The following is a 123,897-nucleotide window of genomic DNA, read 5'->3' as shown; positions in this document are numbered from 1 at the left end:
TTTTAAGGTAGTGAAGTCCAGAAAATTCAGCCCACCAATCTCGTAAGTGTTCATTACAACAGTTTTCCTAATGTAATGTTTACGGTTTCTCCACAGAAAGTTGAAAAGCATCTGGTCTATCTCCTTGCTTATTTTACTGTCAAGATATAAAGATAGAGCACCACATGTTAGTCTAGAGATACCTTCAGCCTTGGTTATTAGGAATCTTCCTTTTAAAGATAAGTCCCTCTGTAGCCATTGATTTGGCTTCTTCTGGGTTTTTTTAATAAGAGGATTAAAATTTAGTAAGCATCTAGACTTCTGATCCTTTGTAGTGGTTATACCTAAATATGTAAGTTCTTCTTTTACTGGAATACCATAATATGAAGGTGTCACACAATCTTTGACAGCTATGAGTTCACATTTATTAATGTTAAGATATAGACCAGATGCTTTGGAAAAGGATTGTATCACATTGATTGATATGGGAATTTGGTTAGCGTCTTTCAGAAAAAGTGTAGTATCGTCAGCCAGCTGGCTTATAATAATTTCTTTACCAGCTATGGAAATACCTTGTACAGGACTATTATTTAAAGAATTTGTAAGAAGTTGGGTGGTTAATAAAAACAGGTATGGAGAGATAGGACAACCTTGCCTAATTCCTCTCTTTAACTCAAATCTAGGTGAGGTGCCATATTTCAATTTGATAGAGCTGTTGCCATTGTATAGAGCCTTACAGAAAAAATCCCCAAAGCCAAGTCTCTCAAGGGAGTAGAAGAGGAACTGATGCTCTACTGTGTCAAATGCTTTATAAAAATCTAAAAATAATATGAAGCTAGCCTCGGTTATTAGGTCTGAGTAGTCAAGTATGTCTAATACTAGTCTGACATTGTTAGAAATATGTCTGTTCCTCATAAAGCCAGACTGTGTTTCATCAATGATTGCATTCAGGACTTCTTTAATTATTTTTGCAAGTGGTAAGGCTAATATCTTATAGTCATTATTAATTAAGAAGACAAATTGGACGCCAGTTATCAATGAGCAGCACTTCTTTTTTAGGCTTAGGTGTCAGTGTTATTAACCCCTGACTCATTGTGAGGGACAACATTGTTTTTAATACTCTCTAAAAATACTTCAAATAGGGAGCTACTTGTTCTGGAAGTAATTTGTAAAATTCTGATATAATTCTATCAACACCTGGTGATTTTATTGTTCTTTAGATGTTTGATAGACTCTATAATCTCTTCAACTTTGATGGGTTCATCACACTGTTTATATTCTATATCACTGATAGAGTGAACATTATTCAGTGAGTCAAAAAACATATCTGTGGATTCCTGACAGTACATAGAGCTATACAACTTTCTGTAAAAACTGCTACAATATTTAGCAATTCATTTTTGGTCATCTGTAATAACACCATCGATGTTTAACTTATGGATAGTGTTATTTTTAGAAGAACATTTCTGAAGTCTAAAGAAGTAGGATGAATTCTGTTCTCCCTCAATCCATTTTTTTTCTAGATCTAATAAAGGCTCCTTCTGCTTTTAATCAATATATATTATCCAGTTTATTTTGTAACTCAATTAGTTCCATATTCTCCTCCCCGAGAGGCCGACTGGGGACCTCTGAGAAAGGGAAGTTATCCTAATGATCACCTTTTCCTCCTCAGCTCTTCTGGTCTTAGCAAGATTACTACCATATTTTCTAAAGTATTTGGACACCTCAAATTTAAAGGGCTCCCAGTTCTTGCAATAAGATTTTTCTCCACAAGCCCTTTACCAAAAGTGTGAAAGCAGATATTTAACCTCAAACTTAACTGTATCATGTAATAGTAAGGAAACACCTATTTCCGAAGTCTCAGATCTAGTGACGTCACCGATTGAAACGCTATTGGCGCGCACAGCCAAGTACCCCTGACTGCAGTGTGCAATTCACTCTGTGGTCAAGGGCATTTCCGCACCGCTAACTAGCTAGCCATTTCACACCGGTTACACTCACCCCCTTCTTTCCGCATCAACCAGTGATCCGGGTCAACAGCATCAATGGGATCAACTTTTTTTATACGACTACGGGTGAGAACCATTTTTTAAAACTACAAATCGCTTTTGTGAGGATTGAAAATATGCTTGGCCTATCATGAGGGTGTCTGTGTATGTTAAAAGCAACATTTTCCAACATATGATGTGACTAGCGGAAAGGCTGTGGCTGGCCTTGGTATAGGCAACTATCATGAATTGTGGGAGATACGTACAGCACGTAGGCAGTTAAACAGACTGTTTTTTGTTAGAACTCAAACTTAATAACAGAAACTAGATATGTGATAACGGTATCTAGGGAATGAGCGCATAGATACTCTACACAGCAACAGTTACATCTATCAACTGGAGTGCCCGGGGGCTACAACAATAGGCTGGGTGAGTCTAAACCACACCCAGTCTCTACTCTGTGACAGGCCGGCTCAGAAGCAGGAACTACCTCTGTTCAGAGTATATTATAATATCTTTGTCAGGAACGGTTCAGTTCTCTGTTTGCCCTGCGAGGTGGGACAGAGAGCCCGTATATACGAAAATTGCATTTACCACTTATTGCTTAGCTAATAAAAAAATACATTGTATACAATCGGTGACGCAATGTCATATTTATCCTGATACCAGATTCGAATTGACGCAACCCTAACACTTTCTACCGGGATAGAAACAATTGTGTGAGAACTTCGTCTAGGTGTTGTCTTTTTTCTTGTCAAATTCCTGCCAAAAGTTAGGTGACCTAAGCGCTTCCAAATATGGAGTTGCAGGTTTGCCATATGTCATGTTTGCACATATCTCTCCAATGTGCAAATCTTTATGGCATTCATTTTACTTAAGGCCCTCAATTTACAAATCAAAAGGTGTTTGTGGATAGTGAATTGCATGTGGATAGCGATTTACATTTGGCATGATATTGATCCCATATTGGCGCCCCCTGACAACGTAATTTTACACGGCTGACTACGAATCATTAGATTGTAGGTTCGACTCCTGGCTATCTAATACATTTTTCACTTCCCAACTGGTCTTTAGGTAGATAGGAATAATCTAAATGTACTTTTGGACGTGCAACATTTATATAAAAAGCTCCCCACCTAGCACGATTAGTCAAATTAATCAAAACAACTCATAATCAGAATCCTTCTTTCCATCCAGGTGGTCCGAGTTTGTGGTGTGCAACAGGAAGTCCAACAGGATATCTGTCTGTCTAGCTGGGATATCTTCTGTCTGGGACAAGAGCATAAAACCGCTGCAGCTGTATACTAGTCTCTACATATTCATTGTTATTTACACATGTTGAGTTAGTGGGATGTAGGTACTGGGCTTGGTGAAAGATGGGATAAATACATTACAAAACACAGCTGTAAAATGGTTTATAACACTGCATTTCCATAAACATTTCACGTCAGAGCTTTTGTGCAGCCTGAGTCAGAAAGTAAATTAGTTTAGTATTTACACTATTGTTCAGACTAGTTTTCCCTCCAAGTAAAGATGCATTTTAATTACCAATCAGTCGAAGCAAATAATTCAAGGGCAGTAACAAAACATTTTTATTACGAAGAACACAGATGCTATGTCCTAATACACTCTAAAGCACTCTTTCCCCGCCACCCCACCACCATGACAACTGATCTGACAGGAGCTGAACTTTTTCTACCAACCTTCTTTCCCCTAAAAAAAAATACTTCTCAAATCAGTTGTCACTCAGGAGGATTATGACAAAATGAAGCTATTTAATTGAATTGGGACACAGCCTAGGATGGGGTTGAGGAAGGGGAGGGGGTTCCCAAGGCACAAGTGGGCAGCAGTTGGGGATTTACTCAGTAGGGGTCAATGAAGGGGTAGTGTGGATGTCCTGCATCTCTGGGGACGGGCTTCCCATCAACCTGCAACAACAATTGGAAAAATGTCACAAGCTAGCCAGCAGTCGGGCATAGAATCTTCTGATCCGTAGTCAGACGTGTAATCCATTGCCCCACTAGCCCACTGACAACTGCTATGGTAGAATATAAACAGAGACACTACATTTTGGTTGCTTAATTCAACCAACTGATTACATACAGCATATATAGTATTAGCTCTCTATGAAACATTTAGCCATTGTGAGCTGGCTATCACATAACCCATAGAACTTCAATAACATTCTCTGGTCTCACATCCATTGTACACATGTACCAGTAGAGGGAGCTCTAAAGTCACTCACTGTGATGGTTGGTACAATGTAGCGCCAGCCTTTGTTCAATGCTGTTATACACTTCATCTCTTCTGCTGCAAGGGTAAAGTCAAACACCTGAGGATACACACGCATTTTAGATTACGAGTCCACTCAGTAGTCAAACAATTACACGATGGGAATTATGAAAACAGTTTTGATGGGTAGAAATAGTAGTAATAGAGCTGTGGTTTCTTGCAGTAGTAGACTGAATTGTGCAGCAATTTACAATTATAGATCGTCATCAAACAGAATAACCCACCTGGATATTCTCTTTGATCCGAGCCTCGGTCACACTTTTAGGGATCGTCACCACTCCTCGCTGCGTCTGCCATCTAGCAAAGAGACAAGATGTACATGGTTTGGTTTGAGACCAAATAGGTTACATGAAAAGCAAGATCTAATCACTAGACCATATGAGTGTTTTATTAATTTATTTTAGGAATTATTGTGCTAAATTCAGGAGGTCTTGATATATCGTACTGATACATTTATTTTGCCTACCTAAAGAGAAATTGGCATATTGAAAAAAGTTACGATTTAAACAGGAGTCGAATCTAGAATCTTTTGATCCGTAATCAGACACATTGTTATCCATTGTGCCACTAGCCCGCAGATTGGGTCAAGGCAAGGTGTGTGGTTTTGTTTGTTTATTTATTTTACACCTGTTTCACTGTACAGATGCAAGAGGATGGGTTCATCACCTCTGGGGATGCTGGGTTATCATTGAGTAAAGAGTACTAGGCTAGAACATTATATAACATTACTCACCTAATGATAATTTGTGCTGGGGACTTGTTGTACTTCTTGGCCAAGGTGCTGATGGCTGGTTCATCCAGGAGGACGGGCTCGTCAGGATGCTTCCATGCCCGATCCGGTGACCCCAGTGGGCTGTACGCTGTCATCACCAGGCCCCTGTCCCGGCAGTGTTGCAGCAACAACACCTGAGCCAGATACGGATGGCTTTCCACCTGAATAACAGAAACAGAAACCACAACTGTCAGCGGGCTAGCAATGGATGACTATGGATCAGAATATTCTAGGTTTGACTCCTGTCTAGCTCTTAAACTGTTTCAATATTTTACCAACTGATCTTTAGGTAAGGAGGAATAATGTACACACAGCACATACCACATATCAAGACCTCCCTACCTAGAAAAACTCGAACCAAACAAAAACAAACTCGTATGTTCTAATATTTAACTGTCAACAAACAAACACTTGCTGTATTTCTGACAGGGACACGAAGAGACAGTAGGGGGAGGGTTGTATGCAAGGATATTGGAGGAGCGATGGACTGAGAAGACTGGTTGTGGTAGTGACAAACATACAAACGCCACCCCTTTCAGCGGGCTAGTGGCACAATGGATAGTGCGCCTGATTACGGATCAGAAAATTCTAGATTTGACTCCTTGCTCCTGAGTGTCACTACAGACCCTGGTTCGATCCCGGGCTGTATCACAATTGGCTGTGATCGGGAGTCCCATGGCCCAGCGTCGTTAGGGTAGGGGTCTACAATTACAATTATTAGCCAGGTTAGGCCGTCATTGTAAATAAGAATTTGTTCTTAACTGAAATTCTGAACTGACATGCCTAGTTAAATAAACAAAAATAGTTTCTCAACTGATCTTCAGGTAGGTAGCTAGCAGGGTTTCCGTTAGCTGATAACAGCCGGCTTTAAGCCGTTTAATGCTTTTTAGCCTATTCATTGATTGGAACACCAGTTGATGGAAATACATTTGACCAGTCATGCTTATTGGTCTATGGGTTAATTTGCATAATTTTGTGGAATATTTATTCGTTATGCATCTTATGTATCTCATGCACAGCATACAGATACAGAGCCTTCAAGCAGAAAATCTGTCAGACATGGTTAAGTGCAATAATTCTAATTGCAACTGTGTGAAAAATAGCTAATATTTGTATTTCTCAGCCGGTAATTGAGGCATTTTTCCCCATTTGCCACTCAAATGCATAGTCAACGGAAGGCAGGCTTCATCAGCGCATCACACCTCTTTGGATGAGCTGGTGGCAGTATGCATTTTTAAAACATATAGCTACTTAAATTGTTTGAAACTTGAATGTTTTACAAAATATTAGGAGGCATGTTTTACCTTGCTTCAAAGTAGCCTAGGCAAAATCTTAGCATATCCGTGGAGGCAATTATTTTATATAGACTTCCATATGCCATTGAAACCAGTAGCCTATCTCTCTCATGTTCTTTTGTAGTCCTATAGCCCATCTTATTGGCACCAACTGAGAGCATCGGCTATATCCCCGGTGAGTGTGCACTGTGCATACTCACTCGTTATTGTTGAGTCAGTGCCTCTTAAGTTTTTGAACAATAATTTCCTCCTCCAGTTTAGATGGATGGAAAATTGCTTCCCCAAACTTGAAAGTCATGCGCCGCCTAAGCATACAGTAGGCTAATGATTTTTCTGTTTGTTACTCATCTTGTTCGCTGAGGAAAAGTAAATGGACAGTTATACCATTTTCAACATGTGCAGTAAGGACACAACTCATTGCATCCTCGACTTACATGTTCTGTTAAGATGAATTATATCAAATGTGATTTCTATCATTCTGAGCACCGTGGGTGGAAACCCTAATCAGGTTACGCACCCAATGTATATGGGTCTGGTACATTTCTCAACTGTCCGGTAAATTAAAATGCATTTTCATAATCGAAATCCTGGTAGCTAGGTACAATGTACGCACAGTCAACACATCTTCTCCTTACCTGAAGCACAGTGGGTTTGATGTTGGCTACAGACAGCACGTCGTCTATCTGTCTGCTGTTGAAGTTGGACAGGCCGATAGCCCTGATCATGCCCTTTCCCACCAGCTTCTCCATGGCAGCCCAAGTCAGCTTGTAGTCGATGTCGTCATACAGCAGGGTGCCGTCCTCTGACTTAGGGAAAGGAGCGTCACCTTGTCTGTGGGAAAGGTAAGGAGAAGTACGGGCACAATGTTACCACTGAACAGTAGGATGCCCATACAGTTTGTTACACAACCCCTGTAATGTGAATTGATCATTGTTAAAATTATTACAGCAAGTTTAATACCCAGATTGAAATTAATTTAAAAAGGAAATTCTGCTAGTGTCTGGCAATCCTATAAATGTTTTACTGTATCATGTTCAGTGAGGCTAGTGCCTCTCCAGAACCCATGATGGAGGCTACTCACTGGAAAGCGTAGGGCCAGTGAATGAGGTAGAGATCCAGGTACTCCAGCCTCAGCTCCTTCAGTGTCTTAAGCAGAGCAGGCTCAACATCCTCTGGGTGATGCTGTGTGTTCCACAGCTTAGAGGTGATAAACACATCCTCTCGCCTCAGGGCCTGTAAACAGAGACAGGTGTAAACAGAAACACACCCCTTTACTTGACCCCATCATCGGGCTAAAGGTGTAAACAGAAACACACACATCTTTACTTGACCCCATCGTCGGGCTAGTGGCACAATGGATAACTTGTGTGACAAGTCCCAAAAAAGAAATATATAATAAATATACATACATACAGTTGAAGTCAGAAATGTACATAAATTACGTTGGAGTCGTTAAAACATTTTTCAACCACGCCACAAATTTCTTGTTAACAAACTATAGTTTTGGCAAGACGATTTGGACATCTACTGTGAGCATGACACAAGTACTTTTCCAACAATTGTTTACAGACAGATTATTTCACTTATAATGCATTGTATCACAATTCCAGTGGGTCAGAGGTTTGCATACACTAAATTGACTGTGCCTTTAAACAGCTTGGAAAATCCCAGAATATGATGTCATGGCTTTAGAAAATTCTGATATGCTAATTGTAATAATTTGAGTCAATTGGATGTGTGCCTGTGGATGTATTTCAAGGCCTACCTTCCAACTGAGTGCCTCTTTGCTTGACATCATGAGAAAATCAAAAGAAATCAGCCAATACCTCAGAAAAATAATTGTAGACCTCCACAAGTCTGGTTCATCCTTAGAAGCAATTTTCAAATGCCTGAAGGTACCACATTCATCTGTATAAACAATAGTACGCAAGTATAAACACCATAGGACCACGCAGCCGTTATACCACTCAGGAAGGAGACGCGTTATGTCTCCTAGAGATGAACGCACTTTGGTGCGAAAAGTGCAAATCAATCCCAGAACAACAGCAAAGGACCTTGTGAAGATGCTGGAGGAAACAGGTACAAAAGTATCTATATCCACAGTAAAACGAGTCCTATATCAACATAACCTGAAAGGCTGCTCAGCAAGGAAAAAGCCACTGCTATAAAACTGCCTTAAAAAGGCCAGACTACGGTTTGCAACTGCACATGGGGACAAAGATCATACCTTTTTAGTTATGTATGTAACAAGTGTTGGTCCCATTTTTCATGAGCTGAAATAAGAGACATTTTCCATTCGCACAAAAAAAAATCTGGCATATCAAGAAGCTGATAAAACAGCATGATCATTACACAAGAGCACCTTGTGCTGAGGACAATAAAAGGCCACTCTAAAATGTGCCGTTTTGTCACACAACACAGTGCCACAGATGTCTCAAGTTAAGGGAACGTGCAATTGTCATGCTGACGGCAGGAATGTCCACCAGAGCACTTGCCAGAGAATTTAAATGTTAATTTCTTTACCATAAGCCGCCTTCAATGCCATTTTAGAGAATTTGGCAGTATGTCCAACCGGCCTCAACTGCAGACCACGCATCAGCACGCCAGCCCAAGACCTCCACATCTGGCTTCTTCACCTGCGGGATCGTCTAAGATCAGCCACCTGGACAACTGATGAAACTGTGGGTTTGCACAAATGAAGAATTTCTGCACAAACTGTCAGAAACCATTTCAGGGAAGCTCATCTGCGTGCTCATCGTCCTCCCCAGGGTCTTAAACTGATTGCAGTTTGGTGTCGTAATCAACTTCCGTGGGAAAATGCTCACCTTTGATGGCCACTGGCACGCATCTTCACGGATGAATCCCAGTTTCAACTTAACCGGGCAGACGGCGTGTAGGGAGTCTTGTGGGTGAGGGGTTTGCTGATGTCAACGATTTTTACACGCTATGCGCTTCAGAACTCGGCGATCCCGTTCTGTGAGCTTGTGTGGCCTACCACTTTGTGGCTAAGCCGTTGTTGCTCCTAGATGTTTCCACTTCACAATAACAGCACTTACAGTTGCCCAGGGCAGCTCTAGCAGGGCACTACTTTGATGAAATGACTTGCTGGAAAGGTGGCATCCTATGACAGTGCCACGTTAAAAGTCACTGAACTCAATTTTATACACCTGTCAGCAAATGCAATAACGAATCAACCCATTTTGAAGGGGTGTTCACATACTTCGGTACACACGTGTGTGTGTGTGTTTGGAAGCAGCAGCGCGCTGATATATATATATATGACTACAGCTCAGCGTTCAACACCATAGTGCCCTCAAAGCTCATCAATGGTAAGGTTAGGTAACAACACATCCACCATGCTGATCCTCAACACAGGGGTTCCTCAGAGGTACGTGCTCAGTCCCCTCCTGTAGTCCCTGTTCATGCATGACTGCACGGCCAGGCACGACTCCAACACATTAAATTTGCCGATGACACAACAGTGGTAGGCCTGATCACCGACAACGACAAGACAGCCTATAAGGAGGAGGTCAGAGACCTGGCTGTGTGGTGCCAGGACAACAACCTCTCCCTCAACATGATCAAGACAAAGGAGATGGTTGTGGACGACAGGGAAAAGAGGACCGAGCACACCCCCATTCTCATCAACAGGGCTGCAGTGGAGCAGGTTGAGAGCTTCAAGTTCTTTGGTGTCCAGATTACCAACAAACTAACATGGGCCAAGCATTCCAAGACAGCCGTGAAGAGGGCACGACAAAACCTATTCCCCCTCAGGAGACTGAAAAGATTTGGCATGGGTGCACAGATCCTCAAAAAGGTCCTACAGCTGCACCATTGGGTGCCTTGCGGTCGGACTACAGAGGGTAGTGTGAACGACCCAGTACATCACTGGGGCCAAGCTTTCTGCCATCCAGGACCTCTATACCAGGCGATGTCAGAGGAAGGCCCTAAAAATTGACTCCAGCCACCCTAGTCATAGACTGTTCTCTCTGCTACCACACAGCAAGCGGTACCAGAGTGCCAAGTCTAGGTCCAAGAGGCTTCTAAACAGCTTCTACCCCCAAGCCATAGGACTCCTGAACATCTAGTCAAATGGCTACCCAGACTATTTGCAGTGCCCCCCCTCACACCACTGCTACTCTCTGTTGTCATCTATGCAGTCACTTTAACAACTCTACCTACTAACTCATAACCAGTGCCCCTGCACATTGACTCTGTATCGGTACCCCCCCTGTATATAGTCTCGCTATTGTTATTTCACTGCTGCTCTTTAATTACTTGTAACTATTATCTCTTATTCTTATCTGTACTTTTTGAAACTGCATTGTTGGTTTGGGGCTCGTAAGTAAGCATTTCACTTTAAGGTCTACTACACTTGTTGTATTCGGCACATGTGACTAATACAATTTGATATGTACAGTGCCTTCAGAAAGTATTCAGACCCCTTGACATTTCCACATTTTGTTACATTACAGGCTTATTCTAAAACGGATTAAATAAATACATCTCAGCAATATACACACAATACCCCATAATGACAAAGCAAAAACAGTTTATAAATTTGTGCAAATGTATAAAAAATAATTATATACTTTATTTACATAAGTATTTAGACCCTTTGCTTATGAGACTCATTTGAGCTCAGGTGCATCCTGGGAGAAAAAACAAATCCATTTTAGAATAAGACTAACTTTAAAAAATGTGGAAAAATTCAAGGGATCTGAATACTGTTCATTCTAAATAGTATAATCTAATCTGTTCAAAACAGTGGCAGCAAATGCTGCAGTTGTCATTCAGTTTGACATTCAAAGTGAAATGTGTATTTATGCTGTTGTTCAAATGCACAGATCGATTTATATATCGTCTGAAACTACCAGTAGTTTGAAAACTTGGCACCATTATTCTGTCATACTGCTTTGTTGACAACTCCAACCACCTCACACCCCGGGTATTCAGCCAATCAGCAGCTACCACTGGACTAGCACATCTCTGTCCTTCTCAGTATCTCCCGATGATGCCACATTGATAAGCCTTAGATACCATACTCGTAGCTCTGGGCCAGGGTGTTAAGTGTTTGCTTGAGCCTTCTTCAACAACCATTAAATAAGACGACGACTCAAGCCGCATGTAACGCCCTGGACCAGAGCTACCATGTTCCTTGCTGTTGGCTTACTTTGTCAGGGCCAAGTGTCTCCTGCAGAGCCTCACCAATCTCCACCTCATTGCCATAGATGGCAGCACAGTCGATGTGACGGTAGCCAGCCTGCAAAGCCCACACCACTGCCTGTTTTACCTGGAATACAGCACAACCCAAGACGACAGCCATTGTTACAAAGACCCCAACAGCAAGCCCATATTGATAGTACACTCCATTTTGATAAAAACCTGAAATTAGTAGGGATAAATATTTGATCCAAAAGATTAATGGTTAATCAATCACGTGTGAGGCACCTACCTTGCCAGGTTCGCTCTTCCATGTTCCTAGACCGAGGAGAGGCATTTTCCGCCCGGTGTTGAGAACTGCAAAGTCATTTTTACCTGCCACTGCCATGTGTACCTGAAAGACAGGGCAGATGCCACAGCCGTTGGGATATTCACATTGAGAATCTCAATAGTGTTAAGTAACTATTATTGTGTCCTCTCCATGATCATGTTGAAAACCTAACCAGTACGTACCTTCACCTGCGGGTGGTAAAGAAAGGGAGACAATGAAAGGAACCAAATATCCTGCCCAGCACTCCTCCTGGCCTGATCCTCCTGCCTCTGGTTCATAGAACTTCTGACTGTCAGCTAATTTCGATTAACCAGAACTAAAGGCTTGCGTAATTGGCCAGCTGCTTAATTACAGTTCTATGGTACCAGTTAGGTTTACATAGATCTGTCCACAAGAGAGTAACTGTCAGCGAGCTGCTGTTTCCACAGACGCACGAGATTTGAGTCCACACCTGGACCGTCTCAGTCACTGGTCTAGAACTACTTCCTTCGCCATGCAGTTGAGTTTAGTCATCTAGAATCACTAGCTACAATAGGCTAGCCTATTGCACCTTTTCTTAGCTAATACTCCATACTCGAAATAAGACCCGCTTCTTATTTCTCGTATGACTCTTAAAAATCAAGGTGTGCAATCGGAAGCCGGCTGCAGTTAAACAAAGCCTGTCTGCAATCAACTTGCAATAAACGAGGTAGGGTGGACAACTATAACTGTTGCGGTCTGTCAGATTTACAATGCCAGTTATTAGGCAATCCTCCAACAAACGGTCACGCAATGGCACTGCATCGTGCAATAACCATGAATACTGGAATAAGCAACCCAAATGTCAGTACATGATGATGTTTTCGGTGTCATTTAATTTCACTGACATTCCCTTCGCCTACATTACGTTTAACGTAATGTATCTCTTTAATCATCTCACCTGTTTTACGTTACATTTGACACGATTGAGAACAGAATCTATTCCAATGATATTTTATTTGCAGATTTTCTACCCACTTCCACCTACGGTCATTTATATCAAAACAATACACTGCCATAACAAAACGACAAGCAGCTGTATTCAAACAGTTCCCACTTACTGTTATAGGTATCAATCTGTAAAACAACCTATATAATCTTCAACGGCCCGGTCACAAATATAAAATAATTAGCTGTTTAAAAAATCTGAATTCATTTTGCTAAGATTTCCGTTTCCGGGGTTTGATCGCATTTTTCTCCTGATGCAGTCGAGTTATAATGCCGCGTTCAAAAAAACTGGGAATTCACAAAAAGCAAGATCCGAATGGGAAAACTGATTTGAACTGTCATCCAACTCGAGCCTCTTTCTAGAGCTCCGATTTTCCAACCTGAAGATCACTGATTTGAACTCGGAAAAACGAGGTCAAATCTTGACGTCAGTGACCCCCAGGCCGGAAAGTTGGAGCTCTCGAAAGAGGCCAGAGTTCCCGACTTGGATTTCCGAGTTGTATGAGCATTAAAACGATTTTACCAGCTGGAGTTATTTTCCACCCGTTTTTTCGAGTTCCCAGTTGATTTGAATGCGGCATAAAGAACGATCGTAGACTGTCCACAGATAGGGCTCATTTGTCTCCGCTGTGCAAGGAACAGGAAGTGGTCATGGGTAGACGGGATCCAACTTTTGTCTTTGCTAGAAGGGTCCAATATTTGTCAAATTAACTTCAAATTTGACTTTTCGTTTTACGCTTCGAACACACCGACTGTGTTTTGCGTTTTGATTCATCAGAAGTACATTCATTTCCAATGGAACCTTGCGTTTGCCTTGCAGCATGGATTTATCGAACGTATGCATCAAATTGTATGCGTGGACTTACTTGACCGAAAGCAGCAAAATGTGAATGTTGAATTTTTGATGCACACATATCCAGTAAACAAATGTGGGATAACATAATAAAGACAGTTTGACTAGAATTTCTTTAAATGTTTTATTCATTTATTTGCCAAGTATATAATTTTTTCGATGACATCCACAAATTAATTATGAGAGCCTATAATATAATTTCCCGAAATTATTGCGAAATGCAATAATAAATAGTCAACAATGAGACCAACGTTGAGGAAGTTGGTCTTGATCGCGCCTGTTGGGTCGGGACCAGCCCCGCCGAAAGCAGAGGTCTAGAGATGGTTAAAGTCCCGAAAGCAGGCAGGGGAGTTCCACGGTCTCATTCAAGAGCTTCGACTGTTTGGAGAGGAATTTCGTCAGGACCGAAGCCAGGTCGATCACCTGCTCCAGATGGTTGGAGCCAGGATCGCCCGGGAGTCCATCAGCCCAGTTGAACGCCTGACGATTTGTCTCCGGTAAGTTCAATTCAAGTACATTTTTAAAGCATTTGATACCATAATTGATTGATATTTGATACATTGTTTTTATGTGCAACCTAGCTAGCTAAAGGGCTCTCCAGTTAAGAGTCCCTATTTGACATCAGATATCCTTTTACAGAATGTTCATTAGGACTATAACTTTTCCCAAAGTTGGTTTATAATCCTTTTTAATTATGCAATGTTACCAAATGAAAATAAAGTTGAGGTGCCTCAGCGAGCTGAGATAAGGGGGGACTTTACCTAGCAGGGTCTTGTAGATGACATGGAGCCAGTGGGTGGATATAATACAGTGGGGCAAAAAAGTATTTAGTCAGCCACCAATTGTGCAAGTTCTCCCACTTAAAAAGATGAGAGGCCTGTAATTTTCATCATAGGTACACTTCAACTATGACAGACAAAATGAGAAAAAATTATCCAGATAATCACATTGTACGATTTTTAATGAATTTATTTGCAAATTATGGTGGAAAATAAGTATTTGGTCAATAACAAAAGTTTATCTCAATACTTTGTTATATACCCTTTGTTGGCAATGACAGAGGTCAAACGTTTTCTTTAAGTCTTCACAAGGTTTTCACACACTGTTGCTGGAATTTTGGCCCATTCCTCCATGCAGATCTCCTCTAGAGCAGTGATGTTTTGGGGCTGTTGCTGGGCAACACGGACTTTCAACTCCCTCCAAAGATTTTCTATGGGGTTGAGATCTGGAGACTGGCTAGGCCACTCCAGGACCTTGAAATGCTTCTTACGAAGCCACTCCCTCGTTGCCTGGGTGGTGTGTTTGGGATCATTGTCATGCTGAAAGACCCAGCCACGTTTCATCTTCAATGCCCTTGCTGATGGAAGGAGGTTTTCACTCAAAATCTCACGATTTATGGCCCCATTCATTCTTTCCTTTACACTGATCAGTCATCCTGGTCTCTTTGCAGGAAAACAGCCCCGAAGCATGATGTTTCCACCCCCATGCTTCACAGTTGGTATGGTGTTCTTTGGATGCAACTCAGCATTCTTTGTCCTCCAAACACGACGAGTTGAGTTTTTACCAAAAGGTTCTATTTTGGTTTCATCTGACCATATGACATTCTCCCAATCTTCTTCTGGATCATCCAAATGCTCTCTAGCAAACTTCAGACGGGCCTGGACATGTACTGGCTTAAGCAGGGGGACACGTCTGGCACTGCAGGATTTGAGTCCCTGGCGGCGTAGTGTGTTACTGATGGTAGGCTTTGTTACTCTGGTCCCAGCTCTCTGCAGGTCATTTACTAGGTCCCCGCGTGTGGTTCTGGGATTTTTGCTCACTGTTCTTGGGATCATTTTGACCCCACGGGGTGAGATCTTGCGTGGAGCCCCAGATCGAGGGAGATTATCAGTGGTCTTGTATGTCTTCCATTTCCTACTAATTGCTCCCATAGTTGATTTCTTCAAACCAAGCTGCTTACCTATTGCAGATTCAGTCTTCCCAGCCTGGTGCAGGTCTACAATTTTGTGTCTGGTGTCCTTTTACAGCTCTTTGGTCTTGGCCATAGTGGAGTTTGGAGTGTGACTGTTTGAGGTTGTGGACAGGTGTCTTTTATACTGATAACAAGTTCAAACAGGTGCCATTAATACAGGTAACGAGTTGAGGACAGAGGAGACTCTTAAAGAAGAAGTTACAGGTCTGTGAGAGCCAGAAATCTTGCTTGTTTGTAGGTGACCAAATACTTCTTTTCCACCATAATTTGCAAATAGATTCATTAAAAATCCTACAATGTGATTTTCTGGATTTTTTTTCCCTCAGTTTGTCTGTCATAGTTGAAGTGTACCTATGATGAAAATTACAGGCCTCTCATCTTTTTAAGTGGGAGAACTTGCACAATTGGTGGCTGACTAAATACTTTTTTGTTCCACTGTATGTGGGTGGAATTCAAGTTACACACAATATTGATAATTATTTGGAATTATATTTTAGATTCTTGTCGACAGGGGACTCCTACAGTACCAGTGGATTCAGCTTCCGAGTTGGACGGTCCCCGGTGGCAGGCATTGTCCCCTCTGTAGCACAAGCCATTTGGGACTGTCTGGTTGGTGAATACATGCCTGTCCCCAAGGAGGAAGACTGGAGGGCCATCGCTGCTGAGTTCCTGGAGAGGTGGAATTTCCCCAACTGTCTTGGCTCCATTGACGGGAAACATGTAGTAATCCAGGCTCCACCGTGCTCGGGTTCGCAATTCTACAACTACAAGGGTACATATTCAGTTGTACTCTTGGCTGTAGTAGATGCAATCTACTATTTCTGTGTTGTCGATGTTGGTGCTTACGGCAAGGGAAGGGATGGCGGGACCCTCCGGGACTCTGCCTTCGGCCAGGCACTTCAGGATGGCACCCTGGAGATTCCACCATCACTCACTGGGGCTGAAGACCTGGGACCTGTTCCCCACGTCTTCGTCGATGACAAGGCCTTCCCTTTGAGACCCAACCTCATGAGGCCCTACACTGGACGCCAGCTGCCATTGCCAAAGCCTGTAAGGATCTTTAACAAACGACTGTCCGGGGCAAGGTTAGTTGTTGAATGCACCTTTGGGATTCTGGCAGCCCGGTGGAGAATGTATTGGAGAGTGCTTGGTCTCATCCTCTCAAATGTCAATGCCTGCGTGAAGGCCACATGTGTTGTCTACAACTACCTGCGGAGGTCATTTCAGGAGCCGTTTGGGATGGAGATGGGAACGCCAAATGGTCACCTACCTGATGTCTAACAACGCCCCTAGACAGGAACTCCAGGTGAGGGAGAAGCTGACCACCTACTTCTCATCGCCAGAAGGTGAAGTCCATTGGCAGTATGCCGTGGAGTGAAACTGCTCTTCTAAGAGCCCCCTAACACAAAGATTATTTTAAGAACCATCCACCATTGTCCATAAAATTGCATTTTACATTGGGGTCGGAATGCAATCATGGTTACATTGTGACACCGTGGAGCCGGTGCGAGATATTGGTTGGAAAACATACCTCAATGCAGGGATGGGATATGCCACTATACTCCAAATTTGATGGTGTCTTAATGTAACCATGATTGCATTCCGACCCCAGTGCAGCCCAGTGTAAACAAGCGTAACGGTAGAGTTGGTAACTTCTGGCAAGGCCAGTGGTTTCCATCTGTGGTGAAGTTTTCCCTAAACCAATGCTTATGACAAATCCAGCTCCAGAGCCAGCCATAGATCAAGCTGGTTAATCTTTGGAATATGGTGTAGTAAAAAACAAACAAGCAACAACAGATGACTAGCTAGATAAGGTTAGCCAGATAACTAGCTAGATAAGGTTAATGCTAGCTCGCTACAGTGATAGCTGTCAGTGCCCTACTTGATGTTTATCAACTCCATGTGGAGATTCCCACACTCAATTTGTGAATATGTATAATTAGCAGTGGAGGCTGCTGAGGGGAGGATGGCTCATAATAAAGGCTGGAACCGAGCAAGTAGAATGGTATCAAATACCGGAAATGGAATGGCATCAAACCATGTGCTTGATGTATTTGATAGCATTCCACTAATTCCGCACCAGTCAATAACACGAGCCCGCCTATACCAATTAAGATCCACAAACCTCCTGTGAAGTAACCTTCATCATTCTTCCGAAGTCATAAAAAGTCCATCATAAACCATAACCATAAATTTTTGTTTGCACACATTTTGACGATATAGCAAATTTTTTACTTTATGCATGTGTTAACCTCATTCTTCGGAGGTGGAACCTAAACGTGCATTTCCTCTCTTGTACGGGAAACTACATTGAAATAGTGGTGGCAACTTACTCTGGTCATGGTTAGAAGGGATCCCGATTTTGCCTAATTAAAGATGCACTATGCAGAAATCGCTAATTTCCTGGTTGCTAAAATTCGAATAGTTCGCTTAATTTCAATTTATGTGACATAACAAGCATTGAGACTAGAGAATCATTGTACCATCTAAACCGCTGTGAAATATACTGTAGCGACCCGCACAGTGTTGTGTTAGGCTCGTAGGTGGTTGTGTTGTACTTACCAGTACCCAGTGTTCGCGGGGTCCGACATGCCAATCAACCTGCTATCTGCCAATCACGGGAATGCCTGGAATGTTCTGATGCCGGGCATCCTGGTGGTTGGCGGAGTGGCGTGGAGGGGGGTTGGGCAGGGGGACGGAGGATTGAAAGTTAAGACCAGGTTTAGCCTTTGTTCTCTCTCTTACGTCTGGCCTTTACAAGAGAAGGTCACGGTTGGCTTGTGGGGTATCTTTCGTTTATTTGGCGTGGGCTACGGCCAAACAGTAGCCTGTGTAAAGTTGGGTTAAGAAACCGTCAATTCGTAAACTCAACCCTCTGTCTGGAAAATTGTTCCTTTGTGATCTAGTCAGGTCATTAAACCCCAAATATTGTATTTTCAGCTGTTTGAAGCTGGTGTCCAAAAGTAAAAGATGCAAAAACTAAACGTAAGACTGGGAAGCAAAGAAATAGTCCACATAGAACCTATCTATTGCTTCTTAGACTTGCTTTCAACGAGAATTACAGATGTATAACTCGCATGTCTATGTGAATTTACTCGGGTTGCTCAAAAAGTTACATATTGCAGATTTGAAGTCAAAAGTTGAAATGTTTTTGCATTTTAGCAAACCCAACCATTTTCTCAAGACTAATAATTCTAACCTGCTCCGTAAATTCTCCTAACGCTTCGAACACACCTACTGCGTCGAACACACCTACTGCGTCATGCATCACTGCTGCATAACATTTTGCGCAGCTAGGCAACTATACTGATGCAGGTATCTTTTGCAGATGGTCAAATGCGGTTGGACACATGGAGGAGATAATCATTTTCTCAGTATCCTCAAAACCGTGTCTTTTTGACACAACTGCTGAGCGCTACGGGGACATAAACACAACAAAATGCTGCTTGGAGACAAGTGTCCATGATAGTAGGATTGCCAGGTCAGTTGAGTAGTGAGCTTGTGCTAGATGTGGCTAGTTAGCTAGCTAGCTAACCTAGCCAATTTTCTTTTGTGTGTGTGTGTGTGTGTAAGAAATAGTCAAATCCATTATGCTAGTTACTACCCCTGATAACATTACCAAATAATCATGTTTGAAAGAGTGTGAGTGTGTATGTCAGATAAATAGTAATAGAGATGGTAGATACAACCACCGCTGATAATTTGGTCAGATAACCGTGTGTCTATGTGTACAGTAGGTGACATGTCCATGATAGCTATCTAATAACTATAGTTATGCTAGATAATGGTTTGGCTTATCATGTTCATGTCTATGTAGAAGAAGACTGTAGGAGTAAGTGGAGAGGACTCCGGGACAGGTATCAGAGAGAGAGAAGGGCAGAGAAAGAGAAGAAGAGGTCTGTGTCAGCAGCTTCAGGCCAGCAGCCTTGGCACTTCTGCCACATTCTTTCTTTTCTGGATCCATTTATTGTGCCTCGGGCAACGAGTGGCAATTTTACAGCCAGACCCTCTACTACATCATCCACAAGTGTTGTCGCCACCGGTGCATCAAGACCCTCAACGTCACCTACAAGTGTGACCACCGCCTCCACCGGTGCAGCGAGACCCTCTACAACGTCTACATCATCCACAAGTATGACCACCACCGGTGCAGCCATGGAAGATGATGAAATGGAGGAAGCACCTCTGGATCTACGACCACCTGAGATTATTATGAACCTCACGGAGGTGACCACTGAGGACCTTGTTGAACAGGATGTGGCCATGGAGAGAAACAGAGAGAGAAACGAAGAGGAACAACGTCGCCCTACCAGGCGTCATCGGCGGTACTAGCCCCCCAGATCCACTCAACTCATTTCAGCAGAGGCTCCTCCAAGCCGTCGAGAGGGATGCTGCCCAACCTGATGCTCACAGGTAGGAGGATGAAGAGACCCTCTTTGCCATGAGCCTGGTGCCAACACAGAAGAGGCTGCCTCAGCAAAGAAAAGCAACAGTCAAGGATAAAATGTATCAGCTGCTTTTCGAAGCCGAGTTCAATGGTACGTTTTTTTCTCCCCACATCACAGGTAGTGTCATAAGTGTTGCGACAGTGAAGTAAAGTAGGTCATTTTTACAGTATAGTCATGTAGGCTAATTGGTATTTCAGATCAAAGTATTAATGAGGCAAATGTATAGCTGTTGTTTCAGGGTTAGAAAATATCCTAAAACAACAGTTTGCTGTCTAAATATTTGCATGTCATATCTTTTTGATCTGAAATACAAATTCCATGAGTAAACAGCAAGTATTACGAACTTTACCACACTGTTCCAATATTTATGCCACTAACTACACAATCAGTATTTAGTTAACATAAATCTCACCTTTTTTGGTGTTATATTATGTTAAGCTTGAATGTGTTGTTTTTCTCTTCCCTATAAGAAATGGAGTCAATTTAGCTGACCAGCTCACAGGAAGGACAGGAGAGAAGAGATGTCTGGTTGTTGTTTTGACCTCCCTCATTGTACCTTTCTTTTCACACACGTCAGTTCCGTTTAAATTCAGTCAATTCATAAAGTAATTTGTTTATAAAGTCTTAGGATAGCATCCATTATTAGTGTTACATAGATTTCTGAATTGACAGATTTGAAACTCATACACCGGAGAATTCACAGATGCTCTTGTTGGTCTCTTACAAGACTAATGGTGAATATATTTCTTTAATTTAAAACCACTTGAAAACCAGGATGTTGAACCTGTTTGTGAAGTTATGTTCCATCGACTGGGGCCATTTGTTTGTTTAGCTATGTTATGGTTACACATTATTTTAATTTTTTTCAGAGACGGAGACACACACACGCCTCTCCTCCACTCCTCTCTGTACCTCACATCTCCAGTGCCCTGCCCCCTCTCTCTTTATGGCCATGTCTGAAGTTCCCCTACTATGTCTAGGCTTAATGAGTAGTCCCTGTATCGGTCTGCAGTTGTACTCTTGTTGTTCTCTTACAGATTACAGGCTTCACATTAATTTTTTAAATTGTTTTAAACATACACCTCTTTCAATAGTTACATTTAAAAATAAAAATAAACATTTTTACAACACACATACCTGTCATGTTCTTTCCTGTACTTGAATACTTATTAAATTATGTTTCCAAAGTCAGTTGTTGTTTATTAATATCTCATTTAGACTTAATCTGCTTATTTCTTCCCTACACCTTTGCAGATCTAAGACAAAATGAAAGTATAAAACACATTCTCTTCATATTTCTTTATTTTTTTTCACCTGTATTTTGTCAGGCCAGTGAACATGGTGGTAAACTGTACTATTTGTATGGACCCTAGGTTACCTAGGTTACACTTTCCCTTTGTTATCATACTAACTGTATGTCGTATAACCTTAATTAGTGCTTCCGCTCACCTGATGTACCATGCCAGGTGTGTAAATACTGACGTTAATGAGAGAGGGAAAGGGTTAAGGTGTGGTCTTTACTCCCAAATTTCACTTAAATATAACTTCCAAAGATTTTGACTTTGCTACCTAGTGTTATCTCAAGTTTTGTCATCTTCCATAAATTCCGTCCACGAATCCATAGAAATAGTTAAGAAGAATAAGATGAAGCTACGGAAAAATTGATAACTATTGAAAGATAGCTGATATGCATTTTTCTACATTGTAATGGACACGGTGCAACCTTTGGTAGGTATGCTGCTGGCAGGCTTTGGCTGCACTACAGCAAAGCCAAGTTAGCCTGTCTTTCTATTCCTGCTACGTTAGGTTAGCCCTAGCCTCTGCCGAGTCTTAATATAGCTCAGTGTGCTGAGTCCCTAACAACAGGATGATCTGATTTTCAGGGGAAATGGAAAGAGCCTGTGACATGACTTCCACTTTTGGGAGTTAACAAGGCGACACCAAAGAGTATTTGCATATTTTCGTTCTGTGAAGTGCGCATGTGCAAAAATTGATTTGCCCGTGCACTCCTTTTAAAGAATGCAATTTTTGAGACTTTGGCAAAGGGTAAAGTCTACAAAACCTGGTCCACTATGTTCGTAACAGATTCTAGTTTTGGAAACAGAAAACTGTACTGAGATCAAATGTCGCTCCATCTGCTCCCACTACCGGCCACTGGTCTTCCTCTCACCACCATAGGTAGTGAATGGGAAAGCCAACCGGATGCTTCACATTTATACATGTGGTGAAATATTTGTCTCAATCACATTTTATTGGTCACATACACATGGTTAGCAGATATTATTGCAAGTGTAGCAAAATGCTTGTGCTTCTAGTTCTAACAGTGCAGTAATATCTAACAAGTAATCTAACAATTCCACAACAACTACCTAATACACAGAAATCTAAGTAAAGGGATGGAATTAGAATATATACATATAAATATATGGATGAGCGATGACCGAGCGGCATAGGCAAGATGCAGCAGATGGTATAAAAATACAGTATATACATATGAGATGTGTAATGCAAGATATGTAAACATTATTAAAGTGGCATTATTTAAGTGACTAGTGATCTATTTATTAAAGTGGCCAATGATTTCAAGTCTGTATGTAGGCAGTAGCCTCTCTGTGTTAGTGACGGCTGTTTAACAGTCTGATGGTCTTGAGAGAGAAGCTGTTTTTCAGTCTCTCGGTCCCAGCTTTGACGCACCTGTACTGACCTCGCCTTCTGGATGGTAGTGGGGTGAACAGGCAATGGCTCGGGTGGTTGTTGTCCTTGATGATCTTTTTGGCCTTCCTGTGACAACGGGTGCTGTAGGAGTCCTGGAGGGCAGGTAGTTTGCCTCCGGTGATGCGTTGTGCAGACCATACCGACCTCTGGAGAGCCCTGCGGTTGTGGGTGGTGTAGTTGCTGTACCAGGTGGTGATACAGCCCGACAGGATGCTCTCAATTGTGCATCTGTAAACCCTTTGTGAGGGTTTTAGGTGACAAGACTCATTTCTTCAGCCTCCTGAGGTTGAAGAGGCGCTGTTGCACCTTCTTCACCACACTGTCTGTGTGGGTGGACCATTTCAGTTTGTCCGTGATGTGTACGCCAAGGAACTTAAATGTGGATGGTGAGGGTGCTCCCTCTGCTGTTTTCTGAAGTCCACGATCATCTCCTTTGTTTTGTTGACGTTGAGTGAGAGGTTGTTTTCCTGACATCATAAACTCTGAATGAAGGAAAGGAGATATGACTGGCAGTAGCTTTTTCTTGTGGAAAAAATTATTACGCCAACCGTGTAAACTGCCTGGCTGTTAAAGGCAGGGCATTCTAGCTCATTTCTTGCTTTATACATGTGGGTTGACTAACTCACACCACATGTATAGCCCATCTCTTGCTATATCCACGGGGGTTCAGGTTGGCAGGACTTGGGGAAGGCGTGTTAACAACCATGCTTAGTCCTGCAATGGTCACCTCTCGTTAAACTAGCTACTTTGCATAGCTCATTCACCGTGGAACACACTAGAGTCTAGGCAAGATGGCTGTGGCCTGTGCAAGATTTAAAGTGGTGCGACACGTAACTTACTCTCAGGGCAGAACTGCAAACCCGCTGGAGCGAAACATAATCTTACAATAGTGCATGGTAGGCGCAGTCCCCCTACGGCTAAAAACTCGAGGGTTCCGGTGGACAGACAAGTCACAAACAATTAAGACAAACCCTCAGCGCCCCAATACTGGTAGACCAAACCGAGTGTCGCCCAGATTGGTTCACTGTCACCAGTAATACAAACTAAGACAAAACCCAAATGAGATGGCACAAGCCAAACCGAGTTGAGGGACAGCAGAACACCCAGACGGAGAGGCTGGTGGGGCTAGCTAGCTATCTGCACCAAGCTACTGAATAGCTGCGGGTTTATGTCCGCGCTTATACACTAACATAGACCTCTTATCAAGCGAATCCACTCTGGAACGATCATAGAAAAGGAATAGGTCGAAGTAGTGCGATGGCAGCTATTTAAGGGGGTCCGCCGCAGCACTACCCAGTGTACGGGACTAACCGGAAATTCTTACTCAGAATGTATCCTGGCGCGGACGGATACCATATTGGAGTGATCCAATATTGTGCTACATAACAAAGTGAATTCTGCCATATTTATGCATTTTCGCCATTAAGACAGGTTTTGGATTTCTCCTTGACCAAGATGGCTACCATTTTCGCCCCAGTATGGAGCTTTTTGGGTTCATGACATAGCCCCTTTAGTAATTTAATAAGATCTCTATTCTGTGCAAGGCTAGCTAGCCTGTCATCTCAGATGTTTTGTGGGGGGTGTTTTGGGAAAATGGCGGAAGCGGATGTTCTGTTTCAGATGGCGTGTCAAGCGTAGATGAGAGGGAGAAGAATTGGATTACAGTGGCGAATGAAAAAAGTAAAAAGAGAAGTAAGGTGGTAGTGGAAACTAGTAAATCTTTGGATCGATCTTGTTAGCTGGGAGATCCGTTTGAAGTCTCTATTAAAATTGTGGATGTGTTGAATGAGGTGGCGTTGATGACAATAACGAGAAGTGGGCTTATTTTGTTTCTTTGTATTTCTATGGAACTGAAGGAGCATTCTTTGTGCCTCAAGAAGATGTCAGATTGCAATGTGTCGTGTGTGTATCTTCGAAGCAGGGCACCTGTCAAGGGTGTTATATCTTGGGTGGCGCTAGAAGTAAATGCAAAGGATATATGTGAAGAATTGGATCAAGTGGTTGGTGAACAATGACTGACCCGCATGGTAGATGGAGTGTAGAAGACCACTCCAACCATTCTATTATTTTTTTAGATGAAGGGTCTCCCTTCTCACGTGTATTTGGGTTATATGAGATTACCTGTGAGAGCCTTTGTGCCCAAACCCATGCAGTGTGATGAATGTAAATGATTTGGGCATGTGTCAAGTGTATGCAGGAGTATTCTATGCCAGCTGAGCCTAAATGCTGCAATTGTGGTGGTGAACATGGACCCGCATTCCTTTCTTTATTTTTATTTGAGTTTTTACCCCTTTTTCTTCTCAATTTTGTGATATCCAATTGGTAGTTAGAGTCTTGTCTGATCGCTGCAACTCCCCTACGGACTCGGGAGAGGCGAAGGTCGAAAGCCATGCATCCTCCAAAACACGACCCTGCCAAGCTGCACTACTTCTTGACACACTGCTCGCTTAACCCGGAAGCCAGCTGCACCAATGTGTCGGAGGAAACACCGTCCAGCTGGCGACCAGTGTCAGCTTGCAGGCGGCAGGCCCAGCCCGCCACAAGGAGTTGCTAGAGCCCCATGGCACAAGGAAACCCCGGCAGACCAAACCCTTCCAGCCTGGGATCGAACACTGCAATGCAGTGCCTTAGAACGCTGCGCTACTCGGGAAACACACCCACATTTCTGAAGTGTCCTGTTAGGGTGAAGGAGACTGAGGTGGCAAGAATAAGGGCTGTATAGAATTCCTCCTGTCCGGAGGAATTGAGAAGAGTGGAAGAAAGGTGTTGAAGAAGTAGTAGGAGTAGCGATACAAGATGATGTTTCATGTCAACAGGGATCCTGACATTTTGCATGTTAAGAAGGTGGACTTTGTAGCGTTTATTACTTTGGTTATCAACTGCACAGTGCAAACAGAGAGGAAATCTGAGAAAATAGGTTTCATTGTGAGTGTGGATCACTTGTCCAGTTATTGACCAACATTGGTCACCGTTTCAAAGTGTGTTGTCTGTCTTTCGTTACATGGTCATGGCTGTAATGCAGTGTGCCCCAACTGGCGGTTTTATTTGGCCCCCTAACTTTTCTGAGCAAAAATACAAAATGTGTATTTTTTATTGTTGGACATAATAGACTAAAAACACCAGGAAATCAGCTCCAAGTGATTTTAATATAAGACATTTGTTCCAACGTATTCCCACAGATAATAGAGAGAGCTATGTGATCGTATACAAATGTAAGCAAGGTTTGAAATGATTATGTTTTAGTCAAACATTATTGTGAGGACAGATGAGAAGCAAGTACAGGGAGTGAACATTTAATGAATTACGGACATGAAATGAAACAAGGACAGCATCTGGACAGGGTGAACAAATCAACATTAACACTTACATGGGGATCAAACTGAGGAATAGACAGATATAGAGGAGGCAATCAACAAAGTGAAGGAGTCCAGGTGAGTGCAATGAAGCTCTTATGCGCGTAATGATGGTGACAGGTGTGCGTAATCATGGGTCGTCTGGGACAGTACCCCCCCCCTCTAGGGGCACCACTCGGCGTTCCACTTGGGCGAGCCTGATGGGCCGGCTGAGGTGTGGGAGCTCGACGAGCCGGCTGAGTCATGGGATGGGAGCATGATGAGCCAACCGAGGCAAAAAAAACTCTTGAGCCAGCTAAGGCTTGGAAGCCTGACGAGCCAGCTGAGGTACCCCCGGTTCCTTCAGCAGCGGCACCTGGACCCGACGTCACCAACCCCCCCCCCAAAAAAAATCCCTGATGCTTCCAATATTGGTGTCTGCATTCTGTGAGGACAGACGCTGGCATACAAGAAGCAAGTACAGGGAGTGAACATTTTAATGAATAACGGACATGAAACGAAACACGGACTGCGTCCCGACAGGGGGAACAAAACAATATTAATGCTGACACAAGGATCAAACTGAGGATAAGACAGATTTAGAGTAGGCAATCAACAAAGTGAAGGAGTCCAGGTGAGTCCAATGGAGAGCTAATGCGCGTAACGATGGTAACAGGTGTGTGTAATGATGGCCCACCTGGTGCCCTCGAGCACCAGAGAGGGGGAGCGGGAGTAGGCGTGACAATTATATCTGTTTGAGCTTCTTGTAGTCAAATTGTCGTCTACAATTATTTGTAATTGTGTCTTGGCCCCCCAACCATCCGCTCAAGAAGAAATTGTCCTGCGGCTGAGTCTATATAGAACAAAAATATAAACTCAACATGCAACAATTTCAACGATTTTACTGAGTTACAGTTCATATAAGGAAATCAGTCAATTGAAATGAATGAATTTGGCCCAAATCTATGGATTTCACATGACTGTGCAGGGGCGCAGCCATGGGTGGTTTAAGTGTCAAGTTTATGGACATGTTGCAGCAGTGTGTATGAGGCAGATGCCTAGATATGAGAAGTGTGCAGGAGGGCATGAAACGAAGGAATGTGTTATATTGGTGGCGAAAGTTATGTGTGCTAGCTGTGGAGGTGCCCATGGGGCTGCAGATTGAAGGTGTCAGGTGAGAGAAAGGCAGACCGAGGTTGCCGGATTAGAGTAGTATAGAAAGTGTTGTATGCTGAAGCAGTGAAGAGAGTGGCAGAGGAAGGTGGGTACAGGGTGAGGGATCCTGAGAGGATTCCTGTGAGTAGGCAGAGACCAAGAGAGTGATGGGATGAATATGTGCTTCTGTAAGGTGGGCATTGTAGCATTTATAGCCATGGTTGTCATTTGATCTGCAGAAATGGATCGAAAGTAACAGAAAATAGAGGTTGTAGTGCCAGAGAAGTACTTGGGATTGCAAGGATTTACAGCAGAACAGCTGCAGGGGGTGTTGAATTACAGTGTTATGTCCTCTCAGACCGTTGGTTAAATGGCGAAATGTGCTGTTAGTTTTTTTAGAGAGTGCTAATAGTTGTTAGTTTTGAATTATTGTTTCAAATAATTTAATGTAGGTAGGCTGTGAATGGCCTCACACACCAGTATAGTAGGTGGCGATGTATGCACCTAATCTTGATCTCAATAGACTTTTATGTTCACAAAACTAGAATCTATTACAAAGACAGTGCACTACGTTTTATAGACTTGATGCTTTGCCAAAGTTTCCTTGGAGTGCAAGGTCGAATTGAATTTCTGCACACCCACACTTCACAGATGAGGCGGTCCCTAATGGAAATATGCAAATAAAACATATGCACAAGACATACATTTCATTATTCAAATAATTGTAGCTGAGGCTGATTTGTTTTCCATCACTCACAGCTGATGATATTAACATTTTATATGTGTTGATATGTGTTGATGTCGCCGCTGCTCCCTGTGTGCTTGTGCGCATGTGATGTTGGTCCATATAAACCAGATGTAACCCGGATATAGACGGTCCATGAATCGGCATATGTGAATGTTAGTAGATTACCTTGAAAACAATGGTCAGACATCTTGGACGCAGTCTCCAGTTTTTATTATACCTCAGTGATGTCGACTGCATATTTCTTTACTTACCTATTGTTCACCTAATACCTTTTTTGCACTATTGGTTAGAGCCTGTAAGTAAGAATTACACTGTAAGGTCTACTACACCTGTTGTATTCGGTGCACGTGACAAATAAACTTTTATTTGATTTGTATGACCAATGACACAGGTTTCCGGACTAGAAGCATGGTTTCGACTGCTCCTACAGTTTTGCTTCGGTACTCCAGTTTAACTGACACCTGGCCCAGAAAGACAATTTCAATACATGGCCACATAGAGAAGACAGATTTGAAACTTCATAATAAGACACTTTAGTCATTACCTTTGTGCACAAAACATCCATTGAATTAAGGCCAATTTGTTTTTCATCACTGACAGCTGAAGATATTAACATTTTAAATTCATCCGCCATGTTTTTTGGATGACGTGATGAAGTCCTTAATGATTTTCTTAAATTGTATGTGGAGGCGTCACCAGCTGGAGCGCCCTTATGTATTATACTTTTTAAAATTGTCTAATCAATTCAATCAATACATTTTTATTTTAAAAAACACCACCAATTTCCAAAAAAAGGTAGATTTGTTCCGTATTTCATTCAGGCTCATGTCTGTTTTGCAGAGAGGATGAGGTGAAGCGAGAGGTTTCACTCACCAAAATTTGTTCAAAATAAGCCCAACGCGTTTCTTTTAGCTAATTTTGGACCTAAAGTTTTCGCCTGCCTTCCCGCCTGTGGGATAACGACTCCCATTGTTAGGACGGAGAAAATAGCATTTCGTCATTTGATACAGATCTCTGTTTACAGTCACGTTGCTTTTTTGAAAATATATATATCATAAGGATGTGGTACTGGTGATGTTAAACACTTCCCCAATCATTGAGATCTGATATTCTGCCAAGCAATACATAGGCCAATGTCATATCATCAACCAATCACATTTGTAAAATCCTTTCGGTCTAAATTCCAGCTAAACTTGGAGAAGACAGTTAAAAAAGCATGCTTCTATGGAAGATTTACAAAAGTAAATAAATAGCTGTATTAGACTGAAAAAATATTTAATGTGATTAAACTGAAAAGATATGGTGGATTTTGTCAAACTTGTGAGGCTCTCCATGCTCATTCTTTGCTAATTTAACATGTTTGCTGCTACTTCACTCAAACTGGTTTTCAAAGACTGCCTTCCTAACGGTTTTACATTCCCTGAGACCAACCAGAACTGTTTCCTTGGACAAGTATTACTCCCATATTTCCTACATGACCACATTTTTCGCAAGGCAAAGGAGTAGCCTGTAGGCGCGCTTCCATTAGCTTGTTCAGTGCAGTTTTTCTGTCTGGGATGGGGGGTGCTCCCCCCCCCAAAAAAATATGATTGTAGGCTACACTGTCCAGTGAATGTCCCGCAAAATCATCCCGTTGACCTGCATTTGGGTATTTCGACTGCAGTCGACTGGAAATTTCTGCTGTTGCTCCTCACCAACTGCAACTTGAAGTCGGAGCCAAAGCATTGTGGGAGACAACCTTGTTCTGTTTTCTTGGAAGCAAAAGGCACTAACTACATGCTCATAAATAGTTGATGTGGCCACCTATCATTGGTTATTATCAATGCATGTTAACTGTTTTGGGTGGATGACTATTTACAGCTTAAATACATGTTTATCCTTACATCCTTATCTAATTACATAGATAATTACATGTGATCCACATTTCTAACATAAATACATGAAATATCCTACTTTTGACAATATACTGTAATGTATTTATCTAGATGTTACTGTAATGTTGTATCCCATGCTATAGTCTACAATTTGTCGTGTCTGTAATATTGCTGTCGCAAAACAAATTCAAATTTGTTGGTTGTCTATTAAGTGTGAATTAAACTGAGTATTTATTGTAGGCACATGGATTATTGTTGGGGATTTCTATGCTAGCTAACTATAATCTATACACATTTGGGCTAGCTAACATTTGCTAGCAAGCTAACCAGTACATTTAACAGAAAGGGTCTAGCTATATGGTAACATTTAGCTAACCAGAATTACCATAGCTGTATTATTTTCATGTGGTAGTTAGCCACGTTTTGGTTAGTTAGTTAGCTAGCTGCCACAGCATCAATGACTGTAGCTAGCTAGCTATAGCCTATAGTTATATTCTAGGGAAGCAATAGCTATTCCTGCTAAATTTATTTCCTAGCCAATTTATACATGTGTTGTGTCATCCAATAATTTATTATCAACTCAAAACTTTAGCAGCCACAACATCAGATTGATTGGGAATTCACTGACTGGCTATAGCTAGCTAACTAGCCAGATCTCATTATCTGCATATGAGTGATCGTTGTTGACATACATGTATTTTCCCCATATGTACAAGTGTCTTCTCACATCGTGTCAGTATAATTTGTTTAATTTCTGATCTAGAAAAGGGCTCACAAAAGCCATGTCTGTAGCTTGTGTTGCTTGCAGTAAGGGCATTGTTCTTTCTTTTTGCCTGATAATGATGTCTTCATTGCAATTTATGCCCAGAAAATGACATCTTCACCAAAAACAAGAAATGAAAAGTTTTGTGATACACAAAAATGCTGTTGAGGACTTTTTAATGAAGCCTGCATGAGCATTGTTATTAAGTGTTAAGGTATTTATGGAGCCCTTTGCCTGTCACCTTTAAGATCCCGGAGTGCATCTAACTGAGCTGATATAAATGTAGGCCACAAAATTTCCAGAAATCTGATATATGGGCCTAGAGTCAGATAACTGAATTGCAATAACACATAACCTGATGTGAAGGTTCTGCATTTCAAGTAGTTTACAAAAGAACGGATTGATATCCAGGCTTACTCATAGCGTCAAAGCAAACGCACAACTGAAAAGAGGGGAGGAGCGCAATTGGAGCAAAACCACCTCCGTGCTTGTGTATGCGTTTATAGCAAGCATGGCAGGCGACAGCGAGACAAGGGTGGACAGTCAAGCCGAAAACGAGAATGCTATTCGGCAACCTTTCCTCATCGGGGTAGCCGGAGGGACTGCCAGCGGCAAGGTTGGCATTGTGATTTTTAATTAATTAGAAATGTCATGTTTTTATTTGAAACACTGAATTGTCAACGTGGTTGAAAGATGAGAACTCATTGACCGCGTGGCTCCTGTCATGACAGACCAATGAATTAATTTGTTCCATTAAAGCTAGTTTGTTTTTTTAATCATTTCTGGAAAAACATTGACATTTTTAAAGTGTGTATAGGAATAGGCCCTGTTTGGCAATCATTTATCCCACTTATGTGGCTGTAGAGAACTGACCTTAATCCAACTTGCATTCATGTCTTTGTCTATAACATCTATAGCCCTATCAATTCGTGTACAAATAATTAAATATTAATACAAACCTATATGAAAAAAGGATTTTGAGAGGAATCTACTCCTGTGGTTTATTCAAATCAGAAAGGGCATTTATGACAACCGACAGAACCGAAAAGCAATCCTTTGCTTAGCCAACTAAACTCAACGATTTACGATGGAGTTGAGCGGCGACTAGTGTGTGCGGACTGGAGCTAAAACAGCATATACCATTTTAGTTTATCACAAAACTACTGATTTCAGAACGGGTGCTGAAATCAGTACTTTTCTTATTCATAAAAAAAAGTGACGGCGAGCTCCAGTCCGCCCACTGTTAATATTCACTTTCTAATGCGTCGACAGGACCAGCTGATTACACTTGACAAGCAGTGAAAACTGCCTATGCGCATAATTCGCGGCACAGTAAAATAAATACAATTTCTAAACCCAGAGGCGCAACATCGCGAGACTTCCGGGTACGCTTGCCAAACAGACTTGGTTTGGGTTTGAAAAGTCAATGAGAAGTAAAAAAAGAAAATCTTAGTAGTTAGTTTTCTAGAAATCAAAAGGCACGAAGTAGATTCGAGGTAATGTCTTTATTTGAACATGTTATTACTCCAAAGGGACAAACTGACAAAAATGAAAATTTTCAAACAGCTTCGGTACGGAGTGTCTGAGTTGACGGCTTGCACATGCGCGATACGACCGTTAGACCAGGTGACGTGTTACTACGCATGCGTTTAGCCATCCAGCGTCGCCATGACATCACCTTCAGTGTAAACTGGAGTTTCGATTGGAAAAGCAGTTTTAGCCCATCTTCATACGGTAGCCTACTGTCTTACGTAATATGTGTCACATCTGACCTCATAACGTGTAAGGAGGTGAGCCTCAGTCTACGTCAATGTGTTGCCGCTTTTTCCATGGTACAGTAAATAATAAGTGTTCTTCTCTCCAGAATCAAGAATTCAACCATGCCAAAGTCATATTGTGAATAATACAGACATCACTTTATAATCTAGCACACTTCTATTCACAATTGTCTGTCTGGTTAGGTAAACAGGTAGTCTAAACATATGGCCTTTCAAATGCACCTCCCCCACCCCTCTGAAGAAAGTGACTGTTATCGCTTGTTTTTGTTTTTCACTGTCTACCTGAGATAGTCCTAAACAGTCCCCTGAAATGGCTGATGGCCTTGCAGCTATGTCCTCTGCTGTATTGTGTAGTCTGCTGTCTCAAAGTTTTGAATGAGTAGCCCTCTATCTTTTTCGAAGGTTGCATACGTTATTTTTTAAATAATGTTTTGAATAGTATTTAATAAGAAAAGGGAGGATTTATTATGGTCAAACCCATTTCTTGTCACGAGTCATATTGTGGAACTGTATACACTATAGGCCTACTGAGCTGGGGAGAGCTTCACTCTGCTGGCCTGGTTATGCATCCACCATATTTCCTGAAATTTCCAAGCCAGCACAATAGCCTACAGTTCGGGTTAGCACAGTAGGCCTTAGGGCTGAGAATTGCCTGGGACCTCATCATGATACTTAGGTGCCAATACATTATGTATTGCAATACCATATATAGCAATTCGATTCTGTAATTGTATTGCGATTCAATGTTCCGAACATATTGCTCACCATATGTCTACTGCAGAGTGACGCGAGAAATAAAAGTTCTGAAAACAAATGGGCTCCCTATTTAAAAAAAAAAAAAATAAGATGGAGTACAAGCTATGAAGGAAAAATACTGGAGTACAGTAAACCAGTGCAAAAATAATATTGCAATATGGTCAAAATGATACTTTTTGTCATCAGAAATAATAATCCCCCATCACTAGTAGGTATACTGTCAGTTAGGCACAATTTTACGGTTCCTTCCCAGCGATGTTTATTTGACCTTCAGCTGTGTTTTGTCATAACAGCCAATGAGCTAACCATGTAGAAGAAAAAATGTCCTGATTTTTCTCCCCTAAAAACGTTTTTCTATACCCACTGTAACTGATCATGACATAGCTTGTCAATTGTCTTTATGTACCTCTGACGTAGGATTGCTGAGTAAACTGCAGTTTAGCTTTTTTGGACACAATAGAATTTTTAACTGGGGCAGGGGAATGTTTAGTCAGCGTTGGCAATAGAAGAGGCAGACTTTGAATGTATATCTGACTGACCCAAGCTTGGGTAAGAGGCCTGGCCTGGTCTTTTGTAACCAAGAGCAGTTTCGGCAATCACTGTTTTATTAAGGGCTTGGAAGAAATGTGAAACGACAAAGGGGTCTGGTATTGGGAGAGTTAGAGCTCTCAGAAACCTCACAAGCACTAACCTGACAATCATCTCGCTAACATTTGTTTGCTTTGTAATTTTTTGTAGATTAATTTTGTAGAAAGTTTGGGAAGAAATTAAATGCAGATAAGAAATTGAGTAATTCACATCCTCTATGAAAGGCTGTTCTAGAGCATGAATTGTGGTCCACTTGACGTTCCTTTGCGTGTAATATTTCTTGGTATCATACCCCACAACAAACGAAAGTGAGAAACTACCAGTAGAGCCACCTGTTTATCCGACAGTGTTTTTTTCTTCTTCTGACACACTTTTCTGGGAAGTCTGGAGAGACAATGCAGTTTCAGTTTAGGCTGTGTGTATGAAGTCTGTAGGGCCCAGGCCCAACTTGCGGATTATTAGTTAAATGGATTGAGTGTGACCCGGACTGGTGACTAAGTACAGTGAGTCTCATCAAATAACATTGTGGCTACATGAACATCTTGTAATGCCCCTTTGTCATCCTTGAACTATTCCCTCTGACTGTAGACTCATTTATAAACGTGGATTGACTCCAGACAAATGTGTTCTGCTTCATCGTCTTGTATTATCTTTGCCCTGTCTGAGCTCTTTTCAAGGAGACACTAATGCATTTTTCACTGGTTGCTAGCATGCGTTTTCCTCTTCTGCTGCAATACATTTTCCCTTCTCTAACAACAAGTTCAACTTGACCCTAATGTCTGTTGCCAGTCATCTCTTATTCTGTTCTCTATTAGGCCTGGAGCAAGCAGTTAGATTATCATGGCTGGTGACACGTGTAGGTGCAGTGGTCTAAGAATAGCACCTCGATATTGACTGACCGACATCCTGTCTACTGTGGTGTGCCTCAGACTTGGTCAGTAGCAGCCTTACTGTTCTCAATGACACAAGTCTGGTTCGGACTTCATGTGTTAAATAATGTTACAAGACTTCATGTGTTGAACATCCAACAGTGTTGTCATAATGTGAGATCCTTATTACTGATCTTATTATCCTATTTGCTGTAGGCCCACTCTCCTCTTCCTTGAATTGGCTAATGAACCATAGTGACATGTCTTTTGGGCTGTACTGCAAGATCAGTATGGATGGGGTAGTGCCCTTTTGGAGTTATTAATATTAGTTTATTTTCCAATGGAAAAGAACTTTGTCACTTCCTCCTTGTTCGTTTAGGAAGTGCAGAGGTTAGCCACGTGTGACGTAGTCAACTAGAAGCCAGCAAGGTGACCACACCCAGGGGCCCTAAGTCATAGAGGCCCTATGAGTAAGTGAGGATTCTAGTTGTAAAATAGGTCAGAGAGTATTGCAAACATCTAAGAACATTTTTAAATGAGAGCTATTGCAGATTTGGCTTCTTCTGTACTGTCTGTACGTCTATGTAATAGTCTGGTACCAATATATTCAATATCTCCATAGCTCAGTGAACACAACTCCACTCTTACATCTTTATGGATCACAATTTACTTCAGATAGTGTTATCTATATGACAGACTTAACTGTCATTCTCGCTCCTCCCTCTGCCCATGGCCAGTCGTCTGTCTGCGGTAAGATCATGGAGCTGCTTGGCCAGAACAAGATTGACCATCACCAGCGCCAGGTGGCCATTCTCAGCCAAGACAGCTTCTACAGGGTCCTCACACCGGACCAGAAGGCCAAGGCACTGAAGGGACAGTTCAACTTCGACCACCCAGGTATTTATCTAATCTATATATTTATCTGGATACTGTGTCAATCGCTAAATCGTAGTCATATGGTATATGTTAACAACTGGAAAATGTAGCTTTATTCCTTGCTTGCTTTCCAGTGTAAAAAAATGTACGAATAGTTTCTCACATCCCTTTGCTCTCTCATTGAAGATAAATAGTTGCGTTGTTGAGTTTATACTCAAAGGATACTTCTGTTGGGCTTTTCCCCCCCTAGTTCTTAGAAATAGAATTACCATAATGGAGAGAACTGGAGAGAACTAAAGGTTTCTACATGTCCTGCCTTGGGGCCAATGACTGCTGTATTGAAAATCTGTCTCATTCAGAGTACATACTTAGCAGCGGTGCCTCTGGTAGATTGTAGTCTGGTAGCAGAGTAGTCGGTCTCAGACAGTGTGGTAGATAATGTTTGGGCCCAGGTCAAAAGTAGTTCACTAAATAGGTTGCATATCAGCACAGATGCTATCCCCATAACAACTTGCCACCTTGTGGGATTAGATCTAGATCCTATGGCCTGGCACAGTGGCACCAGCAGAAACATAGACATTGTTCTGAGTGCCTTTGCTCTCTCTCTCTTCTCAGATGCATTTGACAATGAGCTCATCGTCAAAACGTTGTGGGACATTTTGGAGGGCCAAACAGTGCAGATCCCAGTGTATGACTTTGTCACCCATTCCAGGTCAGTGGTTAGGACACTCACTCCACTCACTCACTCATTTCATCTCATACACATTGTCCTCTCTCTGGTGTGTGTGTGTGTGTGTCAGGAAGGAAGAGGCGGTGACGGTGTACCCAGCAGATGTGGTGCTGTTCGAGGGCATCCTGATGTTCTACTCCCAGGAGATTAGGGACCTGTTCCAGATGAAGCTGTTTGTGGACACAGACGCAGACACACGGCTCTCACGCAGGGGTGAAACCTTAGACATATATATTCACTATTTCATTGGATGAAATGCATCATACTTGTGAGTTGTACAAAAATACCAGGGGGCTTCCAATACAGGGCCTGGAGGGCATGAATGGGAACCGGATGTAGAAGTCTATTAGTTTTGTAAGAATCTTTTCTGTGAAATCATACTGAAAGCTCCACTCCTGTTCTGTGTTCCCTCCCCAGTGCTCCGAGACATCAGCGAGCGAGGAAGGGACCTGGAGCAGGTGCTAACGCAATACATAACCTTTGTTAAGCCCGCCTTTGAAGAGTTCTGTCTGCCAGTGAGTACCTAGCTATGATACTGCCACAACACGTATTCTAAGAGCCTTGGATAAACCAAATGATATCAATAGCTAGGTTTCCATCCACTTGTCGACAGATTTTCATGCGAATATTCTCAAATCTCATTTTAAAGATAACATTTTCGTTAATCCAGCCAACGTGTCTGATTCCAAAAATACTTTACAACGAAAGCTCCACAAACGATTGTTAGGTCACCACCAAGCCACAGAAAAACCCAGCCATTTTTCCAGCCAAAGAGAAGTCACAAAAAGCACAAATAGAGAAAATTAATCACTAACCTTTGATCTTCATCAGATGACACTCATAGGACTTCATGTTACACAATACATGTATGTTTTGTTCAATAAAGTGTTTTATATAAATATGCAATCTCATTTTACATTGGCACGTTACGTTCAGTAGTTCTAAAACATGCGGTGATTGTGCAGAGCCACATGAATTCACAGAAATACTCATTATAAATGTTGATAAATTCTAGTGTTATGCATGGAACTTTAGTTACTCTTCTCCTTAATGCAACCGCTGTGTCAGATTTCAAAAAACCATAATCTGAGAACGGCGCTCAGAGCCCAAACCAGCCAGAGAAATATCAGCCATGTTGGGTAGTCAACATTATTCATAAATAGCATTATAAATATTCACTTACCTTTGATCTTCATCAGAATGCACTCCCAGGAATCGCAGTTCCACAATAAATGCTTGTTTTGTTCGATAATGTCCATCATTTATGTCCAATAGCTTCTTTTGTTAGGGCGCTTGGTAAACAAATCCAAAAGAGCGATCTGGTCCAGTCGGACGAAACGTTCAAAAAGTTATATTTTTATTTTATTTTACCTTTTTATTTAACCAGGTAGGCAAGTTGAGAACAAGTTCTCATTTACAATTGCGACCTGGCCAAGATAAAGCAAAGCAGTTCGACAGATACAACGACACAGAGTTACACATGGAGTAAAACACACATACAGTCAATAATACAGTATAAACAAGTCTATATACAATGTGAGCAAATGAGGTGAGAAGGGAGGTAAAGGCAAAAAAAAGGCCATGGTGGCAAAGTAAATACAATATAGCAAGTAAAACACTGGAATGGTAGTTTTGCAATGGAAGAATGTGCAAAGTAGAAATAAAAATAATGGGGTGCAAAGGAGCAAAATTAATTAATTAATTAAATACAGTTGGGAAAGAGGTAGTTGTTTGGGCTAAATTATAGGTGGGCTATGTACAGGTGCAGTAATCTGTGAGCTGCTCTGACAGTTGGTGCTTAAAGCTAGTGAGGGAGATAAGTGTTTCCAGTTTCAGAGATTTTTGTAGTTCGTTCCAGTCATTGGCAGCAGAGAACTGGAAGGAGAGGCGGCCAAAGAAAGAATTGGTTTTGGGGGTGACTAGAGAGATATACCTGCTGGAGCGTGTGCTACAGGTGGGAGATGCTATGGTGACCAGCGAGCTGAGATAAGGGGGACTTTACCTAGCAGGGTCTTGTAGATGACATGGAGCCAGTGGGTTTGGCGACGAGTATGAAGCGAGGGCCAGCCAATGAGAGCATACAGGTCGCAATGGTGGGTAGTATATGGGGCTTTGGTGACAAAACGGATTGCACTGTGATAGACTGCATCCAATTTGTTGAGTAGGGTATTGGAGGCTATTTTGTAAATGACATTGCCAAAGTCGAGGATTGGTAGGCTGGTCAGTTTTACAAGGGCATGTTTGGCAGCATGAGTGAAGGATGCTTTGTTGTGAAATAGGAAGCCAATTCTAGATTTAACTTTGGATTGGAGATGTTTGATATGGGTCTGGAAGGAGAGTTTACAGTCTAACCAGACACCTAAGTATTTGTAGTTGTCCACGTATTCTAAGTCAGAGCCGTCCAGAGTAGTGATATTACAGATCGAAGATTCTGTACTTAGTTTGACAAGTCTCTATCTTTAGGATGTTATCATAAAAGTTCAATAATGTTCCAACCGGAGAATTCCACTGCCTGTAGAAAAGCCATGGAACGAGAGCTAACTCTCTCGTGACCGCGCATCATGAGGCTGTGACACTCTGCCAGACCACGGACTCAAAGAGCTCTCATCCGGTCCCACCTCACAGTAGAAGCCTCATTCAAGTTTCTAAAGACAGTTTACATCTAGTAGAAGCCTTAGGAAGTGCATCTTGACCCATATGCCACTGTGTATTCGATAGGGCTGAGTTCAAAAACTACAAACCTCAGATTTCCCACTTCCTGTCTGGATTTTTTTCTCAGGTTTTTGCCTGCCATATGAGTTCTGTTATACTCAGACATCATTCAAATAGTTTTAGAAACTTCAGTGTTTTCTATCCAAATCTACTAATAATATGCATATTTTAGCTTTCTGGGCCTGAGTAGCAGGCAGTTCACTCTGGGCACGCTATTCATCCAAAAGTGAAAATATTGCCCCCCCTATCCCAAAGAAGTTAAATTGACTTGTTGTGGATAAAAGGCTGTGCGTGATGTAGTGCACATAAAAATTACTTTTGCGGTTAAATTCCCATGTACCAAATAAAAAATACAAGTTAAATGGGTTTCCATTGCATTTTCAACTCTACTGATGGGTTTTGTCGCTACAAAAGTTATTTAGCGAATATACCCACTCTGGTCTTAGCACGTGCGCTTTAGCCAACAGCTCTCAGATACAGTGCAGGTATAGCCTACATGATGAGATTATTATGGATTTAAAAAAGTATGATTATTTTTATTTGTCAAACGGCAGCCAAGACTCGATCATGTCAGCAGAATAAGATGCTCGATATTTATTGGAAAGAAGCATCAAGCTGCATTTTCACCACCCTGTGAAGTTCATCGTAGCTTATTTAATTTGTAGCCTAATAAACTGCATGCTTTCTTGAGTCATAGTGGGAGGACCACACAGCATATCATTGCGTGACTCCAAGTTTATCATATAAAATATGATGGTTATTATATCAATGTTTGCCCATAGTTTCCATCACCATTTCTCACAATACATTTTACAGACATGAAAAGATCCCACCTTGTCAAGCGTATTTTATTTTGTTGACAGTTGGAAAGTTTACAGACATTTGTTGTTTCCATCTGGCCTGTAGTGACGATTTTTTTTCTAACATGTACTATACTCGCATAAAAAGGTTGGCAGGGAACCTGGTTATTGTCAGTTGTCTCTGACCTCCTCTTGAATGGTATTGAACACCCTGGCCCTGATTTCTTTAAAAAAATATATATATTTCACCTTTCTTTAACCAGGTAGGCCGGTTGAACAAGTTCTCATTTACAGCTGCGACCTGGCCAAGATGAAGCAAAGCAGTGTGACAAAAACAACAGTTACACATGGGATAACAAACGTACAGTCAACAACACAATAGAAAAATCTGTATAAAGTGTGCGTAAATGAAGTAAGGAGGTAAGGCACTAAATAGGCCATAGTGGCGAAGTAGTTACAATTTAGCAATTAACACTGGAGTGATATGTGCAGATGAGGATGTGCAAGTAGAAATACTGGTGTGCAGAAAAACAAATATGGAGTAGGTAGTTGGTTGGATGGGCTATTTACAGATGGGCTGTGTACAGCTTCAGCGATCGGTAAGCTGCTCTTACAACTGATGCTTAAAGTTAGTGAGGGAGATATGTCTCCAATTTCAGTGATTTAAAAAAAATAAAAAATAAAAAAAGTGCAATTCGTTCCAGGCATTGGCAGCAAAGAACTGGAAGGAAAGGTGGCCAAAGGAGGTGTTGGCTTTGGGGATGACCAGTAAAATATACTTGCTGGAGCGTGTGCTACTGGTGGGTGTTGCTATGGAGACCAGTGAGCTGAGATGTTGAAGCTTTACCTAGCAAAGACTTGTAGATGACCTGGAGCCAGTGGGTTTGGTGACGAATATGTAGCGAGGACCAGCCAACGAGAGCATACAGGTCGCAGTGGTGTGTAGTATGGGGCTTTGGTGATAAAACAAATTGCACTGTGATAGACTGTATCCAATTTGCTGAGTAGAGTGTTGGAGGTTATTTTGTAAATGACATAGCCGAAGTCAAGGATCAGTGGGATAGTCAGTTTTACGAGGGTATGTTTGGCAGCATGAGTGAAGGAGGCTTTGTTGCGATATAGGAAGCCGATTCTAGATTTAATTTTGGATTGGAGATGCCTAATGTGAGTCTGGACGGAGAGTTTACGGTCTAACCAGACACCTAGGTTTTTGTAGTTGTCCACATATTCTAAGTCAGAACCATCCAGAATAGTGATGCTAGTTGTGCGGGCAGCGATCGGTTGAAGAGCATGCATTTAGTTTTACTAGCATTTAAAACAGTTGGAGGCCACGGAAGGAGTGTTGTATGGCATTGAAGCTCGTTTGGAGGTTTGTTAACAGTGTCCAAAGAAGGGCCAGAAGTATATGTAGAGGTGGATCAGAGATTCACACGCAGCAACAGCGACATCACTGATCTATACAGAGAAAAGAGTCGGCCTGAGAATTGAACCCTGTGGCACCCCATAGAGACTGCCAGAGGTCCAGACAATAGGCCTTCCGATTTGACACTGAACTCTATCTGAGAAGTAGTTGGTGAACCAGGCGAGGCAGTCATTAGAAAAACCAAGGCTATTGAGTCTGCCGATAAGAATACGGTGATTGACAGAGTCGAAAGCCTTGGCCAGGTCAACGAATACAGCTGCACAGTACTGTCTTTTATCAATTGCGGTTATGATATCGTTTAGACCTTGAGTGTGGCTGAGGTGCACTCATGACCAGCTTGGAAACTGGATTGCATAGCGGCAATGGTACGGTGGGATTCGAAATGGTCAGTGATCCGTTTATTGACTTGGCTTTCAAAGACTTTAGAAAGGCAGGGCAGGATGGATATAGGTCTAACAGTTTGGGTCTAGAGTGTCTCCCCCTTTGAAGAGGGGGATGACCGCGGCCCCTTTCCAATCTTTAGGCATCTCAGACGATATGAAAGGGGTTGAACAGACTAGTAATAGGGGTTGCAACAATGCCGGCAGATAATTTTAGGAAGAGAGGGCCCAGATTGTCTAGCCCAGCTGATTTGTAGGAATCCAGATTTTGCCGGTCTATCAGAACATCAGCTGTCTGGCTTTGGGTGAAGGTGAAGTGGGGGAGGCTTGGGCCAGTTGCTGTGGGGGGTGCAGAGCTGTTGGCCGGGGTTGGGGTAGCCAGGTGGAAAGCATGGCCAGCCGTAGAGAAATGCATATTGAAATGCTCAATTATCGTGGATTTATCGGTAGTGACAGTGTTTCCTAGCCTCAGTGCAGTGGGCAGCTGGGAGGAGGTGCTCTTATTCTCCGTGGACTTTAGTGTCCCAAAACTTTTTGGAATTAGTACTGCAGGATGCAAAATTATGTTATGAAAGCAAATGCTAGCTTTTTCAAACTGACTGTGTATATTGGTTCCTGACTTCCCTGAAAAGTTGCACATCGCGGGGACCATTCGATGCTAGTGCAGTACGCCACAGGATGGTTTTTGTGCTGGTCAAGGGCAGTCAAGTCTCGAGTGAACCAAGGGCTTTATCTGTTCTTAGTTCTGCATTTTTTTGAAAGGGGCATGTTTATTTAAGATGGTGAGGAAAGCCCTTTTAAAGAAGAACCAGGCATCCTCTATTGACGGGATGAGGTCAATATCCTTCCAGGATACCCGGGCCAGGTCAATTAGAAAGGCCTACTTGCAGAAGTGTTTTGGGGAGCGTTTGACAGTGATGAGGGGTGGTCGTTTGACCACGGACACAGGCAATGAGGCAGTGATCACTGAGATCCTGGTTGAAGACAGCAGAGGTGTTTTTAGAGGGCAGGTTGGTCAGGATGATACCTACGAGGGTGCCCATGTTTACGGATTTGGGGTTGTACCTGGTAGGTTCCTTGATAATTTGTGTGAGATTGAGGGCATCTAGCTTAGATTGTAAGATGGCCGGGGTGTTAAGCATATCCCAGTTCAATTCACTTAGGGTGTCCAGGGCACAGCTGGGGGCTGAGGGGGGTCTATAACAAGCGGCAACAGTGAGGGACTTATTTCTGGAGAGAGATTTTTTTTAAAGTTGAGGCTCTAACTGTTTGGGCATAGACCTGGATAGTATGACAGAACACTGCAGGCTATCTCTGCAGTAGATTGCAACTCTGCCCCCTTTAGCAGTTTTATCGTGACAGAAAATGTTGTAATTGGGGATGAAAATTCCAGACTTTTTGGTGGCCTTCCTAAGCCAGGATTCAGTCACGGCTAGGACATCAGGGTTGGCGGAGTGTGCTAAAGCGGTGAATGGAGCAGGCTTCTGATGTGAACATGCATGAACCCAAGGCTTTTATGGTTACAGAAGTCAACAAATGAGAGTGCCTGGGGACACACAGGGCCTGGGTTAACCTCTACATCAACAGATGAGGAGGATGAGGGTACTGCTAAAGGCTATAAGAACTGGTCGTCTAGTGCATTGGGAACAGCAAAGAAAGGAGCTGATTTCTGGGCGTGGTAGGATAGATTCAGGGCATAACGTACAGACAAGGGTATGGTAGGGTGCGAGTATAGTGGAGGTAAACCCAGGCATTGAGTGATGATGAGAGAGGTTGCATCTCTGGAGGCGCCAGTAGCAAAGGATAGCAAAGGAGCTATCTGAGGCATGTTGAGCGGGACTAGGGGCTCCGCAGTAAAATAAAACAGTGATGGCTACCCTAAACAACAGTATACAAGGCATATTGACATTCGAGAGAGGCATAAATCAATCACAGGTGTTGAGTGGGAGAGCTAGACAACAGGTAAGACAACAACAACTGGTAAATGGCGATGACTGGGCAGAGTCAGTTAGCTACACACAGGGCCTGAGTTCGAGGCTGGGGCCAACAGATAAACAAAATGAAATACTGTGTTAATGAACAGTCCAGCAGGCATCAGCTGTGTAGCCGAGTGATCATAGGGTCCAATGAGCAGCAATAGATGAAACAGGGAGCCGTTCGGTAGTCGTTACTATGCTAGGCGAGCGGGAGACGCGGTGTTCAGGAAGCTAGCGGGCCGGGGCTAGCAGAAGGGTCTTCACCGACATCCACGACGCAGAGGCCGGTTGAGAGCACATCGGCCGAAATACGTCAGCAAACCAGTCGTGATGGATCGGCGGGGCTCCGTGTCGACAAAGGGTTCAGGCCAATTGGCAAGCATTATTTTTAGTTGGTGTACTTTATTTCCTAGCCGGGAGATGGGCCAACTTGAAGCTAACTGGTGCTTGCTTCTGGACAAGGGTGTTAGTCACAATAACCACTCGGTAGCAGATAGCTATCTGCGGTGATCCGGTGTAATGGTCCAGAGCTTGCAGCAAGAATCCGGTGATGTAGTGGAATAAAGCGGTCCGATATTATCAGGGCTGATATCGTGCTGTGCAGACTGGCAGGTGTTGTGGTGTGCAGACTGGCAGGGCTAAAGTGGCTGGTGTCTGCGCTAAAGGTAAAGGCCGCTAGCAATGGCTAACAATGACTAAATAGCTAGTAGCTAATCGGCTGGCTAGCCTCTGATGGAGATCCAGTTATAAGGTCTCAAAAATAGCAGATCCTTACCACGTTGGGTGAGGCGGGTTGCAGGAAGGTATATTTAATTTGAAAATGGAAAAGAGATTGAAATGTATACAAAAAAAAGAATATTTACATGGGACAAAAAACAAACACGTCTTACTGCTACGCCATCTTGGTTAAGATGTGATTCAGATCGTATTGCTAAACATGTTTATTTCTTTACCCTCTGTAGACCAAGAAGTGTGCTGACGTGATCATTCCTAGAGGAGCAGATAATCTTGGTGAGTTTCTGGCTGTTTGTTTCTCAAGATTGCTGCCTTTATGTAAGCAAGCAGGCTGTTATGTGACAAACTTCACTGACTCATTCTTGGACACATCTCCCTATAGAGAGTCTGTCATTGACATTGTTAATCAGTCCAGTCTCTTACCCTGCGATGGTGAACTTACTAAAGGCGGATGTGAATGTGATGGCTGTTTTGTTTATTCTACTGTCTTGAGATAGCTGTTGTGGTCTGTGATTGGTGAGACCTATACATGGGAAGCAGACTAGATTAGTCTGAAACATTCCCAGGACAAAACAGCTATCTCTGTTTTGGAATGGCAAGGTCAATTGTAGATTTTTCAAAACAACATGTATTTGCAAAGAGTGGTGCTTTTAAACTCTGGAACTTGTTCTGCTTAAATTTTATCTGAATAAAAGAGGAATGGAACACCGTTACAGATTATCCTTCAATGTCCTCTGAATGTGCCCCCTCCTCTCTCTCTCCTTAACAGTTGCCATAAACCTTATAGTTCAGCACATCCAGGACATTCTGAACGGTGGTCTGACCAAACGCCTGAACGGCAGCCTTAACGGTTACGGAACTCCCCGGAAACGGCAGGTGTCAGAGTCCAGCAGTCGGCCCCACTAACTGCACCGGCCCTCTCTGAACACCAGGGAGCTAGGGATTGATGGAAGAGGGCTCATCTGTACATACCTACCACCTGTCTGCTACACTGTATTTAAAAATATATATATATAAAAAAACAACTTAAAAAAAAAAACTCTCTAGCAAGAATATGCAAGGCCTTCATTTGATTAGTTTTTTTTGACTGGATGATGAAATGTTTTGTAAGGGAGGAAGGAACTGTTTCAGTTCAGAGGTGAAGCAGTTATTTTATTTATGTATTTTTATTTGATATTCTGGCCCCTTTTTGAGCTTGCAGATGTTAATAAATGAGGAGGAAGTTGGGTTGAGCTTGAGACCTTGCTGTGTGTTCAGTGGTCAGTGCATTTTGATTGGTCATGTTGTCTGTCTTTCTGTACTGTTGGTTTGGAATGGAAGGAAGGACGTGTGACAGATTTGATTTGTTACCGAGGTAGCTCCAAGACACACACTACATGATCTTGGTAACTATCCAAGAACCGAGATGCAAAACTGAATGCAATTCACCTCTGTAGATTCCGATTTAGCAATTATTTGATTAACTGACGTACATGTACCTTAGAGCACTAGTCATGTTTGACATGGTATAGGAGACCACTTCTCACATTCCTTTACTCTGTTATCCCCTTTATCCTTTGCCTCAGTGTTACAAGCCTACTCTTGAGTGAGTGAAAGGGAAAATGTTCAGGCCCTTACACAGATTATCTGCCTTTGCTCACCAATTCAATGGGGCAAAGCAACTTAATGTTTTCTCCATCTGAAAAAAAAAAGAACGGAACTACTTGACTTCACAAATCAAAGCAGTGTTCTTAGTTTGTACATAGTGTAGTATTATTTACCCTCCTGATGTTGTACTTTTTCAATCATTTTTCAGTGTTTTCACAGTATTTGCTTGTTACCATGCATCTTGGAACAAACAACCTACATTTCAGAATGTAACTGAGATTGAAAACGACAAATCAATCTTTACCTCGACCGGTTTTGTGTATGGTGGCTGACAACCCCACCAAATAAATAAACCGCGTTCTGTACTTGGCCACATGGCCCCTCTGAAACCGTTACGCTGTAGTTTGCAATGCCCCCATGACAACATAATTCTTTCAGGGTTCCTACTTCTAACATTTTTTATTTTAAAGCTCTTGAATGATGAGATCACTAGAATGCCTCTGTCTAAACATCAGTGAAGTACATAATGTTCTATCATTGAAAGGGTTAATTTGATAGTGGTGTTTTAAGCCTACAAATATTGTAGGCTGTCTTGAACTGCAGGATTTGAGGTAAATTTGCACTTTAAAAAAGATGGTGATTGTCCACATTAGTAACAATTGACTCAACAAACAATATATATAATTGCTCTTTTAGAACTAATTAACAGTGTATTTCATCAATGTACAACTGTGCTTTGTTTTTTTTCTACTATTTTGCACCACCAAAACATTTTCCTTTAGGAGTAGGCTCTCGGGTCATTCATATACTTTAATTCCACGTCAAATTGCCCACCATATATTGTTTCATTTATCAGTGATGTATTCAAGTCAATCAAAATATACTGTAATATTCCCAGACTGATATAAAAAGTGAGGTTATGGTCTTGTTAACATTCACTCACTGAATTGTGCTAGTAGTGTTATACTAAAGGTTGTACTGTATTGCAATGGGTAGTCTATGGTTACAATAGATTGTTTTGCTTTCAGAAATATAGATTTTTTAAAGTCCTGACTGCTGTGATGTTTCCTACCTCAACATATTTGATCCCTGTATGCAAAGTGTATACTGTAGTTTTTTTTCTTCTAATTTCCAGGGCCAATGATGGGCATGTCACAATGTTGTTGTCCATCAGTGCATCAATACTTTTATTATTAGCTTCAAATTGATTGATCATTGAAATGAGAAATGGTTTCTAAAGTACTGTGTTCACTCCATGATTTAACTATCTAATTTGTGAGATGTAGAACTAGAGAAAGTGAACTTATTGATTCACACAGCACAGGAACTTGAGATTTTGCCTTTGAAGAGAAAGAGAAGACTATGAATATAACCCTAAACACTAGTAATACGATGCCTCACTTAAGTGTGGAGGAAATGGCCTAATTTTAATTTCAAAGGCCTTCAAAAAGTCAGTCAAGTAGTATCTATCATAGGCAGCCATCTTGCAGACGTTCAGTAACAAATTAATTCCCTTGCTCAAATATATTATAGTCCGAAAGGCTGTGGATTGTCTGTATTTATGTCAATCAAATGTTGCTTTGTGTATTATTGCATACATTTAGCTTCAATGTTGGTGATGAAATCTGCTGTAAATGTCTGCTCATTTAACTCAATGACATGATACCATATGTGCTACTTGCTTGCAAGAGCTAGCTAGCTATTGTACTGTATTTGTTCCATGATCAGGGTGTAACAGTGAATCAATGAGACAGTAATGTCAACTGCCTCAGTGTGAACACTAACTGTATGTATTTTAGAATCAAACACATTGAAAATAGTAATGTGCTATACAGCAGTGGTGGAAAAAGTACCCCATCCCTTCTGCCTCTGATCTGGTGCACACTCCTGACACTCAGACATAATTTACAAAAGATGCATTTGTGTTTAGTGAGTCCCCCAGATCAGAGGCAGATCTTGATAACTGTGTGAATTGGACCATTTTTCTGTCCTGCTAAGCATTTAAAATGTAATGAGTACTTCTGGGTGTCAGGTATGGTATGGAGTAAAAAGTACATTATTTTCTTTAGGAATGTAGTGAAGTAAAAGTTGTCAAAAATATAAATAGTAAAGTACAGATACCTCAAAAACCGACTTAAGTAGTACTTTGAAGTATTTTTAGTTAAGTACTTTACACCACTGCTATACAGTATGTGAAGAATGAGGCCTTTGACACATAGCTCAGGCATTGTTGTACATGGCTCTAGCATGGAAGAGACCTGTGATGAGAGAGGAATCAATAGTATGACTATAACCAAAACTGTTACCAGACCAACAAGTAAATCAGAAAACCAGGTTACCTATCAAGTTGTGATGACCATGACTTTACTGGTTTACCTGAAAGTTGAAATTATTAAACAGTAAAAAGTAGGGATAGATTTTCTGGTTGACACCTGGATATGACTACATGAATACAAGAGCATTCATAACTGTATTATAATGTACATGTATTATCAAACAGGTTGTGTATCAAGAAACTGCAATCAAATAATGAAATAAAGTTTTTGTACTATGTATGCTATGTGTATGTGCTTTCTTTACGAGATTCAGAGATGGAGAAAACAATAGAATTTGATTGCCAGTCATTTGGAATATGCAGAATAGAATAATATAAAAGATCAGTGAAACCCAATCATGAAATAACATGATGTTTTAGTCATGGAAAGATCGATCTATTACTTTGGTTTAAGTGACATCGCTGGTTAAAATCAGAGATCGTTTTGAGGAGATGGAGAAACTCAATTAGAAATCATATTAACGTTGCCCACGCGTCGTCAATGGGCTGCGCGCTGCATTCTGGGAGATTACGGGACAAGGAGCGCACTCCTTCAAGCAGTAAATGGGAGTCAATTGGGCGCTTGCGCAAAAACACAACATCAGCATGAATTACGTCAACAATAACTACAATATTTCGAATATTTTCCGAGATGTGAGATAATAAACTTGTTTTCTGTAAAATAATATAGCTTTAAAATCGTGACATTGCGTACTTTCGAGGAAAATAGGCAGGTTTTCGACTACCGTGACGATACCCTGACTTTCAGAAGGAATTGCGTGACGATTCTCTTAGCAACCGCCTGACACAGCATAACCACGGGAACGCGATTGGTTAACAGTCGGCTGGGTGGGGCGTAATTACGTCTCTATTCTCGGCTGGTGGGATTCATATTTCCTCCATTCTAAGTATCTGTTCAAATCCACATGCTGCGTTCAAAACAACTGGGAACATGGAAATCTCTGACTTCCGACCTCAGTTCGTTCAAACAACTGGGAACTTGGAATAAAACTAGCTCCGACTCTGAAAAATCTTTTTTAACTCGGAATTCCAACTCGGGCCTCTTTCTAGAGCTCGGACTTTACGACCAGAAGATCACTGACGTCATGAGTTGACCTCATATTGTTCCAAGTAACCAGTTGTTTTGAACGCAGCAACACACGGCTGATCCTGACATCATTGCAGAAATATTGTAGGTGGTAGGTGTGGTGAAGTTCTCAGAGCTGGAGGCTTGCACCGAGGGTCAGGATAAAGATGAGTCTGTGGCAGTCGGATTGAAGTTTTTGGAAAAAGTGGACCCTTGCCTTTTGAATTATACGTTTTTTTCTACCAGGTAAGTTGACTGAGAACATGTTCTCATTTACAGCAGTTGGCATGTGCTGACCAACTGGCAGGTGTCTTTGAAAGCCTGGTAATGGCTCACATCAACACCATTATCCCAGAAACCATTATCCTATAGAAACCCTAGACCCACTCTAATTTGCATACCGCCCAAACAGATCCACAGATGATGCAATCTCTATTGCACTCCACACTGACCTCTCCCACCTGGACAAAAGTCATAATGTGAGAATGCTATTAATTGACTACAGCTTAGCGTTCAACTCCATAGTACCCTCAAAGCTCATCACTAAGCTAAGGAACCTGGGACTAAGCACCTCCCTCTGCAACTGGATCCTGGACTTCCTGACGGGTCGCCCCCAGGTGGTGAGGGTAGGTAACAACACATCTGCAACGCTGATCCTCAACACTGGAGCTCCCCAGGGGTGTGTGCTCAGTCCCCTCCTGTACTCTCTGTTCACCCATGACTGCATGGCCAGGCACGACTCCAACACCATCATTAAGTTTGCAGACGACACAACAGTGGTAGGCCTGATCACCGACAACAACGAGACAGCCTATAGGGAGGAGGTCAGAGACCTGGCCAGGTAGTGCCAGAATATCAACCTACCCCTCAACGTAACCAAGACTAAGAAGATGATTGTGGACTACAGAAATAAGAGGACCGAGCACGCCCCATCCTCATCAACGGGGCTGTAGTGGAGCAGGTTGAGAGCTTCAAGTTCCTTGGTGTCCACATCAACAACAAACTAGAATGGTCCAAACACAACAAGACAGTCGTGAAGAGGGCACGACAAAGACTATTCCCCCTCAGGAAAATAAAAAGATTTGGCATGGGTCCAGAGATCCTCAAAAGGTTCTACAGCTGCAACATCGAGAGCATCAGTTGCATCACTGCCTGATACGGCAATTGCTCGGCCTCCAACTGCAAGGCACTTCAGATGGTAGTGCGTACGGCACAGTACATCACTGGGGCAAAGCTGACTGCCATCCAGGACGTCTACACCCGGCGGTGTCAGAGGAAGGCCCTAAAAATTGTCAAAGACCCCAGCCACCCCAGTCATAGACTGTTGTCTCTACTATCGCATGGAAAGCGGTACCGGAGTTCCAAGTCTAGGACAAAAAGGCTTCTCAATAGTTTTTACCCCCAAGCCATAAGACTCCTGAACAGGTAACCAAATGGTTACCCGGACACACACACACCTCTCTTTTTACGCTGCTGCTACTCTCTTTTGATCGAATATGCATAGTCACTTTTTGATTTGATTTATCAACTGTACTGCAGGGTTGGAATGTAAGTCACAGACAATAGAGGTTGTGGTGGCAGCTACAGAGAGGTATTTGGGTGTGCGAGACTTGAAATCAGAAGACTTACAGGGTGTGTTAAGTGGTGGTGTCCCATCCTTTCAGGCTGTAGGCCTTGGATGGTAGGGTATTTGTTGTATTCATTCGTTTTTTTTGTTGTTCATTTTTTCAAGCAAAGTATAAGGGAGTTCTACTCCAGTCGAGTAGGTGGCGGTAATGCAACATTTATTGGATGCCAACCTCTGTTAAACCTCATCGAAGAAGATGACATCACTGCAATGCGACAACTCGTATGAGATCACAGAGAAGCGCCCCCTCACGCATGCGTGTTCAGATTTTCTAAAATACCGTCAAGGAAGCAGTGTGCTTTCGTTGATTCTCAAGGACCGCGCAAACACTGAATTTGCAGTTTATAATGTCAACGAGTGACTTTTATTTGAGATATTATGTCGGGCACAAGGGAAAGTTTGGACACGAGTTCTTGGAATTTGAGTTTAGACCAGACGGTAAGTTAGGCGGCAATTTGACTAATTAGCAACATTAGCCAGCTAGCTAAGCATGCAAACGACTGCTTGCTAGCGGCATTTCCAAATGTATTTTATCGCAATTAGCTAGTTTTTGTATTCGTGTGTTCAGTTATAACATGATCTCAGAAATACTTCAATTGCATAGTTAACCATAACCTCACTCATTTATTGTATCCAGCTCGCTATGTAGCTGGTTAGCAAACTAATGTATCCAAAATGCTTGATTAGTTTACAGTAGATTTAAAAACTTCTGTGAACTAACTAGTTATAAACAAATAACTACTATTCAACAATAACAGTGTATCAGCATTCACAACAAACGTGACGATAACGCAATAAATGTAACTATCTTTTCAGGTAAGCTGAGATACGCGAACAACAGCAACTACAAGAATGATGTCATGATCAGGAAAGAGGTAATTTATCAAACTTACACTGAACAAAGATATAAACGCAACATGAAACAATTTAAAAGATTTTACGGAGTTAGAGTTCATATAAGGAAATCAGTAAATTCCTTAGGCCCTAATCTATGGATTTCACATGGCTGCGAATACAGATTTGTATCATCACAGAAACCTTTAAAAAAGGTAGAGGCATGGCTCAGAACTAGTCAGTAGCTGATGTGACTGCCATTTGCAGCGCGATACATCTCCTTTGCATAGAGTTGATTAGGCTGTTGATTGTGGCATGTTGTCCCACTCTTTCATCTCTGTTGCGAAGTTGTTAGATATTGGTGGGGACTGGAACATGCTGTCGTACATGTTGACCCAGAGCATCCCAAAAATACTCAATAGGTGACATGTCTGCCGAGTATGCAGGCCATGGAAGAGCTGGGACATGTTAAGCTTCCAGGAATTGTGTACAGATCCTTGCTACATGGGGCCATTCGTTATCATGGAGAAACATGAGGTGATTGTGTCGGATGAATGGCACGACAATGGGCCTCAACATCTCATCACGGTATCTCTGTGCATTCAAATTGCCATTGATAAAGTGTAATTGTGTTCATTGTCTGTAGTTTATTCCCGCCCATACCATAACCCCACCGCCACCATAGGGCAATCTGTTCATAAAGTTGACATCAGCAAAACGCTTGCCCACACAACGCCATATATGCTGTCTGCCATCTGCCCGGTACAGTTGAAACCAGGATTCATCTGAAGTGCAACACTTCTCCAGTTGCCAACTGAAGTTGGTTATGACACCGAACTGCAGTCAGCTCAAGGCCCTGGTGAAGACAACTAGTACGCACTTCTTCTCTGAGATGGTTTCAGACTGTTTGTGCAGAAATTCTTTGGTTGTGCAAACCCAGTTTCATCAGCTGTCAATGGCTGGTCTCAGACAATCCTGCAGGTGTAGAAGTTGGATTTCGAGGTCCTGGGCTGGTGTGGTTACACGTGGTCTGCGGTTGTTAGGCTGGTTGGACCTACAAACATTTTTCTAAAATGACAAAGGAGGTGGTTTATGGTTGAGAAATGCACATTAAATTCTCTGCAACAGTTCTGGTGGACATTCTTGCCGTCAGCATGCCATTTGCATGCTCCCTCAACTTGAGACATCTGTGGCATTGTGTTGTGATAACTGCACATTTTAGTGGTATTTTATTGTTACCAGCACAAGGTGCATCTGTGTAATGGCCATGCTGTTTAATCAGCTTTTTGATATGCCACACCTGTCACGTGGATGGATTATCTTGGCAAATGAGAAATGCTCACTAAGAGATGCAAACACATTTGAGAAATAAGCTTTTTTGTGCCTATGGAACAATTCTTGAATATTTTATTTTAACTAATGAAACATGGGACCAACACTATACATGTAGCTTTTTTTCTTTCGTGTTTAAAGGATTTCTTGGTTACATTGATCAGTGTATGGCCCATCAATCCAATTTCTATGTGGGATGCTGCTTAAAACTATTGAAAATGCCATCAAAACCTTATTGGGATTGTTCTCCACTACAGGCGTACGTACACAAAAGTGTGATGGAGGAACTGAAGAGGATCATAGATGACAGTGAGATCACCAAAGAAGATGATGCACTGTGGCCACCCCCAGACAGAGTGGGCAGACAGGTCTGTCCATTCCCTCACACATACCTAAATAAATACTGATACTTGTAAAAGCATGGTGTATGTTGAGGAAAGCAGAGCATCTCCTACTTATTGTGCTCTTGGTAATGTCTAGCCACGCCTGTTTACTTAGTGATTTTAGCCCTCATTGGGTTGTGACCTCGGTCCTCATCAGACTTAAACAAATCTCTCCAACAAAATAAATGTAACCGGTGTTCAATTCTGACCCTTTCAGCACAAGATGGGACCTGGGCATAACCCCAGAAAGTTACAATGATTTAGTAAAAGTTATTTTATTCGTTGCTTGAATTACTAATCGTGTCTGGGGAGAGTTAACTTTTCTGAACTCTTAGGAGCTGGAGATCGTCATTGGGGATGAGCACATTTCCTTCACAACTTCCAAGATTGGTTCCTTGATTGATGTCAACCAGTCGAAGTAAGTAATAATACTACCTCAAATGATCTGGGAACTCTTGGAAGGATATATTCCTTCAATTTCCAAATTGACCCCTAGCCTCTATTTAGTAGACACTGGTTGAGGACTGAAGATTTCATAGGTGTAAGCAGAATAGTGTAAATTATACCTAGCTTACACCTATGTAATGCTCTCAGTTCTGCATAGTGGGGTTGATGTGGAATTGGGGGCCAGCTTCCTAAAAACAAGTTGTGTTTTCCAGGGACCCAGAAGGCCTCCGTGTGTTCTACTACCTGGTCCAGGATCTGAAATGTCTTGTCTTCAGTCTCATCGGGCTACACTTCAAGATCAAGCCCATCTAAGAGGAGTGGATGGTTTTTTTCTCTGTTGGAAAATGTTTTATGTTTGCGCCGATTACAACATTTGTACATTTGCTTTTGGTCGATCTGTTCTTTTTTAAATTTTAAATAAATCATTGGAAAAATGCCATGTTTTAATAGCCTTGGTTATCTATACATTTATAAAGTTACTTACTGGAAGCCATAGCTGTGGTTTGGTCGATCTTGGTAGTATGAAAAACAGGTTGGAGAATTGCACACTACGCTCTGTTGCTCTTGCCATACAGAGGTCCGTTTATTTCAGCATTTAGCTGAGCACACATGAACAGGAAGTTGTTAAAGGTGGGCTGAACTTCCTGATTTAGCCTCTGTTTCAATTCTCATTAGGAAATGTGACTGAGAATGAGATTTTGTGTCCTTTGGTCTGGGTGTCACTTGAATGTGTGTGTGTGTTCAAATATGGGAAGCGTTTGTATTGTCACTGCGAAAACAGTACATTCAGTCACCCTTCTAGATAACTTAACTGTCTAACCAGGTCTTGTCTGGTAGTAGCCTAGACCAGGGTTTCCCAAACTCGGGCCTGGGTGTACGTTCTGGTTTTTGTCCTAGCACTACACAGCTGGGGGGGGGGGTGTCAGTTAAGGACCGTCAATAAATAATGCCATGTAAATGAGACTTAATGTTGTACACCTTTCTCTCAAATGCTTTTAATATTTGTATATGACTTTCTACCATTTATAGTTGGTTTGAGGTTAAGTCATTGACATTTGGAGCTATTGACATTTTTAAAAGTATAATTTACTGATCTCTATTTAGCTCCATAGGGATATCGAATGTCAAATCTAATTGACCATGGGTATTACGATCGGGTCACGTGCAGCTGCGCACTGAATTAATAATTACTTGGGTGTTGCCAGCTGTGGGCAGGGTTGAAATAAACCCAACCAAAGGAAAACTTACGGTACCCTTCATTCCATGACGAACCATATTTTCCTAATTGTCTTGCAAATTTCCGTTTTGGACGAGACTGATTTTCTGACATTCTATTTACACTTTGTTGTACATTTTGACACTAGAATAAATGTTTGACTCATTGATGCCACAGGCCGTTTTAAACATGAGAAGTTGCTTATTACGTAGAAAACAATGCGGTCACCCCGCTTATGTTTTGGTACAAAGCTGAGAGATGAGCCTGGAGAAATTAATAGACAGAGCTATTGATGCAAGGATGACCACCCATGGTATCAAAATGACCATGTTTTTAGGCTATACGGTATGTTTCAATTTACATGTTTAACAAACATTGCTGTAAAACAAGCTTGTATTTTTGATTATGGTGCAGTACGTATGACAGTTGAACTAAGCTCATGAGGCATTTATAAGTTAAATTCAAGAATCAATGGGTATATTAATTCACAAGTCCAAAAATCTATGTAGAAATGAATTCCAGCTTTAATTAGTCTAGCCAAAATGTACAATGAGAAAATATGCATATACATTTGTCATTTTGTAAACATTCTCTTTTACACTACCCCAGTAAAGTTGTATGTAATACATTACCAGTGAACATTCCATAAGGCATAGAAGGAAATACATTGCAAGGTCTGAGGTATTGCTTTAAAATGTTTTTCACATCACAAATCAAAGTGGAGATTATAAATTGTCATACAAACATGTGACAAAGCTTGCTACACAGCAAAAAAGTTTTCAAGAGCAAGGTGCTACTCTGAACATCATACACTATCGATATATTACTAATCCCGTCTGCCAGCTGCTCTCCAGAGCACATTTACCACTCACCCCATCACCCCAGGGCTGGCGTTTGGCCCAGGGGTTGATGACATTCTAGAGCAGACCGATAAGGTTCATAGGGACCGAGAGACCCTGAGACGGTCCATGGCGCCTCCTCGGGCCCTGGGTCCAAGGCAGACGGACCGTCGCCACCCACCTGCATCCGAACGACGTTGGGGTCCCTCTCCTGCCCCATCGCCTCGTGCTAAGGGACGACAGCGGGGAGGGGCACAGCGTGAGGTGAAGTAGCCTGTTTTTGCCCACACGGGTCTTCCCCGGTTTTTGCAGAGGTACTGGGTAATTTATCCCTCACCGGGTTCCTATACCTCCAAGCAGGTCACAACATAAGCTCTCCCAGGGCGTCAGAACGGCTAGATGGAACGGCTAATTGGGTTCTACTCCACTTATTTTGTGGTCCTAAAAAGAGACGGAAGGTTCTAACCGATTCTGGACCTCCGCAAACTCAATGGGTACTTGAAGGTACTGAGGTTCCACATACTATCCTCAGCCACGTGTTGCAGGTTGTGTCCAGGGACCAGGGGTTTGTGATGCTGGACCTGAGGGATGCGTCCTTCCATGTTCCTGTTCACCCAGCTCATTGTCAGTACCTCCGATTCACATTCGAAGGGACAGCTTACGAATTCATGGTTCTTCCCCTCGGCCTCTCCTTGGCACCCTGCAATTTCACAAAGTACATGGATGCTGTCCTGGCACCGCTCACATCCCGAGGATTGTTGATCATCAATTATTTGGACGATTGTCTGATTTGTGCCCCGACCAGGACCCATGTCCTGTCAAACAGAGACATGCTCCTGACCCACATCGGCGGGCTGGGCATTACTATAAATGACAAGAAGAGTCATCTGACGCCCACCCAGAGGGTGACCTTCATTGGCATGGAACTGGACTCAGTCCTCATGAGAGCACGCCTGCCCACCAGAAGGGGTCAGGCTATCTTATCTTGCCTGTAGGGCTTACTGACGGCGGCCTCATTGCTGATTCCCCTAGGCCTGCTCCATCTCCGGCCTCGTCAATGGTGGTTCAACTCCCACCGGCTATACCTGAAGCACCACCGTCACCGCCAGCTGTGGGTGACGGCATAGGGCCTCAGGGCATTGTTGAGGTGGTGCTGTCGCTTCTTTTTCTCAGGTGGGGTGGAGATGCTGAGCATGTTCCGCCGGGAGCTGGTCAGCACAGACACCTCCCAGATCGGCTGAGGGGATGTGACCAAGGGCAGGTTGGCTGTTGGCTACCCCCTTGGAGTGGCAGGTACATCAATACACTAGAGCTGTACTGCTGGCCCTGCAACCTTTCCTTCCACATCTGAAAGGAAGACATGTCCTGGTGAGAACAGACAACACCACAGTGGTGGCTTACATCAACCATCAGGGTGGACTGAGATCCCACCACCTCAATCTTATAGCATGGGAGCTCCTTCTCTGGGCTCAGGGATGTCTAGCGTCTATACGTGTAACGTATGTACCTGACATTCTGAATCTGGCGGTGGATATGCTCTCGAGGCATGGCCCGCCACCTTGGGATTGGAGCCTCCATCCCCAGGTGGTGTAGCACCTGTGGGACAAGTTTGGGAGGGTGCAGATGGACCTGTTTGACTCCCTGGGCAATGCACACTGCCCCCTGTGGTACTCCATGTCAGAGCCACCAGGGCCTCTAGGCTTGGATGCTCTGGCTCATCATTGGCCAGGGCTGGAGCTTACGCCCCCCCCAGATGACCCTGGTTCAGCCTTCTCCTGTCCCTGTTGTCTGGGTCACCTTGGCAACTGCCCCTGAGACCCGGCCTGAGGGAACATTGTGGCATCCGAGACCGCACCGCCTCAGTCTGTGGGCTTGGCCGCTGAACGGCACCAATGGTCCATGTTAGGACTACAGGAGGGCGTAAGGAACACCATGCAGAGTACAAGGTGACCGGCTACAAACGCAGCATATCAGTTGCGCTGGTGGTTGTTCTGCTCTTGGTGCACTGGTATTGAGGTTGTGCCCGAGTCATGCAGGGTGCAGTATGTCCTCCAATACCTGCAGTCTTGCTTGGATGAGGGCTTGGCAGCCTCTAGTACACTGAGGGGGTATTTGGCCATTATATCTGCCTGCCATGTGGGTGGATGGACAGGCCAGTGGGGCGCCATCCCTTGGTCTCCAGGTTTATGAAGGGAGTTTGGGTCTAGCTAGGACCCACTCAATGGCGAGCTGGGATCTGGATGTGGTTTGGCAGCTTTGGCAAAGCCGCCTTTAGAAACGTTGGAGTCTGCCTCCCCGAAACACCTCTCTATGAAGGTGGATTTCTTGGTAGCGATTACATCCATGAAGAGGGTGGGTGAGCTCCATGCATTTTCTGTAAGTTCTGAGTGCTACCGGATGGACCCAGTGGGAGGAGTATATCTGTCCGCCCCAACCCTTCATTCCTCCCGAAGGTTCAGTCAGACAGGCATGTGAACATCCCTTTAATCCTGTCTGCTTACGACCCCCCAGCAGTGGCGGGGGAGCCTGGGCCTCCATCCGGCATGCTGTGCCGTGTGGCCACTGGCTGCCTATGTGGAGCGAATACAGTCAGTGCGAACAGACCAGCTTTTTGTCTGCTATGGTGAGAGAGTCCTGGGGGCTGGGCTATCAAGCAGAGGCTCTCTCACTGGATTGTGGACACGATTACGACAGCATACCACCTGGCTGGCAGGCTAGTGCTGGGATCTGTGGTGGCACACTCAACACAAGGTGTGGCTGCGTCCTGGGCTCTACTGAGAAGAGTGCCCCCCTGATATTGTGCTACGGCCAGCTGGACTTCCTCTTGCACCTTTTGCTAGGTACTATATGCTTCTCAGAGGCTTCAGATTCCCAGATTTTTTGAGTGTAGCACAAAACTGCAGGTAGAGCAAATTAGCCATAATGTGTCATTTAAATTGTTGCCAATAGTAATCTTATTTGCTATTCTTACAAAAACGAAAGGGTCATATTTGGAGAACTGGCAATGACCGACCTGCTTGCTTGCTAGCTAAGTTAGCTAGTGTGTGGCACTTTTAATTGGTCGCAAGCTATTTACTCAATGAATGAGTTAACTCCCATGACTGCCCAGTGGCTAGATAAGTCCTCCTTCCATACCTTCCCCTACTATGACAACAGAGCCAGACAGACAGAAATAAATCATTTGTGACAGCGGAAGCAGGAAGTGTTTTACCGGAAATTGACACTGTGTGGTACATCAGCATTTAGGAACAGGGGAACAATTACCCAACATGGATCAGGTTCCTGATAGTCACAGCTAGTGACCTCTCAGTTTGCATTACTGTACTTTGACAAAGTAAGCTTTTTATACACACACACACAGAACACAAGATATTGCTACGCAGCTTGACAGGTTTCCTCATTAAGAAGAACACATTTTCTCTTTAAAATTTGAGGATATTTTCCCTGCCTGACCACGTGACATAATAGCTACAATTGGTTCAGACAAATGTTTTTGCTTAGTATATTGAAATTTAAAGAGACACACCATTCCTAATTTATTAGCGCAATACTTTTCCAGGATAGGGCAGCATCTACTTCATCAGTGAAAGGTTTGGTTTGGCCCATATAGATGTATACAGCAGTGAAGGCTGTTGAGGTGAGGACAGCTCATAATAATGGCTGAAACAACGGAGCAAATGGAATGTCATCAAACATATGGAAACTATATGTTTGATGTATTTGATACCATTCCACTAATTCCACTCCAGCCATTACTACGAGCCCGTCCTCCCCCTTTTTGCATGGACACTACCATTGAAGGCTTCCACCATTTTAAAGTAGTCAACTGATGAGTCCTATGAGTTGGCAGCAATCAGCCAAAGATCAGAGCATTGTCTTGTTCTTCAAATTGTTTTGCCTAGTTTCTAAATGGATTTAAGCTATATCACCACCATCTAGTGGCCACAATTAATGAATGACACAAGATTTTGTTTAAGACTCCAGCACTGCAGATGGCAGTAAATCACCAATATAAGCTTTACACTTCTTTCAAACCTCAAAAGACTAAGATAACTGAAAACTTTAAAAAGGAGATAGCATGGGCAGCACCATTGAGGCTGTCACAGACACAAAGTTAAGACCTCTTTCCATCTCTATGGGTTTGGCTACAGCAAGGTTCTTCTGCTGCTCTCAGAGCCGTCCCAAGCCAATAAGCGACCATGGCTGCTAGGGGACACTCGACCAACAACATTTTGCTTATGGCCCCAAAAAGCCATAACGGGGGCCTGCTCCCCCCCACTGTCTGGCAGCAGTCAGCAGCAGCAGCACAACATTGGCTGGCTTCCCTCAATTTGGAAAATTGTCAGACTGTTGGGTGAGAGAGTAATCAAGCTAGCTTGAATTTGACTCTTGGCCTTAAATCCTCCCACAACTACTAAACCCTGCCCCCAACAACAGCATGCTAGCTCCATCCAAAATCCATGCTTTTGTTACTTCTAGGTTAGACTACTGCAATGCTCTACTTTCTGGCCTACCCGGATAAAGCACTAAATAAACTTAAATTAGTGCTAAAGACAGCTGCTAGAATCTTGACTAGAACCATTTTTTAAAATCATATTACTCCAGTGCTTGCCTCTATACACTGGCTTCCTGTTAAAGCTAGGGCTGATTTCAAGGTTTTACTGCTAACCTACAAAGCATTACATGGGGTTGCTCTTACCGATCTTTCCGATTTGGTCCTGCTGTACATACCTACACGTATGCTATGGTCACAAGACGCAGGCCTTCTTACTGTCCCTAGAATTTCTAAGTAAACTGGAACATGCTTAACACCCCGGCCATCCTACAATCTAAGCTTGATGCCCTCAATCTTACACAAATTATCAATGAACCTACCAGGTATAACCCCAAATCAGTAAACACAGGGACCCTCATAGATGTCATCCTAACTAACTCGCCCTCCAAATACACCTCTGCTGTTTTCAATCAAGATCTCAGCGATCACTGCCTCATTGCCTGCATCCGTAATGGGTCTGCGACCAAACGACCACCCCTCATCACTGTCAAATGCTCCCTGAAACAATTCTGCGAGCAGGCCTTTCTAATCGACCTGGCCGGGGTATCCTGGAATGACATTGACCTCATCCCGTCAGTAGATGATGCCTGGCTATTCTTTAAAAGTGCCTTCCTCACCATCTTAAATAAGCATGCCCCTCTCAAAAAATGTAGAACTAGGAATAGATATAGTCCTTGGTTCACTCCAGACCTGTCTGCCCTTGATATGTGGCGTTCTGCATTAGCATCGAATAGCCCCCGTGATATGCAACTTTTCAGCGAAGTTAGGAACAAATATACACAGGCAGTTAGAAAAGCTAAGGCAAGCTTTTTCAAACAGAAATTTGCATTCTGTAGTACTAACTCAAAAAAGTTCTGGGACACTGTAAAGTCCATGGAGAATAAGAGCACCTCCTCCCAGCTGCCCACTGCTTTGAGGCTAGGAAACACTGTCACCACCGATAAATCCACTATAATTGAGTATTTCAATAAGCATTTCTCTACGGCTGGCCATGCTTTCCTCATGGCTACTCCTACCCCGGTCAACTGCACGGCACCCTCCACAGCAACCCGCCAAAGCCCCCACAATTTCTCCTTTACTCAAATCCAGATAGCTGATTTCTGAAAGAGCTGTAAAATCTGGACCCCTACAAATCAGCCGGGCTAGACAATCTGGACCCTCTCTTTCTAAAATGATCTGCCGAAATTGTTGCAACCCCTATTACTAGCCTGTTCAACCTCTCTTTGGTATCGTCTGAGATTCCCATAGATTGGAAAGCTTCCACGGTCATCCCCCTCTTCAAAGGGGGTGACACTCTAGACCCAAACTGCTATAGACCTATATCTATCCTACCCTGTCTTTCTAAGGTCTTCGAAAGCCAAGTTAACAAACGGGTTACTGACCATTTCGAATCCCACCATACTTTCTCCGCTATGCAATCTGGTTTCAGTGCTGGTCATGGGTGCACCTCAGCCACGTTCAAGGTTCTAAACAACATCATAACCGCCATCGATAAGAGACATTACTGTGCAGCCGTATTCATCAACCTGGCCAAGGCTTTCGACTCTGTCAATCACAACATTCTTATTGGCAGACTCAACAGCCTTGGTTTCTCAAATGATTGCCTCACGTGGCTTACCAACTACTTCTCTGATAGAGTTCAGTGTGTCAAAACGGAGGGCCTGTTGTCCGGACCTCTGACAATCTCTATGGGTGTGCCACAGGGTTCAATTCTCGGGCCGACTCTCTTTTCTGTATACATCAATGATGTTGCACTTGCTGCTGGTGATTCCCTGATCCACCTTTACGCAGATGACAGCATTCTGTACACGTCTGGCCCCTCTTTGGACACTGTGTTAACAAACCTCCAGACGAGCTTCAATGCCATACAACACTCCTTTCGTGGCCTCCAACTGCTCTTAAATGCTAGTAAAACTAAATGCATGCTTTTCAACCGTTCGCACCTGCTCGCCCGACTAGCATCACTACTCTGGACGGTTCCGACTTAGAATATGTGGACAACTACAAATACCTTGATGTTCTGGCTAGACTGTAAACTCTCCTTCCAGACTCATATTAAACATCTCCAATCCAAAATTACATCTAGAATCGCAACATTTCGCAGCAAAGCCTCCTTCACTCACGCCACCAAACATACCCCCGTAAAACTGACTATCCTACCGATCCTCGACTTCGGCGATGTCATCTACAAAATAGCCTCCAACACTCTACTCTGCAAACTGGATGCAGTCTATCACAGTGCCATCTGTTTTGTCACAAAAGCCCCATACACCACCCACCACTGCGACCTGTATGCTCTCGTCAGCTGGCCCTTGCTACATATTCGTCGCCAGACCCTCTGGCTCCAGGTCATCTATAAGTCTTTGCTAGGTAAGGCTCTGCCTTATCTCAGCTCACTGGTCACGATAACAACACCCACCCGTGTGCTCCAGCAGGTATATCTCACTGGTCATCCCCAAAGCCAACACCCCATTTGGCCGCCTTTCCTTCCAGTTCTCTGCTGCCAATGACTGGAACGAATTGCAATAATAGCTGAAGCTGGAGACTTATATTTCCCTCACTAACTTTAAACATCAGCTATCTGAGCAGCTAACCGAACACTGCAGCTGTACATAGCCCATCTGTAAATAGCCCATCCAATCTACCTACCTCACCCCCACATTGTTTTAATTTACTTTTCTGCTCTTTGCACACCAGTATTTCTACTTGCACATCATCATCTGCATATCTATCACTCCAGTGTTAATTTGCTAAATTGTAATTACTTCGCTACTATGGCCTATTTATTATTGCCTTTCCTCGTCATGCCAATTGCACACACTGTATATAGACTTTCTTTTTTCTATTGTGTTATTGACTGTACACTTGTTTATTCCATGTGTAACTTTGTGTTGTTGTTTGTGTCGCACTGCTTTGCTTTATCTTGGCCAGGTCGCAGTTGTAAATGAGAACTTGTTCTCAACTAGCCTACCTGGTTAAATAAAGGTGAAATAAAAATAAAATATCCGACCACATTTCGGATCAAGCATAAATTGGCTTTTAGCCTCACCACTGAGTGCCACATCACTGTCTATCTCAGTAGCTTACTCTGTAAAGCAAAGTTTGACTTGGTATAGCTCCGCATTGACATGATTGGTTGATGGTAGGTGGGGTCGGGAGGACCTGTATAAACACAAACACACTTCCTTGACAACTTCCTTCACAACAGCTCTGCACTGCTCCACAAAACGCATGAAGTAAGAATGTTTCATGTGGCCCTTGACCTGTGCCGCAAGAGGGCAGAGGTAGCAGTTTGAGAGAGTGGTAAATGTGCTGCTAAAAAGGCAAATCTGGGGGATGCAGGTGAACAAACCACTGTTCATGATTCCACGTTCGCAAAGAGGCTGCACGATTAGAATTATAAAAAACATTTTGTGGCCTGGACATCAGTGTCCTCATAATGTAGTTAAGCCATGACTGGTTCTGTGACAACCAACTAAACTTCCATTAGACATTTGTCCACTATACCAACACATTCCATGCAGGTTGAATAGAGCAGGATTTTTCTGACTTTTCTTGCCCAGGGACCCCTGCCCAGGCAAACCGGTGACAAAAATAAAATAAAAAATCTTGTATTTTTCACAAGGAAGTGGAAACACTAACATAGTCTATTAGCTAGGTATCTTGGCAGCGTAGAGAAAATGTTGCTGTTAAGCACATTTTCTGCAATTTACACATTGTTCCATTGAGGTGAGATAAAATGTTGCAGTTTTAAAGCTAATTTCCAGCAATTCTACACAGTTCCTGTAGACATCATTGCTCTAACGCTAGCTAGCATTGGCATATGAAACTACCTCTAACTTCCTTCATACTAGACGCAGATAAATAAAAATGGTGTCCACAATGCGGCTAGTGATATTCAGAAAAATATAATTTTTCACATATAAAAATCCCAAATATATTCTTACTAAGATACAAATTGTAATTTTAGGACCCCTTTATAGGTATAAAAAAAAGATGTAAATATGATTTGATAAAATATAGAAATTGGCCTTTACCACTGTAGCCCATAAAAACATATTGAATAACACATTCATAAATGATGAAAAAGACAGTCAAAAAAGTGTATCATAAGGAATAAGGTTTTGAAGTGTCTGTCCTATATCCAGGAAATATTTTTGTTTTTTTTTACACATATTTAACCCCTTATTTTTGTTGAAACAAAACTACCTCCATATTTCCATTGGTTTGTATGGGTTAAGTTCAGACGAGTTCCTTGACACTTGTGGGCGTTGTAGAGCAAAACAGAGAACACAATTGTGTTTGTGAGAGTCTCCCCTTTCCATAATAGTTTGTAGGCCAAACCGTTTGGACCCTACAGACCGTTTTTGCGAGAAGACCGATTTTCGGGATGTCTCATAGTCTGACAAACACTGCTGTAGCTCGGTCACCTTCCACCGCAGCGCAGATGTGGAAGGCCGACATAGGCTGATGCGGTGTGTTGAGCTGTTGAGATGCTCATGCTTTGCTTACACTGACGGATTTTGAAGGGGATTGTTTTGTTATGTTACTTAGATTGACGCATGGGTGCGTCAATAAACTTAAGGATGAATGTATTTTGATATTTTTAGTACATTATATTGAAAGAAATTGCTTGTGCTGCCTTTTTGTCACTCGTGTTACCTATATTTTAGATGGCAATTCAGGCTTTCCGGTAGGTCATTTTACTATTTCATATATAATCAAAGACGAAAAAGGTTCATGAAAATATTAAGAAAATGTTTTGATTTCCTTTAAACAAGTATGTGTAAAGATCGTTTATGTAACATTTTTCTATAATAACACCAGTGACCAGTAACACCAGTGACAAATCTGCAGATATTCTAATAACACCAGCCTGAACAGTAACACCAGTGATGGTAACACCAGTGACAAATCTGCAGATAAGATCGCATAGCTAATATGGCAGCCACAGTAGCTCAAACCATACTTAAATAAATCACTTAATCATGTGATTTGATCAATAAATTAAAAAAAGTCCTTTCCTCTTACTATAAACTGCGTAACACCAGTGACAGATGTTTCAGGCCTCGCATGGAATTACCAAATTGCTAACATATGAAGAGAGAGTGCAGGCCCACCATACGCTTTTCAAAACAGCCCTGCCTCCAATGAACCTTCTTCTTCGTGGGGTTTTAGGGTGGACTACATGCTGAAAAGTTGTATTGCCTTCAAGAGAGGAAGAGGTGAAGCGAAAGGGTTTACTCCACCCAAAATCTGTCCATGTTAAGCTGATCATGATTTTTTAAATAAATCCCCCTAGAGTCGATTGACACACCAGCACATCACACAGTGAATTGTGAATAATTCCCCTAGTGTTTATGCTAGACACTTACTGTTTCTTGTAGTGGCTGCAACTCAATTTTCTTTTCCTGCCGATATAACATTTGTGCCTATTCCATAACATGGGGCTTGTGAAAGCCCTATTTTTCTAAACGAGAGGATCCGGACAAGAATCGTCATGAAATCATCTGTATAACACCAATATCGAAAGGGGAGATTCTTATGAACACAAAGGTTTCGGTTGTTCTACTCTATGATGCACACAAGCTTCGGGGCAGTTGTCTGGAGGTAACCCATTACAGGGCTGTAAAAATTGCAAAAAGTGCATAGCGGGTAAAATGTACCATGGAAAACGTGACCAAACATGGGTGTAAAACAAACATTTATTCTGAGTTTTCTTATGTTCTCAGATATCAGACAGACACTTCAAAACCTTGTATCAAGGCACAAGGTCGAGACCCAAATGCAGACACAGGAGGCAGATGGTTGGAGTCTTACAATGTTTAAAAATCCAAAACCAGATCACAGTCTAGGAGGTACAGAGTGGCAGACAGGCTCGTGATCAAGGCAGGCAGAATGGTCAGGCAGGCGGGTACAAAGTCCAGAAACAGACAAGGGTCAAAACCGGGAGGACAAAAAAAAAGAGAATGCAAAAAGCAGGAGAATGGGAAAACCGGTGGTTGACTTGGAAACATACAAGACGAACTGGCACATAGAAACAGGAAACACAGGGGAACATAAGTGACACCTGGAGGGGGTGGAGACAATTACAGGAACAGGTGAAACAGATCAGGGCGTGACACCTTGTTCCTTATGATTTATGTTTTAACTGTTTGTTTTGCCATGTACAAATGTGTTATTCAATGCGTTTCTCTGGGCTATAGAAGCAAGGGCCAAATTCAATGTTTCATCAAATAATAATAGTAAAGACTATGAAATAACACATATGGAATCACGTAGTAATCAAAAAAGTGTTAAACAAATCAATATATATTTTATATTTGAGATTCTTCAAAGTAGTCGCCCTTTGCCTTGATGACATCTTTGTACACTCTTGGCATTCTCTCAACCAGCTTCATGAGGTTGTCACCAGGAATGCATTTCAATTAAAAGGTGTGTCTAGTTAAAAGTTAATTTGTGGAATTTCTTTCCTTCCCAGGGAGGGATCAGCCAGCGGCGGCTTCTGGACGCGGAGGGGTGAACATCTCCTGCTCTGACTGCAGCTGGGAAGGACTGCTGCGCGAGGACTGGGCCACCTATGAGTGCTTTGGAATGGGGGTGGGGCCCACGGCAGCACCCGCTGCTCGTTGAGAAGAGTAAGAACGATATGTGCTTTCACGTCAGAGTCTCCAAAAGACTCCAATATCACCAGAAAAAGTAGCTAGATTTGTCGTTAGTCAATTTTTAAAAAATGTGTGTCTAGAGGGGTCTGAATACTCGCTAAATATAGCAACAAAGTCGCAAAGTTCGCAACACTGAACCTGCATGTTAAATTTAGCTAGCTAGTTACTTGTGTCAACACAAGCACTAACTATTATTGCTAGCTGGATGACACAACTAGCTTGGCCTGGATAGCTATGTGCCTAAACTATAGAAATCATGATGATGATAACTACTACAGATTCCCACAAGGTCTCAGACTCTAGGATGGTAAAATTCTTGCAAAAAATAAACGGATAAAGACAGAGCCAGAGACAGAGTTTTCGATTTCCATTATTGGTGTTAAAAATGGATGAAAAAGACAATCCCATTTGTTCTGAATTAGCTAGCGGTCTAGGCTACACAGCATACTATAGGCTACATTTTTGAGTCACCACTAGAATAGTTATTTGTATGTTATTGAGTAGGTCTATATATCTTAGATTAATAATTTGATTAATGAGATTAAACAAACAAAAATCCATATTGTAGTTATTTCCACTTGGTAATGAGTAAAGTCATTATAAAGCAATTGCTCATAGGTAACTATAAAGTTACACTTCACTTTAAATAGCTAAATCCTGTGTAATAACTAGAGACAAACTTGTACTTACGCAGATATCACAAATGAAATAAAACGTTATTTGTCACATACAACAGGTGTGACGTTACCGTTAAATTATTACTTACAAACCCTTAACCAACAGTGAAGTTCAAGAAATAGAGTTAAGAAAATATTTACTAAATAAACTAAAGTAAAATATTAAATAAACAGTAACACGATAAAATAACAATGACGAGGCTATACACAGGAGGTACCAGTACTGAGTCAATGTGTGGGGGTACAGGTTAATCGAGGTAATTTGTGCATGTAGGTAGTGACTATGCGTAGATAATAGATAGCGAGTAGCAGCAGTGTGAAAACCAAAGGGGGTGGGGGAAGTGTCAATGTAAATAGTCCGGGTGGCCATTTGATTAATTGTTCAGCAGTCTTATGGCTTGGCAGTAGACGCTGTTAAAGGAAGGAGCCTTTTGGACCTAGACTTAGCGCTCCGGTACCACTTGCCGTGCGGTAGCAGAGAGAATAGTCTATGACTTGGGTGACTGGAGTCTTTGACAATTTTTTAGGCCTTCCGCTGACACTGCCTAGTATATACAGTGCCTTGCGAAAGTATTCGGCCCCCTTGAACTTTGCGACCTTTTGCCACATTTCAGGCTTCAAACATAAAGATATAAAACTGTATTTTTTTGTGAAGAATCAACAACAAGTGGGACACAATCATGAAGTGGAACGACATTTATTGGATATTTCAAACTTTTTTAACAAATCAAAAACTGAAAAATTGGGCGTGCAAAATTATCAGCCCCTTTACTTTCAGTGCAGCAAACTCTCTCCAGAAGTTCAGTGAGGATCTCTGAATGATCCAATGTTGACCTAAATGACTAATAATGATAAATACAATCCACCTGTGTGTAATCAAGTCTCCGTATAAATGCACCTGCACTGTAATAGTCTCAGAGGTCCGTTAAAAGCGCAGAGAGCATCATGAAGAACAAGGAACACACCAGGCAGGTCCGAGATACTGTTGTGAAGAAGTTTAAAGCCGGATTTGGATACAAAAAGATTTCCCAAGCTTTAAACATCCCAAGGAGCACTGTGCAAGCGATAATATTGAAATGGAAGGAGTATCAGACCACTGCAAATCTACCAAGACCTGGCCGTCCCTCTAAACTTTCAGCTCATACAAGGAGAAGACTGATCAGAGATGCAGCCAAGAGGCCCATGATCACTCTGGATGAACTGCAGAGATCTACAGCTGAGGTGGGAGACTCTGTCCATAGGACAACAATCAGTCGTATATTGCACAAATCTGGCCTTTATGGAAGAGTGGCAAGAAGAAAGCCATTTCTTAAAGATATCCATAAAAAGTGTTGTTTAAAGTTTGCCACAAGCCATCTGGGAGACACACCAAACATGTGGAAGAAGGTGCTCTGGTCAGATGAAACCAAAATTGAACTTTTTGGCAACAATGCAAAACGTTATGTTTGGCGTAAAAGCAACACAGCTCATCACCCTGAACACACCATCCCCACTGTCAAACATGGTGGTGGCAGCATCATGGTTTGGGCCTGCTTTTCTTCAGCAGGGACAGGGAAGATGGTTAAAATTGATGGGAAGATGGATGGAGCCAAATACAGGACCATTCTGGAAGAAAACCTGATGGAGTCTGCAAAAGACCTGAGACTGGGACGGAGATTTGTCTTCCAACAAGACAATGATCCAAAACATAAAGCAAAATCTACAATGGAATGGTTCAAAAATAAACATATCCAGGTGTTAGAATGGCCAAGTCAAAGTCCAGACCTGAATCCAATCGAGAATCTGTGGAAAGAACTGAAAACTGCTGTTCACAAATGCTCTCCATCCAACCTCACTGAGCTCGAGCTGTTTTGCAAGGAGGAATGGGAAAAAATGTCAGTCTCTCGATGTGCAAAACTGATAGAGACATACCCCAAGCGACTTACAGCTGTAATCGCAGCAAAAGGTGGCGCTACAAAGTATTAACTTAAGGGGGCTGAATAATTTTGCACGCCCAATTTTTCAGTTTTTTATTTGTTAAAAAAGTTTGAAATATCCAATAAATGTCGTTCCACTTCATGATTGTGTCCCACTTGTTGTTGATTCTTCACAAAAAAATACAGTTTTATGTCTTTATGTTTGAAGCCTGAAATGTGGCAAAAGGTCGCAAAGTTCAAGGGGGCCGAATACTTTCGCAAGGCATTGTATGTCCTGGATGGCAGGAAGCTTGGCCACAGTGATGTACAGGTCCGTACGCACTACCCTCTGTATTGCCTTACGGTTGGATACCGAGCAGTTGCCATACCAGGCGGTTATTCAACTTGTTAGGATGCTCGATGGTGCAGCTGTAGAACTTTTTGAGGATCTGGGGACCCATGACAAATCTTTTCAGTCTCCTGAGGGGGAACAGGTGTTGTCGTGCCCTCATCATGAGTGTCTTGATGTGTTTGGACCATGATAGTTTGTTGGTGATGTGAACACCAAGGAGCTTGAAACTCAACCCGCTCCACTATATGTAGTCTGTGGTGTAATAGTGGGTTTATTTTCTCACTTGAATGGCGCTTTCAAAAGCTGACGATTAAATTGTAAGAATGGATTGTCAGAATTGTCATACTTTGTAGGTACACAATAATTACAATTAAGTACACTTCAAGATACACAGGACTTAGCTAATTACAATTAAGTGTAACACCTAGTAATTACATTGTACTTATGCAAATATTACATGGTGCTTACAGATGTTTTAAAATGAGGGTCAGGATGAGTAATGTACTATATAAGTACACATTCATTACAAGTAAGTACCCCCGGAGATATACTTAATTTTAACTAGCTAAATCCTGCATAACACCTAGTAATTGCATTGTACTTATACAGATATTACATGTATTCTGTGGTGTTCTAGTGTGTTTATCCTCCCACTTGAAGGGAGCTTCCGGAAGCCTTAAAGTAAGGGCCAGATTGTCAGGATTCGGTAATGTGCTATATAAGTACACATTAATTACAAGTATAAGTACCCCTCAAGTTACACTTCATTTTAAGTAGCTAACTCCTGTGTAACACCTAGTAATTACATTGTACTTATGCAGATATTACTCTGTGGTGTACTTGTGGGTTTATCCTCGCACTTGGATGGCAAGGAGGTTCAGGTTGTCATAATGGGTAAAGTACATATAAGTAATTTTTTTATTATTATAATCTGGGATGACACCCATATGGTAGACCCCAGTCAGTGAGGTCGACCTACATCTGATCTGTTATTGTAAACTCAACCAAGTTAACTCAGATTATACACTTTTTGGGGGCAAGTTTTAGCAAAAACATTGAGTGGTGATTTTGAAGAGTGCACATTCACAGGTAGGTAATTAGAGCCTTTTGAGCCTCCAACTTTGTAATCTCGGACACCTGGCACATCTTGTCCAGAAGAGATCGCAACCTTGTAACAGTTATTACTGAATCAGATGCAGCTGAGAATAAACTAAACACTAAATTGTAACAAGCATGGTAATAAGCATTTGTTGTTACACCTCTGTAATTACAAACCGCAATAACCACTAGTGAGTTACATGTTGTTATTACATTGTAACTAGGAGTTATTACAATTAACTACAATGCTTGTTAGTGTAATTAAACATGTAATTACACTGTAATAAGGACCCCTTAAAGTGAAGCGCTACCAAAAACACTTAATATCTGAGTTGTCCCTGTTTAAATTCGTGATGGTCTATGCATATTCATGAGGCTAGCATAGCATATCACTCTTAACTGAATACAGGTGGTTGACGTCAACACCCCTCATCAAATATTCATCCACACTGCGGCCCCGTCATCCACATTGACGGGGTCGCAGTGGAAAGGGCCAAGAGCTTCAAGTTCCTCTGTGTCCACATCACTGAGGACTTAACAGGGTCCTCTCAAACAAGCACAGTCGTGAAGAAGGCACGACAGTGCTTCTTCTCCCTGAGGAGGCTGAAACGATTTGGCTTGGCCCCTCAGATCCCTAGGGACTTTACAGTTGCACCATCGAGAGGATCCTTACTGGTTGTGTCACCTTTTGGTATGGCAACTGCACCGCTCTCGGAAGGCCCTACAGAGGGTGGTGCGGACGGTCCAGCGCATCACTGGGGGTGAGCGCCCAGGCATCCAGGACGTACATGCCAAGCCGTGTCTGAGATGGGCCCGAAAAATTGACAAAGACTTCAGCCACCCGAGACGTGGACTGCTCTCCATGCTCCCGTCCGGCAGGTGTTACAGGTTTTATCCCCAGGGATGTTATCTATCTGGATTTCGCCTATTGGATAGGATTAAATGCATAGAAATATAATGAATAGAACGGGAGTCCACATTCAAGTCAACAATTCGTTCATTCTATTCCTATGCATTTAATCCTATCCGACAGGCGAAAATCCAGATAAGTTTTGATGGCTAACAACTACTGCTCCCCCTCACACCTGCCGCTAAAATTATTATTGATTCGATTTTTTACTACCACTACGCTGCAATTCATTGCTTATTGATTTCCATTACCATTAGTATCTATTTATCCAGATACTGGTTACTATTACTCCTGTTTACAGTAACCTTCAGAAAGTATTCATACCCCATGACTTATTCCACATTTTGTTGTGTTACAGCCTGAATCCCATAATGGAAAAGTTAAAATGTTTTTTGATTTTTTTTTTGCAAATGTATTAAAAATTAAATACAGAAATATCTAATTTACATAAGTATTCACACCCATGATTCAATTTTTTGAAGAAGCGCCTTTGGTAGCGATGACAGCTGTGAGTCTTCAGGTCTTGCCATACATTTTCATGTGGATTAAAGTCGAAACTAACTCGGCCACTCAGGAACATTCACCATCTTAGTAAGCAACTCCAGTGTAGGTTTGGCTTTGTGTTTTAGGTTATTGTCCTGCTGAAAGGTGAACTAATCTCCCAGTATCTGGTGGAAAGCAGAATGAACCAGGCTTTTCTCTAGGATTTTGCCTGTGCTTAGTTCCATTCTGTTTCTTTTTTATCCAGAAATCTTTTGCAGTATTACTTTAGCGCCTTGTTGCAAACAGGATGAATATTTGTATTCTGTACAGGCTTCCTTATTTTCCCCCCGTCAATTAGGTTAGTATTGTGTAGTAACTACAATGTCGTTGATCCATTCTCAGTTTCCTCCTATCACAGCCATTCAACTTTATGACATTTACATTTTAGTAATTTAGCACACACTTTTATCCAGAGCGACTTACAATAGCAATTAGGGTTAAGTGGCTCACTCAAGGGCACAGACAGATTTTTCACCTAGTTGGCTTGAGGATTCGATCCAGCGACCTTTCGGGTACTGGCCCAACACTCTTAACCGCTAGGCTACCTGCCACCCTTTATGGGGGAGGGAGGAGATTCTTATGACTTGCCAGTAGTAAGATTTGAGTTCAATATCCAAGAAGACAAGGCTGTAGCTTTCAAATGATTTGTCACTTTCTATTTTATGATGAACATTTTACTTTATTTTTTAATTTGGGGGGTGTACCCCCATACTCACCAGGCCTTGTACATTACCCAAAACAACCGCTCAGAGTTTAACAGGTTTTAAAGTGGTAGAAAAATGTATTTTCTAACTCAAAAAATGTCACTAAACCACAACTTATGACGCGAGGGACAAGACAATTTCATGGTACCGACCGTGTTCGACAATCTATTTAAAAAATGGTTTGCAATATAAATGTCTTACATATGTTTTATTAAAAATAAAACCATAAAATAAATACAATTTAAAAAATAATTTTGCATAAAAAGAGCAAGGCTTATAAGTGAAATTAGTTGTTTAAGGCAGAATAAGATCGTGTGATTGGAATAGTGGCCAATAATACTCATCAACACACGAACAAAGATGTTAGTTATTTGGTCAGATAGGCTGTGAGAGCAAATGCGGCTGTTTTTTTTAGAGAAAAAAAAAACAATCAAAATCTTTGGCTCCAAGGAACAGTGTAGTAGAACTCTGCATTGAAGATCAAATCATCGCCTTCTCGGCTATTGACATGTAGGGTCTTGCAGAGAAACATAATAAGGAATTCCGGTTACAACGTTTATTCACAACACAGCAAGCATAAGAGCTGCATCGGCCTGTTTGAAAATGGTTGTTTCAAATTTCAAAATGCGTGAATCACAGGTCGTAAGGTGAGAAATACTTCAAATGAGTAACATTATCACAGCCATTTAATTGCCACTCGTTTCCTCGCGTTATTCATCTGGAACGGGTCAACCTTGTGAAATGCAAGTGTGGAGCTATGCTAGCTGCTGGCTAGCTCATTGGCTAGCTCTTTGAAAACAATGACAACTGCTGTGCTAAACACATGACTTGTGTAATAATAATAACAAGATAACGACCTGACAAGTATTATATTATATTCCTATGGAATCCATCTTTATTTATCCATATACTTACTAGCTATTAACTTTAGCCACTGCTATTACTTTCACACCACATTCATAATATTGCGTTTAGATGTAGGTCAACTTTAGTCTAATTATGTAATCAAAGAGCCAACCCCTTTCTACAACTTACATCAAATATGTCTTCTGCTCTCTGCATTTGGACTGCTCTCACAGTGGATGTCAGTCACTGATACCATCATGTTTCGACTTAGCTTGTAAAAAAAAACCGCAATAGTTCGCAGGAAGCCAGAAGTTAAATCGAATTACATTCCAACTTATTCTGTTGATTGTCTGTATGCTTGAGCCCTTGTGCAGTAGGGAATTTGAGAAAAACAGAATGGAATGTATAATTAAACAGAATTTCCAAATGTGTGTCTGTTGGAGACTCATTCAGTTCCTCTCTGCTTACCTCATGTCAAAATAAAAGTCTTGCTTTTTTGTGCAGGTATGGTGCACGTGCAGGACTTTTATTTTAATATGAAATAAGCAGAGAGGAAGTGAGTCTACAACATAATTGCAGAAAGAAGCAGATTTTTTTTTATTTTTTCCTGCACAAGGACCTACCCTACAGACAATCTGAATAGTAAATTGAATTAGATTTAACTCCTGGCCTTTGGAGGACTATTCTGTTTTTTTTTTGCAAGCTAATATCTTGCAACGTTAGTGTGTAAGTACTAGTGTTGCTAAAAGTAGCTACTTGTGACTGGCAAGAGCCTTATGTAATAATGTCTCTTTAGCCTGGGTGATCTAGCCCCATGCTATATCTCTTTTCTCCTGCTGAATAATCCTAATTGGCTTGTTATAGTTGCAGCCTATCTCACAGGCTCTGTATGTCATGCCCTCTGTCCATTATGTGTCTCTCTCTCTCGTTCTCCCCCTCGCTCTCTCTTTCCCTCTCTCCTCTCTCAGCTCCCAGAGAATCCAGGCAGTTAACACCAATGCAGAGAGCAGCTTGGAGAGGTTCAAGGCCTATGCAGTCTTCCAGGAGATAAAAAAGAAGCTGGAGGAGGTATGTTCATTACTGTGTGTTATCTGTTTCAGTTATCAAATATTGCTTCATCCTCTAAAGTAGGCTAAAATGGCATAAAATGAAACAATGGCTATTGGAATATCTCCTGCTTATGCTGCAAACCTGTTTTGCTTATGCTGCAAACCTGCTTATGCTGCAAACCTGTTATGCTGCAAATCCTGTTTTCACACCAACATGTTTAGACCTCTTTTCTGTTCCTTTTCACTGAAAATGTGTATATTGTGACATCTGATCCATTTCCTCCACACTACAGCCATATGAGTGTTATTCATCTTGATCATACCGTACTACATGAAGGAGACAACCTATTTCCATTTCTCTTTCCACTTCGACTGCAGCACACATGGATCCCTTCCCGGAAACAGGCTTTTCTCCATGTCATACAATGATAAAGTTATGTTGTTTGAACCAATCAGATAAATGGTCCTGCACTCTATAAAGTTGTGTGTTTATTGGCACCTGCTTTGCTCCTTCTGACCTCATTACTACTATAAACATCACAAGCTAGATGATGGCAGATCTCTCTCCCCCTCACTTGCTCTCTCTCGCCATCTCAGTTTCTCGCTATCTCTATCTCTCGCCTTAACACAGCCTAGCCATCAGTGAACAGCAGTGCTGTTGGGTCCAAAATACACAACTAGACCTCTATTACACAGACAGAAATAAACGGAACCAAACTAGTCTGCAACTCTTTTGACTCTGGATGTGTAACATTCATCTCTTGTTGGGATGCACGATATATCAGTGAACATATCGGAATAGGTCGATATTAGCTAAAAATGCCAACATCGGTATCAGCCCAACGTCTAGTTTAACGCCCACTTGTGCAAAACCGATGTCAAAGCTGACGTGCATACCTATATAATGTAGGTACATGACATAATGATGCCATGTAAAATCTAGCCCACAATGTCTGCTGTGTGGATCGAGCAGTCATTTCAAAGAGTAACAACATTTCAGCGAGACAACTCCAAGGCAAAATCCATTAAAGCCAAGATAATGGAATTCATTGCCATTGACAATCAACCATTCTCTGTCGTGGGTGATGTTGGCTTTTGCCAACTGGTCGAGCACCGGTACACAATACCAAGTGCGCTATTTTTCAGATAGTTCCCTATCGGCGTTACACAGTAATAGCATCACTGCTGTTAGCTTCACGACATACATACTATGGAATGCCGTTTGGGTCTTTGCATGTTAAAAAAGATGTACAAAAAGGTCTGCAAACACCGGCCACGAACGATGTGTTTACAATACCGCGACCACAACTTCTGGGGTAGCTAGCTTTAGCCACAGCAATTACAACCAGCCTGAAACCTGCAGTAGAACCTGCAGTCATTTTCATTATTCTTAGCAATGGTTTAGGAATCCTTGTAAGTAAGTATTAGCTAGGTAGCCACTTGTTCGCCTATTGAAATTGAACTTCAGTTCATGAAAATACATAGCTAGCCAACTACCTAACCCTTTTGCCCAAAGCTAACGTTATAAGAAGCCAGGTAGCTTCATCTGGCTGGTGAGGCTTGACCGCACTGGGTTATGTGTTGTGAAGCTAGCCACAATAAGGATAAGGCCCAATATTGGAATTTGCAGTTTGGTTCAAAATAAAGGTATGTCATTGAAAGTAATGCAAATGAATACAAATAGTAGAATTATGCATACAATTCCACTATTGTGGCTAATCCTTACTTTGGCTAGCTTCACATAGATGGGTCCGACCACCATTTAATCAAATAAGAACTGTCTTATAAATTAGGGTTATTTTTAGATGACACCTAGCTATATAGGTAGCTAGCTAACTATAGCTATTGAAACAGGATGTCGTTTTGCTATGTTTTTGGGGAAGAACATTGTTTGCATCCATGAGCTAGCTAGCTTTTTTTATGACCAGCACTGTAGGTGCGCGATACAACTTTTCCAGCATCATAGCATACGTATCGATGAATCCTTGTGACATATGAAATACGAGTGATAGTGTAATCAATGTGTAATAACTACATAAAAAAATGTGTGAACCCGTTTAAATTATTATGTGACGTGCAGTCATATTCAGGTCCTGATTGGTCAACAAGCTTATTTGACACATCAAATAGTGTTATTTGAACTGTTAAATAGTATATTTTCTGACACGCAAATACCCAAACGGCATCCCATAGAAATCCTGGTTGAGGATGAAATGACTGAACAAATGAACAACGAAACGGCACAACACGTAAGTGAAAGAAATAGGTTTTGATTATGTTTTACTGGTAATGGGTAGATACGTAAATAACAACAAAATATATTTTTGATAAGTGTGTGTGTGTGTGTGTGTGTGTGTGTCATTTTTATTTAACTAGACAAGTCAGTTAAGAACAAATTCTTATTTACAATGACGGCCAAACCAGGTGACGCTGGACCAATTGTGCGCCGCCCTATGGGACTCCCAATCACGACCGGATGTGATACAGCCTGGATTCGAACCAGGGACTGTAGTGACGCCTCTTGCACTGAAATGCAGGGCCTTAGACCACTGCGTCTGTGTGTGTGTGTTAACTATTTAATTGTACTAGAATGCTTAAAAGGCCGCTAAAATGTTTAATATCGGTTATCGGTATCTGTTTTTTTTTGCAAGGTAAATATCGGAAATCGGAATCGGACAAAAATGTCATATCGGTGCATCATTAATCTCTTGTCCTACTTTAGATTTTACAAGTCTGTCTGGCAGCAGTGGAGCAGTGCTGGCTATCTGGTTCCCATTAGGATCTCTGTTTTGCTGTAATGGTATTCTACTACTATGTATCTGATAATCCACAGATTAATACTATATTGAAACCTATCTGGACTGTGAGAATATGTAATTACAGGAAGACAAACATTCTATTCCTTGTTACACATGTTCAGAAAATTGTTTTCCAGTAGCCTAATTGATCATTAATGCATGATTTAGTATGTGTGTTTTCAGTGTGTGTTTTCAGTTAATTCTTTGCAGTTCTTTTAATGATTTTACAAAGCCCATGGATCAAAGAATGGTTTAACTAAATATTAAATGTCTTGTTAGGTACATTTATTTTATTTTTTTGCCGTTGCCTGACATCAGTCCTTTTTTCCCCCCATATTTGGACATGACATTAGGATATAGTACTGATTATCATTCTTATGACTTATACTACCTTGTAGGATGGGGAGTCATTTGTGAAGAAGATTGGGGGGGTGTTTGCCTTCAAGGTAAAGGATGGTCCGGATGGTGAAGAGGCGACCTGGATAGTGGACGTGAAGAATGGCAAGGGTTGCGTTCACAATGACACAGGTAAGAACAGCAAGGGCTGTGTCCACAACGACAGGTCAGAATGAGAGGTTTCGTCCACATTGACAGTAAGAATGTAAAAAGCTAGTTGTATTTTCACAGGCTGTATTGTGATTGTTGTGGTCTCTCTGTATTTCTCCCATTCTTGCTCGCCTCTTCCTCTCCTCCTTCTCCCCTTCTAGCAAAGAAAGCGGACTGCACTATTGCCATGTTGGATGCAGACCTGCTGTCCTTGATGACGGGGAAAATGAACCCACAGACAGTAAGTATTACCTGGCCTTGGTGTGGCGTGATTAGACTCAACAAACTCTTTTCCCCCATAGTTGTTAGTAGCGGACTTCTGCTGTTATTACTTTAGGGAGTTGATATCCTGTATTTTAGTCAGTCTCTTTGTTTAAGTTTGCAAACTTAAACAGTCTTCTTAGACTTATGGGTGTGAGGGAGGCTGTCTATATTCTAATTGGTCCATTTCAATATTTAGGTTTTACACAATGGCGTGGGCTGTACTCCTGCTCTTCATGACCTCTCATTTGACTTAATTTCTTTAGTCAGTCAGCCAGCCAACAAGCCAGCCAGTCAGACATACTGGCTAAGAGTATGCTAGCTAACAAGCTTCAACACTGAGTTTTTACATTTAAATGATTATACAAAATTCTTGCCACCAACAGAATGTTATATACATACTGTATAGATCCTTTTGGAATAGTATTCAGGCCCTTTGACTTTTTCCACATTTTGTTATGTTTCAGCCTTATTCTAAATTTTTATTTTTTAAAAGTTTTTACCCAGCAATCTACACACAATTACCCAATACCCCAAAGTGAAAACTTTAAAAAACAGATACCTTATTTACATAAGAATTCAGACCCTATGCTATGAGACTTGAATTTGAGCTCAGGTGCATCCTGTTTCCATTAAGCATCCTTGAGATGTTTCTACAACTTGATTGAGTCCAATTCAATTGTTTAGACATGTTTTGGAAAGGGACACACATCAATATAAGGTCCCACAGTTGAAAGTACGTGTCAGAGCAAAAACCAAGCCAAGAGGTTGAAGAAATTGTCTGTAGAGCTCCGAGACAGGAATTTGTCGAGGCACAGATCTGGGGAAGTGTACCAAAACATTTCTGCAGCATTGAAGGTCCCAAAGAAGGACAAAGATCTCTGCAGCACTCCACCAATCAGGCCTTTATGGTAGAGTGGCCAGATGGAAGCCACACACCTGTAAAAGGCAAATGACAGTCCTCTTGGAGTTTGCTAAAAGGCACCTAAGGGACTTTCAGACCACGAGAAACAAGATTCTCTGTTCTGATGAAACCAAGATTGAACTATTTAGCCTGAATGCCAAGCGTCACACCTGGAGGAAACTTGTCACCATCCCTATGGTGAAGCAAGGTGGTGGCAGCAGCATCATGCTGTGGCGATGTTTTTCAGTGGCAGGGACTGGGAGACTAGTCAAAATCGAGGCAAAGATAAACGGAACAAAGTACAGAGAGATCCTTGATGATAATTTGCTCCAGAGCGCTCAGGACCTCAGACTTGGGCGAAGATTCACCTTCCAACAGGACAGCGACCCTAAGCACACAGCCAACACAATGCAGGAGTGGCTTCGGGAAAAGTCTCTGAATGTCCTTGAGTGGCCCAGCCAGAGCCTGGACTTGAACCCGATCGAACATCTTTGGAAAGACTTGAAAATAGCTGTGCAGCGACGCTCCCCATCCAACTTGACAGAGCTTGAGAGGATCTGCAGAGAAGAATGGGAGAAACTCCCCAAATACAGGTGTGCCAAGCTTGTAGCATCGTACCCAAGAACACTCGAGGCTGTAATCGCTGCCAAGGGTGCTTCAACAAATTACAGAGCAAAGGGTCTGAATACTTACGTAAAAATTTCTTTTTTTAAAAATACATTTGCAAAAATGTCTACAAACCTGTTTTTGCTGTGTCATTATGGGGTATTGTGTATAGATTGATGAGGGGGGAAAAACTATGTAATCAATTTTAGAATAAGGCTGTAATGTAACAAAACGTGGAAAAGTTAAGGGGTCTGAATACTATCCGAAGGCTAAGTATACAAAACATTAAGAACACCTGCTCTTTCCATGACAGACTGACCAGGTGAAAGCTATGATCCCTTATTGATGTCACTTTTTTTCTATTGTGTTATTGACTGTGCGCTTGTTTCTTCCATGTGTAACTCTGTACTGTTGTTTGTGTCGCACTGCTTTGTTTTATCTTGGCCAGGTCGCAGTTGTAAATGAGAACTTGTTCTCAACTAGTTTACCTGGTTAAATAAAGGTGAAAAAAAAAAATTGTTACATTTATTTAAATCAGTGTAGATGAAGGGGAGGAGATGGGTTAAATACGTTATTTTTAAGCCTTGAGACAATTGAGACAAGGATTGTGTATGTGTGCCATTCAGAGGGTGAATGAGCAAGACAAAAGATTTAAGTGCCTTTGAACGGGGTGTGGTAGTAGGTGTCAGGTGCACCGGTTTGTGTCAAGAACTTCATTCAACACTTGGGTTTTTCACACTCAACAGTTTCCCTGTGTATCGAGTGGTCCACCACCCAAAGGACATTCAGCCGACTTGACATTTTTTTAAAGTATTTGGCATAATTTTCTTGATAAAATGCTTCACTTGTTGATTAACTTCATCAACACAGTCTAGACTTTTGCTATGGGGCACAGTCTTTACTAGCCAGATCCCAACACAAATCAAATCAAATCAAATTTTATTTGTCACATACACATGGTTAGCAGATGTTAATGCGAGTGTAGCGAAATGCTTGTGCTTCTAGTTCCGACAATGCAGTAATAACGAACAAGTAATCTAACAATTCCAAAAAACTACTGTCTTATACACAGTGTAAGGGGATAAAGAATATGTACACTGGCCTATTGATAGGTGATCCCTTTACAAAAGAGCCCATTAACCTTATTGTTTCTTAAGTAGAACACGTTCTGGAAAATAAAAGAACGGGTTCAATATGAGTAACGCTGCGGTCAACGTCTGTGTCAATGTCTGTTATTTTACTTTTAATTTGCTCTGTTTGTAGGTATGTCTGATTTTAACAGACTTTTGTATACTAAATTGTAGTATAGGAACTCGCCTCTGAATTTGTAAGGTTTGTTCAGGACTCTCCAACCCTGTTCCTGGAGAGCTACCGTACTGTAGGTTTTCACTCCAACCCTAATCTAGCGTACCTAATTTTTAGTAATTAGCTGGTTGATAAGCTGCACCAGGTTAGTTACAACTGGGGTTGGAGCAAAAAATCGACAGGAGGATGGCTCTCCAGGAAGAGGGTTGGGATCTTCATAGTGCAATGATGTCATACTTGTTTGCCTTAGATCCAACTGTACTATTATCTATCGTTCAAAAGGTTGACCATGGTCCATTTCTTCTCTAGTTTTCCTCCATTTTATATAATGGTGCTTTTGTAATGGAGGATAGGTGTGTCTTTGGAACTACGGTCTCACCAAGGAAACCTCCAGGGCTTCTGTTACGATGTCTATCGTTGTTGCTTAAGCCGGGTGTACACTACACAAGTACATTGAGTACATCAGACAACGTGTTCACACTTGTAGCTCTGAGAAGGCCTGCATGCTTAGTGCTCACTCTCTTATTGAGCTGTAGCCTATATTGGGCAATACAGTGGGGAGAGATTTGTCCATGAAGGCTGCCTGTTTAGTTAATCTGGTTTCACTTTTCCCAGTGGTTTTTCACATGCTGGGTGCAGTGCCAAAACCGTTAGGGTCACTGTGTTAGTGCTGCCTGCCACACAAGGCACAGGATATGCAGATCCTGCTGCTGCCCCACTCTCCACACTGATGTTAATTTCTCAATTTTTAACTCTTTAAACCAGACAGGAACACACACTACCGGAGTATAGTGCAGGTCAGGAATCATTTCAAAATGATTTGTTTTCCGACCCACTCCAGAAGAGTATTTCCTCATTGTGTTGTCTGCAGTGTGATTTACTTTCCACTGCTCAAAATGGAGGCTGCACTTTGACGAACAACTGTTTGTGGAGAGATTAATTGTGTGTGCAACATATGTGTTTGTGTGTTTAATAAAAAATGGTCTTGTGCTATGCCCTCCCAAAAAGCATCTGTGAAATTAGTCTTGCTTGCTCTCTCTCTCTGTGTGTTTTGATTCTAATGACGGACTCTCTATTCTGATCCTTAGGCGTTCTTCCAGGGCAAGCTGAAGATCACAGGGAATATGGGAATGGCCATGAAGCTCCAGAGTTTGCAGTTGCAGCCAGGCAAAGCTAAGCTGTGAGGTAGAACCTGGGGCTACAGTCAGAGGTTACCTCCCTAGCACTATTCTAGTGTCAGATCTTCGTATCCTAACCTGAACCACTAGGGGTTACAACAACAAAACTGGTCCCAGACCTGCACTAAGGGGTAACTTCTACAATTTCTCTAGCTCAACAGCAACCACCCCCATCCAACTCTAGTAGTTTGAGGAGAGGAAGGATGAGGATGTGAGGAGAGAATGATGAGATGGAATAATGGATGAAGAGAAAGACTTTTCTCCCTTTCGCTCTCTCTGACCCCTCTGTCTTTTTCTAATATATTAATGACCAGAACACACTAGACTAGAAAGATATACTATAAGGGTGCACTCTAATCTCACTCTCCCAACTGTGTAGTTAGGGGGCTAAGCCTACAAATCTGGGTGAAACCCAATTGTATTTGATGCCGTTTATTATTATTTGGGTTCCTCCATAAATTGTGTGGGGGAAAAATCAAATTCACGTCAGTTGGCCCAGGACGGTGGATCTTTGCAAGATGGTAAAAGGCCAAGGGCCAAACCCTCTCATGCAACGCCATGCCAATTGGCCACATGGTGGCACTATAGCAAGCGATTGAAAATGTTAACTTTGAAAGGTCACAACCCTCACCCCGTGTGACCAAGAGTCCTAAAATTTGCTACATAGGACCCTCTCCTCACAAGGAACAGATTTGCCTCCAGGACCCTGAAGGTCCTCTATGATAGATTTTCTGCCATTTTAGAATTTTGTTTAAAAAAATAAAATAAAAATATTACTCCTCTGGCACCAAATGACACATCTGTACAACACTTGATACATGGCATCTATGGACCAAGCTCTCACATGTTTTTCCAGGACAGCATGTCAAACAACATGGCTGCTACTGATCAATAAACATTCATGTGGGTGTGTTCTGGCACATGAATGCATATAAATCCGAAACCAATAATCGTATTGTAACAACTTGGTACACATGTTCCAAACACTGTCAAGACTCAACATCTATGCACATTCAGATCGACCAAACAATGGCACTATAACGGGCACATGTTTATCTCTCTTGATCCTTTTTAACTCAGACCGATGAGTCTAGCTAGCTAAGTTATAAAGTGTGATTCAGTTTGGCCACATGGTGGCATTGTTGGACAGAATAATTCATGCAAGCTCATTGACTCATAGAACCCATATTGTTTGAGAAAGATTCTTGGAAAATATTACATTAAAAGCCTATTGCGTGATCTGTTTGATTTTGAGCTCTGATAATTGGCAAGCTTGGTAAGGTAGTACAGAAGTAGCTCGTCCTAGGGCAGTTTATCCAATTTGTCCTGATGGTGGAAAAGTGGGCCCACAGCTTGATCCCGGCATTGCATCTTCCAGTTATATTTTTATATTAATTCAGTTTGATTTATTATGACTTGGAGAAGATCTGTTTGCATGAAAATTATGTAATGAATTTAATCATGCCCCTCTCATCAATGTCTGATCTTTTTTCCCCCATTAAGTTTCATGTGGTAATGGATATATTATCGCTCTTGACGTTTGGGACAGCATAATTCATGTATTGTACTGTCTCAGAGCTGTGCTATAGTCATTTCTCCTTATTCAGCCTTTATGAGATATAAAACACTAAAGTGCCTCTCAGGTGTGCAGTATCCCCTGTTACTTTATGAACAAGTGTAAAACTATTGATAAGGTCTCATCTGATTCATAAAAATCTGAAATACACCTGAATGGATGAACCACTGAATTAATGTTACTGTGTTACTTTCAGCCATGTTGTTGAGACTGTGACCACCTGAATGACTCATGATGCTAAAGTGATTTATCCTAAATAAACTCTCTGTTACTTGCTAATAAATGCTGTTTAAAAATGGTATTCTTCCTCTTTAAAAATGGTTTACTCGTAGATAGGCATGAAGGATAGGAGGTAGACTCATAGATGGCGGGAAATGCAGAGGTGAAAGTTGCAGATCCCAATTACTGGAGGCCATACATAGTCTGGAGTCTGCAGCTCTACCACTAACCATTCTTTTTTTCCCTTGAAAATGTTTTAGGTTTGTTATATACTATCCTTTATCATTTTCCCCTAACTATACCACCGCTCGCTCCCCTAATTGGAGTAAACTAATGGACAACAACACTTAGGCTTCTACTTCCAGATTATACATACTATATACATTTTACGGACAGTATATTTTACATTAGTTATAATTTGTTTGTTTTTAGTCCCATCCTTCAGCTACCCTCAACCCCTCCCATCTATCTCTGAAAACCATTTAGTTTTGATTTCTATTTGCCATATATTTTTTTCAACTGTGATGTTTCACAAAAGTCCGGAACCTTTCTATTCTCATAGCATCTACAGATTGTAAATTAAAGATAAACATTTTCAGAATTAACTCCAGGTATATGTTGCTTTTCTTCAGCCAGTCCTGAACCTGCAACCACAAACAATCTACATATGGTCAGTACCAAAACGAAGCATTTAATGATTCTGTCTCTTCACAGCAAAATCTGCAGAGCTGGGATGGTTGTATCCCCTAAATATATTTTGTTAATTTTTTATTTCACCTTTATTTAACCAGGTAGGCAAGTTGAGAACAAGTTCTCATTTACAACTGTGACCTGGCCAAGATAAGGCAAAGCAGTTCGACACATACAACAACACAGAGTTACACATGGAGTAAAACAAACATAGTCAATAATACAGTAGAAAAATAAAAACAAAGCAATGAGTCAGATAATAGGCCATGGTAGTAAATACAATCAAATCAAATCAAAAAATAAGTCATCATATATCTCAAAGTGCTGTACAGAAACCCAGCCTAAAACCCCAAACAGCAAGCAATGAGGTGAGATACGGTGGAGGTAGAAAGGCCAAAACCTAGGAAGAAACCTAGAGAGGAAAAAGGCCTGGCTGTGCCGGGTGGAGATTATAACAGAACATGGCCAAGATGTTCAAATGTTCATAAATGACCAGCATGGTCGAATAATAATAAGGCAGAACAGTTGAACTGGAGCATATAGCAAGTAAAACACTGGAATGGTTGATTTGCAGTGGAAGAATGTGCAAAGTAGAGATAGAAATAATGGGGTGCAAAGGAGAAAAATATATAAATACAGTAGGGAAAGAGGTAGTTGTTTGGGCTAATTTATAGATGGGCTATGTACAGGTGCAGTAATCTGTGATCTGCTGACAGCTGGTGCTTAAAGCTAGTGAGGGAGATAAGTGTTTCCAGTTTCAGAGATTTTTGTAGTTTGTTCCAGTCATTTTTGTAGTTTGTTCCAGTCATTAGCAGCGGAAGGAGAGGCGGCCAAAGGAAGAATTGGTTTTGGGGGTGACCAGAGAGCTATACCTGCTGGAGCGCGTGCTCCAGTTGGGTGCTGCTATGGTGACCAGCGAGCTGACATAAGGGGGACTTTACCTAGCAGGGTCTTGTAGATGACCTGGAGCCAGTGGGTTTGTCGACGAGTATGAAGCGAGGGCCAGCCAACGCGAGCATACAGGTAGTATATGGGTAGTATATGGGGCTTTGGTGACAAAACGGATGGCACTGTGATAGACTGCATCCAATTTATTGAGTAGGGTATTGGAGGCTATTTTGTAAATGACATTGCCGAAGTCGAGGATTGGTAGGATGGTCAGTTTTACAAGGGTATGTTTGGCAGCACGAGTGAAGGATGCTCTTTTGCGAAATAGGAAGAAGCCAATTCTAGATTAAACTTTGGATTGGAGATGTTTGATGTACACACTACTGTTCAAAAGTTTGGGGTCACATAGAAATGTCCTTGTTATTGAAATAAAAGCAAATTTTTTGTCCATTAAAATAACATCAAATTGATCAGAAATACAGTGTAGACACTGTTAATGTTGTAAATGACTATTGTAGCTGGAAACGGCAGATTTTTTATGGAATATCTACACAGGCGTACAGAGGCCCATAATCAGCAATCATCACTCCTGTGTTCCAATGTCACGTTGTGTTAGCTAATCCAAGTTTATCATTTTAAAAGGCTAATTGATCATTAGAAAACAATTTTACAATTACGTTAGCAGATCTGAAAACTGTTGTGCTGATTAAAGCAATAAAACGGTCCTTTAGACTAGTTGAGTATAGTAGACCGTTAAACAGGTCAACATTCACAAGGCCGTAGGGCCAGATGGATTACCAGGGCGTGTACTCTGAGCATGTGCTGACCAACTGGCAAGTGTCTTCACTGACATTTTCAACCTCTCTCTGTCCGAGTCTGTAATACCAACATGTTTCAAGCAGACCACCATAGTCCCTGTGCTCAAGAACACTAAGGTAACCTGCCTAAATGACTACTGACCTGTAGCGCTCACGTTTGTAGCCATGAAGTGTTTTGAAAGGCTGGTCATGGCTCACATCAACACCATTATCCCAGAAACCTTAGACCCTCAGATTTGCATACCGCCCCAACAGATCCACAGCAGATGCAATCTCTATTACACTCCACACTGCCCTTTCACACCAGGACAAAAGGAACACCTATATGAGAATGCTATTCATTGACTCAAGCTCAGCGTTCAACACCATAGTGCCCTCAAAGCTCATCACTAAGCTAAGGACCTTGGGACTAAACACCTCCCTCTGCAAACTGGATCCTGGACTTCCTGACGGGCCACCCCCAGGTGGTAAGGGTAGGTAACAACACATCCGCCACATCAGCGTCCACATCACCAACAAACTAACATGGTCCAAATACACCAAGACAGTCGTGAAGAGGGCACGACAAAACCTATTCCCCCTCAAAAGACTGAAAATATTTGGCATGGGTCCTCAGATCCTCAAAAGATTCTACAGCTGCACCATCAAGAGCATCCTGACGGATTGCATCACTGCCTGGTATGGCAACTGCTCGGTCTACGACCGTAAAGGCACTACAGAGGGTAGTGTGTATTGTCCAGTACATCACTGGGGCCAAGCTTCCTGCCATCCAGGACCTTTAAACCAGGCAGTGTCAGAGGAAGGCCCTAAAAATTGTCAAAGACTCCAGCCACCCTAGTCATAGACTGATCTCTCTGCTACCGCACGGCAAGCTTTACCAGAGCCCAAGTCTAGGTCCAAGAGGCTTCTAAACAGCTTCTACCCCCAAGCCATAAGACTCCTGAACATCTATGCAAATGGCCACCCAGACTATTCGCCCTGCTACTCTCTGTTAATTATCTATGCATCTGTCTTTTCTTCACGCAAATGATGGGGATTTGGGCCCATTCCCGAGAAACCAGTTTATCCTTCGCGGATACAGTCCTTAGCCATGGTATATTGGTATTATACCACAAACCCTGAGGTATCTTATTGCTATTATAAACTGGTTACCAACGTAATTATTATTTTGTTAAAATTCCATAGGTCATATTATTGTATTAATTCACAAGTTGAATCAAGTATGCTAGCTCTGGAAAATCTGGGGTTTACAAACCACTGATTTAGGTATCAGTTCTCAATTGACATAAGATATATGTGAGTCTTTCACATGACACCATCATTGGCCATAGTCGTAGTTCATATCTAATGGAATAACACAACAGATTACATAAACTGGAATGTTACTCTCACTCACGGTTAAAAAAATAGAACTACCCAAAATATTCATACGTGCTGCTGCCCCAACATATTAATTATCACTAAAGGCCATGATACACTGTTTTTTTTTATCTTGCAATATTGCGGAGCAGTGTTGTGAGCAATAGTTGCTGCAACTAGTTTACATTTGAAAAATAGCAACTTTTTATTATCTGGCGTATCTTGATCGGCAGTGCCACATAGTGGGCAATTTTTAGGAATCCTCCAAACAGAGGCCAGATATTGGTCACGTGATCAGCTCTTCCAAAATATTTTGGAAAAAATGGCGATCGTTTTTGAGCTCAAGCAAGAGAAAATTAACTCCAATGTTGGAGTAAAATGTTGGCCGTTCATGTCTCATATGTTGCTTATTTTATCATGATACATTAATACATACATACCATGTTCAGTTTCAAGTTGATATATGAAGTCTATTATTCATGTCCATGTTGCTCATTGCGCATCCAGTGTCTCATACCCCACTCCAATGCCAGCTAAATTGCTTGGCAATATTGCCCCCAAAAATTACCAATGTATCATGGCCCTAAAAGAGCAAATAACCCTTTTGTGAACTGCAAAGAACCATTGACGGGCTCAAAGGGGTTATTTGAGTCATTATGGTTCCACATAGAACCATCATCTTTCCCAAAGAACCCTTGAGGAACCCTCTTTTGTTAGTGTGCACTGTATCGTTTAAAAAAAAAAATCCAGATTTAATCCTCTAATATCATGAGAGCCTTGCCTCCAAATGGGACATAATTCAGCCAGAATATCCTCTGAGAAGTGTCAGAGGGAATATGGAAAGACAGGAATATGGAAAGATGGTGGAACTATCATAATTTGTGATACAAAGAAATGTCTACCAAAAGAAGATAGCATAGCATCTGATGGTAGGTATAGGGTGCATCTCAAATGGCACCCTATTCTCTATATACAGTAGGTCCCAATGGGCCCTGGTAAAAAGTAGTGCACTATATGGAATAGGGTGCCATACGGGACGTACACACAGACTAGAGAGGGACCTTATGCAGAACGTGTGTGCTATTATGACATATCCTGTCTGTCGCTGTTTTTTGGAAGACTCTTGTTTCCTGTCTATATGGAATGTCACCTTCAAAACAAATATCATTTTAAGACGAGCTGGAATTATATGAGTTCTCTCTAAATACTTTAATGCTAATACTGATAAGTTTATAAGCTCATATAATATTGGTTCCCCATTGGTGGTCAGTTGCAATTTAGGCCTTTGAGGGAACAAATTGCTAATAACACAATGGTACTGCCATCCCTGGCTCACTGGTTCATGATAGCTCTCTCTTTGTACTTGGCTCAAAGAAAAACAGGGAATGTATGATTCAGCATCAGCCAAGATACGACATCCAAGATACTTTCGGTCCAAGATACAGTCTCACTGTGATACTAATCCATGTTGATTCATGAGCAATATGAAAGTTATCCTTGTTGAATCGTAACGGAAATAAATAAAAACGTCCCCTTTTCTTTCTTTCTTTCTTTCTTCAGAACAAACTAATTGCAACATGAAATGGCCTCATTATTATATGGGGATTGGAAAAGACCTGTCTCAGACCATGAAAAAAAGAAAAGTTTAAAAGCAAAGAATTTTGTGCTTTTGGCTGTCCTTCAGCTCAGTTTTTTCTCTTCTATCTTTTCTTCTCCCCTTCTTTCACTGAACTTTCCCTCTGTCACTCCCACTCTCCTATTACATCTGGTAGGGATCTGTGATCTGGAGTGACTGTGGCTCCTCTCTATCCTGCTATGTGATTGTCTCTGGTTCGACTGGACACCAGACTACCTTTGTCACTGCTAACCTCCCTCCGTCAGAGAAGGTAAAGAATGCATGTATTGTATAGATATGCTGTAATTATGTAGGCATCTATATTATATATGCTCATTATGTGCTATGTATTATGGACTGGCTGTGTATGAATTGGTAACGTGTCACCAATCATATACCGTTACATTAGAAAAGGATTGTCTGTATATGGACTGAGTGGCAGTATGCAAATAAGTCAATAATAGTAAGCTGTACAGCTGTTCAGATGTGTATGACCTTTTACAGACTCACCTACAACTTTTATAAAAATATATATTTTTGACAGCTTGTGAGTCATTGATTCAATGTTGTTGTGTTTTTTTTATATTTTTTTTTTAGCTTTAATGAGTCCTTTAGGTAGGTGTGAGAACATGATGTCTGTTTATGAGTAGTTTTATGCATGTGGGGTTGAATATGCTCCATTTTGTTACAGTCGTGGTGTCTGGTACGTGTGTGGGGATATACTCAGGATCACATGTGTAGGTTTGCATGGTTTTTAATTGTATTTATTTTATCTGACGTGAACATAGACACTCGGCTGGTGTTCAGACACACACTGTGAGGCTCCAGGGTCTGGCACACACAGGCTCTTGGCTGGTGGTGTGGTAGCGACACACACACACACACACACACACACACACACACACACACACACACACACACACACACACACACACACACACACACACACACACACACACACACACACACACACACACACACACACACACAGTGCCTGTTTAGAACTTTTTACTGACTGGCCATAGGATCAAAACACTTCTCTACTGGGACACTTTCTGCCTGCTGGGAGAATAATATCACCATTACAATGCCTTTATTGTTAAAAAAAAAAAAACAGTGGGGCAAAAAAGTATTTAGTCAGCCACCAATTGTGCAAGTTCTCCCACTTAAAAAGATGAGAGAGGCCTGTAATTTTCATCATAGGTACACTTCAACTATGACAGACAAAACGAGAAAAATAAATCCAGAAAATCACATTGTAGAATTTTTTATGAATTTATTTGCAAATTATGGTGGAAAATAAGTATTTGGTCAATAACAAAAGTTTATCTCAATACTTTGTTATATACCCTTTGTTGGCAATGACAGAGGTCAAACGTGTAAGTCTTCACAAGGTGTTCACACACTGTTGCTGGTATTTTGGCCCATTCCTCCATGCAGATCTCCTCTAGAGCAGTGATGTTTTGGGGCTGTTGCTGGGCAACACAGACTTTCAACTCCCTCCAAAGATTTTCTATGGGGTTGAGACCTGGAGACTGGCTAGGCCACTCCAGGACCTTGAAATGCTTCTTATGAAGCCACTCCTTCATTGCCAGGGCGGTGTGTTTGGGATCATTGTCATGCTGAAAGACCCAGCCACGTTTCATCTTCAATGCCCTTGCTGATGGTAGGCTTTGTTACTTTGGTCCCAGCTCTCTGCAGGTCATCCACTAGGTCCCCCCGTGTTGTTCTGGGATTTTTGCTCACTGTTCTTGTGATCATTTTGACCCCACGGGGTGAGATCTTGCGTGGAGCCCCAGATCGAGGGAGATTATCAGTGGTCTTGTAAGTCTTCCATTTCCTAATAATTGCTCCCACAGTTGATTTCTTCAAACCAAGCTGCTTACCTATTGCATATTCAGTCTTCCCAGCCTGGTGCAGGTCTACAATTTTGTTTCTGGTGTCCTTTGACAGCTCTTTGGTCTTGGCCATAGTGGAGTTTGGAGTGTGACTGAGGTTGTGGACAGGTGTCTTTTATACGGATAACAAGTTCAAACAGGTGCCATTAATACAGGTAACGAGTGGAGGACAGAGGAGCCTCTTAAAGAAGAAGTTACAGGTCTGTGAGAGCCAGAAATCTTGCTTGTTTGTAGGTGACCAAATACTTATTTTCCACCATAATTTGCAAATAAATTCATAAAAAATCCTACACTGTGATTTTCTGGATTTTTTTCCCTCGTTTTGTCTGTCATAGTTGAAGTGCACCTATGATGAAAATTACAGGCCTCTCTCATCTTTTTAAGTGGGAGAACTTGCACAATTGGTGGCTGACTAAATACTTTTTTGCCCCACTGTACTTTGTACATTTTTCACTTGACTATATGGAAAATAGTTACAGTATAGAGAACATGCTGGGTGCTGTAGGTCAACCCATATGATCGTCACAATAAATGAGAGAATGGATTTTTTAAAATACGCCAAAATAGGAACATAATGTCTACCACTAAACATTTTCAATACAAAAGCAGACGGTTTAATCTTGTCCCAGACAATACACGTTCTGTCCTCGTTAGACTGCTGTTCTGACAATGTAACCAGCTTCTTTTTTTAAAATCTCATGTCCTATGAGCTACCTATTCCATATACACACATACACTTTTATGTTTGGTAATCTATTTTTCTGTCTCATAATACTTGCCTCTTTAGAACCATTGCTTGAAATCCTCTGTAAAGCTGTAAAAGAAAATAGGAAATATTTCTCCTTGGTCACTGATTATAGTTCAAAAATATATATATATATATATCCATTCATTGATTTATCACACTGTTATATAGACCCATCTGATCATTGGTGCTTCTGGGCAGCTGAGGTATCTGAGGTAGCTTGACCACCAGGCACGACCAGCAGACATGGCCAGCCCCAGGAGGTCTCTCTTTCAGGGCCTGAGTGTGCTGCTCCTGGCCTGGGCTCTGGTACACTGCCAGCCCCCCCTGGAGCCCCAGAATGAAGAGGAGAAGGAGGAAGAACCCATGGAGGAGACAGAGTCAGAGATAGAGACCTTTACAGTCCCGGCTGTAGTGAAGGCCGAGCCGGTTGTATGTCCAGGGGAATGTACCTGTACAGAGGGAGCGGTGGACTGTGCTGGGGTTGACCTCATGGAATTTCCTAGTGAGCTGCCTGAGAGCACACGCATTCTCTCGCTGCAGGTGGGTCACACACACACACCCAACACAACACCCACATTCTCTCCCTACAGTTGGGTCTCAGACATCCATTAGATACATCAGTCACAATTGACAGACACTCCCAATACCTGATAGATCTTGTTACAGGTGGGTCACACACACCTAAAACGCGATAGATCTTTCTTCATAGGACTGATTTAAGGTTTAAAGCACATAAGTGAGGGCTGGACATGTCCAGGGTAGGAGTACATTTATCTAAGTCAATCAATAATGAATGAATGAAGCGTTGCTGTTCTGCCAATAATACTTTTGCCTCTTCTTCGTCTCAGAACAACCAGATAGAGGTAGTAACCATTGAGGACCTGACACGTCTGCAGCAGCTGGAAACACTAAACCTGCAAAACAACTGTCTGACCACGCAAGGTAAAAACCAGACAGAGACTTAGAGAGAGCTAGGTAAACCAGACAGAGACTTAGAGAGAGCTAGGTAAACCAGACAGAGACTTAGAGAGAGCTAGGTAAACCAGACAGAGACTTAGAGAGAGCTAGGTAAACCAGACAGAGACTTAGAGAGAGCTAGGTAAACCAGACAGACTTAGAGAGAGCTAGGTAAACCAGACAGAGACTTAGAGAGAGCTAGGTAAACCAGACAGAGACTTAGAGAGAGCTAGGTAAACCAGACAGACTTAGAGAGAGCTAGGTAAACCAGACAGAGACTTAGAGAGAGCTAGGTAAACCAGACAGAGAATTAGAGAGAGCTAGGTAAACCAGACAGAGACTTGGAGAGAGCTAGGTAAACCAGACAGACTTAGAGAGAGCTAGGTAAACCAGACAGAGACTTAGAGAGAGCTAGGTAAACCAGACAGAGACTTAGAGAGAGCTAGGTAAACCAGACAGAGACTTGGAGAGAGCTAGGTAAACCAGACAGAGACTTAGAGAGAGCTAGGTGAACCAGACAGAGACTTAGAGAGAGCTAGGTAAACCAGACAGAGACTTAGAGAGAGCTAGGTAAACCAGACAGAGACTTAGAGAGAGCTAGGTAAACCAGACAGAGACTTGGAGAGAGCTAGGTAAACCAGACAGAGACTTAGAGAGAGCTAGGTAAACCAGACAGAAACTGAGAGAGACATTTAATCTGAAAATAGCCAAGGGAGAAAGTGACAGACAGACAAACATTAGTCTGACCATGCAAGGTAAACCAGACAGGGGGACTTAGAGAGAGAGAATCAAACGAAAATAACAAAGGACTTAAGGGGACAGAGATCTGAAAGTAGCTAGGGGAGATACAGACAGACATTTAGTATGGTTGGAAGTTGTTCAATTTGTTGACGACAAACTGTGGGAGCTCTGTTAGTGTCCTGTTCTCTCTGGGATTCACTGTCTAGGTCCATGTCAAATCAGAGCCTCCAGCTATTTTACTGGTTTGTTCATTTATTCTAAACCCTTTTGCAGAAGCAGCAGCTACTCTTCCTGAGGTCCACAAAAAACACAAAACATTGATACACTGATAGATGAGGACAGTCACACACATTTTAAATAAAACGATATATAAACAACACAACAAAAAATAATAAAAACAATACAACAAAATAATTGTGTGCATTAGAGTGTGCCTGTGTGTTTGTGTGTCTCCTCACAGTCCACGCCTTTCCATTTGTTTTTTGGGGACGACAGGTAGCCTAGTGGTTCGAGCGTTGGGTCAGTAACTGAAAGGTTGCTGGATCGAATCCCCTAGCTGACAAGGTCAAATCTGTCGTTCTGCCCCTGAACAAGGCAGTTAACCCACTCTTCCCCAGTAGACCATCATTGTAAATAGGAATTTGTTCTTAACTGACTTGCCTAATTAAATAAATGAGTTGTTGTTTAATGTGTTTTTTAAAGGTCATTTTGCTGTTTGCTTGAGTAATTGGAGATGGAAGGGAATGGCTCTGTGTGTTGCCATGAATTTGTTTTGGACTTGTGGCATATGTATGGGTGTCTGAACTGAATTTTATTTTATTTTATTTAACTAGGCAAGTCAGTTAAGAACAAATTCTTATTTTCAATGATGGCCTGCCTTGTTCAAGGGCAGAACGACAGATTTTTACCTTGTCAGCTCGGGGATTCAATCTTGCATCCTTTCGGTTACTAGTCCAACACTAACCACTAGGCTACCTGCCGATTATGCAAACATAGAATTTCTGTCACAGTAATATTTCTCATGAAAACTAGAAGAGAAGTGGTTCATATCTAAACCAGGAAAGACTGGCATGCGTGTTGTTGTTGATAGTTCTGTATATGCAGTTAAAGGTGCTACACTTAGGATTATTATTATTATTTTTTGCATTGTAACAAAAAAAAATAAACATAATATATCTGGTGCTAATAGTGGAATGATAGTGTTTAACAGTATTACTTATCCTGCATTGTTGTGATTGGCTGTGATATTCGCTTATTGATTTCTCCCGCCGGAGTGGCATCTGTTGTCAAACTGGGAAAGCTGTTCTGATTTGTGGATGTGTTATCTAGTGGAAATTGCTGGTAACAAAAATTCTACACTTTTCGCTCAATTTCAGTTTATGTGAGAAAACAAGTACCGAATAGTGTAGGGAATCATTGTCACATCGTAATCGCTGTGAAATATATTTTTAATAACAAGAAATAAGCTGGTAGACCAAATCCACTGTTTGAAGCTGGCAGTGGTGTAAAAAGTACTTAATTGTCATACTTGAGTAAAAGTTCTAGATACCTTAATAGAAAATTACTCAAGTGAAAGTAACCCAGTAAAATACTACTTGAGTAAAAGTCTAAAAGTATCTGGTTATAAATGTACTTAAGTACAGTGGCAGAAAAAATACTAAATTGTCATACATGAGTAAAAGTAAAAAGTATAAGTCAATTCTACATCAAATTCCTTATATTAAGCAAACCAGAAGGCACAATCTTCTTGTTTTTTAAATTTACGGACAGACGGGCACAATCCAACACTCAGACATAATTTACAAACACAGTATCTGTGTTTAGTGCGTCTTCCAGATCAGAGGCAGTAGGGATGACAACTCGTTACATTGATAGGGGCGTAAATTTGAACCATATTGCTGCCCTCCCTGAGCATTCAAAATGTAACAAGTACTTTTGGGTGTTAGGGAAAATGTATCGGGGTAAAAGTACATATGTCCTTTAGGAATGTAGTGGAGTGGAAGTAAAAGTTGTCAAAACTATAAATAGTAAAGTACAGATACCCATAAAAAAACTTCTTAAGGAAAGTATTTAAAGTATTTTTTGGTCCACCAGCTTCAACCAGCTGTAAAAACTATATTTTTTGTTATTGAAAATATATTTCATAGTGATTTTAGATGGTACAATTATTTAGAAAATGTTTTGTTGTCTAAGGGAGGGAAATGCTGTAAATTAAGAGGATTTATTTTGAAAGATGAGAGGTTGAGGATTATAATAAATACTGCTTTGACGTCATCCAAGCAAGCCTAATGTGCACTTCACATTTCCATAGCGTAGCACCCCATATTATCGGCATATTCAACCGTGTTTAAGAAATATATTACCTTCAACAGTATTATCTTGTGATCAAGCCATCAATGTTTTGTAATTATTGGTGTAGTAAAAATGTTAGCTAATGGGTTAGCAATTAGCATGTTTGAAATTTGAGTGGAAATACTACTATCAGCTTTTTGATAAGCGGTTTAGCAAAAAAAATATGTCCCGTATTATCGGCATACGGTCTCCAGTTATTGGCCACCTTACTATTTTGTTCAATTACAAGATATATCCGTTTAATTTTGTTCAAAAAAAGAGACACCAACCTCGTATCTGAAGTGTATACTAGATAGTTGGCTAGTTCGCTAGCCTTCCAATGAAAAAAAAAATACTTGCCTGAATTCTGTTAGCTATATTTCAGAGGTAAAAAGTTGGATATTAAATTAAGTATGGTCTGTTGCGCAGTAAAATTTTGCAATATACAGCGTGTCCCACAAAATGTGTGTATATATAGTACATGTATATATATTACTTAAGTAACATAAATTGCAATGAAAATTGGTGGTCAGCTAGCTAGAAGAGTGTCTTCAGTCGCAAAACTTACCGTTATTTTCCAGTCCATTTAAATGTTGATCTCGAGGTGATTTAATCCTCTAACCGCTAGAGAGTGTCCGAAGTTAGGGGGTGTCCAATGTTGGGTGGAAATTAGCTACCATAAAACTCATATCATATACAATGTCAACGTTTATGATCACTATGTTTGATGTACAGTTACAAGATGACATGGCGTCATAACCTTAGTTGTTCTGAACAGAATGAGTCTGTTTGTCTATTGTAAAGAGAATTTGCCGCTGCACACGCACCTGAATGCACTCATGACTCCTTTTTATGCACACCAAAATGACCTGTTTCCCTGAATTGCATTGTGAAAGCCTAACAGTGTAATATCGTATTTTATAACTTATACTTTACAACTCATGTTGCAATAGAACAGGCTTTCAAATTATACACACCTGACTCAGATTGCGATTTATAATGTACATTTTTGGATTGTGTAAACAACAACAGTAATTGTGTGAGGTCAGTGATTCAGGGTTGTATTTCAAACAAAACAACTACAAGTGAGTTTGCTCTAGTTCCTCAACGGCACAGATAGGAGAGCTCAGAAAAGCTCCTTGTAATTGAAGACTCTTCTTTGAGTCATAAAAGTGCATTGAAATTACTTGGGAACTGTCCAAACAATAAGTGTGGCCACTTGGAGACACCAGTTAGTTAGTCCTCTAACTCGAACCCTTATGTGTTGCACCTACCACACATTTTCCAAGAATATTCTTATCATGTTACTGAATGTATCCAGAGTATTTTCAGATTGGGTTATTAACAAATGCAGCGAAAAGTACAGCTAATTTAAAATTCACAGAAAATCAACAGTGTAATGTTTGGATTCAGTCTTGTCAGGTGAATTGTTGTGTCTTCACATTTGGTCTAATACTTTTCCTATAATCTCGAAACTGTTCCCTTTCAATTGTTACCATGGTTATGCATTACATATTTCTTCTGTAAGAAACATTTACATTCAGCCCTATCCATAGGCTAATTCCCATGAGTGTGAAGGGTTAAGGAAATACAGGCTGGCACCACATTACTACAAGACAAAACAGCTCGCTCAATCAAGCAAGATGGTCTTGTAAGTATAAAAGCAAAGCTTGCTTTCATGTAAGTCTATATATCAGTACCTGTGACCAGCACACCACCACCTGCTGCCCAGCTGATTGGTTGGCATACTGTAAATTGAGAAATGTTATGACTAAACTTAACAAAAAGAAGAAGAGATTATATTTTCAAACAAAGATAAATGACAAAACACTATGGAAAAAGACTTTGGAGTACTGTAGATTAAATAATATCATGGGAAGAAAATTCATCTCCATCATTCATTGAAGTTGATGGTTAATTTATAACAAAACTTTTCGATATTGCCAATCATTTCAATTATTATTTTACTAGTAAAGTGGAACAACTCAGAAGGGAAATTACAACATTGAACAATGATAATGAAATAATGAAAGAGAAGGATTGCTGTTTTGAATTAGGTAAAGTTAGTGTGGGCGAGAAGGAAAAACAATTGTTATCCGTCAATAATGATGAGCCTAAAATAGTAAAGCACCCTTTGCTGGTTCTAACAGCCGCCTAATCAGTTTGCTGCCTATTCTTAGTAAACTGATGGAGAGAATTGTGTTTGACCAAATACAATGCTATTTTTCAGAAAACAAGTTAACTACTGACTTTCAACATGCATATGGAAAAGGGCACTCAACTTGTACTGCACTGACACAGATTACTGATGATTGGTTAAAATACAAGGATAATAAGATGATAGTTGGAGCTGTATTGTTAGATTTCAGTGCAGCCTTTGATGTTATTGATAATAAATTGTTATTGGAAAATACTCACTTGCTATGGCTTTACATCACTTGCAATCACATGGTTGGAGAGTTACTCATTCAATAGAACCCAGAGAGTATTCTTCAATGGAAGCTTCTCTAACATCAGATATGTACAGTGCAGTGTCCCCCAAGGCAGTTGCCTTGGGCCGTTACTCTTCTCTATTTTTACAAATAATTTGCCACTGGTCTTACACGAAGCTAGAATGACTATGTATGTGGATGATTCCACACTCTACATGTCCACACCCAAAGCCAGTGAGCTCAATGAAATTCTAAATAAGGAGTTACAGTCAGTTCCAGAATGGTTGGTTAATAATAAACGGGTCTTAAATACATCTAAAGCCTAAAGCATTGGATTTGGTTTATGACATTCTCTAAGACCTACACCTCAACAGGAGTTATACATAAAGGGTGTGACCATTGAGCAAGTTGAGGAAAGTAAACTCCTAGGTATAACATTGGATTGACGAGAGATTAACTGGTTCTCCTAGTTTTTATGAGAATTATTACTGTATCAAAAATAACATGAATTCCCTTCCATCTCCAATAAAATTACATTAAAACTGATTAAAAAACGAACACACGCACACACAGACACTCTCTGACACACACATCATTTTTTTGTTGTATTATTTGTATTATATCTTTTTTGTTGCATTATTTGTATATTGTTGTATTTAAAATTTGTGTGACATTCCTTGTCTATTATTGTATCAGTGTTTTGTGTTTTTTTTGTGGACCCCAGGAAAAGTAGTTGCTGCAAAAGCTAATGGGGATCCAAATAAACAAATAAGTTAGTGAATTCAACTAATGTAGATAAACAACCACATGTAAAAAGTACATGGCCAATTGCAACCATCAAAGGCCACCAGATTATTGCCAGTTGATCTCTCGTTACACCAAAGAAAAAGCTTGAAAGGGTAATGGAATGGGATTAGTGTGGTGTGTGAAGAATCCAATACTTAAACTTGTATGTGGTTAAAGTATTAATAAATCACATTATTGTTGGAACACCTCCTCTAAGAGTATAAATTAGACTGTTTGAGTTTGAAGTTTGAATCCTAAGCAACCTGCCAACACATTGTTTGAAGTACAATAGACCAATGTAGCTACTGTAGTAGGTCAAAGCTTTGTGCTGGAAAGCCTTGGTGGAGCATGGGTGGAGTAGGCATTGTGGTGCTCATGTGAATTTCCTTTATTTTTGCAAGTAAGGTACTTAATTATTAACCAGGAATAATTTGATATTGATATGAAAATGGATGCATTAGGCCTGCTTTGGGCCTACTTCACCAGCTCTGACACTCTTCGGATGTGGCAGGGCTTGCAAAATATTACGGACTACAAAGGGAAGCCCAGCCGCGAGCTGCCCAGTGACATGAGCCTACCAGACAAGCTAAATTACTTCTATGCACGCTTTAAGGCAAGCAAAAACACTGAAGCATGCACGAGAGCACCAGCTGTTCAGGAAGACAGTGTGATCACGTTCTCCACAGCCCGATGTGGAAGACCTTTAAACAGCTCAACATTCACAAGGCCACAGGGCCAGACTGATTACCAGGCCGTGTACTCAGAGCATGCGCTGGCAAGTGTCTTCAATGACATTTTCAACCTGTCCCTGATGGAGTTTGTAATAAATACATATTTCAAGCAGACCACCATAGTACCTGTGTCCAAGAACGCCAAGGTAACCTGCCTAAATTATTGCTGACCCGTAGCACTCACGTCTGTAGCCATGAAGTGATTTGAAAGGCTGGTCATGGCTCACATCAACACCATCCTCCCAGAAACCCTAGATCCACTCCAATCGCATACCGCCCCACTGTGTGGCCAAGCATGACTCTAACACCACCATTAAGTTTGCCGACGACACAACGGTTGTAGGCTTGATCAACGACAACGATGAGACAGCCTATAGGGAGAAAGTCAGCGACCTGGCAGGGAGAACAACCTCTCCCTCAACGTGATCAAGACAATGGAGCTGATCGTGGACTACAGGAAAAGGAGGGCTGAGTACGCCCCCATTCACATCGATGGGGCTGTAGTGGAGCAGGACGAGAGCTTCAAGTTCCTTGGTGTTCACATCACCAACAATCTATCATGGTCCAAACACACCAAGACAGTCGTGAAGAGGGCACGACAACACCTATTCCCCCTCAGGAGACTGAAAAGATTTAGCATTGGTCCTCAGGTCATCAAAAAGTTCTACAGCTGCACCATCGAAAGCATCCTGACATATTGGTGTGGCTGGCTACCGGGTTAAGCGAGCTGTGTGTCAAGAAGCTATGCGGCATAGCAGGGTCGTGTTTCGGAAGACGCATGGCTCTCGACATTCGCCTCTACCGAGTCCGTAAGGGAGTTGCAGCAATGGGAAAAGACTGCAACTACCGATTGGATATCACGAAATTGGGGAGAAAAAATGGAGTTAAGGGCTTGTAAGTAAGCATTTCACGGTAAGGTCTACACCTGTTGTATTCGGCGCATGTGACAAATGCAATTGGATTTGATTTCTTAATCTGGCTAAGAGACTACCCACTGGGCACAGACCTCAATTCTAAATCTATTCCACGTAGGTTCACCGCAATTTCATTGAAATGACGTGGAAACAAAATTGATTCAACCAGTGTGTGGGCTCTAGTTCTTCTAGATCCACTCCATTAATAATGTATACCTAATTAAAAGGATGATTAACCGTATGTGTTTTATTTTCTCTTTTATGGTGTCCAGGTCTATTCACTAAAACAAATCAGTCTGATCTTTAATTTCTGTGTTGTATATGTTTTTAGTCTGAATAACATTTTCCTTGTTCTATTTTTCTTGTGTGTCTGTGTGTGTTTGTGTGTGTATTCAGGCCTTGAAGATGAAGGATTTACAGTGCTGGAACAACTGAGTTACTTGTACTTGGCTAATAACAAGGTGATTAATTATAAACACAGCCGTAAACATAGACTTTACACATTCAACAAAACAACACATCACTATTCCTCCGTCATTGCGACAACTTGAACAAGGGGATATGGTTCCATGTAAACATTCTTCAGTACATGTTTTCAATTGTGGTAGTCATTAATATATAATCAGGTCTCCCAGGAGTGAGTAGCATACAGTATAGTGTACTGTGCTCATTAAAAGTACTGCTAGGTCATCATGGAGCTCTCTGAAGCCATCTTCACACCTTTATTTGTTCTACTCCTATTGGAATCCTAATTTTAAAGACAACCAAAGTCCTGCATCAACAAGAATTCAGCAATACAGATATGTAATGACTCAGGCTAAAGCCATAATGCAGTGTCTCTCTTCAAAGAGTGGTTGTTTTCTGAACTAAACTGCAAAATAACCAAATGGCAGAAAGAAGTCAAAGAACCATCAGAAAATGTAACTTATACACTGTATGTATGCCATTCAGAGGGTGAATGGTCAAGACAAAATATTTAAGTGCCTTTGAACGGGGTATGGTAGTAGGTGCCAGCCGCACTAGTTTGAGTGTGTCAAGAAATGCAACATGGCTGGGTTTTTCATGCTCAACAGTTTCCCGTGTGTATAGAATGGTCCACTAACACAATCAATGGGGGCCCCGTTCTGTAATTCAACCATGATTACTACAGTTTACAACAACAAATGATTACTACACATACAACAACACAGAGTTACACATGGAATGAACAAAACATAGTCAATAATACAGTAGAACAAAAGAAAACAAAAAGTCTATATACAGTGAGTGCAAATAAGGTAAGATAAGGGAGTTAAGGCAATAAATAGGTCGTGGTGGCAAAGTAATTACAATATAGCAATTAAACACTGGAATGGTAGATGTGCAGAAGATGAATGTGCAAGTAGAGATACTGGGGTGCAAAGGAGCAAGATCAATAAATAAATACAGTATGGGGATGAGGTAGGTAGATAGATGGGCTGTTTACAGATGGGCTATGTACAGGTGCAGTGATCTGTGAGCTGCTCTGACAGCTGGTGCTTAAAGCTAGTGAGGGAGATATGAGTCTCCAGCTTCAGAGATTTTTGCAGTTCATTCCAGTCGTTGAGACCCCGACATGTATTTTTTTGTTCTATAATTAACATTTTCCCTCTCCTTCCCTACTTGGATCTTAAACCTTGGATCTCTTATTCTTAGTGCGTCAGAGTACAATTTTGTGTGAAATTGATATTCTATTCTATTTTGTTATGATGCTGTATCCTTGCCAGCCGTGCTGCTGTTGCCAGCAGGAGTGGTGGCAGACAGTGAACCAAGCTTCAAAGACCCATTTTACTTTAATCCATAAACCATGTTGAAAAGGCGACAGATAGAGTATGATGCTATGTACACCCTTAGGAAAAAAAGGTGCTATCTAGAACCTAAAAGGGTTCTTATGAGAACCCTTTGAAGAACACTTGTTGGTTCCAGGTAGAACCCTTTTGGTTCCAAGTAGAGCCATTTTGGGTTAAATGTAGAACCCTTTCCACGGAGGTTATATCTGGAACCAAAATGGTTCTACCTGGAACCAAAAAGAGTTGTTCTTGGAACCAAAAAGGGTTCTCCTATACGGGCAGCCAAATAACCCTTTTGAAACCAAGTGTGTCAAGTTAAGCTCACTACCACTGTGGTAGTTTCTCCTATATCTCCTGTCACAGCCATTTCAAGCAATGCAGAAACTCTCTCTTGGCATAATTTGAGAGGGAAACAGTTATGAAATGTACTGAAGTGTTCATTTGTTTTGACTCATCCGTCAATGTTCCAAGGTCAATTGAGAATGATTGTCTGTGTGGCGTAAATTACCCCTCACTGCCAGCACATACAGGTCATTTTGTGGTCAGTACAACAGGAGAAAACAAAAGAAGAGAGTAACATAATATCTCTCTCTCTCTCCCTCCCAGCTCACCACAGCACCCAAACACTTGCCTCCCTCACTGGTCAGTGCTGATTTCGCCGCTAATTTGCTCACGAAGATCTACCCGTACACATTTGGGCAGAAGCCAGGATTGAAGTAAGCAGTCAAAGTCTGTGTGTGTGTGTGTGTGTGTGTGTGTGTGTGTGTGTGTGTGTGCGTGCGTGCGTGCGTGCGTGTGTGTGTGTGTGTGTGAGAGTGTGGGTGGGTGGGTGGGCAGGTAGGTAGGTAGTTGGTTGGGCATAGGAGGATTACATTTTCACAGTAGAAAGGTCTTATGTTGCTGTAGGTGTTATATTGCATTTAATTACTTTGATTCATTCATAAAAATTAAACAAATCACCCATCGCTTATCTTTTCCCTTTGCTCCACTCCAGACCACTAATTTCATGCATTCCCCCATGTCCTAACCACCCCAGGTCAGTGTATCTCCATGACAACAAGCTGACAGATGCAGGGCTACCTGAGAACATGTTTAACGGTTCTGACAGCCTGGAGGTTCTCATCATGTCCAGTAACTTCCTCCGCTACGTCCCTAGGAGTCTGCCCTCTTCCATCTACCGCCTCCATCTGAAGGTGAGCTTGTGAAATCAAGTTGAGTAGCTACAGCCCTCACACAATAACAACCTATCCTGAGAGTTCACTCCCCATTCATACGGCCAAGTTCATCTCTAAAAGTACAGAAGTTTGAGCATGTGCCCGTTAGGCCTATGGATTTTTTAATTTTATTAGCACGAATTAGATTGAGCAATAAAAGCCCCACTCGTAATAAGTGATATCCATATCGCCCATAGGTTGCACCACTTCTGTTGTCCATACCGGCAACTTTATTCAAGTTGGACAATCTTTAGGTGCCGACAGCAGTCGCACCATTGCAAGACTTGGCTTAGGCTGTAGCCTACCCAAAAGCCCATTCCTGCTCTTTTTCCCGTGATTCATCAAACGCATTTGGTGTGTCATCGTAGTGGTCTCTGACTTGTGGTGACTCTCTCAGGCGGAACAATCTTAAACTTGCGCCCTTTTTCAATGCTGATTTGAATGTCATTGAGAAAACAGAAAGGTGTAGACTCTGTTTTTTGCAAACATCCTTTCTGAATTTATAAGTAATCCTCGAAGTAAGAATCAATTTTCTTCAAAAGTATCTGTAATCTGATAAATATATATTATATATTTTTGCTGGTAACATAACAGGTTAGTTACTGTTTTTTGTTTGTTTTTGTAATCCATTACATGTAACTGATTACATGCAATCCATTACTCGCTATCTGTGATAATGATATGTGATGCTTGATTGTGTGTCTGTGCTTCTTCATGGTTAACAGAGTAACAAGCTGGAGAAGATCCCGTCAGGGGTTTTTGATAGCCTGACCCAGCTCAGAGAGCTCTACCTACAGAACAACTTGCTCAGCAACGAAGGCATGGACAACGAGACCTTCAGGTAATGTTGTAGTACTGTAGTAGTATTCTAGTATTATTGTAGTACTATTTTAATAGTACTGTAATAGCATTTCACTACACTTGCAATAACATCTGCTAACCATGTGTATGTGACCAATACAATTTAATTTGATTTAGTACAGCATGGATGATAAGACCTTCAGGTACTGGAGGACCTGTTACTATCAATTTGTAGTATAATAAGACACACTAACAAATAAAACACACTCAACAGAGAGCAATTCAGTCCAGCTGTCTTCTTCTATTCTTCCTCTTCTTCTAAGTTGATTCGACATATCTGAGGCCACATGTTACGTCAAAACCAAGGGCATTGATTCAAAACAAAGACCTATACTGTAGACTTTACAACACAGGCAAATATAAGGCATGGACAATGACACCTTCACGTACTGTAGTGGGAAGAGTGTGTCGGGTGTTCTTGAATACTCCACAAACAATTAATTGGATCTTATAACCAATGTTTCAGTCAATAGATAAGACTTTCAGCAGGGTTCTTTTTTTAAATATACTTTAGCTGCGAACTACAACTACTCCCTTTTTATTGTAGGACACTCAGACACACAAACACGCTCGACAGAGTCATTCAGTCACTCCACCTGAGTGCAGTTGATTCGATATATCCAAGGTGGAACACTATCACTGTTGCCCATTATGTGTCAATGGTTATTACAGAGTGCATCAATTCAAAACAAAGACCTATAGACTTGACAACACGGCAAACTCTGAGAAGGTACATACAGGAATGGTGAATTGAGTGTCCACTTGTTACTTTTCGATGTATGTATATTGATCTCATCTTCAGTTCAGCGAGAGAATGTGGGAGAATAGAGTGGTGTGAGTGAGTGAGTGAGAGAGAGAGAGAGAGAGAAAGAAAGAGAGAGAGAAAGAGAGAGAAGAGAAAGAGAGAAGCCAGTGGTGAGAGATTAGGTTGAACTGGTACATTCTGAGAAAATGTCAAAATGGGAGAGAAAAGTGAGATTTGTCTATTCATGGAAAGATAAGATGACCGCTTAAAGATAAAGTGATGATCTCCTGTATCAAATATAATGTCACCCTCTCCTCTCCTCTCTCCTCTCCTCTCTCAGCCAGTTGACCCGTCTGGAGTATCTGGACCTGTCCAACAACAACCTGAGTGTGGTTCCTCAGGGTCTGCCCCGGAGTCTGATATTGCTACACCTGGAGAGGAACAGTATCCACAGTATCCCTGGCGATGCTCTCACAGCCTGTCGTAACCTTGAGTACCTACTCCTGCACAACAACCAGCTCCACTCCCGCTCCATACACCATGCTGCATTCCAGGTAGGTGCTGCAGGATACTTGGGATACTTCATTCTTATATAGAGGGCTATAGGACATATTGCGGATAGTTGAATTACCACAGGTGTATATGGCTCGAAGGACCATGAAAAATATTCTAAATATAAAGCCTGATCTGACTGCTAGTTCGGTCAGGTTGAACCGCCACAGAGAGTTGGGCACAATTGTTTTGATGTTATGATTATGATGATCTTTTTGTCTGTTAAATGAGCAATGAGAATCCTGAAATGTGCTATGAAATGCCATTAGAATTACATGAAAATGTTCACATAAAGAGTTTTCTCTTCCCCCCAGGGCCTGAAGAAGCTACACACCCTCCACATGTACAACAACCAGCTGGAGCGTGTCCCCAGGGCTCTGCCCCGCCGAGCCAAGACTCTCATGCTGCTTCACAACACTATCAACGTGATTGAACGCAACGACTTGGTGTTTCTCTATTCCCTGACCGAGCTCAACCTCAGTTACAACCGCCTCACCAGCCCCAAGCTACACAGAGAAGGTAGACTGGACCACATATGGAGTATATGGAAATGTTTTGTTGTGTTGTGTTTTGTTTTGTTGTGTTGTACTTTGCTCTGCTGTCATCTACATGAATACTGTACATCTACAGTAGAACTATATGTGGTGTCATGCTGGTATGAATGATTCGGGAGACAGGCACAGGAATGCATAATAGTTTGTTGTTTTTTGTACCCAAATTACCCAAAAAATGTTGTACCCAAATTTCAGCGTGCCGTGTAAAGGCACAGGTACGAAGACCAAACAAACACTTTACAAACACAGGGTAGAAACCCAAAACAAAATAGCGAGGAGTACCTCGAATAAATAACACAAGTGCCCAAGGATTAACGCATCATCTGCGCAAACCACAATGGCACGAAAGCCAAAACACACAGCACAGGTACTCACACGCACCAACAGACATTGTAACAATAATCGACCGCACCATGGTAAACAAAGGGCACATATATACAAATACAATTAGTGGGAATAGGCAATAAAAGTTCCGGAGGGATCCGTGTCATGTGGCTCTTCAAATCAAATTTTATTTGTCACATGCAGTGAAATGCTTAATTACAAGCCCTTAACCAACAATGCATTTTTAAGAATAATAAGTGTTAAAGTAGTTACCCAAATAAACTGAAGTAAAAAAGAAAAAAAGAAAATAGAAAATAGAAAACTAACAAATAATTAAAGAGCGACAATAAAATAACAGTAGCGAGGCAGGTTAGTCGAGGTAATTGCGGTAGTATGTACATGTAGGTAGAGGTAAAGTGACTATGCATAGATAATAAACAGAGAGTAGCAGCAGGGGGGGACAATGCAAATAGTCCAGGTAGCCATCTGATTAGCTGTCTGTGGAAAGCTTGATCTGAGGACCCATGCCAAATCTTTTCAGTCTCCTGAGGGGGAACACCAAGACAGTCGTGCCTTCTTCACGACTGGCTTGGTGTATTTGGACCATGATAGTTTGTTGGTGAAGTGGCTCTCGCACACATATCATGTTTGTGATGAACTGTACAGTACTCTGTCTATATTTGTTTTATTTAACAAGGCAAGTCTACATTTAACTACAATGTTTTTTGTATCTATTTGTTCATATTTAAATGAGACCATGTTGATAATCATCCAGCCTTCAGGAAGCTGCGTCTGCTGGTGACCTTGGACCTGTCAGGAAATGCCCTCCACTTCCTGCCCTTGGGCCTGCCCCGCTCCCTGCAGGTCCTCCGGGTGAAGGACAACCAGCTGAACTCCATACCAGAAGGGGCGCTGCAGGGCATGACCAAGCTCAGGGACATCAATCTCAGCCACAACCAGCTTAGACTCAACTCCATCTACCAGGGAGCATGGATGGAGCTCAGCGCTCTGACGGTGAGACTGGGTGGGGGGTTAACACAAGTATCACCTACAGGTTTTCTGTGTGATAAGCTGGCTGTTGGCGCTGTCCTTCATTTGTTGGACCTGTTGGTTCGCACTTTGATAGTGTAAAGAGGGCTTTATAAATACAGTGATTGATTTGATTGATGTGTTCCTCCAGACTTTGGACCTGTCCAATAACCAGCTGTCCCATGTTCCGTCTGACCTGCCTGAGTCTCTGGAGTACCTGTACCTGCAGTCCAACCACATCAGCACTGTCTCCGCCACCGCCTTTGAGGGCACTCCAAACATCAAGGGCATCTTCCTACGGTGAGAGACTGGGCACTAATGAACGAACGCACACTCAGAAACAGACACACACACACACACACACACACTGGACTGAACCCATTTCTTGGTTCAAACCCACAGTTGTGTGTGTACCAAATTCAATTGTGAGTACCAATCACTTACAGTACATATATGAATGAATACACTCTCTCAAACCAGTATATACACGCACTCTCACAACTGTTATTATAGAACCGTAATTAAACTGTCATTCAACTCCTGCCCCTCCCCATGAACTCCTAGATCAAGCAGAACACTCTCCTGTCCACTGTTCCATTCATGTCTGTAGCATTGTTCCTGAATGAGACATTTCTGGCCTTCTACTCGGCTCCTTCCATCACTCCATTCATCCTCTGTTGTGAGTGTGTGACAAAGTCCTATTGATTCATGCCAAATCTAAGACAGAGCCACATATCCCTTAGTCCACTGAGTCCCAAGCTGCATCCAATGGCACCCAATTTACTATATAGTGCACTACTTTTGACCAGAGCCCTACTGGAATTTAGTGCACTCTACAGGGGATAGGGTGCCAATATATGACAGATATTTGGTTGATAGTTCCCTCTTTATCCCTCCTTAAGTTTATTTTCCGTTTGGATCTGACCTACTCTGCTCTGCTGTGTTGTTTGTGTTTGTTTGTGTGTGTGTGCGCGCATACGTGAGTGCATGCGTGTGTGTGTCTGTGTGTGTGTGCATGCGTGTGTGTGTCTGTGTGTCTCTCTCTGTGTGTGTCTGTGTGTGTGTCTGTGTGTGTGTGTCTGTGTGTGTGTCTGTGTGTGTGTGTCTGTGTGTGCTGCGCTGTGCTGAGGAGACTGTTATGTAACGGATGCAGAAGAGGGAGCTGAGGATGGAGTAAGTTGTCTTTCTGCTCTACTTCTGCGCTGACTGTACTCATTCAAATCCCTTACACAGATACACTATGTATATTTCCCATCATGTGTTCTTGGATTGTAAATTAACTCTCATAATTATCTGGTTAGGTTATGAAATGTAAATCATTGCAATGAATCGGGTATTTTACAAAGTTAAAGTCATGATTTCCTTTGTGTCGACATTCTTGGCTGTTTTCCTCTCTTGGAAGGAGGACTATATAACAGAACAGAACCCATGGTGGTAAAGTTTTAGGGATATTCCCCGCTGTGTCTAGATCTGTTTCTTGGCTTGTTGATCCACTGCTTTTCCTATTAATTAAATTAAGTCAATGATTGGATTTCCAACTAAAACAGCTTGGCTCTGCCAAGTTGTTTTCTCTTAGTTTCCTTACTCTTGTCCCCTTCTGACCTCTTCTTTGTCTGCAGGGCGGGCTGGGTCCCAACACTCTAAACCAACAAAATCCTTGTCACCTCATCGACTTGTATCCTTTCATTTTGCTACCACTGATCTGAATATTTACTAGTATATGTAGCTAGGGTTAGTATCAGTTTCCATCATGTTCATTTTTTAAAACTTAAATGTAGACTTTTCAGGTCAGTTTGGAATGTAAGCCATCCAAGACTGTTGGGATGCTGCCCTGAGTTTTTGTCGGTTTGGTTTTGAGGAGTCTAATTGGTGCTTTATCAGATAATGAACTATACAAATCCTGACCCCATCCAGCTCACTCTGTCTGTCTGGCCTGTTGGTCTCTTCATGCTGTGGGCTCAGCCTCAGCAGCTGCTGCAGTATCACAGCAGTTAGAAATGCTTGTTTTTCCACCAAATCCCTCCACATCTGGGAGCTGCTGGCCCGAGCCAATTACAGCCAATCTGGAATGCTCCATGGCCTCAGTGGAGGAGGGGAGGTGGATTTGTGTGTGCACATCTGTTTGAGTCTGTGTGGCCTATGCATGCGTCTGTTTACATTGAGTGTGTGATATAAACGTGTGTGCGTATGTGAGTGTGCCCGCACATGCGTGAGTGTCTGGGTCAGATAGTGTGAATTACAAACTAAGATGGGTCGGATTCACTGACACTCAGGACGTCATAGATGAGCCCATTCTGAAGACAGTGGAAAATTGGCTTGATTCGGATAACATGGCCTTATTTCCCCTTGACGCAGTATAGGGAGTATGAGGGTGCTTACTAACTCAATAGAACTTTGAATGGAAGGCAAACTGATGAGTCATAGAAAGAATAGTATACAGGCACTCTAATTGGCTGCGTTACTGAATCTCAGCGTTTGTTTACAGCACATGTTGTGTTGTTCCTTACAGGACAATATCAATATCGGATTGGGTCTTATAGTATGCTGGTTCAGACTCTAAGCACAACATCCTATCAGTTAGCAGCTCTTGCTGTGCTGGTTTACACATCAAACTCAAGCATCTGCTCAGTCACCATCACATATTGCGAGTCTGTCTACTGACCTCGGCCCCCGGCCCTCTGCTCTGTCTCCCTCTCAGGTTCAACCATCTGTTAGCCCACTCTGTGAAGGAGAGCTCCTTCAAACACCTGACCAATCTGCAGGTGCTGGACATCGGCCACTCGAGCCACTCCAACCCCTCCGGAGCATCCTTCAGACAAGAGGAAGAGGAGGAGGCAGAGATGGAGATGATGGAAGAGGAAGTGGGAGAAGGATTCGCTTCATAGGTTTATCCCATGGACACACATAGCTTGAATGATCTAAAACCAAATGTTGCAGTTGTTTAGGCTGCAATCCCAAAGTCCTGTTCTTTTGAAAGTACAGAATTCAGTACAGAACAGTATTTTTGCAAGTGGTCAGGCTCAATTCTGAAATATAAATTGAACTATGAATGGAAGCGCAAAGTGATATTTTTTCCCATATAGTGGTGAATTGACGATGCACATATCTCTGGTGCAGGATACCAGATAAAATTATATTTTTGTTTGTTCTATTATTTTTCTGGGCTTTGCTTGTCTATGCAATGACAGATACGGTTGCATTTCTGTGCTTGAGTCTGCATGCCAAATGTGCATGCCAAATGGCACCCTATTGAGTGCACTACTTTTGACCAGGGCCCATAGGATTCTAGTTGAATGTAATGCCCTATATAGGGAATAGTGTGCCATTTGGGACAGATCCTTTGTCTCAACACCACTTTAGTGGAAGCAGAAAAGAGAAGACAGTCAGATCTGTCATATGTTGATCATACTGTGTGGGTCCCATCTATGAACTTTACTGTGTGCTAGCTGTGTCACCTTACAAAGAAGATTATGTCAAGATTTTAAGTTTTTGTTTTCAGTTCTGAGCCTGTATTTATACTGTAAAGCATCTCAGACTAGGAGTACTGATTGAGGATTAGGTCCCTCTCTTATTCATTATGGTCTAAAAGGCTAAACTGATTCTAGATCAGTATCCCTACTCTGAGATCTTTTGTGAATATTGGCCCTGGTTGTGATTGCGTGATGTAGTCTGGTAAGACAGTCTGGCTTTATGTAATTTTGTCATTCTTATATCAGTGTTACTATGCCACAAGTTCTGTGACCGTGTTACAATCTCCTCGCTCTTAGACTACCATGAGCTTGATCCATGCTGTTAATGTAATGCCTTACTTTAATCCAGTCTTATTTTGTAAGACGGCAAGTATTTGCATATGGTATCTGAAAAGCTCATGCTATTAAATTAGTCACCTTGCTATGAACCAATGTATTCACCTTCAGATGTATACATATGGATTTCACACAGCAATAAATATCATGCATTAACAGGTTTCTGAGCACACAACAATATTAAGCGTGAAATGTATATAAAATGCACTTTATAAAGATGTATTTTCTTTTTTTGAGATGTCAGCATATAAACAAAAACATTGAGCAACTAGAAATCATGACCGAAATATAAAAAGAGAGACAGTCCAGAACAGATGTTGAGATTGTGGTTTTGAACAACGTTCAAATGTTTCACAATACTTTTCAAGGGTCACATGTTGGAGGAATTCAACTATTCATTTTGTCTGTGTCAAAAATGGCAATCTATTTTCTATGGGGTCCTAGTCGATAGTGATGCACTATAGGGAATAGTGTACCATTTCAGACACAATAATAGAAACGTCTCAAATGACACCGATCAATGAAGTCTGCCTCCAGTCTGCCTGTCTACCCAGTAGGGAAACCTATAGACAATGTATGTTCTTTATCCTCCTGCTATTTACCTTTATTCAGGGCCAGCTTTAGCCTTTTGGGGGCCCTAAGCGAGATTTAGTTTGGGGGCCCCCCACCTCCCAGCAAAAATTTTAGTGGCCCCCCACTTCACGGCAGAGAGACACATTTTAGTTCTGAAGATACTTTCCTGCAATTTTACCAGAGGTGGCACCACAGGTCCCAGAGTGGTGTGGTGAATTATTTTGCTGGGCCCCGTCGTTTTTCCTGATCTGATAACCAAACCAGGTAAAACTCCAGATCTTATATGGTATGATGTGATTAATCCGTTGTAAAAAGGTTTAATATGGGCTATGATGGAACAAGAGCTTTTCTAATTACAGTGCCTTCTGAAAGTATTCACACCCCTTGACTTTTTCCACATTTTGTTGTGTTACAGCCTGAATTTAAAATAGATTCAATTGAGATTTTGTGTCACTGGCCTACACACAATACCTAATAATATCAACGTGGAATTATGTTTGTAGACATTTTTACAAATTCATAAAAAATGAAAAGCTAAAATGACTAAGTATTCAACCCCTTTGTTATGGCAAGCCTAAATAAGTTGAAGAGTAAGAATGCGCTTAACAAGTCACGTAAGTTGCGTGGACCCACTCAAATCAAATTGTATTTGTCACATGCGTCAAATACAACAGGTGTGGTGGACCTTACCGTGAAATGTTTACTTACAAGCCCTTAACCAACAATGCAGTTCAAGAAATAGAGTTGACAAAATATTTGCTAAATGAACTAAAGTCATTTGAAAAAACACAATAAAATAACAAAGCTATATCAAATCAAATAAATGTTTATTGGTCACATACACATGGTTAGCAGATGTTATTGCGAGTGTAGCGAAATGCTTGTGCTTCTAGTTCTGACAGTGCAGCAATATATAACAAGTCATCTAACCATTCCACAACAACTACCTAATACACACAAATCTAAGTAAAGGGATGGAATAAGAATATGTACATATAAATAATGGATGGGCCATGACCCACCGGCATAGACGAGGTGCAATAGATGGTATAAAATATACTATATACATCTGGGATGAGTAGTGCGAGATGTGTAAACATCATTATTAAAGTGGCATTAATAGTGACTAGTGATCTATTTGTTAGGGTGGCCAATGATTTCAAGTCTGTATGTAGGCAGCAGCCTTTCTGTGTTAGTGATGGATGTTTAACAGTCTCATGGCCTTGAGATAAAAATGTCTTTCTATGTCTTTCGGTCCCAGCTTTGATGCACCTGTACTGACCTCGCCTTCTGGATGTTAACGGGGTGAACAGGCAGTGGCTCGGTGGTTGTTGTCCTTGATGATCTTTTTGGCCTTCCTGTGACATCGGGTGCTGTAGGTGTCCTGGAGGGCAGGTAATTTGCCCCTGATGATGCGTTGTGCAGACCGCACTACCCTCTCCACAATCATCTCCTTTGTTTTGTTGAGTGAGAGGTTGTTTTCCTGACACCACACTGCCAGGTCTCTGACCTCCTCCCTATAGGTTGTCTCATCGTCTCATAATAATTTTTCTACGGCTGGCCTTGCCTTCCACCTGGCTACCCCTACTCCGGTCAACAGCCCTGCACCCCCCACAGCAACTTGCCCAAGCCTCCCCCATATCTCTTTCACCCACATCCAGATAGCTGATGTACTGAAAGAGCTGCAAAATCTGGACCCCTACAAATCAGCCGGGCTAGACAATTTGGACCCTTTCTTTCTAAAATTATCCTCCAAAATTGTTGCAACCCCTATTACTAGACTGTTCAACCTCTCTGTCTGAGATCCCCTAAGATTGGAAAGCTGCCGCGGTCATCCCGCTTTTCAAAGGGGGAGACACTCTAGACCCAAACTGCTACAGACCTATATCTGTTAACAAACAGATCACCGACCATTTAGAATCCCACCGTACCTTCTCCGCTTTACAATCTGGTTTTCGAGCTGGTCATGGGTGCACCTCAGCCACGCTCAAGGTCCTAAATGATATCATAACATAAACGAGATCATAACCGCCATCGATAAGAGACAATACTGTGCAGCTGTATTTGTCTACCTGGCCAAGGCTTTCGACTCTGTCAATCACCACATTCACGGCAGACTCAACAGCCTTGGTTTCTCAAATGACTGCCTTGCCTGGTTCGCCAACTACTTCTCAGACAGAGTTTAGTGTGTCAAATTGGAGGGCCTGTTGTCCGGACCTCTGGCAGTCTCTATGGGGGTGCCACAGGATTCAATTCTGTATGCATCAATGATGTCGCTCTTGCTGCTGGGGATTCTCTGATCCACCTCTATGCAGACGACACCATTTTGTATACTTCTGGCCCTTCTTTGGACACTGTGTTAACAAACCTCCAGACGAGCTTCAATGCCATACAACTCTCCTTCCGTGGTCTCAAACTGCTATTAAATGCAAGTTAAACTAAATGCATGCTCTTCAATCGATCGCTGCCCATACCTGCCCGCCCGTCCAGCATCAGTACTCTGGACGGTTATGACTTTGAATATGTGGGCAACTACAAATACCTACAGTGCCTTGCGAAAGTATTCGGCCCCCTTGAACTTTGCGACCTTTTGCCACATTTCAGGCTTCAAACATAAAGATATAAAACTGTATTTTTTTGTGAAGAATCAACAACAAGCTCGAGCTGTTTTGCAAGGAGGAATGGGAAAAATGTCAGTCTCTCGATGTGCAAAACTGATAGAGACATACCCCAAGCGACTTACAGCTGTAATCGCAGCAAAAGGTGGCGCTACAAAGTATTAACTTAAGGGGGCTGAATAATTTTGCACGCCCAATTTTTCCGTTTTTGATTTGTTAAAAAAGTTTGAAATATCAAATAAATGTCGTTCCACTTCATGATTGTGTCCCACTTGTTGTTGATTCTTCACAAAAAAATAAAGTTTTATATCTTTATGTTTGAAGCCTGAAATGTGGCAAAAGGTCGCAAAGTTCAAGGGGGCCGAATACTTTCGCAAGGCACTGTAGGTGTCTGGTTAAACTGTAAACTCTCCTTCCAAACTCATGTTAAGCATCTCCAATCCAAAATTAAATCTAGAATCGGCTTCCTATTTCGCAACAAAGCATCCTTCACTCATGCTGCCAAACATACCCTTGTAAAATTGACTATCCTACCGATCCTTAACTTCGGCAATGTCATTTACAAAATAGCCTCCAACACTCTGCTCAGCATATTGGATACATTTTGTCATCCATTTTGTCAACAAAGCCCCATATACTACCCACCACTGCGACCTGTGTGCTCTCGTTGGCTGGCCCTCGCTTCATATTTGTCGCCAAACCCACTGGCTCCAGGTCATCTATAAGTCTTTGCTAGGTAAAGTCCCGCCTTTTCTCAGCTCACTGGTCACCATAGCAGCACCCACCCGTAGCACACGCTCCAGCAGGTATATCTCACTGGTCACCCCCAAAGCCAATTCCTCATTTGGCCGCCTTTCCTTCCAGTTCTCTGCTGCCAATGACTGGAACGAACTGCAAGAATCACTGAATAGGCTCTATTCAGTGGACCAGTCCCTCCTGCAGCAAAGCACCCCCACAACATGATGCTGCCACCCCCGTGCTTCACGGTTGGGATGGTGTTCTTCGGCTTGCAAGCCTCCCCCTTTTTCCTCCAAACATAACGATGGTCATTATGGCCAAACAGTTCTAATTTTGTTTCATCAGACCAGAGGACACTTCTCCAAAAAGTATGATCTTTGTCCCCATGTGCAGTTGCAAACCGTAGTCTGGCTTTTTTATGGCAGTTTTGGAGCAGTGGCTTCTTCCTTGCTGAGCAGCCTTTCAGGTTATGTCGATATAAGACTCGTTTTTACTGTGGATATAGATACTTTTGTACCTGTTTCCTCCAGCATCTTCACAAGGTCCTTTGCTGTTGTTCTGGGATTGATTTGCACATTTCACACTAAAGTTCATTCATCTCTAGGAGCGGTATGATGGCTGCGTGGTCCCATGGTGTTTATACTTGCATACTATTGTTTGTACTAATGAACGTGGTACCTTCAGGCGTTTGGAAATTGCTTCCAAGGATGAACCGGACTTGTGGAGGTCTACAATTTTTTTTCTGAGGTCTTGGCTGATTTCTTTTGATTTTCCCATGATGTCAAGCAAAGAGGCGCTGATTTTGAAGGTAGATCTTGAAATACATCCACAGGTACACCTCCAATTGACTCAAATTATGTAAATTGGCCTATCAGAAGCTTCTAAAGCCATGACATAATTTTCTGGAATTTTCCAAGCTGTTTAAAAGCACAGTTATCTTAGTGTATGTAAACTTCCACTGGAATTGTGATACAGTGAATTATAAGTGAAATAATTGTTGGAAAAATGAATTGTGTCATGCACAAAGTAGATGTCCTAACCAAAACTATAGTTTGAAACAAGACTTTTGTGGAGTAGTTGAAAAACAAGTTTTAATGACTCCAACCTAAGTGTATGTAAACTTCCGACTTCAACTGTATACATTTGTAAGAGTATTCCACCTTGAAGAGTGCTTGTTTTAGCCAGCAACATACCACTATGCATCCCAGTGCTGGCTTGTCTCTAAATCTAAGCAGGGTTGGTCCCTAAATGAGAGTCCAGATGCTGCTGGAAGTGGTTTTGGAGTGCCAGTAGGAGGCACTCTTTTCTCTTATCCCCCCAAAAAAGATCCCAATACCCCAGTGCAGTGATTGGGGACATTGCCCTGTGTAGGGTGCCGTCTTTCAAATTGGATGTTAAATGGGTGTCCTGACTCTCTGTCGTCACTAAAGATCCCATGGCACGGCACTTGTCATAAGTAGGGGTGTTAACTCCATTATGGCCACCTAATCGTCCCCAGCTTCAAATTGGCTCATTCATCCCCCCTCCTCTCTGCTGCAACTATTCCCCGGTTCACTGCTGTAAATGAGAATGTGTTCTGATTCAACTTAACTGGTAAAATTAAGGGATTTTTTTTCCAAAGGCACACATACAGTAAGTGTACACAAACTGAGCATCTCCTGCTATGCAGCTATGGCATGTACAGGTACTGGAAAGTGAACAGCAAATACAGTATGCCCTCTGTTAGGCCACAAAAAAATCCAGTCACCGTGCTTGTTGCCACTTATCCCAGTTAGTGACGTGTCCGCTTCAGTGAAGGACTCCTGGAAAATAATTATTTCCCTGTACATCACTCTCAGGTTTCAGAGACGCCTATCCTTCCCCATTCACTGTGCTCCCGCCCTATATCCACCATGCATGAAAGCACAGGATGAAGTCTTGCCGCAAACCTCACGTTTCTCACAAACAAAACAAGACATAAAAACGAATCACTCAATCACTCAACAATAACAAACAAGATGGGATCAATCCATGCTCCCTCTGTTCACCTGTTCATCCATATCCACCTACATTCCAGTGGTGTTGGCCTTTCATTCCGATGTACTGAACGGTGAGACTCAGTTGAAACCTGGTAATGAACTATGGAGCTTTGCACATCAGTCCCGCTGCCATGAGTGGTGGTGATAGGAGGTGAGGAATGGGATGTTGTACATTGGTCTCAAGGCCATTCAAATCAATGGCACAGTGGTCCTTATCCTTCTTCAGCTGCCTGTGTGGCACAGGGGGGGGGACTTTTTTCTTTCCTCCAGCTGCATGAGACAGGCCATGTCGGAGGGGATGGCTTCCGGGTTTGACCCCTGGGCCCTGGGGAGGCGTCTGGAAGCTACTGTTGTTGTTCTGTCGGTTCATCAACTGCTGGATTTTTATCATGGGCTTGGTCTCACCGATCAGAGGCAATGAGGTCAGAGAGGAAGTGGCGATGGCGAGATGGGGAGAGAGCAGTGAGGGTAATCAAGATATATAGGGAGAGAGGGAACGGGTGGAGGAAGCTGGATAAAGGAACAGGTGGGGAAAAGGAAACATATAGACAGGAAGTTGGAGACAAATTGTGCTCAAATGTATCGGAGGATGGGAGATGACACAGAGACAGATAGACATTACCAGTCAAACTTTTCCAGACATACAGTACCTCACACAAAACATAGTCTCTAGCTTGTTCATTAGAAAAATTAATGTGTGTCATAAATAACCCCACCGCTTTTGGCAGAGCAGGACAGATAGACTAGTAGCCAGGTTTATCAGCAGGTCTGTGCCCTCTGTGGCAGCATGTCTGTGACCTGAGCTGAGTATCAACAGGAGTTGTACTCTGTGGGGACCTAGCTAGGTTTGATAATGGCAGCATGTACAATAGTGTGAAAGGGCTATAATAGAGGCACCATAGTATGATAAGGAGGCAGCTACTCACCCCATCTCCTTCTTTTATTAAGTATTTTCTACAGATGTGGGCCATGATCCCTGTGGTCAACACATCCCCTGTCACATTCACCATGGTCAGGAATCTGTCTCTGGAAGCAGGAGAGGAGCAGGAGATAGGTTTTCAGAGTAAGACGTGTGTGTGTGTGTGTGTGTGTGTGTGTGTGTGTGTGTGTGTGTGTGTGTGTGTGTGTGTGTGTGTGTGTGTGTGTGTGTGTGTGTGTGTGTGTGTGTGTGTGTGTGTGTGTGTGTGTGTGTGTGTACTGTATGTTTGTGTGTGTGTGTGTGTGTGTACTGTATGTTTGTGTGTGAGTGTGTGAATATGCGTGTGTACATGCAATAGTTTTTACAAACAAAGATGAGGTTGATTGATTTCCAGACAGGTATTTAACCTTCTTCAGAATTCTGAAAGGTTCTTGAAATGAATTGAAGCCTGCATATGTGTCCCTTTCACAGCACACAACAAAACAGGCCAGTGTTGACTAGCATGTGTTAAAATGAACATGGTAAAAGATTTCAATTAACACTCAGTGGTGTAAAATAACCCCAATGCTGGTGTTAATAACCAGTGTTGAACCAAAACCATGCCTATCCCTATCATATTTTCCAGCATGTTTTTGAAATTGACATTGATTGATTAATGAATCTTATGCTACTCAAATATAAGTAACATACATTTTTCTAAACTATTCCAATCTGTTACTTTGACTTCTTGCGCACGTTACTGAAATGGTTGTTCCAGTTTCGATGTTTAAGTTAATCTCATATCATTGTCTTCCCAACCCTGGCAGTCATTCATATTGCAGGTTGCGGGTGAATACAAATTCCAAATGTTGGAAATCCTAACTCTGGCTGGATTCCAATAGGCATTACACATCACTTTGCAAGCCACCATAATGTGACATGCAGGCCTGCTGTGGCCTGTAAACTATTCCTTTCAGGCCACTGTATTAGGGTAAAACTAGTCCTTCCGAAATATATATTGGATTGTCTTAGGGGGGAATTTCCGACCCGAGTTAAGCATGCGTATTCGCGTATTCTGACCTTGAATTTAGGCTTAAGAATAGCGTGCTATTCACCCGCTATTTCTTTGGGGTGGAGATACGTCTACAGATACACATTATTCTGACCTTACTTAATTGCACCACATTTACACGCAATGAAACAAGGAATAAGGTTGAGCAACCTGACGGTTCCAAGTGGAACAACATCTACTTTTCCCGATAGAAATAACACCATTCTCCATGCACTATAATTTACAAATTGAAAAGAGCTATTGATAAGAGCTAGGTTAAGGAGTAAAGGGGATTGTAAATATAAACAACAATTGTTTTAGGTCTATTTTATCTTATGATTGCAGGAGACAAATGTGAAACCAGTCATATTGCAGCAAACTGAAGCATATCAACATATCACATTGTCATGACGTTGCCCTGTTGGGGAGGTTTATGACCCCCATAAATACCTTTCCCCCTTTCCTCTCTCTCTACTCTACAGAGTGACTCTTGGAATGCCCTTTGTTAACACAGAGAGAGTCTGGTAACATCAAAAGGTTGGGGACCAGAACCATATTTTGGTAATCCAACCAGCTGAAAATATATGTTGGTACTTAAAGAATATGATGTCAGATCAGTTGTTGTCTGAGACATTATTACTTATGATAGGATGACATAAACTGTATCTTGGAAAGTCTACACATTCTAGTTATCAGATTCACATGGAATTGTTGTGCAATTTAAACGTTTAAATATGAAACTATTTGTGAAAAGATTAAATGTAATTTTAGCTTCTAAAGGAGAGAATGGTTTTCCTAAAGTAAAAACTCTGCTCACGCAGTGGCCCCGCTCAAGTGAACAGACATTGGTTGTATACTATGAAACACGCCCTTCTCTCCCACCACTACATAAACCCTTTTACGAAAATGTAACTTTGTGTTCCCGAGGACGTGAGGACTGCTGTCCAGACGTTAAAAGGGCTAATATCAACTACAGAACTAAGCCAACATCAGCGTGACCTCAAAGTGTGGCAACTTGGTATGAACTTTAAACTCTTATTCACTAAAGAAGTGATACCTCCTAGACGTTGAGTTAGCAGCAGCAGCTGTAAACGTGGGCTAGGAAAGGACGGACAAAGTATTTATTCTACCACACGATGACGGTACTACAACGTACCCACTCTACCACCAGGCATTCTTCAGAGGACAAGAGATCCCTGCTGGGCAACCCGGCCTTCCATCTACGACCAACCTATTGAAGTGCAGCTCAGAGTAAATATTTCTTGCATTTTCCTTTTCCAAATGGGCGGTTATTTAGAATGCATAAGATTCTGTATTTACGATAGCATAGCTTCACAAGGTCTGATCAGAGACCCAAAACTTTTGTTCCTCAGTCTTCCCGCGCTTTCATTCAAACCCAACCCCCCTTTCTTTGTGTAACCAGCGTCATAGGTTCCGTCCACCAGGGACGTTTCTTTTATGACATAATTAGTAATCAATGTATGATCCATCCTGTGTATATGTAATTATGTGTGATTATTTAGGTTTTTAGTAAATAAATAATTAAACCAAATGTTGTATTGCTGATTCAACTTGTTAGCCAGGGTTCGTGAAGATAACCAAGAATTCTACGACGTTCAGATGAGACTGAAAAAGGTGACGATTAATAATTGACTGCCATTGAGGTAAAAGATTACCAGGTCTTAAGAGTTTATTCGGAAGATAACAGCTCTATAAACATTCTTTCGTGGTTGTTAGTTTACCTTTCTTTCCTCTGTCACGTTCGTATGGTTGTTCCTGAGGATCGGTAGCAATAGTGGATCAAATAGTGAGTTCCAAAAGTATTGGGACAGTGACACACTTTTTATTGTTATGACTCTGTACTCCAGCACTTGAAATTATACAATGACTATGCCAGTAAACTGCAGACTGTCAGGTTTCATTTGAGGGTATTTTCATCCATATCGGTTGAACCGTTAAGAAGTTACAGCACTATTTGTACATAGTCAACCCCTTTTAGAGGAACAAAAATATTGGGACAAATTTACTTATACAGAATGTGTATTAAAGTAGTCAAGGGTTTAGATTTTGGTCCCATATTACTAACAAGCAATGATTACATAAAGCATGAGACTCTACAAACTTGTTGGATGCATTTTCTGTTTGCTTTGGTTGTGTTTCAGATTATTTTGTGCCCAGTAGAAATTAATGGTAAATAATGCATTGTGTCATTTTGGAGTCACTTTTATTGTAAATAAGAATAGAATATGTTTCTTAATATGTTTCTCACCCGAAATAATATACAAGATCAGAGTATTTGTTTATCTAGCAAATAATTTTAATGACAACATATTAACTTAGGATTTCACTTGGTGAAGGACACAGGACTGAACATGTATTAATGCAACAACCATGCTGTCACTAGCAAACACAGTCCTGGGTATTACTGGTAACTCTAAAATTCACTTAAAAGGCAAACTGACAAGTAGGGTTTTAGGGCCTAAAACGTTACATTCAATTCCGATTTCTGGTTTGGGATTTTTTTATGGTTCTTCAAAGAACAATCTCATTTATGAATCTTCCCCTATGGCATCGTTTGTCAATAACCTTATTTGGTTCCAACTTGCACCTTTATTTTTAAGGTGCAAATGCATTGGGGTAAACTAATCTAATTATGTAGAGTTACACTGTTACGCAAAGGGTGACTATGAAATGTCAATATTACATCCATCTGATTTCATCTGATTGCTTCCTCCAATCAATGTTCTTTATGTGGTAAACATGTTGAGACTGTGCATGAGCCTTAACCCGGAAGCCAGCCGCACCAATGTGCCAGAGGAAACACTGTACAACTGGCGACCATGTCAGTATGCATGCACCCAGCCCACTACAGGAGTCACTAGAGCGCAATGGGACAAGGACATCCCAGCCAGTGTCGCACCCGGCCGTAACAGGGAGACCCATGAGTCGGCGCACAATTAGCCCAGCGTCATCCGGGTTAGGGGACGCTGGGCCAATTGTGCGCCACCTCACGGCCGGCTGCGACACTGCCCGGGATCGAACCCAGGTCTGTAGTGACACCTCAAGCACAGCGATGCAGTGTCTTAGACCGCTGCGCCACTCGGGAGGTCCCATCTCCCGGATCTTACCGTCCACCAGGAACATGATGCTGAACGGGAAGTACCTGGTCAAGACACGAGGGGGAGGGTCAATGGTCAGAGGTGAAAGAAAGAAAACTGAAAAACAAAGCACACCCAGCAAACAAAAATTGGTTCTGTGTAAGTTCCCAGAACGTTCGTTAGGTTGCGGCAAAGGTTCTCATAACATGAAAACTGTCCAGTTGTGCTGATGATTATACAATAATGTTTATATAAAACATTTGCCTGACATTGCAAGAACATTCCCAGAACACGTTTTGTCTGTTCTTTAAAGATTCCAGAATGTTTCATTAGGTTGTGGGAACAGTCTGGTGGGGACATTGTGGGGACATCATACAAAAGATGTGCCCAAAACACAAGAACTGTCCATTTCTTAATATCACATTTTGTTGCAGCAGTATGTTCAAAAACATTACTGGTACATTGTGTTATTACATTACC

The 123,897-nt window shown here is 41.8% G+C and overlaps 5 protein-coding genes and 1 long non-coding RNA gene across 11 annotated transcripts; 5 read left to right on the top strand and 1 right to left on the bottom strand.

Annotated features, from left to right (window-relative positions):
- Positions 1–3,535: 3,535 nt before the first annotated feature.
- akr1a1b (aldo-keto reductase family 1, member A1b (aldehyde reductase)) lies at positions 3,536–13,042 on the bottom strand. 2 transcript variants are annotated; one of them, XM_024420403.2, is made up of 9 exons: positions 12,900–13,042; positions 11,782–11,883; positions 11,500–11,619; positions 7,408–7,559; positions 6,962–7,157; positions 4,993–5,192; positions 4,484–4,556; positions 4,213–4,299; positions 3,536–3,895 (listed from the first exon to the last, which is right to left on the bottom strand). In XM_024420403.2, exons 2-9 carry the CDS (start codon positions 11,875–11,877, stop codon positions 3,830–3,832), a joined length of 990 nt encoding a protein of 329 aa, XP_024276171.1. In that variant the 5' UTR covers positions 11,878–11,883; positions 12,900–13,042; the 3' UTR covers positions 3,536–3,829. The 2 variants fall into 2 exon arrangements, with proteins under 2 accessions (XP_024276171.1, XP_024276162.1); XM_024420394.2 differs by lacking the exon at positions 12,900–13,042 and adding an exon at positions 12,003–12,383.
- A 229-nt stretch (positions 13,043–13,271) lies between these two features.
- LOC112250342 (uridine-cytidine kinase 2-A) lies at positions 13,272–45,507 on the top strand. 4 transcript variants are annotated; one of them, XM_042321041.1, is made up of 8 exons: positions 13,428–14,136; positions 16,123–16,917; positions 35,375–35,534; positions 36,129–36,225; positions 36,314–36,456; positions 36,661–36,758; positions 44,497–44,545; positions 45,039–45,507. In XM_042321041.1, exons 2-8 carry the CDS (start codon positions 16,870–16,872, stop codon positions 45,173–45,175), a joined length of 732 nt encoding a protein of 243 aa, XP_042176975.1. In that variant the 5' UTR covers positions 13,428–14,136; positions 16,123–16,869; the 3' UTR covers positions 45,176–45,507. The 4 variants fall into 4 exon arrangements, with proteins under 4 accessions (XP_042176962.1, XP_042176975.1, XP_024276185.1 ...); XM_024420417.2 differs by lacking the exons at positions 13,428–14,136; positions 16,123–16,917 and adding an exon at positions 31,002–31,262; XM_024420422.2 differs by lacking the exons at positions 13,428–14,136; positions 16,123–16,917 and adding an exon at positions 35,083–35,107.
- LOC112250353 lies at positions 18,950–21,246 on the top strand. Its single transcript, XR_006083281.1, has 2 exons — positions 18,950–19,092; positions 19,429–21,246. It is a non-coding gene; the product is annotated as an uncharacterized LOC112250353 (long non-coding RNA).
- A 5,630-nt stretch (positions 45,508–51,137) lies between the features above and the next one.
- LOC112250324 (protein mago nashi homolog) lies at positions 51,138–54,316 on the top strand. Its single transcript, XM_024420382.2, has 5 exons — positions 51,138–51,322; positions 51,701–51,759; positions 53,308–53,418; positions 53,769–53,851; positions 54,093–54,316. The coding sequence occupies exons 1-5, from the start codon at positions 51,232–51,234 to the stop codon at positions 54,190–54,192; spliced, it is 444 nt and encodes a 147-aa protein (XP_024276150.1). The 5' UTR covers positions 51,138–51,231; the 3' UTR covers positions 54,193–54,316.
- Positions 54,317–73,835: 19,519 nt separating this feature from the next.
- Positions 73,836–84,704, top strand: LOC112250315 (sterol carrier protein 2). Its single transcript, XM_024420374.2, has 5 exons — positions 73,836–73,981; positions 75,149–75,248; positions 78,426–78,555; positions 78,735–78,814; positions 82,738–84,704. The coding sequence occupies exons 1-5, from the start codon at positions 73,938–73,940 to the stop codon at positions 82,831–82,833; spliced, it is 450 nt and encodes a 149-aa protein (XP_024276142.1). The 5' UTR covers positions 73,836–73,937; the 3' UTR covers positions 82,834–84,704.
- A 5,431-nt stretch (positions 84,705–90,135) lies between these two features.
- Positions 90,136–113,419, top strand: LOC112250302 (podocan). 2 transcript variants are annotated; one of them, XM_024420363.2, is made up of 13 exons: positions 90,136–90,263; positions 90,684–90,729; positions 92,837–93,178; positions 93,487–93,580; positions 101,927–101,991; positions 103,945–104,054; positions 104,375–104,531; positions 105,278–105,393; positions 106,499–106,712; positions 107,025–107,229; positions 108,364–108,602; positions 108,769–108,917; positions 111,316–113,419. In XM_024420363.2, exons 3-13 carry the CDS (start codon positions 92,882–92,884, stop codon positions 111,500–111,502), a joined length of 1,833 nt encoding a protein of 610 aa, XP_024276131.1. In that variant the 5' UTR covers positions 90,136–90,263; positions 90,684–90,729; positions 92,837–92,881; the 3' UTR covers positions 111,503–113,419. The 2 variants fall into 2 exon arrangements, with proteins under 2 accessions (XP_024276131.1, XP_024276124.1); XM_024420356.2 differs by having other exon boundaries at positions 92,807–93,178.
- The last annotated feature ends 10,478 nt before the right edge of the window (positions 113,420–123,897 follow it).

This window comes from Oncorhynchus tshawytscha, linkage group LG01, assembly GCF_018296145.1.
Source record: "Oncorhynchus tshawytscha isolate Ot180627B linkage group LG01, Otsh_v2.0, whole genome shotgun sequence".
Lineage (NCBI taxonomy): Eukaryota > Metazoa > Chordata > Actinopteri > Salmoniformes > Salmonidae > Oncorhynchus > Oncorhynchus tshawytscha.
Note: the sequence above shows the minus strand (reverse complement) of the source record. Positions and strands in the feature narration are given on the sequence as shown.

Bases quoted from the DNA above. Each gene is read 5' to 3' on its own strand.
- LOC112250302 (XM_024420363.2), top strand. From the start codon at position 92,882: ATGGCCAGCCCCAGGAGGTCTCTCTTTCAGGGCCTGAGTGTGCTGCTC. The intron at 101,992-103,944 runs GTGATTAATTAT...TCTCCCTCCCAG, and splicing joins TGTACTTGGCTAATAACAAG to CTCACCACAGCACCCAAACA. The intron at 104,055-104,374 runs GTAAGCAGTCAA...TAACCACCCCAG, and splicing joins GGGCAGAAGCCAGGATTGAA to GTCAGTGTATCTCCATGACA.
- LOC112250315 (XM_024420374.2), top strand. From the start codon at position 73,938: ATGGTTGTTTCAAATTTCAAAATGCGTGAATCACAGGTCGTAAG. The intron at 78,556-78,734 runs GTAAGAACAGCA...CTCCCCTTCTAG, and splicing joins TTGCGTTCACAATGACACAG to CAAAGAAAGCGGACTGCACT. The intron at 78,815-82,737 runs GTAAGTATTACC...TCTGATCCTTAG, and splicing joins GGAAAATGAACCCACAGACA to GCGTTCTTCCAGGGCAAGCT.
- LOC112250342 (XM_042321028.1), top strand. From the start codon at position 14,072: ATGGTTGGAGCCAGGATCGCCCGGGAGTCCATCAGCCCAGTTGAACGC. The intron at 14,137-16,108 runs GTAAGTTCAATT...ATTATATTTTAG, and splicing joins CGCCTGACGATTTGTCTCCG to ATTCTTGTCGACAGGGGACT.
- LOC112250324 (XM_024420382.2), top strand. From the start codon at position 51,232: ATGTCAACGAGTGACTTTTATTTGAGATATTATGTCGGGCACAAGGGA. The intron at 51,323-51,700 runs GTAAGTTAGGCG...CTATCTTTTCAG, and splicing joins ATTTGAGTTTAGACCAGACG to GTAAGCTGAGATACGCGAAC. The intron at 53,419-53,768 runs GTCTGTCCATTC...CTGAACTCTTAG, and splicing joins CAGACAGAGTGGGCAGACAG to GAGCTGGAGATCGTCATTGG.
- akr1a1b (XM_024420394.2), bottom strand. From the start codon at position 12,098: ATGAACCAGAGGCAGGAGGATCAGGCCAGGAGGAGTGCTGGGCAGGAT. The intron at 11,620-11,781 runs GTAGGTGCCTCA...GCTGTATTCCAG, and splicing joins GGAAGAGCGAACCTGGCAAG to GTAAAACAGGCAGTGGTGTG. The intron at 3,896-4,212 runs GTGAGTGACTTT...TTGTTGTTGCAG, and splicing joins ACATTGTACCAACCATCACA to GTTGATGGGAAGCCCGTCCC.